The following is a 113,631-nucleotide window of genomic DNA, read 5'->3' on the forward strand; positions in this document are numbered from 1 at the left end:
GGTAGTAGCATGCAGAAAAGCAAGGAAACGACTCGGAATTCAGGATCACATTTACTTCTAGGGACATGGTGGCTAAAGGCTTCCCCCTACCCTCAAGATGACTCCTATGCTTGCTTGATCTGGTGCTCTTTATCCATCTGTTTATGATTCTTTAAACGTATAAGTATGCTTTATACATTTTTATCTATGTAGGGTTGTTTCACAATAAAAAATTAAAAACCAAAAGAAGTCAAGAAGCATGAGAACTGTACGCTGGCCAATGTGATGAGATAAACATCTCACCATTTCCACAAAACACCAGTCTGTTTCTAACTCGGCCACCATCTTAACAATTGCTGATCTAACTAGGTAACAGCTTACTTTCCGCAAATTGATACAACTTAAAACCTAGTGTCCATGAGGGATTTTTCCTCTCTGAAATGAGAAAACGCAGGTTTTATCTCTGCACCTTTGATTTCTGAGACTGTTCCTCCTTGCTTTTTATAAACCAGTGGACTTACTGGTTAAAATTTGGGCTAAATAGATTTCTGCCTACTGTTAATTGCTTCAGATTTTCTAAATTCTTTTGGTCCCCTACGAGTTACTGAAGCAGGGGCGCGGTCAGGTGTGTTAGATTAAACCCAGCTGGACCTTGCAGATGAAAACCTTTGCACGTGGCTTGCTCGCCTCCCCTTGGAAATGGAACCCTAGTGCTCCGGCGAAGCCCGCAAATGAGAGATCAGAGTCCGCCTTCTGGCGCCACAACCCGAGGTCTCCCTCACGCTCCTTCTTCCGGTCCGGCTGGACGCGGAGAGGCTCAGCGAGGGCGGATTTCTCCGAGGCCGGCTGCAGGCTCTAGAGTCCCCCGCCCGACGCGGGCGCCGCAGAACCACCTGGACGTCCTCCCGCCGCCGGGAGCGCTGTGGGCCGCAGCGGGCCTGGTTGCAGACGCCGTGGCGGCCGCCGCGCGCCCGAAGGGAGCTGCTGGCGGGGCCCAGGGAGTCCCCGCCCGAGACTGTATCGCCACCGCCGCCATGGGTAAGGGGAGCGGGCCGCGAGTGGACGCCCGGCCCTCCGTGCTGGCTGAGGCCGCGGCCAGGGGAGGCGGACTGGCGGTGTGGGCATCGAGGCCTGCGAGTCCAGACTGGGCTCCGAACCTGGGCTTGGGGCTGGGCGGGGGCAGCCGGGGACGCAGGGGCGCCCGGGGTCGCCATGGCAACGCGCGGCCGCCCCTCGTTCCCTCCAGCCTCCGCCCCAGTTCGTGGGCCTAATGGCCAAGGTTTCCCGGCTCGACGGCTTACAAGGAGCCAGCACAGGGCCAGCCGGGGTGCCGCTCCAGGGTCGGGGGAACAATCGGGGACGGGCGATGACTTTTCAGGTTTGGGGGAGGCGGAGGGAAGCGTCTCATGATTTGGCCTGGGTTCCGGACGCCGAGGGCGGGAGAGGGACAGCGATGCGGCGCAGGACCCCGGGTGAGCCCTCTGTGAGGGTGCTGGCGGTGTCCGGAGCCCTTGGGCAGTCTTGCTGTCTAGGAGGAAGGGAGGCAGGGAGGCAGGGAAGGGGTTCTAGGCCCAGGCAAGATGCTGGAACCCGGCATTGGCCGAGTGTGGGGGCCGCAACGCGGTCAGACGCATCCGCGAGCCCGGGCGGGGCGCGGCTCAGGTGTAAACGCTCTTAGGAAGCTGACGGCGCCCACCAGGACCTTCCTCCGAGCATTTAGTTATAAAGGAGCCGTTTGTCTTGATTGTCTCATTATACATTACATATTGTGATGGGCACTGTTAAGAAAAATGAGAATTGCTGCAGACTATGAAATATCGACTGGTTTCGTCTCCGAAAAAGGAGTCATATCACGATGCAGATTGGAAGAAATGATGTCTTGTGAGGAGATTCTCCAAAAGCTAGCTTGGCTATAGTATTTGTGACTGCATTTTTACGTTGCTTAGGATTCAGTGTCAGGCTTCACGCCTAGCTGTCTGTGATCAGAACTAGAATACTAGATCATTAGGAATCCTGGACTATTTATCCAGTGAAGAAAAAACTGACACTTGGTTTACTTGAACTAGGAAATTTGTCAAAAGACTGTGAGACGGTATACGAAAGTGCTTTATTTTTTGCACTTCATTTTGTCATCTGTGTTTGCTGAAAATATTTCTGCCAGCACAACAGTAATGAGAGTATGGGGAGCATCTGAATTTATAAGAAACTGAGGATAAAATTTGTATGGAAGAAAATCTTCTGTGAATTGAAAATATCAGTTAAAATCAATTTTTAAAAATGCATCCATTAACTTGGTATTTAACTGGATCAGCTGTATGGAAGGTCAGGGAACTTTCACGTGAAACTGGATCCTGCTTTTATTTCCTCTGGGGAAATGAGTCCCGGAATACAAAACTACAATTGCAATGAAAAAAGCAAGGTAGAGGGTTAAAATGAGTTAGAGTTGAATGGCTTTTCTTGTATCTCCCTGTTTTATTATTTACCTGTCATGTTTGTTGTGGGTGAAACTGGAATCTTAGAATTTTAACTACTTTTTATTTTATTGCCAGTTTATTCAGAGTACTTTTTTGCCTTTGAATTCATCCTTGACAGTTCCTGCTGTCCGCCTTTGTACCAGACCCTTAAACATTACTCCACACTTAAACTCCACAGAAAAATTGTAAAATGAATACTTGAGAATAGCCAATTAGCAGGATTTTGAGAATAATTCATAAACTTTAACTGGAGTGAGCATTGTCCTATGGTATGCATGAGACATAGAAAGAAAGTTAACTAGGGGTGTAGGTTAGTTAGGAAGACTTGTCCACCAAGGAGAAGCAGACCAGTCTTGGTTTTGTAGGGGAAGAAAATGGTTTGGATATTTTTTGATATCAGGTCTTGCAAGTGATGTTGGACTCCTTTCTTGTGCTTTCAGCTACAAAAGACCCCACAGCTGTAGAGAGAGCAAACTTGTTAAACATGGCTAAACTCAGTATCAAAGGACTCATTGAATCTGCTCTAAGTTTTGGCCGCACTTTGGATTCTGATTATCCCCCCTTGCAGCAGTTCTTCGTTGTTATGGAACATTGTCTGAAACATGGTCTTAAAGGTACTGGAAAATTTTTAAAAAATCAACTTTGGAGCGGCCCCCCTCCCATCTTAAACATCCTTAAAAATGTAATTTTTTTTTTTGAGGCCATAATTACTGTCACTTTAAAAATGCTGGGTGGGTTGGTTTTTGGAGAAAATACCCTACTGCTTTATGTTTCCTCATGGGTGGTCTTCAGAAAATCCTTAGTGTTTTGTAAAACGTGTATTTGATTTAAATTATTTTCTCAGCATACTCCGAACTTTTTTCCATTTTATTTTTTTTTATTTTTTTCCATTTTAGAACAACTATAGAGTTATTTAGAAAAATTTAAGCTTGATAATGCTGGTATGAACTATTATTACTAGTTTGTGCTCTCTTCCGGAGAAGGCAATGGCACCCCACTCCAGTACTCTTGCCTGGAAAATCCCATGGACGGAGGAGCCTGGTAGGCTCCAGTCCATGGGATTGCTAAGAGTCAGGCACGAGTGAGTGACTTCACTTTCACTTTTCACTTTCATGCATTGGAGAAGGAAATGGCAACCCACTCCAGTATTCTTGCCTGGAGAATCCCAGGGACGGGGGAGCCTGGTGGGCTGCCGTCTATGGGGTCGCACAGAGTCCGACACGACTGAAGCAACTTAGCAGCAGCAGCAGCAGTGCTCTCTTCAACAAATACAATAAAACACTTGATTGTTGAAATATAAACCTCCTTAGTGCATCGGAGAAGGCAACGGCACCCCACTCCAGTACTCTTGCCTGGAGAATCCCATGGATGGAGGAGCCTGGTGGGCTACAGTCCATGGGGTTGCTAAGAGTCGGACACAACTGAGCGACTTCACTTTCACTTTACACTTTCATGCATTGGAGAAGGAAATGGCAACCCACTCCACTGTTCTTGCCTGGAGAATCCCAGGGACAGAGGAGCCTGTTGGGCTGCCGTCTATGCGGTCGCACAGAGTCGGAGACGACTGACGCGACTTAGCAGCAGCAGCAGCAGTGCGTGGAAAACATGTCTAGAAAAATTGTCCTCTGGATTGGGTTATTGTAGAAATGTGAGTACTCCCTGAAAATGATGATAATAGTCAATAATATTTCATAGTATATGTATAATATTTCATAGTATATGTATAATATTTCATAGTATATGTATAGTATTTCATAGTATATGTAGAATATTTCATGCTAATGCTAATGCTAAGTCATTTCAGTCGTGTCCAACTCTGTGTGACCCCATAGACGGCAGCCCACCAGGCTCCGCCATCCCTGGGATTCTCCAGGCAAGAATACTGGAGTGGGTTGCCATTTCCTTCTCCAATGCATGAAAGAGAAAAGTGAAAGTGAAGTCGCTCAATCATGTCCGACTCTTAGCGACCCCATGGACTGCAGCCTACCAGGCTCCCCTGTCCATGGATTTTCCAGGCAAGAGTACTGGAGTGGGGTGCCATTGCCTTCATAGCATATGTATAATATACATAATGTATAATATTTCATTATATATGCATACCATGACTTATTTTACTACTGTCCTCAATGTACACTTAGGTTACTTCCAGTTTTTATTATTAAAATTGTGCTGTAAGGACATCTTTGGATTTATACATTTGTACACGTGTACAAATGCTATGGTTTCATTAGGACTCCTTGGAGTCGAATATCTGGGTCAAAGGATAGAGGCAACTTCTGTCTATAAAGACTTCATTGATCAAACAACAGTGACTGTGTTTCTTTCCCCACATTTTTGCCAACTCTTCATAGTCCCACTCTCTGAGTACTTCTTTTAAAACATAAGGAAGTTGACAATCTTATCTTAGGCCTTGAGTTTAAATTTGTGTTTTGAAAAACTTCCTTTCTATTAAAAAAAAATAGTGACGTAGATCTTTATTTTCCTCCAACTGGCTAAAATTGAATTTGCCAAATGATGGCCCAAGTAGTTACATTTTAAACTCTTTTCTGAATTTATTTTCCTTTACTTCACAAAATATCATGAGGCATATTCTAATAGTCAAATGCGTATTTTTATGAATCATTGTAAAGCGACTTTGTGCTGATTGATTTTTCTTCCCAAAGAAAAATTACCTATCTTGTTGGGTGGTGCGTATCATAAGAGTACTGAATTTACAGGAGATTTGGTCAGTATTAAGAAAGAAACATAGTGATTTCATGGTTTTATATTACCCAAATCTTAGAAACAAATAAAAGGAAAAGTAAAGTTGCAATTTTTTTGTGTTTAAAAGTAAAATAACTATTTGTCTTTGGTTTATTTAATAAATTGGTAAAGATCAACCAACTAGGGCCACCAGTCTTATTTTGGTACTGGTAAAGAATGAGCCTCGTTGTTTTTTACTTTAATTGCCTACTTGCATATTTCTGATGTGGAAGAATGGCCAAGATGCATATTTCTGATAAGGAAAATATCAGAATCCTGAGAAACAGGCTTCTGTTCAGTCGGGCTATATAGTGACAAGAGAGGAAAGGCTGTCTGAAAAACTACGTTACGTTAGAAATGTTGAAACTAAATATTGAACAAGAAGTTACTACAGTTTTGCATGTTTAAGTTGTATGCATTTATTATATTTTCTTTTTAAAGTGAGAAAATCATTTCTAAGTTATAACAAAACTATCTGGGGCCCTTTGGAACTGGTGGAGAAGCTATACCCAGAAGCAGAGGAAATAGGAGCTAGTGTCCGGGATTTACCTGGTCTTAAGTAAGTAATCCTATTACTTGTTCATCCCTAACCGTAGACCTGTATTTACTGTTCCTTAAAAGTACCTCACACTCTAGTTTATTATATTCTCTCTGCCTTATGTAGCCTTCTTGCATTCTCTAATAAAATTCTGTTTACTATTAATCAGTTCAAATTTTATTTCCTTTATGAAATTTTTCTTAGCCCCTTCAATAAGAATTAAGTGCTCTTTCTTTTATATTCTTATCACTGTATTCACTCCTGTGTTGTACCACTTACTTAAATTCTGCATTGCATTGCAGGAAATAGGGAAGTTCTTTTAAGATAGGGTGTATCAATTACGCAGTTCTGTTTCCTGAGTCTAAAGCTAGTTTGCAGTAGTAGGCCATCAGTACTATTTAGGTTAAATCCAGGACAGAGGCTCAGGAGATTTGAATTCACCAATAAGCCATTTATATACCACAAGACTTGGGCAAATTACTTCTCTTGTTGTGAAAATTGGGATCTATAATATCACCTGCCTGATTGACCAGATGAAGGTAGAGTGGGCCCTTAGTATCTGTAGGTTCTGCATCTGTGGATTTGACCAACTTTGGATCAAAACTGTTTGAAAAAGAGATTTTCTAGAAAGTTCCAAAAAGCAAAACTTGAATTTGTCACATGTGGGCAATTCTTTACATAGTATTTACATTGTATTAAGTATTATAAATAATCTAGAGATGATTTAGAATGTATGGGAGAATGTGCATAGGTAATACACAAATACTATGCTATTTTATAAGAGGGACTTGAGTATCCATGGATTTGGGTATCCGAGGGGGTCCCAATACTGAGGAGAAACTGTATATGAAATGTCTTAAAAGCTGAATGTTATAGCTAGTAACTCATGAATGTTGAAAAGTTTTTGCAGGTTTTTTGTTGTTAAGCCTGGGTTCTTATGTTCTTCAGGGTATGATTAAGATATAAGAGCTTCCTTTAATTATCTTAATTCTTGTGAAAGAGATAACTTTTTTAGAAAAAATGCTTACCATTTTTTGTCAGATTTATCAGTTTGCTTTCTCTTCAGTTCAGTTCAGTTCAGTCGCTCAGTCGTGTCTGACTCTTTGCAACCCCATGGACTGCAGCACACCAGGCCTCCCTGTCCATCACCAACTCCCGGAGCTTACTCAAACTCATGTCCATTGAGTCGGTGATGCCATCCAACCATCTCATCCTCTGTTGTCTCCTTCTCCTCCCGCCTTCCATCTTTCCCAGCATCAGGGTCTTTTCAAATGAGTCAGCTCTTTGCATCAGGTGGCCAAAGTATTGGAGTTTCAGCTTCAGCATCAGTCCTTCCAATGAATATTCAGGACTGATTTCCTTTAGGATGGACTGGTTGGATCTCCTTGCAGTCCAAGGGTCTCTCAAGAATCTTCTCCAACACCACAGTTCAAAACCGTCAATTCTTCGGTGCTCAGCTTTCTTATAGTCCAACTCTCACGTCCATACATGACTACTGGAAAAACCATAGCCTTAATTAGACAGACCTTTGTTGTCAAAGTAATGTCTCTACTTTTTAATAGGTGGGCTTCTCTGGTGGCTCAGACGGTAAAGTGTCTGCCCGCAATGCGGGAGACCCAGGTTCGATTCCTGGGTTGGGAAGATCCCCTGGAGAAGGAAATGGCAGTCCACTCCAGCATTCTTGCCTGGAAAATCCCATGGACGGAGGAGCCTCATAGGCTACAGTCCATAGGGTCTCAGAGTCGGACACGACTGAGCGACTTCACTTTCAGTTTCACTTTCAGGTTGGTCATAACTTTTCTTCCAAGGAGCAAGCTTCTTTTAATTTCATGGCTGCAGTCAGCATCTGCAGTGGTTTTGGAGCCCCCCAAAATCAAGTCAGCCACTGTTTCCGCTGTTTCCCCATCTATTTCCCATGAAGTGATGGGACTGGATGCCATGATCTTAGTTTTCTGAATGTTGAGCTTTAAGCCAACTTTTTCACTCTGCTCTTTCACTTTCATCAAGAGGCTCTTTAGTTCTTCGCTTTCTGCCATAAGGGTGGTGTCATCTGCATATCTGAGGTTATTGTTATTTCTCCCAGCAGTCTTGATTCCACTTGTGCTTCCTCCAGCCCAGCGTTTCTCATGATGTACTCTGCATATAAATTAAATAACCAGGGTGACAGTATACAGCCTTGACGTACTCCTTTTCCTATTTGGAACCAGTTTGTTGTTTCATGTCCAGTTCTAACTGTTGCTTCCTGACCTGCATACAGATTTCTCAAGAGGCAGGTCAGGTGGTCTGGTATTCCCATCTTTTTAAGAATTTTCCACAGTTTGATGTGATCCACAGTCAAAGGCTTTGGCATAGTCAATAAAGCAGAAATAGATGTTTTTCTGGAACTCTCTTCCTTTTTCAGTGATCCAGCGGATGTTGGCAATTTGATCTCTGGTTCCTCTGCCTTTTCTAAAACCAGATTGAACATCTGGGAGTTCATGGTTCACATATTGCTGAAGCCTGGCTTGGAGAATTTTGAGCATTACTTTACTAGCATGTGAGATGAGAGCAATTGTGCGGTAGTTTGAGCATTCTTTGGCATTGCCTTTCTTTAGGATTGGAATGAAAACTGACCTTTTCCAGTCCTGTGGCCACTGCTGAGTTTTCCAAATTTGCTGGCATGTTGAGTGCAGCACTTTCACAGCATCATCTTTCAGGATTTGAAATAGCTCCATTGGAATTCCATCACCTCCACTAGCTTTGTTTGTAGTGATGCTTCCTAAGGTCCACTTGACTTCTCATTCTAGGATGTCTGGTTCTAGGTGAGTGATCATACCATACTGATTATCTGGGTCGTGAAGATCTTTTTTGTATAGTTCTGTGTATTTTTGCACCTCTTCGTAATATCTTCTGCTTTTGTATATCCGTACCATTTCTGTCCGTTATTGTGCCATCTTTGCATGCAATGTTCCCTTGGTATTTCCAATTTTCTTGAAGAGATCTCTAGTCTTTCCCATTCTATTGTTTTCCTCCTATTTTCTTGCACTGATCACTGAGGAAGGCTTTCTTATCTCTCCTTGCTATTCTTTGGAACTCTGCATTCAAATGGGTATATCTTTCCTTTTCTCCTTTGCTTTTCACTTCTCTTCTTTTCACGGGTATTTGTAAGGTCCCCTCAGACAGCCATTTTGCTTTTTTGCATTTCTTTTTCTTGGGGATAGTCTTGATCCCTGTCTCCTATACAGTGTCACCAACCTCTGTCCATATTCTTCAGGCACTCTGTCTATCAGATCTAATTCTATGAATCTATTTGTCACTTCCACTGTATAATCGTAAGGGATTTGATTTAGGTCATATCTGAATGGTCTGAAGAGGAACTAAAAAGCCTCTTGATGTAAGTGATAGTGGAGAGTGAAAAAGTTGGCTTAAAGCTCAGCATTCAGAAAACGAAGATCATGGCATCTGGTCCTATCACTTCATGGGAAATAGATGGGGAAACAGTGGAAACAGTGTCAGACTTTATTTTTCTGGGCTCCAAAATCACTGCAGATGATGACTGCAGCCATGAAATTAAAAGACGCTTACTCCTTGGAAGGAAAGTTATGACCAACCTAGATTGCATATTCAAAAGCAGAGACATTACTTTGCCAACAAAGGTTCGTCTAGTCAAGGCTATGGTTTTTCCAGTGGTCATGTATGGATGTGAGAGTTGGACTGTGAAGAAGGCTGAGCACCAAAGAATTGATGCTTTTGAACTGTGGTGTTGGAGAAGACTCTTAAGAGTCCCTTGGACTGCAAGGAGATCCAACCAGTCCATTCTGAAGGAGATCAGCCCTGGGATTTCTTTGGAAGGAATGATGCTAAAGCTGAAACTCCAGTACTTTGGCCACCTCATGCGAAGAGTTGACTCATTGGAAAAGACTCTGATGCTGGGAGGGATTAGGGGCAGGAGGAGAAGGGGATGAAAGAGGATGAGGTGGTTGTATCGCATCACTGACTCGATGGACGTGATTCTGAGTGAACTCTGGGAGTTGGTGATGGACAGGGAGGCCTGCTGTGCTGCAATTCATGGGGTTGCAAAGAGTCGGACACGACTGAGCAACTGATCTGATCTGATCTGAATGGTCTAGTGGTTTTCCCTACTTTCTTTAAGTCTGCTTTCTCTTAGCTTTACGATTTAGGGTTTTGGGAATATGGTAATGTTTTCTGTTGTTACATCATCCAAATGTTTGCAAGTTATACTTGAGTGCTCAAAATAAATGGCAGTGTATCAGGGTAATACGATAACTGTTTTACATGAATTATCTCATTTAGTGCTTAAATCATTCTTAGAGTAGAGTTTATTAATAATTATATAGATGTGAAAAGTAAAGATCAAAGAAATTATAAGTGGCAGAGCCACAGATTTCCCTGTGGTGCAGTGGATAAGAATCTATCTGACAATACAGGGGACTCAGGTTCTTTCCCTAGTCTGGGAAGATTCCACATGCCATAGAACAGCTAAGCCTGAGTGCCACAACTACTGAGCCTGTGCTCTAGAACCCACTTCTAGAGCCCGGGAGCTGCAGCTACTGAAGTCCGAGTGCCTGGAGCCTGTGCTCCACAGTAAGAGAAGCCACCGCATGGAGAAGCCTGCATACCACAACCAAGAGTAGCCCCTGCTCACCAAAACGAGAGAAAACCCGCCCGAAGCAATGAAGACCCAGCACAGCCTAAGTCAATCAGTCAAGTTATTTTTTAAAAAATGGCAGAGCCAGGATTTAAACCCAGGTTTTAGAATTAAATAGCAAGTGATGTTCACACTTCATATTCCTCTCAGTGGTGTATAAGGTATCACAGTTTTTAACAGGGCTTCCCAGGTGGCCCAATGGTAAAAAAAAAAAAAAAATGCCTGCCAGTGCAAGAGATGTGGGTTTGACTCCTGGTTTGGAAAGAGCCCACACTCTAGTATTCGTCTATGGAAAATTCCATGGACAGAGGAGCTTGGTGGGCTATAGTCCATGAGATCTCAGAGTCTGACACCCCTGAGTGATTGAGCACAGGCACAGTTTTTAAAGAGGAAAAGGGAATTTAAACTCCAGAAATGGAAGAATTGCTTTTTATTTTAATATGAAAATACATGTTCATGTTGTTTTTAAAAAGCCAGACTCTGCGAAAGTAAAAAGTATTTTCTGGAGAATAGTGTTCATTAAAATGCTAAGCAGAAGAAATATGTTAGCTGTTAGAAGTGACAATTAAGTTTTTTCCCACATTACCTGACAAAAAGTTTTCTGCATAAGAAAATATAAAAGTGTGAGTGATGTATTTCTCTTTAAAAAGTCATTCATACTCTGTAAGTCTTGGTTTTAATTTACTAAATGATAACTTGGATAAGAGAGATATGAGATTTATTTTTTTTTTTAGCAGGAGAATACACCCACACTTTTATTTTCAATGAGTTTAAGTCCTTGAGAGGTATAACATCACATGAATTTTGTCTTCAATTGAAACCGTCTGGTGTCCTTTCACAGGCTCTGAAGAGCTCCAGTACCATAGTCCTTCATGTCTCAGCACAGAAAAGGAATTCAAGAGGCAGAGTGATTTATTAGAATAGGACACTTGTGAGTCTTACAAGTGAATGAGAAATACTGTGCCCGAGAACTTATTAGGTTACAGTTTTATAATCAAAGGAAAAGGGGGCAGGGGGGTGAAGACCTTTGTCTTTCTTCAGGAGACATCATGCTTCCATCATTAGTTCCTCCTCCAGGTTCAGCAGGGGAGTTTTCTTAAGTCTATGTCGTCAAGCTAGGTCCACAAATTACCTTTTTTTTTTTTTTTTAATGTGTGCAGAGAGCATGTCCTGGGGATCATTAACATACTGAGCTCACCGGGCAGTATGTGAGTCTCACGCCACCGTTGTTTTATTGTTTAGGGGCACGTCTCTTGCTTCTGCTGCATAGTTTTGTGGTTAAGCAAACCTGCTTTCCTGAGTAATCATTAACTTACTGCGGTCTACCATATTTTTTCTATTTACAGTCCCCTAGTATTCTGTCCCTGTTACAGGACCTTAGCAGGACGGTGGCTTCAGAATTTGGCATAGGTCATGCCGCTGTTCCATGAGCATGGATTATCTTCTCCAGCTGGTTTTGTTCAGTTTGCCATGAGGAGATACTGTGGCTTGTGTTTTTTTTTGTTTGTTTGTTTTTTTACCTGGTACACATCAGTACATCTCTTGCCTAGATAGAATTAACTTTCATCTTGAGCACAAACACCTTCAGTTTTAAGAAGAGCTGTGCGCTCCCTCTGGTCTGAGACCCTGCTTATAGCCAGCAAAAATGGCCCTGGGCCACAACCTTTCAGACATATTTGTTGTATTAGTTTTGTTCCCAGCAGGCCTCCATGTTAGAGAGATTTAATGTTCTAAAGGACAACTGGGTTAAAGAAACATTTGAAAAACAGCAAGCAGCCTAATGATTCTAATTAGCAACTAGATACCTTCTTAGCATTGTTATGCTTTTTAAAATTCAGATACAAGGCTAGTTATTTTTTGAGGGCATCATACTGCCTTTACTGATGGATTTTGCATAATCATGTTTAGAGGGGTAAGCCTATTCTGACAAAATATATCTTGTAGAAATATCCTCCCTGTTTAGAGAGTCATTTCTTTAAAGGCATGAAGTGGTACCTAGATGTCCTGTAGGTTCAGGTTTACCTTAGAGACTTAAATAGCTCTTAGGGATTGGTTTGCATGATCAAAGAACTGACTTAAAGCTCTAGAAACAAAGGTAAAACCATGATTAATTGCCTTTTCTCATTATTAATGTGTGTCTCAACAAAGGTAGGAGATGTAGTCTATAATCTTTGGGCAGAGACTGTTTTCTGACCATTTGGTTTTGCTTTTCAGGACCCCCCTGGGTCGTGCAAGAGCGTGGCTTCGATTAGCCCTCATGCAGAAAAAAATGGCTGATTACCTGCGTTGCTTAATTATACAAAGGGATCTCTTGAGGTAATTACCATTAAATCATGTTCATTTTCATTTTTTATTTCATTTATATCCTGTCTTCCAAAAAGGATAGAAGATGTAGTATGAAAAGACACACGAAACACATCGTGATGGCATAAAATAAAAGAAGGAGAAAAATGAGATAGAAAACCACGGTGGGGACATAACATAGATCAAGAACTAGCCTGAAAAATGAATACTGTAAGATTTTTATTGGCCAATAAGGTGGAAATTTGTATGTCATATTTTTAATTTTTAATTTTTTAAGTTACAGTTAATTCTATGAATGGAAATTTGTATTGAAATTTGGGGCTTTAATTGAAGAGGTTTCTTTTTAGATCTTGAATATGCGAACCGCTGCTTTGGCTGTATTGTGGGTATTTTTAAACTGTCTATTTAAATGGAAGGACAAATGTTTAAGACAGACTTTCAAAGCAAGGAGACTAGTTTTCAGAAGGAGTGGGCCTATGGCAGCCCCTCCATTCGGCCTTATTCTCTCAGAGTGCCTCTGTGATGTTCTGGAGAATCTGGTCATTTTTTATTTTACTCTTGACTCCAGGCCTCCCCGTCCATTACCAACTCCCAGAGTTCACTCAGACTCACGTCCATCGAGTCAGTGATGCCATCCAGCCATCTCATCCTTTGTCGTCCCCTTCTCCTCCTGCCCCTAATCCCTCCCAGCAACTCTTCGCATGAGGTGGCCAAAGTACTGGAGTTTCAGCTTTAGCATCATTCCTTCCAAAGAAATCCCAGGGCTGATCTCCTTCAGAACGGACTGGTTGGATCTCCTTGCAGTCCAAGGGGCTCTCAAGAGTCTTCTCCAACACCACAGTTCAAAAGCATCAATTCTTCAGCGCTCAGCTTTCTTCACAGTCCAACTCTCACATCCATACATGACCACTGGAAAAACCATAGCCTTGACTAGACGGACCGTTTGTGTATAGAAAGGCTAATTTTAAGATACCTCACTTAATATTGGTTCCATGCTTGTTACAAGGTATTGAGATTTTACAAGTTAGTTTTTGAAATAAATTTACAATTTTTATTATTTTAATTTTCACAGTGAATTCTATGAGTATCATGCACTAATGATGGAAGAAGAAGGAGCAGTAATTGTTGGGCTGCTGGTTGGCCTGAATGTGATAGATGCTAATCTGTGTGTAAAGGGAGAGGATTTAGATTCACAAGTAAGTGAAAATGACTGGTGCCAAAGGCACAGTATTTTCATTTTGTACTCTTCCTCTTTGATCCAGGTGTAAACAGTGCTATTAAACACTAAAGAAAAATTAAGGGGGAAAATCAGTTGCATTTTGGAGGTACTTCTAGTATTTCTGCTCTAAGAAATAACTTTATTTATTTCAGGTTGGAGTGATTGATTTTTCAATGTATTTAAAGAATGAAGAAGATATTGGAAATAAAGAAAGGTATGATTTTCTTAAGTTATTTCACATACTGTATTTTAGTCTGAAGTATGACTTTTGGTCATACCATTAGTTCAGAGACTCATTTTATTTATTTATTTATTTTTTGGTTGTGCTTCAAGGCTTATGGGATTTTAGTTCCCCAACCAGGTATCAAACCCAGGCTCTTGGCAGTGGGAATGTAGAATCCTAACCACTGAACTGCCAGGGAATTCCCCAGAGACCCATTTTAATTGTCAGCTCTCATTTATGTGATAAAAGAGATATAAGTTTATTATTCATAAACTTACAAATACTAGTTTAAGACTTGTGTTTAAAATAAACTTATTTGGTCTACTAAAGAGAAAAGATAATTATGTAATATGAGAGGTGCTAATTATTGCTACAATGGCAGTCCATCACAGTATATAAATGTATTAGATTAACATGTTGTATACTTTAAATTTACACTTCATATGTCAAATATATTTCTTAAAAAATAAATGCAAAAAATTTAAAAATATACTAATGGTATTGTTTAATATTAGCATGTAATTTATTTAACAAAGGTTAATAGTTTTTTAGTTTATAGCTTACTGCTATTTGATTACAAAGATTGTTGAATTTTATTTGAAAGGCAAGATAATGTTGGACAGGGAAGCCTGGTATGCTGCAGTCCATGGGATCGCGAAGAATTGGACATAATTGAACAACTTAACTGAACTGAAATGTTGTTTTCCGTTATGGTTTCACAACAGTTTTAGATGATTTAGACCTTTTGTGTATTTCTTGTTTGTTTGTTTTTTTGGCCACCCAGTAGATTCTTTTCCAATTAACTAAAAGCTGCTTTCCCCCCTCCTCTAGGAATGTTCAAATTGCTGCAATATTAGACCAGAAGAATTATGTTGAAGAATTAAATAGACAACTGAAGTAAGTATTATGGACACATAGATACTTAATACATTTTGGATATTGTCTTAAGTTTTTTTTTCCCCTTTTAGGTCATCTTAACCCTATTCCTTTTTTATAAGCATTTGAAAAGGGGTTGAGGGGATAGAGAGTGAATGGAAATTAAGAATACAGAAAATTATTTGAAATAATTGATTTTCAGCAGAAAATGAGAGTTATATTTTTAAATAGAATCTTCAGAGACATTTGAAAATAGAATTTCAGACTTATCACTCTACCTTCGAGCAAAAAGGCTAGGTAGGGTGAAAGTTTATGTCATTTTGGTGATTCAAAAATTAATTTTTCCTACTTTAGAGGACTTCATGTGTAAGTGTGGCAATAAAAAATTCAGACAAGGCAGTTGGTGCATGTCAGTCAACTTGATGAGTCCAAGATAACAAATTTTTTCTTGCCTTTGTGAGTTTGTGTGATTCTGAATGAGTTTTTCTTTATCAATTTCAGCAGCACAGTCAGCAGTCTCCATTCAAGAGTTGACTCATTAGAAAAGTCAAATACTAAGCTGATTGAAGAGGTATTGTAACCCAGCCATGGATGATTGTCTTCCAAGGACCTAGTATTGGCGATCTTTTTCCATTTTAAGTATGAATGCGCTAAGCACGTGCACATGTGTGAGCACACACACAAACACATTTTCATCATTATGATGAAATACTTGTAATTGATCATCATAAGTTCTAGAGAAACCACATATTATTCTCGGGCAAGTCCTCAGGTGAATCTGTGAATTATTGAGATACCCAACTTCTAGAAATGAGCTCCCCAATGCAATGCATACAAACTCTTCTATAAATAAACTGTAAATCTCATTTCTCGACTTGGATGACCTATATTTAAATAGTGGAATCACCTATAGTTAGAAATTGCCATTAAAATGATCCTGTCCCCCTTGTTCCCATATTCAGATTACTTTTCCTTACAAGCATCACTCCATGATCATGTCCACCCTTTCTCTAGCCTCCCATGTGTGAAACTCATCTGATGTACTCTGGTTTTCTGCATTGTCAAAGTAGCTGTTTAACGGTCACAAGTCAGAAATGTATCTCAGCTTTTTTGTTTTAACTTTTAAAAAAATGTTCTGGTCATGCCATACATCTTGCAGGATCTCAGTTCCCCGACCAGGGTTTGAGCCAGTGCCACGCAGTGACAGTGCAGAGTCCTAACCACTAGGCAACCAAGGAACTCCCTCACATCTCTCTCTCTTTTTTTTAAAATTTATTTATCTTTTAATTGAAGGATATTTGCTTTACAGAATTTTGTTGTTTTCTGTCAAACCTCAACATGAATCAGTCATTGGTATACATATATCCCCTCCCTTAAAAACCTCCCTCCCCATCCCACCCCTCTAGGTTAATACAGAGTCCCTGTTTGAGTTTCCTGAGCCAAAGAGCAAATTCCCATTGGCTATCTATGGGCTTCGCAGGTAGCTCAATGCAGGAGATGCAAGACAGATGTGGGTTTGATTCCTGGGTCAGGAAGATCCCTTGAAGAAGGAAATGGCAACCCACTCCATTATTCTTGCCTGGGAAATCCCTTGGACAGAGGAGCCTGGTGGGCTGCAGTCCATGGGGTCGCAAAGAGTTGGATACAGCTGAGCACACACACGCCACGTTGCTTTTGAGATTTAAAAAAAAACAACAAAAACGGCCTAGCCACAGAATTACCACAGGGGCTTCCCTAGTAGCTCAGACAGTAGAGAATCTGCCTGCAATATGGGAGACACAGGTTCGATCCCTTGGTTGGGATTCCCCTGGAGAAGGAAATGGCTACCTACTCTTGCCTGGAAAATTCTACAGACAGAGGAGCCTGGTGGGCTATGTCCATGGGGTCAAAAAGAGTCGGACATGACTGAGTGACTTTCACTTAACCATAGGATTGGTTTCTGTTGTCAGAGTTACTTAGGCTCCAGGAAGAAATACGTATTAGAACTATGAATTCTGTTTTCCATGTTAATTAGAATCCACATTCTTTTAGAACTGACCCACTTGTCCCAAACCAGGAAGCACGTGATTGTTTGCATGAGTTTTCATTGTGGTAGTTTAGGACCATTTGATAGTGTGATAGATTGGGACCATTGGAGAGAGCTGCTCACTAGTTTTGCCTCTTCTTGACCATAGGGGCACTGTGAAGTTCAAATTGCATTTCTGACAAAGTTTTTAGAAATTTATTTGCAAGCCAACATTGGGGATTGGTTTCTGTTTTCCTCTCCTAGAATCCCTTTTTTCCTTTTAGGCTTCAGAGCCAAGTCACTTACTTAGTCATTCGTATTTAATTTCATTCATATTTAACTCTGGTGGTGAGAGCTGTCTTATATTTGTGATGATCACTCAGTGTGCCCATATTTCACAAGGTTGCCCTGTTTGGTTATCATGAATGTCTGTATTACATTTTCAATTATAGCACAACTTTCCTTATAGATGTTGTTGTCTTTGCACAAGTCTTTACAGTCTTATTGTTTAACATATAAACAGTTGTCTTATTGTTTAGCCTATAATTCTTCATATGCTTACTCATGCGCTTTGTATTCAGGACATATTGTAAGTCATATAAACAATATGTTTCAGCTGACATACGATTTGGCTAACAAAAGGAAATAGAAATAGAGTTTCTTTAGTTGGTATCTTGGGATAATAGCATTTTTCTTATGAAAATTTCTGTAGATGTGAGAGACATTTTACAAGTTTTAGAATTTTATCTTCTGTTGTGAATAGCCATGAACATAAACTGTAAAGTGAGTATAAATAAAAATGTTTAAAATCCTTTTTTATTCCTCATTTTATTTTTAGTTAGCGATAGCAAAGAATAATATCATTAAACTCCAAGAAGAAAATCATCAATTACGAAGTGAAAATAAATTGATTTTAATGAAAACACAGCAGCACCTAGAGGTAAGTATAGACTGATTACAAACAGATTGACTTGCATCAGAAATAGCCACTTTGGGGGCTTTTGCATAGACTGGATATTTCTGTGCTGTATTAACTAATAGAAGTGATTATAGAATGGATTTATCAGATGGCACTAGTGGTAAAGAACCCACCTGCCAGTGAAGGAGTCATAAGATAAGAGACTTGGGTTCGATCCCTGGGTTGGGAAGATCCCCTGGGGAAGGCATGGCAACACACTCCATATAGAGTAAAACATTTTATGTTTTTGTCCTAGGTTACCAAAGTAGATGTGGAAACTGAGCTTCAAACATATAAGCATTCCAGGCAAGGGCTAGATGAAATGTATAATGAAGCCAGAAGGCAGCTTCGAGATGAATCTCAGTTAAGACAAGTAGGTTGCATTACAGTTACATTAGCAAAAATGATAATAATTTACCCATAAGCACTGGTTAAAATCTCTATCAGACCTTCCTTGGCGTGAGATAACAATCTCATTCCCTTAATTCCTTCTAACTTTTTAAACTCCCACTGTGTCTTTTATAAGCAGTGTTTTTAAACAGTGTTATAGTCAGTTTGTGAAATAGTGCATTGTGACCAGCATTACAGAAAATAGTGATGTATTCAGATATCAATATCAAAACAGTAAAATCTTATTTAAAGTTAACTTATTTTTTAACCTTTTAGGTTATGAAATATCAGCAGAAAAATACAGGTTTGTAGCTTGATGGATTATAAATACCTGTGTAACCAACCCCGGTCAAAAAGAGAGTCGAGAAACATGTCTTAAGATCCTCTGATATAAAATTCTTTAAGAAAAGAAATAAAACTTTGTGAAATGGTGTTTTTGACTTACCTCTGGCCTTATGTGGACTATGTCGTTTCTTTAGGGAAAATTAATACTGAGTTTATGAGGCTTAAAAGTCTATAATTCTTGAGCCAGTAGAATAGTGATAATTAATAGATTTGTAAAATGCTTTCATTTAACAAAATGTGCCTTTGAAAATATAGAACGTTGTTATAGGGCCTAGCTGATTTCGTTTAATGGGGCTTATAACTCAAAAGCAGTAGTCTGCATAGTGATTCTTGGTCTAATTAAACTGTTGTGTATCTGACTTTGACATCCTGAAACAGTGTGTGAGTTGAGGCTGTGTTGAATTGCAGGATGTGGAGAATGAGCTGGCAGTACAAGTTAGTATGAAACATGAGATTGAACTTGCCATGAAGTTGTTGGAGAAAGATATCCATGAGAAACAAGATACTCTGATAGGCCTTCGACAACAACTGGAGGAAGTTAAAGCAATTAACATAGAAACGTATCAGAAGTTGCAGGTAAGGAATATTCTTAAAATCTTGGAATTTCTTGTTATATGAATTAAGAACGAATATTTGTATGAAGGGTTTGATTTTGAAGAGATGAATTCATTGTAATTGTGCCATTTTATTAGTAAAAATCAGTGGCTTTTTTCCTAAATGGAAGCTGAAGAAATGTAATAATGCCAAAGAACAGACAAAAATCACCCGAATTTGTTTCTTGATGTAGACAGGTTAACAGATGAAGATTAAATCTTTTGGGAAAATTTAATCAAAATATGCAAGACATTTTTAAAAATTTCTTTGCACAATATAGTCCTGAGAGAGATTTAATTTTGATTGAAATGCTTCACTGTAATTGTTATGAGTTTTCTGATAAAGTGATGTTGCTGTTAAGTAGACATGTTGCCAAAAGCCTTTTACAATTTAATTTGAAAAAATCAGTGTATTTTCCAAGAGTTTATTCTGGCATCTCTGAAAACATTGAAGGTTGAGGGTTTTTATTCCCTTTATTATTAATGTATCTTTTTCTTGACTGCACTGCATGATTTATGGGATCTTAGTTCCCCAACCAGGAACTGAACCCATGTTCTCAGCAGTGAAAGCTCGGAGTCTTAACCGCTGGACTGCCAGGGAATTCCCCCTTTATTACACTTTAAATGAAGACTAATAGTAGTACTGCTTTAGATCTAGAAGTATTTTATTTTTAATTTATTGTTTTTTAACTGAAGTATAGTTGATCTACTATGTTGTGTTAATTTCTGCTCTGTAGCAAAGTGACTCATTTACACATATACATTGTTGTTTATATTCTTTTCCATTATAATTTATCCCAGGATATTGAATATAGTCCCCTGTGCTATGCAGAGGGCTTTGTTGTTTATCCATTCGATGTGTAATAGTTTGCATTTACTAACCCCAGACACCCTGTCCGTCTCCTCCACCCACACACATGGCAGTGAAAAGTATGTCCTCTATGTCTGTGAGTCTGTTCCATAGATATGTTCATTTGTGCCATATTTTATATTCTACATGTAAGAGAGAACATGGTATTTGTCTTTCTCTTTCTGACTGACTTCACTTAGTATGATAGTCTCTAGTTGTATCCACGTTGTTGCAAATGGCATTGTTTCATTCTTTTTTTGATGGCCAAGCCGTATTCCACTGTATAAATATACCACATCTTTATCCATTCATCTTTCAGTGGACATTTGGGTTATTTCTATGTTTTGGCTATTGTGAATAGTGCTACTGTGAACTTAGGGGTGCATCTAGGAATATTTTAATCTGTAAATAAAGGCTGGTCGTTTCAAAATAACAATCCCATTGCAAAATGGTATACAAAGCTTATACATATTTGGGTTTAAAAAATTCAAAGCCACTGTAGCTTTTAAGTTTTTTCTAAATAGGGTTCTGAAGATGGTTTGAAGGAAAAAAATGAAATAATTGCCCGACTGGAAGAAAAAACCAGTAAAATTACTGCAGCCATGAGGCAGCTGGAACAAAGGTACAGCATTTCCAATCTTAGTTTCTTTTTTACTTTCTCTGTCCCCCCTTTTCTTTATTCAACTCTGACACCTGCCACAAAGACCATTAGGAAAATTTAGATTAGGACTTTTTTTTTTAAAGCCCAGCAGAATTTTGCCTTTTTTTGTTTTGGTTGTTGCATGGAATCAAGTTGCTTTATATTAGCCTGATTCATTTGTCTTTGCCATTTTGCAGACTTTTTAGAAAGGCCTAATATTGGCAATTTTATATGGTTTAATTGTATTACATAGGACAAATACACAAACAAAACCTCGAAAAAGTGAAAAACGAACAAAATCCATGATTGAATTATCCCTGATTGATTTCCATGCGTATAGATCGTCATATCCCTTGTCATTCACCATCTCTTATCTGAAAGCAAGCTTTCTGAGTTGGCAGTTTAGTTGTGTTTCTTTGAGCTAGGCCCCTCAACCCCACCCAAGAAATAATTTTGTTTAAATTGAATTGTTTTATATTGGCATTTTTCACTTTTATTGTTGGAAAATGTAATGTATTTCCATTGACCTGTCATGTTGGTGTCAACATATGTCTTATCATTGCTTTCTTTGAATCTACTTATGAAAAACATAACTATTAATGCTTTATTGACATGAATATTCTTTTATTGACATCCTCTTTCTTCTTTTTTCTTTTTTGTTTTCTTTATCCCCATTTTTACATTTTGGACATCTTTATTACCTTTTTCTGTCTTTGATTTCTGTCCATTCCATTATGAAGTGACAATGATTTGTTAACTCAAACTAGAACAATTGCAATGTCATTGGTGAAATGTGCCAGCAGTGACACTCAGGACCAGTATAAGCTGGTCAAAGATATATCTTTCTGAAAACCACTTGTATTTAAACAGACTGAAAGAGAATCAACATTTTTATAATATATTAAATCGAAAAATAATTTACGCTATTATGTATTCTGAAAGGAACCCTGTACACTTTTTGATCAGCTGCTGTGGTAGTACATTGCCATAAAGCAGAGTGGGTGCACTTGGATTTCCAAAAACACATTCCTCAAACCTTGTGCACAAGGGCTTATTTGAGTATTGACCCTTTGGAGGTCAGAATTTTCAAATGCAGTTTTATCTTTTTAGCTACTTTTTGATGAAAAATATAAAAATTGTTTAATAAGTTATCCTTTGGTTTCACAATGTGTTGGCACAGTTTTTTCCCCCATTGGCCCACTCTTTATTTACTAGCCCCTTTACTGATTTTTGAGTACGTTTTAAAGTAGTTTATAACTCAGATTGGCCGTCATCTTACGCTTTAGCTCCTTGACTTTCCAGTTCCTCTTAGCCCTCTTCTATAATAGCACAACTTCACGGCCTACCTCATTTTGACTTTTTTTTCATTTCTGTACCCTTTGAGAAAAGCTTGGGTATCCCGTCTCCCCGTTTTAATATTTTAGATTTAGAGATAACTTGAATGTTACCCTCTTTTCTTTGAAAGTGGCCTTTATATTTTTGGATTGTGTGAGGGTTGCCCCATGGGCATGGATTTTAAAGAAGAAAAGAGGTAACTTTTTTGGCTAGTTGAACAGAAATTTCTCTTAGATATTCCCTTCAAGGACTTAATGTCCCTTGAATTCTTGGGAGATGTTTTCTTATACAATTAGTGATGTTAAATCTAAGAAATCCTAGATGGCCGTAGGAGACAGGGAGTGGAGCTGAGCACAAGGAGAAGCAATGACATAAATAAAAGGAGAAAAAAAAAATCTACATTTTAAGCTAATTTTAAAAATTCAGTGATGAGGAGCAACAATGATCTCTAGCAAATGTTGCCAACTAGTACTAAATTCTTTTGCATCCTAAAACACATACATATACACACACATAGCATTGGCATACTCTAGGAAGTGCATAAAGATTCTATAGGGAGGACTTGGCTGTAATTTGAAGCAATCGCAGGTCTTTGCTCTTGGCCTTGTAGCACACTTGATTCCTGGCATACACATCCTAACATAATATATAACAATGTGGCTTCTTCACCTAGTGTAGACATAAGTACTGTACTTTTCATGGTTTTGTAAAAAGGCAGTAATGCACGTATTATACTTTGAAAATTAACTCCTTATGCTTTACATAAGTGGTAAAGGCTATATCGCTTTGCATTGTTAATTACGAACAAGAAATAAAGCAAATTTGAAGATAGTATTCTGGGCATATTATGTATTATATTGAAAAAAATCACAAAACAATTTCTAGACATTGTGTGGCTCTTTCACGTTTGAGTTTGTGAGTTTTTCCCCAAACTTTGTTTTCATTTAGAAATGTTTCTATTTCCCCGTTTTTCTTTTATTTGTCTTCTTCACCCTTTTACACCCTAGTTCTAGCCTCAGTTTTACCCAAAGTTGATTTGAATTACACCAGATTGCAGCAAGCAGAGAAGGCGCAAATGGAAATTGAAGATGAGGACAAGAAATATCTACAAGAGTATCAGAGTAAATTCGACAGTCTGCAGAAACAAATCTCCCAAAAGGAGAAACAGCTGTGAGTATTTTACTTGGAAATAAATACTCGTGTTAATATAATTTCCCCCTCTTTTCCTCCACCTTTTTTTGCATGCAATGGAAGAAAACCTGTGTTTTCATTTATTTAACGATGCTGGCTAGATTGTAGAGTTTTCCTTCAAAAAAAAAAAAAAAAAACCAAAACAAAACTAGAAAGCACAGTTGTGATAAGACTTATGTTTTTGCTCCCTTTATTGTTTATAGAGTTACTTTCAACCGTCTTGCTATCTTCTTGCTCACAGAGAGTTTTATTCTTTATGGTTGTTCAGCATTAATCTGATGGCCATTATGTTTCTAAATACTGAGTATAATAGACCTTTGTAACTCCATGGAGTTTATATTATCAAAGAACATGATGTTTTCTGAGAATATTTTTATTAGTACTTCATATGATAGATCTACATATTACCAGCTAGGAAAGATGCCAAAAAAACAAGCTGTAGGTGAAGTTTTATCCCATTTTTTATAAAATTAAAACTGCATAGGTGTGTATTTACGTGAAGAAAAGTTTTAAGAATATAGATTCTGGGGACTTCCCTGGCGGTCCAATGATTAAGACTCCATGCTTCCACTGCAGTGAGCTTGGATTTTATCCCAGTCGAGGAACTATGCCACACAGCAAAAAAAAAAAAAAAAAAAAGAATACAGATGATGGAAAATGATTATCTCAAGGGAATAATGGCAAATTGACAGTAATGGCAAATTGAGTAAAAGTAAAATTACTTTTTACTTTTTTAGATCAGTACTTTTTTACCCCAAGAAATATGTATCACTTTTATTATTAAAACAGCAATAGAAAATTGTTATACATTATGTTTGAAAAAGTGCAGGTCGCTCAGTCGTGTCCAACTCTTTGTGACCCCATGGACTATGCAGTCCATGTGTAATATCATTAAGCAATATCACTTACCAGGTATGGTCTATTACTTGTTAAGCTACCTTTAAATCCATTGCTTAAAAAACAACTATATTCCAATAAAAATTAATTTAAAAAATCCATTGGTTGAGGTGTTCTTTTCTATTCTTGATGATTCTGTCTAGTGGTTCTGTCAATTATCAAGAGAGGATTTGTTGAAATATCCCAACTATTATTGTGGATTTGTGTATCTCTACCTTCAGTTCTATCAATTTTGGCCTTTTGTATTCTAGAAATCTGTTTGGTGCCTACACATATAGCATTTCTTTGTCTTCTTGGTGAATTGACCTTTTTATCATTTTATAATGTTCCTTTTTTGTCTCTGGAAATTTTATTTGCTCTGAAATCTACTATATCTCATATTAACATAGCCACTCCTGCTTTCTTCTAACTAATGTTTTCATGTAGTAAACAAAAGATCAATGTTATGTACATCTTCTGTCTTTTTACTTTCAGCCTAATCTGTTTCATTATATTTGAAGTAAGTTTCCTACAGTGCATGTTTTTTATCCATTCTGCCAATCTCTCTCTTAATGATATATTTAGCCCATTTGCATTTAGTGTAATTGTTGATATATTAGAGCTTAAATCTACTGTTTTATTTTTTCCGTTTTCATTCCTGTATGTAATTTTTCCTGCCTTCTCATGGGTTACTTGAACATTATTTAGAATTCCTTTTTGATTTATCTGTAGTATTTTTAATTGTATCTCTTTGTATAGATTTTTAAAAGTGGTTATTCTGGACATTGTATTATGTATTTGCAACTTTTCACTACTGATATCAACATTTTACTACTTTGAGGGAAATGTGGAAGCCTTACTTCCACTTAGACCTTTTTGCACTCTCCTTTTTACAATATAATTTGCTTAAATATTTCCCCTATATAATATTGAGAATCACATCAGACAATGATATAATTTGTGCTTCAACCATTAAACATAATTTAGAAAACTTTCTATTGTTCTTTCTTCCTTTATGATGCTCCAAGTTTTCCTTTGTGTCTGAAGAAGTTCATTTAGCCATTCTTCTAGGGTAGGTCTGTTGGCAGCAAACTTCCTTAGTTTTCTGTCATCTGAGGTCTTGATTTCAACTTTTTGATTTTGAAGGGTAGTTTCAGAATTCTGAGTTGACAGTTATTTTCTTTCAGGACTTGAAAATATTGTACTGCTTTCTTCTGGTCTTCATAATTTCTGATGAAAAGTAGAATGAATCATTGTTCTTCTAATTACTCTGAAGATTCTGTCTTTGGATTTATGCTATTTCACCTTTGGTCAGCTTCTTCAATTCTTAGGCTTATGTTTGTCAGATTTGGAAAAACTTCAGCCATTATTTCTTCACATATTTTTTTCAGTTCCATCTGCTTTCTCCTTTCCCTTCTGGGACTCTGTTATTGTAAATGTTAGATTTTTTGTTAATGGTCCTACAGGACCCTGACACTATTCTTTTTTTGTTGTTGTTTTTTTTTTTTTTTAGTCTGTTTTCTTTCTGTTGTTCAGATTGGGTAGTCTCTGTTGTTCTGTTTCTTTCTTTCTATTTTATTTTATTTATTTATTTATTTTTGGCTCTGCTGGGTCTTCGTTGCTGTGCAAGCTCCTCTCTCGTTGCCATGCTTGGGCTTCTCGTTGCCGTGGCTTCCCTTGTTGCAGGGCACAGGCCCTGGGGTGTGCAGGCTTCAGGAGCTGTGGCATATGGGCTCCACAGGTGCAGCTCCCGGGTTCTGGAGCACAGGCTCAGCAGCTGGTGGCGCACAAGGCGCAGTTACTTGTGGGATCTCCCCAGATCAGGGATCAAACCCCTGTCTCCTGCATTGGCAGGCACGTTCTTTTCCACTGGGCTACCAGGGAGCCCCTGTTGTTCTGTTGGGAAGTTCATTCTTTCCTCATCTTTTCCTGTCATTCACTGAGATTCATTGCATGTATGTATGTATGAATGAATCCCATTCATTGAGATTATTGTATTTTTCAGTTCTAAGATTTCTATTTGATTCTTTCTTTCTTCCAAAATTGCCTTCTTTCCTTCCAAAACTTCTTATTCATTAATTTGTTTCAAGCATATTCTTTTTTTCCCAGAAGAGAGAAAATATAAACTTTATTTTAAATGATAGTCAGAAGTCTAGGTCACAATCTGGGCAGGAGAGGAAATTTTCAAGTGGAGGAAATTACATTTTGGGAATTTTTTATTTGTTTTGTATTTTATCAAACTACAGTAGACTTAAAATGTGTTTTATGCGTAGAGCAAAGTGATTCAGATATTCATGTATATATATATTTTTGGGATTATTTTCCTTTACAGGTTATTACAAAATAATGAGTATAGTTCACTGTGCTGTACAGTGAGGCTTTGTCGGTTATCTGTTTTATATATAGTAGTGTGTATGTTAATCCCCAAATTTTAATTTACCACCCCCTTCCCATCTTTCCCCTTTAGTAATCATAAGCTTGTTCTCTGTGTCTGTGGGTCTGTTTGTTTTGTATGTAAGTTATTCCCCCCACCCCCCCCCCCAAGATTCCACACGTAACTGATACCGTATGATATTTTGTCTTTGTCTGGCTTACCTCACTTAGTATGATAATCTCTAGGTCCATTCATATTGCTGCAAATGGCATTATTTCATTCTTTTTTATGGCTGAGTAATATTCCACTGTATAAATATACTACATTTTCTTTATCCATTTATCTGTGGATGGACATTTAGGTTTCTTTCATGTCTTGGCTATTGTTAAATAATGCTGCAGTGAACACTGGGGTGCATGTATCTTTTTGAATTATGATTTTCTCCAGATATATGCCTATGAGTGGAATTGCAGGATCAGGTGGGGTTTTTTCTAACCCTGTCTTTATTTTTTTTAAGGAATCTCCGTACTGCTCTCCATATTGGTGTCACCAATTTAGATTTCCTCCAACAGGGTAGGAGGGTTCCTTAAGCATATTTTTAATTGGTTATGGGAACATTTTTTATGATGGTTGCTTTAAAATTCTTGTCAGTTAATTCCAGCATCTGAAATTACCTGACATGTTGTCATCTGTTGATTGTTTTTTCTTATCCAGTTGAAATTTTTCCTGGGTCTTGGTCTAACAAGTGTTTTCCAGTTGCATTCTGCACATTTTGGGAGCTATGTTACGAGCCTGGATCTTCCTTAAATTTTATGTTTTAGCATCCTTCACTGAAACCACAGCAGCAGGGGAATGTAGACACTGACCACTGACCCTTCATCCCAAGCAGGGGTAGAAGCCCAGGACTGTTCCTGGATGGGATGGAGAAGGGTGCCTAACTAGTGGGCAGGGGTTGAAATCTGTGCTTTCCACACTTTGACACTGTGGAGCAAGAAAGTGGACCTTGTCACCATGAAGGGGAATGGAAATCCAGGCTGCCCTTTTGGTCTCTGTTGACACCATCCTGGAGGAGAGTGAAAAAGGTACCTCATTGACAGTAAGCACAGGTAGAAATCTGGGCCCTCCACTCGGCCTTTGCCAATTGTTTGTGTGGAGGGTAAGAGATGCCTTGTTACTGATGCATATAGAAGTCCAGGCTCTCCATATGGCTTCCGCTAGCGTCACAGAGGTGGATGCGGAGGGATAGCTCATTACTGTGGGTGGTGGTTAAAGTTCAGGCTCCCCACTTGGCTTTCTCTGATACTACCACAGGTGGATTGGAAGGGGTACCTCATTATTGGCAGGTGAGGGTAGAAATTATGCTCCCCACTTGGCTTTTGCTGACAGTGGTTGGGGTGAGCATGGTTTCTTCCTCTGGTGTTTTTTGGATTAGGGCGTTTATTGTTGAAATAAAGTTTCTATCATGCTAGGCTGCGTATTCCTGGCTGTTTGGCAGGAGAGAGTAGGCTTTCCTAGGGACTTTTTTATCTGTGCCCATTGCTATTTGTGCGTGTGGGATTTTTCAGCACCCAGTCTGGGGTTTTAAGGAAGCAAGAAGAAGCCTCAGGGCACTCATTACCAGTGTTATTACTTGAATCCTGGGGTTCCTAGCTGGTCTACATTCTTCTCTTCCCCCTTTCAGAATATTCTTATATTTGTTTATATATAATGTCTAGGGTTTTTAATTGTGCTTAGTTGGACAGATAGGTAGAAATGTGTTTACTCCACCTTGTCCAGAACCAAATTAAGTTTCTTTTAAATCTACCATGAAAATAACATTTTGAGAAGCTGGTATATAGAATAAGGCTTTAGGCCAGGGAATAAATATTACCTTGATTGGAAACTTGCACCATTTGTACATTGTGAAACTAAAACCTACCTGTTTTTCTACCTGCCTCCCCCCCCGACACAAAAAAAGAAACCACTTAGCAAACATTTTCTTTTAATCTTTAAAGTTTCACAAAAGCACTTTCAGGACTTTCTTGGCCACAGAAATCAAAAGGAACATTTAAGTTGTCAAGTTTATTAATGGTGCCAAGGGTTTTCTTGTTTAATTCCTTGTGCCCTGCCAAAATGGAAAAATGTGAAAATCAAGACTGGGATACTTCGCCAGTCAATAAAAGACAGTCTTGAAACTTTAGTAATCTGTGTTACTGAATTGGTTTTCTAGAGTTTGACAGAAGTATAGGTAAGACAAGTCTGATATTTATTCTTCAGTGCTGCCTTTATTTGATCACTGCCCAAAGGACGACCCAAATAATGCTCCAGGGACCTGGCCCTTCCCAATAGGACTAACCTACACAATAGGAAGCTGGAAATTTCTTGCCTGGAAACTCCCATGGATGGAAGAGCCTGGTAGGCTGCAGTCTGTGGGGTCGCTAAGAGTCGGACACAACTGAGCGACTTCCCTTCCACTTTCCACTTTCATGCATTGGAGAAGGAAAAGGCAACCCACTACAGTGTTCTTGCCTGGAGAATCCCAGGGACGGAGGAGCTTGGTGGGCTGCTGTCTATGGGGTTGCACAGAGTCGGACACGACTGAAGTGACTTAGCAGTAGGCAGCAGCAGAGCTGGGGATAGATATTTGTCCCTGCTGAGACCATGAAAGTAATTTTGTTTCTCATTTGGTGCCATTTTGGTAGAGCATAAACATGTTAACAATTTAGAGATTGTAGAATCCCTGATGGCTGAGAAAAATTGGAACTGTTTCTATAGAAATAGGCAATTGGGACTTTGTCCCAGAAAAACAAGTTCCTTTTTTTTTTTTTTAAAAACATATTCCCTTTTTTCACCTAAAATGGAGAAAACTTTTGGTTTCTTAACTCCCCAACCAGGAATTGAACTCACCGCACCCCATGCAGTGGAGTGTTAACCACTAGACCTCCAGGGAATTCCCTGGACATACATTTCCTCTTTATAACATTTTGATGAACATTATTTTTTGGTATGCATAGATATTTTTGCTTTTTAGAAAGAGGAAACATGCTACATACTCTCTAGTATCTTGCTTATTATATCTATTATTGATACATCATGGACATTTTATCATATCAATTACTGTAGGTCTATACCATCGTATCTCAGTTAACCTCAAGGAATCATTTAGCCTGAAAAAAGTGTGCTTTATTGTTTAAATTTGCATATCTTTGATTACTCTTGAGAGCCTTTTGTATTTCTGTTGTGAACTGTCAGTTCCTATCCTCTATTTTTTTCCTCTGTGGTGTTCAGTTTTTTAATATTTATTTGTAAGAACTCTTTATGTATTTATTCTGGGGTCTTTCACATACAGTGAAAATGTTTTCTAAGTTATAGTTTATTTTTAAACTTTGTTCATAGTGTTTTTTATTCATTTAGGCATTTTACAGTAGATTTTTTATTACTTATTTTTTAGACATTGTATAGTTATATTTTCCCTTTTTTTCCTTTATGGTTTCTGCCTTTGGTGATCAACATGTGTTTTGACAATATATGTAAAATAACTTAAAATCAAAATTTTTCTTTTGCTTTCTCACTCAGTTTTTTCTGACTCTGGATGATGAGGCCACTCAATGCACTGTACTTTGCTTACTCAGTGTTAGCAATATATACCTGTCCCTCCATATTCCTTTTAAATCTGTGGTGAAACAGTATTTATCAACATTTTGTAAATTCCATTTTGAAGTATCCTGTCTCTTCAACTTGAATTATAGAATCTCAAATTTGCTTCCCTGAAAATAATTTGGCTATAGATGGAAATGCTAACCATATGAGGAAACAAAAGTAATTTTAACGCAAAAAATTAAAATAATGTAATACTGTGATATTCTCAATATATGATATAATATAATAATTAAAATGTAAAGTACTAGGAACTACAGCATTATTAGTGTACACCTTACCTGATAACAACTGCTTATGAGAAATAATTATTGAAATATTTTGGAGGCCTTCCTAAAACGTGAGAATTTGACTACTTTTGTTTTTCCAGCTAGCACCTGTTGTCTGATTGATGAAATGGTGCTTTCAGATGTGAACTGGCATTTTTCAGACAGTGTGGATTTTCCTCTGGTGTCTCCGTGGTCTTAGATCTGTTCTGTAATGGGTCAGCTTCTAACAGTAATCTTGTTACTGTAATCTTGTCAAGTAGCACTTGACACCAGGATTGAGTTCTCTGTTACTCATGTTAAATTGACTTAATGGTTGCTGTAATTCTTAAATCAGAGCAATACTTTTCATTAGTTTTTTGTAAAAATTTTCTCTTGGCACAGAACGTGGTTCCATTTCTAAGATACAACAAGCCTTAATAGTATGGTGTGCCTTTCCAGGCATTTTTCATGCTTGTCCAGTATTTACGTATGTAGAATTAGTAAATGACAGATCCCAAGAGGTTTTTGTGATTGACAAATTAACTGAGATTTGAGATCTGAAAACCTTGTGCTACTGAACTTGTTTTCTAAAAGGTATTTGTGAAAGAAAATCTTAAGAATTTAATTACAAAGGTGAAAGTAATCAACCAATAAGTTACTCTTAAAAAGAATACATACAACTGTCATGTGAGAAAGAGCACTAAGCTGTCTGCGTATAATTTGTCATTCAAGGGCGCAACTGGAAACCGATCTGAAGATTGAGAAGGAATGGAGACAGACTTTGCGGGAAGATCTTCAAAAGGAGAAAGACACCGTATCTCATCTCAGAAATGAGACCCAACAGATCATTACTCTTAAAAAAGTAAGTAATGGTGGTAAACTTCAAAAATCCTGTCGTGATGAAAGTTACTTGAAAAGACAATCAAGTCATAATTTGCATGTATACGGAGGAAACAAAGTATACTGGTCTTCTTTAAAAATATCATTAAGGGGATTAAATGAATAGAAAATAGTTGATAGGAAATAGACCAGCTATTTTTTATAAAAAGCTGAAGGATACACTCCTATCCTTTAAGGGTATGTATACGATGTGGAGTTTGTTTCTTTTAAATTGCATTTTCTGTCTTTTATTATTTTGAAGGAGTTCCTTAACCTCCAGGATGAAAATCAGCGGTTGAAAAAAATATATCACAAACAGGAGCAAGCTCTTCAAGAACTTGGCAACAAACTTAGCGAGTAATTTCTCTTTTTTCCTTTTACTAAGTAGTCATTGACTTTTATAAAGTTATGAGTGTGCCAAACCAAATAGGCATAAAAGTTTAATATAAAAAAGAAAGATATCAACTTGGAAACAAAGCCAAACAAAAACTTCAAAATTAACAGATAAGGGTGTGGACTGGGGAGAGATTGTGTTAAAAATTATGTTCTAAAATGAACATAGATCTTAGCTCTAGATATTTTCCAGTAGATGAACTCTAAGACTGTTGTTTAATGTCTCCAAATCATATTTTTCTCAGAAGTCAAATTTTCAGAATAGTTGGAGAGATCTTTTTCAGACTGTTCTGAGAAGGAGCCACCATTGTGAAAAGTTGATGTTGTTTGATGCTAGTTGGGGCTTAACTTCATACAGTATGGTTGGTTCTATCACATTCAAGTGTTACTGGGTTCCTATGAGGACAAGAAGGAGAAATGGATTTCTATCTTTCAGAAATGGATTTCTGAATTTTCCTCCTTGTTCCACATTGTCTTTGTTTGGGATTAGCTTCATCTTTGTGCCCTGATTGAACATATTGTTAAATTCCTAGGGTAAACGCTGGAAGGTTTGATTTAGTATTGAATTTAGTATTGAATGTATCACTGTCACATTAGAAAATAAGAAGTGTCATTTTTTTTATAATACAAAAAAGTTAAAGAAAGCTACAGTGACCCATAATTCTATCACCTAAATAAATCCCTTTGATGTTTTATATGGTTAGAAAATTCAAAGAGCATCAAAAGGGAACTTCCCTAGTCATCCAGTGGTCAAGACTCTGCATTTCCATATCAGAGGTGTGGTTTTGATCCCTGGTCAGGAAACTAAGATCCTGTAAGTGATGCAGCCAAAAAAAGAAAAAGGTAAAATGAGGTGAGGTTGGGAGGGGGAAGGTCATGCAGAATAATATGAGACATTTAATTTTGTTGAAAGGGAAATAGTTCAGAAATCGTATTTAAACTTACCATTCAGGATCTGCATTTTCAAGTTATGACTAAATTTTAAAATTAGCATTCATTAATGTCATTCATTGGAATGGGTGAATTTAACTCAGATGCTCATTATATGTCTTGAGAGTCCCTTGGACTGCAAGGAGATCCAACCAGTCCATCCTAAAGGAGATCAGTCCTCGGTGTTCATTGGAGAGACTGATGTTGAAGCTGAAACTCCAATACTTTGGCCACCTCATGCGGAGAGCTGACTCATTTGAAAAGACCCTGATGCTGGGAAAGATTTAGGGCAGGAGGAGAAGGGGATGACAGAGGATGAGATGGTTGGATGGCATCACCAATACAATGGACATGGGTTTGGGTGGACTCCAGGAGTTGGTGATGGACAGGGAGGCCTGGCGTGCTATGGTTCATGGGGTTGCAGAGAGTTGGACACGACTGAGCGACTGAACTGAACTGAACTGAATGTCATTCATTGGAATGGGTGAATTTAACTCAGATGACCATTATATCAACTACTGTGGACAAGAATACCTTTGAAGAAATGGAGTAGCCATCATAGTCAACAAGAGTCTGAAATGCACTACTTGGGTGCAGTCTCAAAAACGACAGAATGATCTCTGTTTGTTTCCAAGGCAAACCATTCAGTATCACACTAATCCAAGTCTATGCCCCGACCAGTAATGTTGAAGAAGCTGAAGTTGAACAGTTCTATGGAGACCTACAAGACCTTCTAGAACTAACACCCCAAAATGATGTCCTTTTCATCATAGGGGACTGGAATGCAAAAGTAGGAAGTCTAGATACCTGGAGTAACAGGCAAATTTGGCCTTGGAGTACAGAATGAAGCAGGGCAAGGGCTAACAGAGCTTTGCCAAGAGAATGCACAGGTCATAGCAAACACCCTCTTCCAACAACACAAGAGGATAGTCTACACATGGACATCACCAGATGGTCAATACCAAAATCAGATTGATTATATTCTTTACAGCCAAATCAGGTTGATTATATTCTTTGCAGCCAAAGATAGAGAAGCTCTATACAGTCAGCAAAAACAAGACCAGGAGCTGACTGTGGATCAGATCATTAACTCTTTATTGCCAAATTCAGACTTAAACTGAAGAAAGTAGGGAAAACCACTAGACCATTCAGGTATGACCTAAATCAAATCCCTTACGATTATACAGTGGAAGTGACAAATAGATTCAAGGGATTAGATCTAATAGACAAAGTGCCTGAACTATGTACAGAGGTTTGTGACATTGTACAGGAGGCAGTGATCAAGACCATCCCCAAGAAAAAGAAATGCAAAAAGGCAAAATGGTTGTCTGAGGAGGCCTTACAAATAACTGAGTAAAGAAGATAAGCAAAAGGCAAAGGAGAAAAGGAAAGATATACCCATTTGAATGCAGAGTTTCAAAGAATAGCAAGGAGAGATAAGAAAGCCATCCTCAGTAATCAAAGAAATAAAGGAAAACAATAGAATGGGAAAGACTAGAGATCTCTTCAAGAAAATTAGAGATACCAAGGGAACATTTCATGCAAATATGGGCACAATAAAGGACAGAAATGCTATGGACCTAACAGAAGCAGAAGATATTAAGAAGAGGTGGCAAGAATACACAGAACTATACAAAAAAGATCTTCATGACCCAGATAACCATGATGATGTGATCACTCACCTAGAGCCAGACAGCCTGGAATGCAAAGTCAAATGGGCCTTAGGAAGCAACACTACGAACAAAGCTAGTGGAGGTGATGGAATTCCAGTGGAGCTATTTCAAATCCTAAAAGATGATGCTGTGCAAGTGCTGCACTCAACATGCCAGCAAATTTGGAAAACTCAACAGTGGCCACAGGACTGGAAAAGGTCAGTTTTCATTCCAATTCCTAAGAAAGGCAATGCCAAAGAATTCTCAAACTACTATACAATTGCAATCATCTCACATGCCAGTAAAGTAATGCTCAAAATTCTCCAAGCCAGACTTCAATAGTACGTGAACCATGAACTTCTAGATATTCAAGCTGGATTTAGAAAAGGCAGAGGAACCAGAGATCAAATTGCCAACATCAGTTGGATCATTGAAAAAGCAAGAGGGTTCCAGAAAAACATCTACTTCTGCTTTGTTGACTATGCCAAAGCCTTTGACTGTGTGGATCACAACAAACTGGAAAATTCTTCAAGAGATAGGAATACCAGACCACCTTACCTGCCTCCTGAAAAATCTGTATTCAGATCAAGAAGCAACAGTTAGAACGGAACATGGAACAACAGACTGGTTCCAAATAGGAAAAGGAGTATGTCAAGGCTGTGTATTGTCACCCTGCTTATTTAACTTATATGCAGAGTACATCATGTGAAATGCTGGGCTGGATGAAGCACAAGCTGGAATCAAGATTGCTGGGAGAAATAATAACCTCAGATATGCAGATGACACCACCCGTATGGCAGAAAGCGAAGAACTAAAGAGCCCCTTGATGAAAGTGAAAGAGGAGAGTGAAGTTGGCTTAAAATTCAACATTCAGAAAACTAAGACCATGGCATCTGGTCCCCATCACTTCATGGCAAATAGATGGGGAAACAATGGAAACAGTGATAGACTTTATTTTTGGGGGGGGGGCTTAAAAATCACTGCAGATGGTGACTGCAGCCATGAAATTAAAAGACACTCGCTCTTTGGAAGAAAAGCTATGACCAACCTAGACAGCCTATTAAAAAGCAGAGACATTACTTTGGCAACAAAGTCCATCTAGTCAAAGCTATGGTTTTTCCAGTAGTCATGTATGGATATGAGAGTAGGACTATAAAGAAAGCTGAGCACCGAAGAATTGATGCTTTTGAAGTGTGGTGTTGGAGAAGACTCTTGAGAGTCCCTTGGGCTGCAAGGAGATCCAACTATTCAATCCTAAAAGAAATCAGTCCTGAATATTCACTGGAAGGACTGATGCTGAAGCTGAAACTCCAATACTTTGTCCACCTGATGCAAAGAACTGACTCATTTGAAAAGACCCTGATGCTGGGAAAGATTGAAGGCAGGAGGAGAAGGGGACAACAGAGGATGAGATGGTTGGATGGCATCACCGACTCAATGGACATGAGTTTGAGTAAGCTCGGGGAGTTGGTGATGGACAGGGAGGCCTGGTGTGCTGCAGTCCATGGGGTCACAAAGAGTTGGACATGAGTGAGTGACTGAACTGAACTGAATGTCACTGACAGGAGTAAGTATCCCTTTTAGAGTTTACCAACCATGTGACTTAGGGCCATTTATTTAAGCTGTTTAAGCTCATTTTTCCATTTGTAAATTGTAGAGTTATAATATCCCTTTCTCCATTTGTAAATTGGAGAGTTATAAAATACCTCTAGGGTTCTTTTTCTGATTAAAAGAATAAGTATCTGAAAGCATCTAACACAGTACCTTTCCTCATCTCAAGCAGAATATTAGTTTTCTTGTCTGTAAGATGAACAGGATAGATCTGAAAGTTACTTGCCAGTGCTTACATTCTAAACCAGCAATCTAAAATATAAATGATTAATTTGAAAAGTACTTTTGATAATGGCATATTTACTCTTAATTGATTTCTTATTGAAGGATTCTTATAAAGAGAAATTTTGATAGATTTTGAAAAGCTTTAAATGTTAATTATTCAGGACTTCCCTGGCAGCCCAGTGGGTAAGACTTCGTACTTCTAATGCAAGTAGATTGGGTTTGATCCCTGCTTGGGGAACTAAGATCTTGCATGAGCATGGTGCAGGGGGAAAAAAAAAGTTAATTATTCTGAATAAGTTATAATTGTAGATAAACTGTCTAGTATGAAGATTAAAGCAATAAACCTTAAATATTAATATTTGGAGAAAACTTGGAATGTGAAAATTTAGGATGAAATATTAGAAAAAGAAAAATCTAATCTGTTATGTCATAATTACTGTCAGTTTAAAATGACTGAAAGAGGAAAAAACCAGCTTCTCCCTTATCCTCAACTGAGGCTTAAATTCCAAGAAGAAAAACTTTTAGTTTAAAGAATTACCAGGACTCTTCCAATGTAGTATTCTGTAATGCTATTCTTTCCATATAAAGAAATTTACAGATTTTTTTTCCTTCATAGAGGGATTTCAGGATTGTCTGAGGCTTATGTAATTTATGGATGTTTTCCTATAGTGTCATAATTGATTGTATCACATTTATCACATTCTCATGTTTTATTTTGACCTTTTTCTATGCTTTTTTTCATGCTGTGGTCAAATATTTTCAGAAACTTAAATACATATTCCTAAATGGAATTTAATTAAAATGAATAATACAGACATGTGTTCCCTGCCTCGGACAAGGAAAAGGTGTTCTTTTACGGTGTGTTTATTGGAACTGTAACTGATACTCTCTTTCTTTAGGATAGTTCGGCAATTTGTATCAGGGTAGAAGGGGCAGTATGCTTTTTTAGGGTCCGTATTTGTGAATAAAGGCATTTTAACCAGAAATAAATCAACACCAGTAAGTTTTCATATAGAAAGTATTTCTGTAGTGAACACCATTAAGTAAGCTATTTTTATTCCATATTCAGTTTTTCTGTATATACTATTGTGGCCAAAATTCCCATCAGCGTCAGTTTTCCTTGGGTGCTTTTTGTAGATGTGAGTTCAGCTAAGAAAATTTGATTACTCTGTTAGTATTTTTACCCAGTGTAATTTTACATTTATTATTCCCACTGTAAGAGTTGTTATGAGCCAGCTAAAAGACTAACACTGTTTTTAAGTTTTTGAACAAAGAACACTTGTAGGGCAAAGCAAGTTCCTAATGTTCTGCTTCAGACTGTAGTATTTTATGTATGTTTTAATCCAACTATTTCATTTTTAAGTTATCTTAAGAAAAATAATACAAATGTTTTGGTCATTTCAATTTTAATGAATAGTTTTATGGCAAAAAGATTTGAAACATGTTGAAAATTCATCAGTAGGTAATTATGTAAACTGCATACTTTACATTTTTTTTTGTGGTATACCATGTAACCATTTAATATAATGATGTGGCAGATAATAATAAGTTAGTAGCTCTGAGCCTTTCAGAATATATTGTTAAGTCATATGGGGAACTATGTAAATAATTTTTCCATTTGAAATACACATACTCATTGACATGTAGAGATGATCATGTCTGGGTATTGGGATCACAGATAAATATTGCATGTTAACTAACACGTATTTTTAAAAGGTTAAAAAAGTATTATATCTTCCTTAATATAGACACTGTTACTTACCACTCTGTAGCATCTGCTACAGAAAGAGTATTCATAATGGTTAACCTATCAGCTTTTGGGTCTCAGAGGTGAGGATTTAAATTCCGGCTTCCTCAGTTACCATCTTGTGACTTGTTACAAGTGACTAAACCTCTTAAGACCTCACTGTTTTCATCTGTATAAGTGTTTCTGAAGACTAAATGAGACTACACATGCAAAGTTCATAGCATAGTGTCTGGTACCTCAGCTGTTTATTGACAGCTACAATAAATGATATCTATCATTAATAGTCATAACCACATGAAAATTCCAATGTTCTTTCTTTAAAAAAAGCAAATTTTAAATCTCAAGACTATTTTTGCTTTAGGTCATTTAAGAAATACAGGAAACTGTTAAATATAATCCCACTAGCCAAAGAAGATCATTAGAATAATATAGTATATACAGTTTTATATCCTATGAAAATTCAGTACTCTTCTAAGGAATTATTAGATGTTCTGTATTTTAAAATGTGTAGTGAAATTTGAACCAATTTATAATCTTTTTAGATCAAAACTTAAAATTGAATACATGAAAGAAGCCAACAAAGCATTGCAGGTGAGTTTGAAGTATTTTCCTCAAGTAGGAAGGTATGGATATCTGTGAAAGTCTCCAGTAGAAGGTAAGGCTCTGTGTTCTGTTGTTGAATCTTAGGATATATAGAGGCAGAAGCACTGAATGGGGAGCTTGTAAGATGGGGTCCACCTCTTCACTATACCTCTGGAACACATTATTAAAATTCCTCATGTTGGAAATGACCTTGGAAATAGTTTTGTCTACTTTCCTGAAGTTGTGGCATGGTTAGAGTGAAACTGCCTTTGGATTTGATAATCCTTAAATTCCTGAGCCAGTCTGTTACTAGTTTTTGATCTTCAAGTCACATATCACCATGGAGTCTGTTTCCTCTTCTGATTTTGGCTTATGATTTTGCCTAAGGTTGCTTTGAATATTGAGTATGTTAATTGAGTGAAAGTGATTTGGTACAACTGAATACATGGTTCTTACAACAGAGGAGAAAATATAGTCTCTGTGTGAGTACTTCAGTGACAGATGGCTTCTTAACCGCACAAGCTCCCCATTTCCTTTACCAAAGTGTTACATGAAAGTCATTTAAAAAATCAAATTGTACTACATACTACGAAGACTTAAAAAAAAGAAAAAAAGGGAAGCAGTCTTTTGTTTTTCACCTTCTTGTCCCTTATCCATTCCAGCTTTTGCCACCATTAGGGAGCTACTTTTAATTCTTTTTAGTTGTTTCTTCTAGTATTTCCCTATTTCTTAAGTATTATGCAGACCTGTGTATTGCCTCATTAACATGATGGATGAGTTTTGCTAACTCTCCCCCTGGTCTGTCTACTCTTCACTGTTCTTCTCCTGTAGTTAAGTAAAAGTTTTTGTGAAATATATTTACTATATATTCTTTATTATGAGTATTTAAATACTGTTCCTTGCTGGGGCAGGTAGTATTATATATTGCAGTTGTATTTTTTTTCTTGAACAACTTTTCATTTCCTCTAGAGCTAATATTTACCCCCCCTGCCTTTTTTAGTTGTATTTGAGAATCAGAGTTTTCTTATACCTTCAAACACTTCTGCTGCTGCTAAGTCGCTTCAGTCGTGTCCGACTCTGTGCGACCCCACAGACGGCAGCCCACCAGGCTCCCCCGTCCCTGGGATTCTCCAGGCAAGAACACTGGAATGGGTTGCCATTTCCTTCTCCAATGCATGAAAGTGAAAAGTGAAATTGAAGTCGCTCAGTCGTGTCCGACTCTTAGCGACCCCATGGACTGCGGCCCACCAGGGTCCTCCGTCCATGGGATTTTCCAGGCAAGAGTACTAGTGGAATGGGGTACCATTGCCTTCTCCACAAACACTTCTATTAAATGCTTTTTGATAGAAGTTTTTCACATGGTAAAAATGAATTAAGGAATCAGTTCTTTCTTTTTCCATCAGAGTCATACTTATTGAAGTTCTCTGCTTTATTGCTCCTGTCTGGTCTGGTCACTCTTGTCCTGGCATTTCCCTTTGTTGTCATTCATTCTTTCAATGCTTTTTTTTTCGCCCTGCCACACAGCTTGTGGGACTTTTTTATAAATAGTTAGCCAGCTAGGCATCAAACCTGGGTCTTTGGCAGTGAGAGCATGGAATCCTAACCACTTGATCAACATGGAATTCCTACTGGGCAATGCTTCCTTCAATAGCCTCCTAGAAAATGGTGAATGAATAAAAAAAGATTTTATGAATCTGTATGCCTTTATTCTGCTCTCACACTTTTTTAGGAGATACGTAGGGATGTTTGCCCAACTGTCATTTTTTAAGCTCTTTTGTAAAAATTTTTCACTGTGAAATATATATCATATATACAAGAGGACATGTACAGTACAAGTTAAAAATGCTAGCATACTGTTTTAGCTTGTGGTAGAACATGTGTGCTCCCTGATTGCATTCCCTTCCCTACAGTAACAGTCTACTGTTTTTGTTAATCATTATGTTTTTCTAACAGTTTTATTGTTCATATCTAGCCTACATTATCTAGATTTCCATTTTTATGTGTATGAAAATGGATTTATATGACTTTTTTTTTTTTTTTTGGTGCTTATTATTGTCCAGTTGATGGGTCTGTTGTCTTACAATGGGTCTATTTCTTACAATGGGTCTATTGTAAACCAGCTATTGCAGTTTCTTATGTTTTGGATTTTATCTGATTTCTTCTAAATAGTATTTTTTCCTCTATGCCCTTATTTAAGCCTATAAACTGGAAATTAAACCTAAAGTTTCCACCTTCTGTGAGACTTATTTCTGTTACTATATTTTTAATATTCAGCAGGCTCCTATTTGCTCATTTTTCCTTTTTAAAATAACATCTTGTTTTATCTCTGAGGATATTCCATTATAATTTCTTTAATGTTTTCTTTTATTGCTGCCATTCTGTTTCCTCTGAATATTTTCTTCTGTTTATTTGGCTGGAGTACTTCATGCCCAAATCATTCCTCAAATGTTAGAAAATCTCCCAGTTTTGATGAAAGGCACAAAAAATCTTGGAAGCCTGGTGTTTGTTGGTTAGGTGGGTGGGGATGTGTTGTAATAGACAGGGAGGCCTTGACCAAAGAGAAATCTGTCAACTTCCAGTCTGTTGGGTATCTTCTCCCAGTGTTGGTATCTACTTCTCTCTGGAGCAGTTGACTTTGTTCAGAGAAGGATCCTTAATACCGTTTGGAGGATTTAACCTGAGTAGCTGATATTCTGGAATGCCAAGGGCAGAGAAAAATAGCCATTTGTTTGCAGAGCAGTAGCTTGCCCCCTTTAGTTTTGGCTCTGCTTGTAAACAGCTTTGTTTTGTTGAGGAAGCAATTCAGCTCCCTGGATCTCAAGTTTTTTTAATCTGTAAAATGAAAGCTTGAGGGTGCTGTTCTGAGGTCCCTTCTAGCTAATGCACTAGGCTTACCCTACATTGTACAGCTTTTCTCCTTGAGAGGTGCAAGGTAAGTTCATAAGTCTGGAAATAAAGTTGGAAGCTCAACCCTGATGTCAGAACGTTACTTACTTTTGAACCAAATGATGGTGTTTGGAAATCTGCTTCATGTCAGGCTCTCGTCCTTACAAACATAGCTGGGCAGCAAAGTTGCTTGCACTATGTGACTTTGGGACATTTGGCAAATCACTTTGCTTTTTATGGTGTTCCAAGTTAGACTGAATTATCTTCAAGGCCTCATCTTGCTTTAAAAAAAATAATTCCATGATTCAAATCATGTGATTCTGCTGGTCAGTCTCTGATGGGAGCTGTCTAGGGTTTTTTTTGTTTTTATATCTTCACTTCTTACAATCCTGTGTTCTAAGAAGCCTTAGGAGTGCCTGAAGTGCAGTAACCCAATACCATTTGTCTTACCTCTGCTATAAGACTGTGAAATTAACCTTGCAGTCTTGATCCCTGAATGCTTACTCTCTCTTCATCTTAGTTTCTTCCAAGAATTATGCTGTCAGGTAGAAGACGCTTTCAAGAAAACTCAGGCTTTTGAGAATGTCTGTGGGTTTTTCCGCTTGTAAGATTTTTCTCTCGTTAGCTGGTGTAGGTCCTATTTTGCTCGCTCCCTCTTCCAAGTTAGAATCAGATATACTTAAGTTAAGAGTCAGATATACTTGGTTCTGTGGAAGCAGCAGCAGCAGTGTAGCTTAGTCTGGGCTGTTTCCAAAAGGGACATGTGATGAGATTAATCAGAAATACAGGACTTCTTTCAAACTTAGGTCTTCTCATTATAAAATGGGAACCACCTAACAAAGTTGCTTTCATAGGGGGAAAAATGCTTTTCCTAGCCAAGATCTTGGTTGGTTAAGAATGAGTCAAGTTAGTTAGAAATTTTAGGTATCGAGTTAATTTCTACCTGTTTAATTAAGACTACTTACATTTGCTATAAAAGTTTACAGAGTATCTGTTAAATTTGTGAGTTACAGAAGGGAAATTTATAGCACTGTAGAACTGAATTTAAGGTGAAGTCTTACCTAAAGAACTCAATCATTTGATTTACAAATTCTCTTCAAATTTTGTGGATTAGTTGTGTATAATACATACATAATGCCAAACTCATGTATTTCACAGTGAAAACTTATCTTTAAGTGTTTTTGGACTAGACATTAAGATTCTTTCTTTAGTTACTATCCATAGTGGATTTTTGTTAAAAACATTTGTCATGAAATGTTCTAGTATTCAGTTGTAAAGAGTAAAATGAACCATCATCCAGTTTCACTATTTATCAATACATGGTCAATCTTGCTTATTTATATAAGCATGTCCCTTTTTCCTCACCCAGATTATTTTGAAGGAAATTCCACATTTGTTTCATCTACAACTGTTTCAATAAATCTGTCAAAAAAAAAAAGGAGGACTGATTTTTGGTTTATCTGTATGCATATTCCTATAAAATGCTCTTGGTCAGAAATGTTTTCATGTATCTTTTAGTACTAATTTGAGCATTAATAATTATATTTTTCCTCTATCAGGGACTGGTTTGGTTGAAAGACAAAGAAGCAACACATTGTAAACTTTGTGAAAAGGAATTCTCACTGTCTAAGAGAAAGGTAAGGGAGAACAGGAAGTGAGTCCAAAAGTTTTGGTGCAAATATGGCTAATTTTACTCATTTTTTTCCCTCTGATTTTTCCATTTAATAGCACCACTGTAGAAATTGTGGGGAAATTTTCTGTAATGCCTGTTCTGACAACGAACTGCCTTTGCCTTCTTCACCGAAGCCAGTACGGGTTTGTGATTCCTGTCACGCATTGCTAATTCAAAGATGCTCATCTAACTTGCCATAATATTCCAGAACTAATGTATGAAAAGTACCTACAATGAATGATGAATGTTACATATGAACGTGTGTACAATGTATTCAGACAGCCCTTAAGCAGCTTTCAGACAGCATCTGTACCAGTTTTACTTTCACATATTCAACTCACAGGAACTCTTAATGTATGAGATTTCCTTTGCCATTTTTATTCAAATAACAGGGCATGCTTTAAAGTAACTTTAGCCTAATTCCTGACTGTAGTTATCATGTAACTCTTTTCTTAATGCCATGGAGAGGCCAGAGAGCATAGCCTACATGTTTGCCTTATTTTGTAAACTGAAGTCGCTCAGTCGTGTCCGACGCTTTGCAACCCTCAGACACAACTGAGCGACTGCACTTTACAAAATAAGGCAAACATGTAGGCTATGCTCTCTGGCCTCTCCATGGCATTAAGAAAAGTTACATGATAACTACAGTCAGGAATTAGGCTAAGGTTACTTTAAAGCATGCCCTGTTATTTTTGAATAAAAATGGCAAAGGAAATCTCAAATTATACATTAAGAATTCCTGTGAGTTGAATATGTGAAAGTAAAACTGGTACAGATGCTGTCTGAGTAGTTATTATGTAACTCTTTTCTTAGTGCCATGGAGAGGCCAGAGAGCATAGCCTACATGTTTGCCTTATTTTGCAAAGGCCTTCTGAAAAATAGTTTCAGATTATTATTCTCCAGATTGTCAAATTGATATTTGATGGTGCCTGTAATTTTTTCTTAATGCACTTTAAAGACTCACAGTTCCGAGAACGACTGGAAATGCACATTTTAGTATTACTATTTCAACAGGTTTTTCATTACCTTGGTAAAGTGTCAACTGTATTTATCTGCTTCCCCTCCTCTGCCCATTTTGCATTAGAAAATGCCTTCCTTCTCTATAGTCAATGTGGTATTTTGCTGAACTTTCAGATATAGTGGTTGAAAGAGGTATTACTTTGTCTCCAAATATTTTGAAAAGTTATATCCATTTCTTAGGGGGGACTCACACCTTTAAAAGTCAAAACATAGGAACTGCTCTGGCAGTCTAGTAAAGACTTCACACTTGCACTGCAGGGGGGCACAGGATGGATCCCTGGATTAAGATCCTGCATACCACATGGGCATGGCCAAAAAAATGTCAAAACATAAATTTTCCTAGAAAAAAATGTAATAGCCAGGATTATAGGCTCCTGATTTTCCCTTAGCATTTAAGGAGAAATCTAAAATACAGTTAAACTTTGCCTTTGATTATGACAGGTTTGAGTAAAAAAAGTTCTGTATTACCTTTCCAGCCCAGTAACTTTTAGGAAGCATTACACTGTGGCAGTCTACTACAGTAGAGTAAAATACCATTTATTAGCACCTCCAAGCCAGGACCTAGAGCCCTGCCATTACATATATACTTGAACTATTTCAAGCATAAAGTCAGTAAACACTAATCCCTGTTAATAGTTTATAGCATACCAAGAATTTAATTAATCTTTAAAACTACCCTTGTATAATTAACCGTTTCCACAGCATCACCACTTGGGGTTCTACTTTTTTAAGTCTTAAGTCATGCACTTTTGAGTTTGTACCTTTTAAACATGCCATTATTGGTATCCACATTACTCCTAAGAGCACTACTAAATAAAGCATGGCTACTCCCTCCCCACTAAGATAGCACTGCTTATTCTACAGGATCGTTATCCTGAGTACATACTTCTGTTGAGGTTTAAAATTAATTTTCTAAGTTGCCCAAGTATGAAACCACTGTTTTACTTTCAGATTTCTTTTCCATAATCCAGTTTTTAGTCTTCAGTCAGAATGGACATACAGATTTATAGGTGGTCTTTAATGCTCTGATAGGAGTATTTGAAACATGAATTATATTCTTTGAACTGTTTTGTACTGATGGGATGGGTTAACATTTTTATGACGAGAATAAGCAAAAATGAAAAATTTCAAGTGCTGTTTTTTATTATTGTGCTTAAACTTTAAAATGTGATTCTCTTAAATACCAACCCTGGTTTCATTCAACAAATAAACCATGATTTTTAGTCCCAATTTAAATTCTTCACCATTCATGTTATTGCCATTGATTTGGGTCTTTTGCAGGCAGGCTTTTTCTAAGAAAATACTGAAACTTGCTCCATTTTGTTTTGACTTGTATCTAAAAACCATAATCTAATTTTGGATTTCATGTAATAGAACTGTGTATTTTGTGCACTTTGTGTACTGTTACACCCTCATCTAGTAGTAACCTAATGCTATCATGGTGCCAAGGAATTGTGATTGTTAATTCTCATATTCACACTTCTCTAAAATGTGAATTTTATATGACAAATAAAACACCTGAAAAATTAAGCCTGTTTTAGAAAAGTGGTGTGAGCCTAGTAATTAAGGGAGTGAGTACAGGCAGTAAGATGAATCATTGCTCCAGTTGATAGGTTCCACTTATGCTACCAAGCTGCCTTCTTTAACAGCAGCAGAAATTATTCCTTTGTCACTTTGTCTAATATTCAATTAGATATAGTACCTTCTACCAATTTGGTTTCTAATCATTAACTGACAACAAAGCATTCTAGGACAGACGCCATACTCATCTCCCATACTGATATTTATTACATTAATAACATTTCTAGCAAAAACAAGTAACAAGTTCAATAACTGAATTCACATTGACAGGTTTCATTTTGATCCATTAGCCAATTTGGAAGAAAAGCCATATTGATCAAAGGGATTAAAAATAAAGCACCTTTTTTCCTTGCTACATAAAATTATTAAATACAATGGCTCTAAAACTCGAAACAAATTAGATGCAGAATCCAATCTCAACACTCTCAAGACACAGACTTGTGTCTTACATTTTTAAAAAGTAGTTATCTATACAGTTATTTTAAAAGCCATATGCTTTAACTATTTGGCTGGAAACGGAATACACCTGTGAGAATTATACTCCACGGTAAATACCTTTGTACTTGTAGTGAATCTCTTGTCACCGAGAACCTTAACCTAATCTAAGACATTTTGAGAACTTACAACTATCACTTTTGGGAAACATTTTTTTGGTACTTCAGTCAAGTGCTGAGGGGATTTCTTCTAAAGTCTAGAGCTAGAATCTAAACTTCCAACACTTCCATCTGCAGGTAACACAATTATGAATATACATTAAGTCCAGATACCTCCTGGATTTTTAACATTTCAGAGCTATGCCAGATAAATGTCTGAAAATATAGAATTAGCCAATTTATACTCCTGAAGTTACCTAAACTCATCTTTAGGTTTTATATTTACAGTGTTGTCCAGGAGAAATTAAAGAGTAACACTAATTATTCTCCAAGCTCTATTCCAGATGTCTGCTTATTAAGACTTGTAGTTTATGCAGAGGTGAACCATTGTCCTCTTAAGATTAAACTACTTCGTGTAGAGCTAATAGTAAAATACATCAACCCAAATCTTATGAAAGCAGCACATCCTCAGGAGTAACTATATAAAAAGTATCAACATCAGTGGTTTGAATATAAAAATTTATTTTTTTAAGTCAAAGTATGCAACAAATAAAACCTACAGAAAACAGATTTTCCCATCACAATCTGTTGCTTTACCAAATAATATTTTGAAAACACATTCCTTCAGTCATTATAAAGTTCTTAAAATACAAAAGAAAGTAATTCTGTAAGAAAGTCTAGTAGACCAGATGCTGTTGTCAGGACTTTTGTATGTGTGGTTATGCTTTTAGTACATCCCACGCCATCCACCTCCACTCATGCCACCTTGCCCATAATAACCGCCACTGCCTCCACCACCACGGCCTTAGGAAAAAAGACATTAAGAACCGTTTAGTAGAGGATACAAATGCATAAGTTATTAAAAAATATAAACAATACTGTAAATCAACTATACGTCAATTAAAAAAAAAGGAACAATATATGAACTTTAAACTGCACCGCATATGGGGACTCAAACTGAACCAGAGTAAAAGACACTCACCGTAACCACCCAAGCCATCAGGAGTACCATATCCTCCACTGTAATTGTTCCCCATTCCCATTCTTCCAACAGATCCATAGCCTCCCTGATTATCTTTAAAAAAAAAAAAAAAAAAGTTTGAGATTGACTTGCTAAGTGTCTAACTCGGCTTAATATTTAAAAAGCTTTACATACCCATTCCATCTCTGCCGTAGCCTCCCATTCCAGAACCTCCCATTCCAGAGCCGCCTCCAGGAGTTGAATTCAAGAAAAGTTCGATGTATCGATGTTCTTTTGAGTAACAGGTGAAAAAAGAATGTTGAATAAAATTTATAAATAAGTGCAGAAAGATTGACTAACATTAATGTGAAAAAGAATGCTTGCAAATTCCTAGTGGAGTGACGATACAACTAAAATCTAAGGTTCGTTTAAACTGTTCAAGCTTGAACTAGTTACAAGTGTTTTACGCTTCAGTCTCCTTATCTATAAAAGGGCTGACTCATTATTTTAGAACCTGCTGGTATACATCTTAAAAATAATTCCAGAACTTCCCTGGTGGTTCAGTGGTTAAGAATCTGCCTGCCAATGCAGGGGACACAGTTTCAATCCCTGGTTTGGGAAGATTCCACATGCTGCAGAACTAAGCCCATGTGCCGCAGCTACTAAGCCTGCACTCAAGAGCTACAACTACTGAGGCCCAAGCACCCGCGCGCCTGTGCTCTGCAACAAGAGAAGCCACCATAAGAAGCCCACACACTGCAACTAGAGAGTAGCCCCTGCTTGCCACAGCTAAGAGCCCTTGCACAGCAACAAAGACCCAGTGTGCCCATTAAAAAAAAAAAATTTCCCTTGATATATATGTATTCCAGGCCCATTCATAGAACTGAATTAGCACCTTGAGGGTAGCATACAGGGCAACTTATTTTTATTAAGTATCAAGTGATTGATGTGTGCTCAAATTTGGGAATCACTAGTGGAGATTAATGGCTTAAAAACAAATTTGATGACATGGAGAAATAACTCACCCAAGTTATCAATGTTTCCAAATGGCATAAAAACTTAAGTGCAACAAACATTTTCCCTGTTTAGTAACTTAAGCTCTAATAATCGGTGAAGTATAAAGAGCCTGAGTTAAACTCTTCAATAGAGAGCCCCATCAGAAAGCCAAGTCTGAGCTTATTAGCAGCCACATGGTTTCAGGTCCCAGACCACTAAGCTCCTAGAACCTCTTACATTTGAGGAATCACAAATGAGAGGGTTATACTACTTACGCATGTTATTTTTATCTTTAGACATGGCAGCTACTGCATCTTCATGTGTCACAAACTCTACATCTGCTTCTCCTGTTGCTCTGCCATCAGCTCCAATATCAATATGTACTCGGATTGGATTTAGTGGTGAGAAGAACTAAAGAAAACACTTATTTTACTTTTTAGATTACTGAAAGACAATTACCATGCACCTTGGTTTTAAGTCTATTAAAACAAATGCAAAGTGATCTTTAAAAATAACCCAGGTGATATTAAAAAGTATTTTAAGCTAGAGAAGGGTTTACACTCTAAGGAAAGAAGTCTCATTTTCCTGACTACACTCAGAGAGAAAAGCAAGCTTCCTCGGCCCACTCCCAAGAAAGGTATTTCAAAGTTGTTTGAATTAAGTGACCCGAGAGACTGACATGCAGAGAAATTGGGTATTATGAATCAGAACAGAGTCTGATAAACCTACCAACTGTATATGCATAGGTCCCAAAATATATCATTTAATTCTAACTGCAAGTTAATCAGATTTAAGTCACCCCCCAAAGCACCTGAAAATTAGTCCAGTTGGCTCCCAGTAAGATCAATGGCAAAATTTTTCTTTAAGGGCTAGATGATAAATACCCTCAGCTTTGTAGGCCATTGGGGTCTCAACAAATAATGAGTGATTGACTTGGCCCCAAGGGCTGAAATTTGCTTATTTTCTAACCAATTTGTAATGAAGCAGTTTCAAATCAGTAATAGCAGCCATCTACTACCATTATTTTTAGTTCCTCATTTCTAATCACAGTCTGGGAAAGCCAAACCAAACCACTAGAACTGACTTGTTACATAGAATACTCAAATTAGACACTATGATTATATATAAAACCACTTACTAAAATTACTCACATTAGCAATATCATTTTCAGTTGCACGAAAAGGCAGTCCTCTCATATGTACAAAATGACCACCATGAAAACCCGAACTTGCATCACCAGCTCCACCATAACCATGTCCTCCCATACCTAAAAAATAAAATTTCCAAAGATTATTTCTTTCCTATACACACCTTTCCCTGTTTACACACTTTTCACCGGCATCCCAAGTAATCCTAACACTTAAGTTTTTCTAAATATCATATGGAAATTTTTCTGTAAGTATATATCTATATAAAGCCCTATGTAGGAATACACTGAAATATGCCTGAGTTGATTTTTGTATACAAGTCACCTATACTAAGTGCATGTAAAGCAAATACTAAAATTCACCTAAAAATCACCATCTTTAATACTTACCTCTTCCATCTCTCATTCTGTCATCAAAGCCATCATTTCCATAGCCATAATTATTATAGCCACCATAGTCATCAAAACCTCCATAACCTGTGTAATTTAAGGAGAAATACATGAATAAGCTTTCAAGAGATAAACTTTTATTATCTAGTTTATAAAAATGTATCTTCTGACAAGCACTATGGTTAACTTATATTGTTACAAGTTTGCAACCCCTCCAACCAAGTTTGCAACACCCATTTTAGTGTATATTAAAAAAGCAGTTAACACTTGTATGAAAAGCACACATTTAGACATAAAAATTTTTATCCTGATGCCAAACAGAAAAGGTCAAAACATGGCAATCTCTTAAAAATTTTTGTGTAGGTAAACTAGGTGCCAATACACGCATCAATCAAGTCCCATAGCTGCCCATGGGAATCCACATTTGTATGAACAGATTTATTAAACCTAGTAGGTACTGAAATTACTGCCATTTCTGTATTTCTTGACAAAGTGTCAGGAACATTAAGAAAATGACAACAGAACCTTTGTTCATTAGATACACATACCACCATCATATCCATCACCTCCTCGTCGCATTCTGTCATACATACTTCCACGCCCAGCTCCATAATAACCCCCTCTTCCTCCTATTGGTCTATCATATGGTCCTGGTCGCTGGCCCAGCAATCTTCTTGGTGGATCATAAAATCCTTTGATTTCACTCCTGCTACTTCTGAAGATCTCAATATACCTATTTGAAAATGGTTTAAGGTACAGGTTTCAGCATAAATGTATTAGAGTAAATAAAATACTGGGCAAAATGCAGTAAGTTTTTCTACATCTAGATATAACCCAATTAAAATTGCCTAAATACACCAAAAGTTAACATTCTTTTATACCTACAAACTTAAATAATTAATATTTAAGTTTTAAAAAACAAATTAAGTCATTTGAAAACAATTCACAAAATACAAGTTCTTTTTGTTTAGTATATAATAGATGTTTAGAGAAAATAGTTGATTATACAAAAGCATTTATCAACATCATCCTACAGAAAAATGGAAACAATCTAATTTTAATTTAAGCAAACTATTAGCATTAATTCCCCACCCAAATCTGTAGTTTCCAAGTTAAATTTAGATAATTATCAATTCTTTTAAACTACCCCAGAAAAATGTTACTGTTACCCCCCCATTAAAGCAATAGTGACCCACAACCCCCAAAAATAAAAATTTAACACCATCCCAAACTCTCCATCCCCACCTGTGCCCTATTCTTTCCTTGTGTTTCCCCAGAGCATTTTCTGCTATCTCCTTTGAAGCAAACTGCACGAAGGCCTCCCCTGTGCTTCTCCCCTGGTAGTCCATCGTCAATGTTATCCCATTTGGCACGATTTCCAACCCTTTAACCCAAGGACAAATAACCCCATCAAGGGGAACAGTGTTAAAGGCTGAAACATTCCCATCTGAATCAAATATTTAAAACAAGTCTAAACAAAACAAAACAAAAAAAAAGCTTAGTTTCCCCATCACCCCATAATACAAAGGAAGATCTTTTCAAATATTACTGGATCATATAATTTGTTTTTTTGTGACCAATGTCGTTTAAAATTACATACACACTCACAAAAGGCCACCTAATATTACATGGAAAAAAATAAAATTTAACTATGCTCCATATGCTAATTCATGATTCATTTCATCATACATAATTACTTTCAATTATGTTCATTGCACATTAGTTAGGTTTTACATATTTACACATTCTGTATTGAATATTAACTGGAGCACATTTCATAACTTAATACATTAACCCAGATACACTCAAATCAAAAAGTCCCCCAAACAAATGGGTTTTACAAATTAAAAACTGAGTAATAGAAATATAAAATTAAAATACTACTAAACTTTGACTAATACTAGAGGTACCTTGAAAGAACTGAACTATTTCCTCTTTGCTGCAACCAAATGGCAGTCCACGAAGTCGTACTGTCCCATCACTAGCGTCATTTGGACCATTATGTTTCATAACCCAATCCATCTCAATACCGTTTGATTTAAATGCTATAAAAAATAAACAAGCACACAAAGCAGTCAATCAAAATACACTCTTGCCAGAGGTACTGAAGAACCAACTCTCAGTGGTGCACAACAGCAAATGTAACATATGGTTATACAATGGTACAATACCTTTCTCTTACAGGGCAGACAAGACTGGGTAAAGGCAGTGAAACCTAACCCATCCCCCAATCCTGAATTTCTAAGTATTAAAATGTTGTAATTTTAAGAAAACTTCATAATTCTACCATCAGTGTTCAAACTCTACTTTTTTGACCCTGTGCATCTTAATGTCAACTCTAATCTTTTCATGTCTCAAATGTTCCTTAACATTTTCCAAGTTTTATTATTCACGTGAAATAGTTACACAAATTCTTCAAAAAACAAAAAAACACAAAACCTCCGAAGTTGTATATAGTACCACCATCCATTCACAGTAAGAGCCTAAGTCAGAAGTACAATGAATACTCCTATTGATGTTGGACAAATGGTACTAAAGTCTAACCTTAACAGATGCACTGTAATTCTGAACATACCAAATTGTTTTCGAAGGGGGAAAAAAGTCCTGTTAACTATAAAACTGATTTAAACACTCCCCAAAAGCAAGTTTTAAAATTACTGACTTAATTAGGCCGAGTTTTAAAACTAAAAGGGCACCCAAAAACAGCTTTTTAAAGCCATCTGTTTGGCAATTATTGAAGATAGTGTATTAAAAACCACTTCACTCACTACTTGAGTTTTTTGTGTTTTTTTTTAATTAATGCAATCACATTCAAAAAGTTAGGGTACAAGCAGCCCTCCTTCCCCCCTCAAAAGAACTCATCCACCAAATTCCCATCCTGAGACAATCACCCTTTCTTTTTACAATTCCCAAACATTTTCAAGAGGTTAATGCAGAAGTCCTTCAGCTGCAGAAACTTACCAGATCTTATAAAATTTCTCTATGCAGCTGTAGGAATCCTACTCACCTGAATATTTCAAACCTTTCCCTCACCACCTCCTCCCCTGTAAACAAAACAATTTGTTCACTTGATTCCTTTAAGCTTGAGGATATTTCATATAAGCAGTATTCATTAATACTTAATTTCACACGATCTAATTATTAACCCAACTGTTTGGGGTAGCATCTGCAAAGAGGAAAAATTTCCCCCTAGAACCCATGCATTTAAAATAAGCTAATGCAGAAATTATCCAAATGTGGCTATTCAGCAAATTCCTCTGTATATGAATCACCTTTGTACTTGTTTGCTTTGCACATGTGTGCTTAGTCCGACTCTGCCTTTTTTCGCTATCTTAAGTGCCAGTCTAGACACAGATGTTCAAGATTTTATCTGACATTACAACTAACTCTTATGCACGAGAGTAACTGGGAAGAACTTTTAAGACAAAGGAAACTCTTGGCTTGAATCCCTAGTCTGTCACTCACTGCTACTTAATTTATTAATAAGCAAACTACTTAACCTCTGCATTCAACTGTAAAATGTAGCAGTCATACTTATACTTCACTGGACTCAGAAGAATCCATGCTTAGTCTGCAACACAGTAATCATTTAATGGTGGCAACTGTTACTGGATTCTAAGGGGCCTTGTAAAACTAATGAGATAAGCTACAAACAAAATAACTAAACCTTAAAGGATTGGAACCTATTCTGAATCCTGAAAGGAAATAAGGACTGTTACAAGTTTTTTTCAAAGTCAACAGAGGCTTAAATTTTCAAGCACCTTTAGGAATTGTCTAAAGCAGAGAGAGGGGGAAAAAAAGGAGGGTCTCTGGAAAGGTTTACTTGGATACATAAACAGCTAGACAATTTAATCAGCTAGTCCCCCTGAAAGTAGGCTTTGGGAAAAGGAGACATTTTGGAGATCTTGATAATTTTCTTAAGGGGAAAACAAAAACAAAAAAGAACGCAGCAACCCAAGACATAACCGTTTTCTATAAAGGGGAATTTAGCAACAGAAGTGGAAAAAATGCAAAGGATCTAACCCCCATTTGTTAACCTCCCAATGAAAAACTTAAGACCTTTGCAAAGTCAATCTAATTTGTTGTGAAAAGATCTTAGAAGTGGTGGCTTTATATCATTTAGAACATTTTTCCCCCCAGTGTAAAGGTACTGTTTCATGAACAAATTCCTTCCCTCCCAAAGAGGGAAACTGACTTATCTTTACTATAAATATTATTAGCACTTTGCAAGAAACACTAGCAAGGAAACTAGTTTTGATGTTTGGATCAGCCTGTACCAATGAGATCTATATAAAACAAATAGTCTATTAAAAAAAAAAAAACCAAACTGTTAATACAATTTAAATTGGGCTAAGTTAAACAGATTCGGAAGACGAACTATTTTATAAGCCAACTCTCCATCCCACGTGTGTGAAGAGTACCCAATAAAGCCTCACTATTATCTCCTCAAAAGTTTTGAACCTAGAATTCTATTTAGAAAACAAAACCAAGATGGATTCTTAACTCATTAAAATAGAGTATTTGTTCTTATACATTAATAAAGCTGTCTCAGAAACTACCTAAATAAGCATTTACTACTTATTCAGGATAATCCATCTCAACCTTTCTTTGCAACAGGGTCTAATGGCTAATGTCCAGGGGCTAATTTTTTTTAAAGAATTCCTAGTGTTAGAATACCAGCTGCTGGAATACTAGGATAATCTTGGTCAGTTCTATATGAGATTTAAAATATAATTTCCTAAACATTATGCTACATGAAGGATGCCAGTCACAAGACCACATATTGTATGATTTTAAGTGGGTGAAACTTATGGTATATGAACTGTATCCCAAAGCTGTTAAGAAAAGGCAACCAACAAAGGCAAGAGACAAAATTCCTTTGTAACACAGAGGCATATACCATCTTCATAAATATAATACACAAAATAAGGATTTGATGCATTAGTAACTTTCTAAACGGTAGCCCAACTGCTGCTAAATAATGACAAGGAACCTCAAAATTTGGTCAAGAAATGATAAAATACTTAACACGGAAATTTTTCATCATTCCGCTTTCATTGTGCTTGCTCCTTAATTTTAAAAACAAATAAGAGACACCACTACTACCTAAAGTGAAGCCTCTAAAATGATTGGGTTCTTTTCTAGAACAATTTACCAGCCACTGCAGTTCAGTCACTTGTTTACCAAAATAAGAACACCATAAGAACAGTTATTAAAAATATTAGGGCAATTAGGTGGATTTCCAAATTACCATGCAGATGAAAAAGAGGGCAAGAAAAAAAGTTTCTAGGGTAATTCAATCAGGGAAGCTGTTACATCACATACTATTGATAATTTATAGGAAACTGGGCTGTCTTTTCAAAGTCCACGAGAAGCACAGAAAATCTTCAGCAATACGAACTGTATTTTTTCAAAAGCTGTAAAAATAGCCATGCCTACACCTTTTGTACGGCTTCAATGAAAATTACAGACACAATTCTCCAATGTTCTAAGGACTAAAACCATCGCAACATCACATGACTGAACTTGCTGTTTGTCTTTCTGTTGAGCAGGCTTATTTTCTTGGTCAAAATGTTACTACAATGCTACATACCAAATAGAAAACAGGCTTAGCTACCAAAACAAAATATACCCTAACTGTGTTTTTAAGTGTTTTGTTTCCATGGCCTTACAATCTTTGCACAAAATACAATCCTTGGAGACTTAATTCCTATACACAGTTTTGCCATCACTGGTGGTGTTTTAACAACTGTTTCCCCCAAATAAAGCTCCTATTTAATTCTAACCCAGTATTTGCCAAACTACACAAAACCATTACCCCATCCCACCCCCGCTCAAAGGTTCAGAATGCCTATTTTCATAGTTCATCTATTTGAAATAAGCCCATTTCAAATTCCTGTTTGATAAATCACTCGCTTTTCTGCTTACAAAACAATTACCCACAGTCTTTCAATAAGTTTAAGATAAGCATGGGAAGGCGGGGAGGGGGGGAACCCTTTGGAAAATGAGTACGTACTCTTTTCGAAGTTCCAAATGTGGAATATAAGGGCCGGCTAAGCGTCCTTTATTCCGCCCCGGAGACTTTTCGTTTATCTAGCTGCTCTAGAGACCGGAGAGCTAGGGAGAGTACGCCACTTCCTAGCCTGGCAGCCAAGCTTGGCTTAAAAACCTTCGCCACCGGGCGGCGGAATTACAAAGGAGGCCGTCTGCCTCCTTTGTCCTGGATTTAGGAGTTGAGCGCCTTCGTCGCCATTGGCTTTCCTCCCCCAGCTCCAGCCTCTCTCATCTTGGGAATCTGCGTCAGAAGTCGCTCGCAGTCCCGCCGGCCCAGGTAGCCCAGCAGAGACTGCGGAGGAAGGGAGGCCTCGGTGGAAGGCCAGGCCCATCCGGCGCCATTTCCATCGGGAGCGCGCCCGACGGCCCAGATCCTCCCCACACCCAAGTGCCCAGCCTTTCCCTGCTCGCTTCCTTCCCACCCTCATCCCTTCCGCGAAGCTTTAACCACCCACCGGCCTCCTAAATCAGTTTTCTGAAGCTGAGGTGCAAAAAGCAGAAAGAGGAGAAGGGCGGGAAGCCGAGGGCGCCGCGCTGCCGTACCCAAAATGGCGGAGGCCAAACCAGCAGGGAATGGAGGGGAAATGCTGGATGACCCCCACTTCGGGGCTCGGCTTCATCCACTGAATTCCACCTGAGTTAATCCTCCTTCCGACAGGCCGCCTTCCTGGAAGTGGGAGATCGCCTGGGAGGCGCAGCCTGGCTGCCTCCAAGTGGCGACCTCTACACTTCCCCCACTCCGCCGCCCCACCCCCTCCCAGTGGCTCTTCCGTCCTTCTCCCGACTCCGCTCTCGAAACTACCAGCCCAACCTACCCCCTTTTACTTCAGATACCCTGTCGGGCGACAGTAGCGCCGACTCCGGTGCTCGCGGGGTCTGGCTGTGAGGAAGCAGAAGTCGCCCGCCTCGGGTAGAGCTCCCACAACGGTTCTTCCAACCGTCTCCAGCGGTGGCAACCGCTAAGGGAGCTGCGCAGCAGACCTACTGGCTTGGGGGGATGGGAGAGAGCGAGCGAGGAGAAGTGGGTGGAGCGAGAGCTAGGGAGTCCGGCCGGCCCCGCTCTCGCGAGACAAAAGAGTTGTTCTCGCGAGACAGGAGAGTCGCTCTCTCCTTGGGGCCGACGGCAAGAAGTGCGCTTGCGCGTTGGTCGGATAAATAGTTGGGTGAGAGGCGGATAGAAGACGGGGTTAGTCAACTTAGAGAAAGAGGTCGCAAACTCCACCTTTCCTGCTTACTATATACCCATCAAGTTCTCGGAGCAAACCCTTCTGCTCTCTCGAGGAGGATGTGAAGTGGCAGTAATAGGCCTATCCGTGCGTATTGTAGGAACCCGTGGTGTCCGGGTGTGGAAAAGTTCTCTGATGCTCTACCGCATCACGAACAAGTTCCTGATGCGGCAGAGCATTAGAGAACAAGTTCTGTAGAGGCTCCGCCCTTACCCAGCGTCACCTGGGTGGAAGGGGCCTCACGTGGTTCGGCTGCCAAAAGTGGGGAGGGCTTTTTTTGTCCACCATGTTTGCGTTATGCAGTAAAAAGAGTAGGGCTTCTCCGCTGGAAAAATACGAAAGTGACCACCCAGGCCCTGATTTGCGCTGGGCCTCTTCCCCTGGCCTTGGCGCTGACGGCGCAGCCACCCTAAAGTGTGCCTCTTTAGGGGCGGGGTGTGTTAGTTCCTGAAGTTTCCCTGCAAATCTCTCCTCGCTTCCTCTTATCCTTTGCATTTTCTCTTGGTTTTATTCTCTCCCACTTTGTAATTTCAGTTACCCATATACCGCTTGCGTCGCCCGACTTTGAGTTGTTTTCCAAATAGTGCTTTGCATTCTTCAAAAATGCCTGTACAAGTGACAGCTAATAATTTTTGGTTGTGCTGGGTCTCATACCACTAAGGTTCCTAGTGACAGCTTTTTTTTGGGAAAAAATAAAGCCGAATTTCTGTAAGAAGAGTGGAGGGCAGTTCTAGTACCGAGATCAGCGCAAGTTAAAGACCAAACGAAAGAACGAGATCAGTGAAAGTTAACTTGCAAACAAGGAACGTATATCAAATGCGGGGGAGAGACGGAAATGAGTGTGAGTAAAGCAGATGTTCCTGTAGGTTGGAAATGTGGACAAAACTAGGTTTTAGGCTTTAAATATTAAGTCAGAGACTTTGTACAGACACTGGGAAGCCCGTCGAGGGTGGGGTGATCGGGCGCAAAGAGTATTAGCAGTAGACAAGCTAGAATAATTTTTCCTCCCTGAGTATGCAGTCTGTAGTGTGGAGAAAGAAGGCCAGTTACCGTCATACAATGGAAACTTCCATTTCGTGGCTCCAATACATCCGCAAACCTGCTTAAGACAAGTGTGGGGGAAGTAAGAATTGGCTGGGTCATAATGTCCTACTGCCTTTTGTGAGACTCCCTCAAAATAACCCTCAGAGAAATGGAGAAGGGAAAATGTAGTCTTCATTACAAGAGAGAGAAAAGCAAAACGGATAGTGTAATAACGATAGCTCACGATTATTGAGAGCTTGCTTGAGCTAGGTGCTGTGCTCAATTCACTGACTCTTTATAACCCTAAAAATAATATCCCCATTTTACAGATGATACGCCTAAGTTCTAGAGAAATTTAAAAAGATACCCAAGATCACACGCCTAGTGACAGAAGCTAGGATTGAAACCCAAATGGTTTTACCCCAGGGACTAGGGTCTTAAAAGCACTATGGACCTACCTGGGGATGTATTAAGGGAACAAAATAGATTTAGGCAAATTGAGGTTAGTTCCCCTAAATAACTCTGCAGTTACCATCATCTCTGGAGACCTTCAGTTAACCGTTTATTGGCTGGAGACTTGAACTGGCCTGAAACTTGGTATCACTGGGGGTGGGGGAGGTTTCTTTTCTCTTTTGTCCTAATGATTGCTGTATTAGTAAAGACTCCAAGGTCCTACTTCAGATGGAATTCTTCTCTGGATTCAAATTACATCATTATCCTTTCTGACTTTCAACCTGATTTGGTAAATGGAATTCTGTAATCCCTTTTACCCCTTGCCTGAATTCAATTTGTTTACCGCCTGACTGAGTTTGGCATTTTCTCCACATATTTTTTATGGCTATGGGTCAAAATCCTAAAATCGTTCTAATGACTTTTCATCACCAAACTGCAGTGTTTTTTGGGGGGTTTTTTTTGGCTGCAATTTGTTTGTATTGGGCACTCTCCTGTTTGCCAACGTGAATGCTTAGGAAGGACTTGAAATTAGCAGATACATTCCTTTGTGCCTTTTTATATTACAGCAAGTAGGATGTTTTGAGTTTTTTAAAAAATACGTTATATAGGGATAAACAATTTTTATTTGGCTTCCTATTTTGTGCATACTCAGTTGCTCAGTCGTGTCCAACTCTTTGGGATTCCATGGACTGTAGCCTGCCAGGCTTCTCTGTCCATGGAATTTTCCAGGCAAGAAGACTGGAGTGGATTGCCATTTCCTACTCCAGAGGATTTTCCTGACCCAGAGATTGAACCTGAATTCTTACATCTCCTGTGTTGGCAGGTGGATTCTTTAAAACTCAATGCTTTTCGCAAAAGAAAAAGTGTCTATAAACTATTCCCATCTGCAAGTTGAGTCCTTTAAGGCTTGGTGAAATTGGCTCACCACTGCTTCAGTGGTCCCTACAGAATTGTTTCCAGAGCAGTCTCTGTGGAATTGTTTCCATAGAGATGGTTAGAACTAAGAACTCCCAGCTGCATTGGGGTGTGTTTGTTTTTTGTTTTTTTCCTCTTTGTCTTCCTTTCCATCATTTCAGTGCTTTCGTATTATCAGAGGGACCCTGGAGAGGATCTTGTTAGAGGCCAAAATGAGAGAAAAGATGAAAAAGGAGAAGGAAATAGAAGTACCCACAACTCCCAGAGGAAAACAAGACACAGACATGTGATCATGACTACACCACCAGGAAGAGAACAGGAAAATTCCATGCAGAGCTTGAAAAAAGAAAGAAATTGAAGAGATTGCACTCTTCTGGGGGAGGGAAGACACATTAACTAAAAATTGTCTAAAATAGTTGTTCACATACCCCTACCGTGTTGTGAAATAACATAAAAACAGGATTATAATCTTTGTCTATAGGAAAAGCAAATAAACTAAAAACAACAAACCCACAAATAAGTTTCTAGGAGTGTTTCTAAATGCTTTCTGAGCACTAAATCTGTCGTACTAAGGTTTTGTGAAATGCTTCTTCTTTGATTTATATCATATTAATATATCTACTGTCTTTAGAAAGCAGTGATCTTCTCCATAATAATTCAAAATTATTTCTCAAGACAAAGCTTAATTACACAGTTGACATTCTTGATATTTTGTTTGTTTGTTTCTTCAAATCACCTTAGTGTTTATTCTGGGATGAGGGAAACCAAGAGGTCTCACCCAATTTGAGTAATCATACACTAAGTAAACAAATTGGGAAAAGGCGTCTAGCACACTGTCTCTACTTTTTGAAAATGATTAAAAATGTTGAATATTATTTCTGTTCCAGTGGATTGCTGGGAAGAACAGGGAAAACAGCCACAAAAGATAGCTACTTAAGGAATTTAAATCAAATTGTTATACAGAGTCGGACACGACTGAAGTGACTTAGCAGCAGCATACTGCTTTTACTATTCCATAAGCACATTGATAACTTAGAGAACATAGTATAGATATCAGACCATTCCCTCCCTTTCCCCACACATGATTTTAAACTTCTGAGTAGTAGTTAGAAGTACATGTTTTCATTATATACATATCAATACATATGCCTCTTAGTGTACAAATAACTGGTTATATTGGGGGTGAAGGCACTTTAACTAATTTTCACCACAGTCTAGCAAAGTTATTCGGAGAAGGCAATGGCACCCCACCCCAGTACTTTTGCCTAGAAAATCCCATGGACGGAGGAGCCTGGTAGGCTGCAGTCCATGGGGTCCCTAGAGTCGGACACGACTGAGGGACTTCACTCACTTTTCACTTTCATGCATTGGAGGAGGAAGTGGCAACCCACTCCAGTGTTCTTGCCTGGAGAATCCCAGGGACAGGGGAGCCTGGTGGGCTGCTGTCTATGGGGTCGCACAGAGTTGGACACGACTGAAGCAACTTAGCAGCAGCAGCAAAGTTATTATTTGTTGAACCAATAAATAGAAGAATCAGAAGATAAAGTAATGCTCCAAACTTTACAAAGAAATTCAATGACAGAATTGTCTTCATGACCAGGGAGTCAGATAGGCCTAGGTTCTAACCCTAAGATTTCACACTTACCTACAGCTGTTTGATTCTGAGGCAATTAACTTTCCTGAAACTCAGTTTTTGTTGCTGTTTGTTTGTGGCCACATCAAGATATGACCTGCGGGATCGCAGTTTCTTGACCAGGGATTGAACCTATCCATGAAAAGGAAATGGCAACCCACTCCAGTATTCTTGCCTAGAGAATCCCATGAAGAGAGGAGCCTGGTGGGCTACCGTTCATGGAGTCACAAAGAGTCAGACACGACTGAGTGATTAAGCAAAAAAAAAAAAAAATGCACCCTACATTGGGAGTTTTGAGTCTTAATCACTGGGCTGCCAAAGAAGTCCCCTGAATCTTAGTTTCTTAGTGTCTAAAATGAGTTGTTATATAGAGATTAGTAGTTGAGATAATTCCAGTTCTGTCCTGTTTCTTGTCTGTTATGTCATTAGTGTGGTCCTACCTGTAAAACTTACTTCAATAGTGAATTTAGTAGAAAGATTTTGGAAAGTACAATGTCCTAAGCACTGTGTTGCGTGGGAGGGAGGGGCAAAAATTATTCCAGGGCAATCTGTAAAATCAGATGAGTACCAAGAATCATCTGTAGACAGACTGAGTGATATTTCACATGTAAATGGGCTTCCCTGGTGGCTCAGCTGGTAAAGAATCCACCTGCAGTGTGGGAGACCTGGGTTCAATTCCTGGGTTGGGAAGATCCCCTGGAGAAGGGAAAGGCTACCCACTCCACTATTCTGGCCTAGAGAGGTCCATGGACTGTATAGTTCATGGTGTCACAAAGAGTCGGACATGACTGAGTGACTTTCACTCACTCACATGTAAATACTGCTGTTTTCCAACACAGGCAGATGTGATTGCTATTAATAAAGTAGAAATTGATTTGAGGGCATTAGTAAAATCTAGCATTTCAGCATATGTTTCAGTCTACAGAAAATGGCCGACTCTGCTCCTAATGCAGGGGGTCCAGGTTCAATCCCTGGTCAGGGTACTAGATCCTACATGCTGCAATAAGAGTTCACATGCTGTAACTAAAGATCCTGCATGCTGCAACTAAAAAGGAAAAAGGCCCTGCACGCCCAACTAAGCACAACCTACTTAATTTAAAGCAGATAGTATGGAGAGTTCCTGTGTATCCCTTGCTGAGTTGCCTCTATTATTAACATCTTGCATTTACTATGATGTGTTTGTTACAACTAATGAACCTAGCTTGGTTCATTATTATTAACTACACACTTTATATGGGATTTCTTTGGAAGGAATGATGCTGAAGCTGAAACTCCAGTACTTTGGCCACCTCATGCGAAGAGTTGACTCATTGGAAAAGACTGATGCTGGGAGGGATTGGGAGCAGGAGGAGAAGGGGATGACAGAGGATGAGATGGCTGGATGGCATCACTGACTCAATGGACGTGAGTCTGAGTGAACTCCGGGAGTTGGTGATGGACAGGGAGGCCTGGCATGCTGCGATTCATGCGGTCTCAAAGAGTCAGACACGACTGAATGACTGAACTGAACTGAACTGAACACACTTTATATGGGGTTCACTAGTTTTTCCCTAACATCCTTCTGTTCCAGGATCCCATCCTGGATACTACATTAATTAGTCATCATTCTCCTTAGCATTCTCTGTTCCTTTGAGGAATACTCTTCAATTGGGATATCTCTCATGTTTTTGCCATGATTAAATAGGAGTAATGGGTTCTCATGAGGAAGACCACTGAAGTAAAGTGCCATTTTCATCACATCGTATCCAAGGTAGATGCTGTCAACCTGGCTTATCACTGATGGTGTTACCCTTAATCAAACCTGCCTGAGGCAGTACTTGCCAGATTTCTCCACTGTGAAGTTACTTTTTATCCTCTTATGCTCTACTCTTTGGAAAAGACTCTGATGCTGGGAGGGATTGGGGGCAGGAGGAGAAGGGGACAACAGAGGACGAGATGGCTGGATGGCATCACTGACTCAATGGACGTGAGTTTGAGTGAACTTCAGGAGTTGGTGATGGACAGGGAGGCCTGGCGCTGCCATTCATGGGGTCGCAAAGAGTCGGACACGACTGAGCGACTGAACTGGACTGAACTGATGCTCTACTCTTTTGGAAAGAAGTCACTGAGTACAGCTTACACTCAAGGGGTATTTAAGCTCCATCTCCTGGAAGGGAGAGTAGCTAGATAAATTATTTGAAATTATTCTAGGGACTTCCCTGGTGGCCCAGTGGTTAAAAATCCGCCTTGCAGTACAGGGGACATGGGTTCAATCCCTGGTCAGGGAACTAAGATCCCAAATGCCACAGGGCGACTAAGTCTGCGAGCTGCAACCACTGAATGTGCTGAATGTGCAGGCTTAACAGTCCACACTCCAAGATGAGAGGCTGGCGTCATGAGAGGCCCACACACTGCAATAAAGAGGAGCCCCTACTTGTCACAACTAGACAAAGCCCAAGACCAACAACAAAGACCCATTGTAGCCAAAAATAAATAAGAACTTAAGTTAAAAATAATTCTATGAGCTTTTCCTTTCATTCATTCTTTCCTCTTTATATATATGTCAGTATAGACCCACAGATACTAATTTTATACTTTTGGTTATAATCTACATAACTTATTTTGTTGTTCAAATTGTTCTTTCTTAGGCCACTGGGAGCACTTTCAGGTTGGCTTCTGTATCCCTTTGACATACCCCTAGTCTATTTATTTATTTGCTGACTTGTGGGATCCTAGTTCTTTGACCTGGGATCAAACCCATTCTCCCTGCAGTGAAAGTACAGTGTCCCAACCCCCATTGGACTGCCAGGGAAGCCCCCTTATTCTTTTTATTTTTTTGAGACTGTCTTACTTTCTTCTATTAAAAGATGCTGAAGGCTTATCTGGTATTTTCTTTACCTTTGCCCTAGAAGTGACCATTTCTCCAGGGAACCCAGTTCCTTTTATTATTGGGGAATGTTATTTAATTTCCACATTCCTCAAATTTCCATTTCCTCTTGTTATTGTAATCTTATTCCATTGTGATTGAAAGACACACTTTGTATGATTCCAAGCCTTTATATTTATTGAGACTTGTTTTATGGCCTAACATATGATCTATTCTGGAAAATGCTCCATGTGCACTTGAAAAGGACATGCTGTTTACTGCTATTGGACTCCTAGATCTAGAAAACAAATTAGAGGTGGTTACCAGTGGGTAAAGGAAGTGGGGAGGGCCAATAATTTGGTTGATAAATGGTAGGTCATGATGATAAGAACTGTAAGCTTCAACAGAAAAGTGAAGTTTCTGAAACTATGTTTGAACATAAATGTAGTTGAGGAAATCAGAATTAGTCTAAAAATATTTTTAACAAAGGCAGTGTTGCAGAGCTTCTATTAAGTCCAGGAAACATGAGTAAAACTAAACACAAAGTAGTTGAGTGCCATGAAACTAATTTAAAAATAGAATTTCCTCCAAATTTTTATTTAAAACTTATTTTATAATTTGACTTCCTTTCTATAGTTATTTTCTTTTTTTCCAACAAGTAAGGTGCGTAGTATTCATGTACACTTTGAATGCCAGTCAGTGTTCTGTTACAAAGTATTTACATTTTTAAAGAACTAAGTTGGCATTTATTAGTGAGTAGCATTGTTTTGTGGAGAAGGCAATGGCACCCCACTCCAGTACTCTTGCCTGGAAAATCCCATGGATGGAGGAGACTGGTAGGCTGCAGTCCATGGGATCGTGAAGAGTCAGACACGACTGAGCGACTTCACTTTCACTTTTCACGTTCATGCATTGGAGAAGGAAATGGCAACCCACTCCAGTGTTCTTGCCTGGAGAATCCCAGGGACGGGGGAGCCTGGTGGGCTGCTGTCTATGGGGTCGCACAGAGTTGGGCATGACTGAAGTGACTTAGCAGCAGCAGTAGCACTGTTTTGAGGCAGCAGTCATAAGCAAAAGCCAAGTGGGTTTTTTTATATTAACAGCTACAGAATACAGAAGTCAACTTTATGTTGTCTGTAGCACAGGAGACTGTAAACAAGCTAAGACTATTATAGAGGGACAAATAAACATCAATGTTCCCAGGCACACCCATGGGCAGGTTTAATGACAAAACTATTTGAACAAGGGAGGTTTATGATTTCCCTACATTCACATGATAAATGGAACCAAGAATGGAACTTAGAATTCAGAAAGATGTCTACTGTGTCCTCAGAAACTAACTTGATGGAACTGCAGGGAATATAGTGAGACAGGGGATTGTCAAATGGGATTTTTTTTTCTGTATTGCTAAGTCACTTCAGTCTTGTCCGACTCTGTGCGACCCCACGGACGGCAGCCCACCAGGCTCCCCCATCCCTGGGATTCTCCAGGCAAGAACACTGGAGTGGGTTGTCATTTCCTTCTCCAATGCATGAACGTGAAAAGTGAAAGTGAAGTCGCTCAGTCATGTCTGACTCTTAGCGACCGCATGGACTGCAGCCCACCAGGCTCCTCTGTCCATGGGATTTTCCAGGCAAGAGTACTGGAGTGGGGTGCCACTGTTGTTTATTAAAAGGTTCTATTCATACACTAAATTGATGATTAAAAACTAAAAAAGTTTTAAAACATATGTGAATAGTTTAGAAATCATATGAATTTAGATTTATGAGGTACCCTCTGGGAGTAATTGACTTCTATTTAAACAGCTTATTTGCTTGCCATTATTAAGGGGCATATAAAGCCATACTAGGGATCCTAATGGAATGTAAGTGAAATTAGAGAAGGATAAATTAAATTCTTTGGATCATTTGAAAAACACCCTGCTGGATAGTGCACAGAGCTCTGCCTGAAAGCTGCAGCTCAGGACCAGCCATTGGATTGACCAGGATGCCAAAATTTGTGCAAGCTCATTTACTGGGTAAAGAAAGGCAAGTTGCTTAAACTTTACCTGCCTCAAATTTTCTCTCAGCAATTCAGGAGGAAGTTAAGCCTGCCCTTTTCTTTTCTTCTTTTGGAAAGATATACCCATCTTCTTGGGGCTTCCCACATGGCACTAGTGGTAAAGAACCTGCCTGCCAATGCAGAAGACATGAGAGACTCAGGTTTGATCCCGAGTGGGAAATATCCCTTGGAGGAGGGCATGGCAATCCATTCCAGTATCCTTGCCTGGAGAAGCAGAGCCTGGTGGGCTACAGTCCATGGGATTGCAGAGTTGGGCATGACTGAAGCAGCTTAGCAGTCATATACTCATGTTCTTGGATTAAAAGAAGATCTTCAAAATGGTTTTACAACTCAAGGTAGTCCACAGATCCAACACAATTCCCATCAAATAAGTCTGCATTTTTCTTATAGAAATGAAACCGAAATTAATTTTAAGGAGAGAGAGAAAAAAGAGAGACATCTTCAAAAACAAACTAGATTAGACTCTCAGAGTAGAGGCATATGGCTCATTCATGAGACTCTCTCCTCTCCCTGGTACCTAGCTTTGGAGTTGGCCTGCCACATAGTAGCTGTTGAACTGAATTTTGAATTTCTTTCTTTTTTTTTTAACATTTAAAAAATTTTATATTGGAGCATAGTTGATTAACAATGTTGTGTTAGTTTCAAGTGTATGGCAAAGTGATTCAGTTATACATATACATATATTTATTCTTTTTCAGATTGTTTTCCCATTTAGGTTATTACAGAATACTTTTATCTATTTATTTATTTATGGCTGAGCTGAGTCTTCCTTGCTGTACAAGGGCTTTCTCTAGTTACGGAGAGTGGGGGCTACTCTCTAGCTGCAGTGTGATGGCTTCTCGTTGCGGTGGCTTCTCTTGTGGAGCCCAGGCTCTAGAGTGTGCAGGCTTCAGTAGCGGCAGTGTGTGTTGACTCAGTAGTTGTAGCCCATGAGCTTATTAGTTGCATCTTGGCGTGTGGGATCTTCCCAGACCAGGGATCAAATCGGCATCCTCTGCTTTGCAAGGCAGATTCCTAACCACTGGCCCACCAGGAAAGCCTGTATTATGGAATATTGAGCAGTGTTCTCTGTGCTGTACAGTAGGTCCTTGTAGGTTATCTATTTTAAAAAAAAATTTTTTTAAGTTTAATTGGAGGATAACTGCTTTACAATCTTGTGTTGGTTTCTGCTGTACAACCATATTAATCAGCTATAAGTCTACATATATCTGCTCCTTCATGAACATTGACTCCAGCAGATCTCGATAGCCTCATCTCTGCAATCTCCTTTCCTCTTGCATATCTATTTCTATATCAAATTGCTTGGCCTGGGATTAATCTATGCACTCTACCCAAGATGCCTTTCCCACCTTACGGAACCGCTGGATATTTGTGTGTGTGTGTGTGTGTGTGTATTTTTGGACTCACTCAAATGTCATCTCTGGATGACAGCTCTGGGAGCTCATTTCTGGAGCTCCCTCTGACTGTCTCCTGGGAAGAGTTATTGCTCTCTCCTTGTGTTCCTAAGCATTTTATATATATCTTTTCCTTTTGTATTTTATATTTTATAATTTCTACATTGGTCTCCTCACTGGCTAGAATTCCTTGCTAAAAATTATGATTAAAAACTGTATCTTAAATATTAATACTATTATTTCTAGGAGGTCAAAAAGTGCAGACTTACCCAAGTTTCTTGAAAGGGCTCCAAAGGCACAAACTTGTAGCTATAAAATAAATTAGTTCTTGGAATGTCATGTGCAGCATTGTGACCATAGTTAATAATAATGTACTGAATATTTGAAAGTTGCTAAGAGACTAGATCTTCAAACTTCCACCACATGGAGAAAAAAAAAAAAACCCTTTTTTTGTAACTATGTTTGGTGATAGATTAACTAGACTTTTTGTGGTAGGTCATTTCCTAATATATACGAATATTGGATCATTATATTGTAAACCTGAAAGTAATATATCAGTTATACCTAAAAAAAAGGCAGAAAAAAGTAGGCAATTTGGCAAGAAAGTTAAGCAAAACCCTTGTATAATAAACAAAAAGAAAAGAAAAAGAAAACAACTCTGTAGATCTGGGAGCTGCCTAGCCATTGTTTATCTTCATCTCCTTGAGAACAAGAGATAGGTGTTAGGATGGGTTAATTTCTTTTATATTTAAGCAAAACACCCCATAGTTTGCTGAGTTTTAAAAAAATTCTATAACTTTGAGAGAGAGGAATTCTTCCCTACCTATGACAAAATCCATGCTTTCTAGTAAAAGCAAAGGAAATACCCAGAATGTGAACAGTTTATCTCCACAGCATGAAGATACAGAAGATTCTTCACACCCCCCACACCATTTTTCTGTATTTTATAGGTTTTCAGTAAAGAGAAAGTATTATTCTTATAATAAAAAGCTTAATTTTAACCTCTATATCATGAGCTCAAAAAGTCTCCAATTGCAGATTTATAAAATAACACAAAATTAAAACATGAGGTTCCTTTGACTATGTTAAGTCCAAAAAAAATTATTGCTGATTTGCATGGTTATGATTCATTTTTTGATTTTCCAAGTTTTTTATGATGGGCATTTTTTATATAGTTAGAAAAAATGCATCATTTTAAAAGGGCACTAATATTCATTGGTAAACTATCAGCAACATATATGCTCTTTGGAAGTTTTGCATACTTCACTAACAACATAGTTTATGCTAGTTTTGGCTACTCTAAGAATATAACTATGTTAAGTATATGTACACTATGAAAAGAAAATATTCTATTTATCCAGTATTTTAAAGCAAATTCAATCTAGAGGCTTAAAATAAATCAAAGGATTACTTATCTTTAAATGCAGGTGTATTAGAATTGACTTTGTACTTGGAAATGTTAGTTGTTTCTTTGCATCAAGTAAAACATTAACTTTTTGATTTTTTTGCAGCAGTAAAAGGGAAAGCAGTCTACAAACAGTTTTGAGAGTTTGCAGAAACAGCTTACAAAGAAAATGAAGCTCCCTATTTTCATAGCAGATGCATTCACAACAAAAGCATTTTGTGGGAATCCGGCTGCTGTTTGCCTCCTAGAAAATGTAAGTAGTATTTTGCTTTGAAGTACAGTGCCTGAAATCCTAGATGCTTGTAGAACCAAGTTTTTCTTAAAAAAAAAAAAAAGAAAAGAAAAAAATCAGACCCACTTGTTCGCTTACCTTCCTGGGTTGTGTTCTCTGTCAAATGGTATCAACAATGTTCATGTCTGCAAGTTGATTTTAACCAAATTATATGATAAGACTGCTTATATCTAGATGGATGGGCATGTCTAGAAAATTAAGATTTATGTAAAGAAGAACTAGAGCCAATTAAAAAAAAATACCAAAAACAGGAGTAGGTGGCACTTCCCTGGTGGTTTACTGGTTAAGACTTCCACCGCAGGGGGCACAGATTCTATCCCTAGACCAAAAAAAAAAAAGAAAGCTCATCCATTGTAGCCACTGGATTTTCATTTAGTTAGCACCAAATGTGGAAGACAATGAAATTAGATGAGTTTTATGTGACTGAATATGGCTGATACTACATTTAGCATAAAAGATTCTAGTTGTGTATTTTTAACCTTACCTATAGTTCAGACAATTAGAAATTCTTTTCTGGACCAAAAAGATGAGACATTTTGCAAGGAATTAAGTAATTTACTAGGAAGATAGAAAGGAATTAAGCTCTAACATAGTGAGAACTCAGTTTACTGAAAATCTCAATTTAAAAATGGCTCTTTGAGGACTTCCCTGGTGGTCCAGTGATTAAGACTCCAGCTTTCAGTGTAGGGGACATGGGTTCAGTCACTAGTTGGGGGAGTTCCACATGCTACATGGTGCAATGAGGGGGGGGAAAAAGGCTCTCTGGTTAGATAAGTATTAACAGAATAGTTAAATATTCCTTGACCTTAGCTGCTTTGTGTTGTTACCTGGGTAGTAGGAAACAAGTCAATGTACCCTTCCACTCAGAGCAGTTAGTATTAGAGCAGAGTGTCTGAGACTTATGTCAACTACGCAGTGAGCGGTTGATGATCTTGAGTAAGTCTTATTAAGTTGGGGCCTTCCAGGGCAGTAAACATCAAGCTGGTTGCAGATTAAAATCACCTGAGGTGGTTTAAAAATTCCTGTGCCTGACCAGTCACAACAGAATCTCTGGGGGGTGAGACCCAAGCAGCACTGGTTTTTAAAGCTTCCCAGGTGACTCTAGTGTAAATCAACATGGAGAATAGCTGCGGTTTTACTGAGACCGGTGAATGTTGTTAATAGAGTCCTGACATATTTTATTTTCTCCCTCAAATAAAGCAGCAATATGGTAATCAAAGTCCCCATCTTACCTTAACAATGCATTCATTATGCAGCCCTGTGGCTGGCATTTTCCAACCACACAGTGCAGAAAGTAATAACATTAATAGACTTTATCAAGTAACATAAGAACTTCGGAGTAATAGTGAGAGAATAGCTAACAGCCGGATTCTAAATCCTGAACTTCCTTTAGAAGCAATATGACACACACAGCTTCACATCAAGGGCTTGTGGAATTGACTAAATCTACTTGTCAAAAGTCTTAGTGTAAAAAAAAAAAAAAGCCTTAGTGTATTTATCCCATATTCCCATGTAATATTCTAGAAGAGTTTTGAAAAAAGTTTTAAGTGATTTATGCACTCAATTTTTACCAGGAATTAATATTATTCCTCAATGTATTCCTTCTCACCTCTAGTACATTCACTAAACTCCAGACTTAGGATTTCTCTCTCTCTTTCACTATTAAAATATATTTTGCATATTATTTATATATTTGGAAAAACTAGGAAATATAAATTTAAACAAAAAGCTTAGCATAGTTCAAAGCAATATGCTTCAGTATGAAAGGAAGAAAAGGAAGTCTGCGATCAGGGATGCTCTCTAGCGTCTCTCAGTTCATTTCTGTGCCTTAGACCTGTGAGATGAGGCTGGTTTAATACCTGGTCCAGGACAACTGAATAGGTATTTAAAGATTGGTTTGCTAGTTTTCTATTCTGTAGACTTGAGGATCTCCTTTCCTGAAGGTTAACTTAGCACTTTCTCCAGTGCATAATCAATAAACATTAAAATGAAATGAAAGGAGAAAGTGTTGTTCCGCCCTTTGAATTTTTTTACCCACAGCTAGAGACAGCGGGCACTTGAAGCACCTAGAAAGAACACAAGTGAACTCAGGAAATATCAGAGACAGATAAGGACTAAGCCTTATAATGCTGACCACAACTCAGTAGGCATGTAGCCTGTCGTTATGTATTCTACAAATGTTTGTTGACACCTGCTGTGGGCCAGGCTCTAGGGTAGGGACGGGAGGTACCGAGACCAATAAGTTTGCCTGTCCTTGAGGTGCTCAGAGTCTAGCAGGGGAAATAGACGCATAAACCTGATCATTTTCCCATAGTCACCACAGAGGCCGAAAGACCAGGTACTAGGTTCCCTGGGGACCAGAGCATGGAGCAACTTGCATTTTTATGGGTGAGAAAATACTTCAGATTTTAAGTTCAGGGTTTCAAAGGAACATTCTTTTTCATTTTGTTTTGTTTAAAATTATTTAAAATTTGACTGAGATGATACTATGAAAAACTTGGTAGACAGACTAAAGACTAGATAATTGTACTTTGAACTTTTAAAATACTTGATAACAGACTGCTGGAAGACAAGGAAAACTTTCTGGGTAACAACATTCCCAGAACTTCTACAATATTCTCAAGTGTTTTGTCATGGCCCTTCTAGATAAGTCTATTTTTCAAATCTTCACTTGAGGAACACTGTGAAAGAGAAGTGAAAGTGTTAGTGGCTCAGTCATGTCTGACTCTTTGCGACCCCATGAACTATAGCCTTCCAGGCTCCTCTGTCCATGAAATTCTCCATGCAAGAATACTGAAGTGGGTAGTCATTCCCTTCTCCAGGGTATCTTCGAATCCAGGGATCAAACCCAGGTCTCCTGCATTGAAGGCAGATTCTTTACTGTCTGAGCCACCAGGGAAGCCCTAGACAAGTCAATTTTTTAAATCTTCACATGAGGAACACTGTGTATTAGGTGAAAGCAAAAACAGATTAAGGGCTAAATGTAAGTAATATGAAACAGATATTTGAAAAAAATATTTAAAACTTTAAAAGCTGATGGCTGTTCTCCGATGCCTGACAATTTTACAGTAACGACTATATGTGGTGGTTTAGTCGCTAAGTGTCTGACTCTTGCAACTCTGTAGCCTGCCAGGCTCCTTTGTCCATGGAATTCTACAGGCAAGAATACTGGAGTGAGTTTTCACTTAGACATAGAAAGTGTATAAAAACAATATTTTAAAAAATGAAATAGATACATTACAATGACAGCTGTGTTAAAAGCTATAGGAATTCCTGATCAGCTATTCGAATAGGTTATCGGGCTGTGGTAGTGATAAGAGGTGGTTTATTGTCCTGTAAACCTGCTTTACTAGTTAGTGAAAATAACATACCAGCAAAAGTAAGGAGCCCATATTTATTCTCCCTCATATTCTAACAAAACCTTAAGATTGTGTGTGTGTGTGTGTGTGTGCTTTTAGGGCAGAGCTTCTCAAATGTGTAATTAACCTTTTGGACTGGGAAGTTCTTTATTGTGTGAGGTGTCATGCCTGTTATAAAATGTTTTTCAGGTCCTGGGCTTTGACCCACTAAATGACAGTAGTCTTCCCCTACTCCCTGAGCCATGACAATCAAAAATTGCCCCCAGTTGAGAACCATTGTTTCAAAAGATACCTTGTCTAAAGAGAGGTTTATTCTGGAGTTTTCCTGTTTAAATTATCCATAAAAACAACTTCAAGGCCCAGTGTATACATTTATTCCATTTCAGCTGGCATTTCCTGGCTATCTACCATGAGAGGGACACTGCTAGGATCAAATGGGATGCTCATAGATGTGCATTTTTATTCTTTTAAACACTAATAATCATTTCCAGTGACAGCAAGGAGGATTGGCTTCACACTTTTAAGTAGGAAAGCTTAGTTTTAGTTCCTAAATTACTTGCTTTTCTGGTTTTCCTGGGTAAAGTTAGGTATAACCAAAAGCCACTTTTATAGCTTGGTAGGTTATGTATTTAAATGAAAAAAGGTGTAAGCAATCCTGAGTTCAATCCATGCTTTAACTCACATGCAGTGGCCATTTCCACACTTGGCATCCTTTCTTAGAGAGGATTACTGACTCAGTGTGACCAGACTAGGTCAGAGACTCCTGGGGTTTCTAGAGAGTTGCAACCTTGTATCTCAGTTTTATGCTCAGAAGAAGGATGCAGAGTGCAGAGAAGATTCTTCCAGGACACTGAAGCATTTTTCTTTGCCAAATATTTGAAGGAAGAGAGCAATGCAAAGGAAGAGGAAATGCTAGTGTGGTAATCTCTGCTTCCCAAGTACCCTAACTGACTTTTGGAACAAAACTCTTAGCTGGGGGCAGTGATTTCAGGCACGTTCAGCCAGACACATACTGTGTTAATTGGTTTTCATATTGGTTTTCATATTTCATTTCACCCTCACAACCACTTTATGAGTAGGTTTTATTATTAATCCCCGTTTTACAGATGAGAAGACAGAGGCAGAGAAAGATTAAGCAGTTTATCTAAGTGGCTGACTTCAGAATCCCACCCCACGTCTGCCTGACTGCAGGGTCCATGCCTTTAACCCACTATATTCACTACTGGTGCTTCCCAGGTGGCACAGTGGTAAAGAATCTGCCTGCCAATGCAGAAGACGCAAGAGACGCAGGTTTGATCCCTGGGTCAGGAAGATCTTCTGGAGGAGGAAATGGCAACCCACTCTAGTGTTCTCGCCTGGAAAATTCTATGGTCAGAAGAACCTGGCAGGCTACAGTCCATGGGGTCACAAAGAGTGAGACATGACTGAGCTTGCACACGCACTCACTACTGGAATATTCACTACTAGATACTCTCCCACAGTGCCCCTTCCCAGTTGGTAACATGCATCAGCCTTATAATTCACTCAACGCCTGTCTTCCTCACTTCCGGACATTCTATGAGATCTTAATCTATTCTGACTTGTTCCAACATCCAGGGCCTGGCACACGGGAGACGCTAAATATCTGTTGAGTGAAAGTGGAGATAGTATAATCAATTGTATTATGCAGAATCTTCTTCTAGGGGTTCTAGTAGAAGAAGCCAACAGGTATTTATTTATTGATTTTCTTAGTTTATTTTATTATTTGTGTCTTTATTGCTGTAAGCAGACTTTCTCTAGTCGTAGCGAGCTGGGGCTGGCTACTCTCTAGTTATGGTACCTGGGCTTTTCATTGAGGTGGCTTCTCTTGTTGCAGAGCACAGGCTCTAGGTACAAGGGCTTCAGTTGTCGTTTACTTGCTCTGTGGCGTGTAGAATCTTTCTGGACCAGAGATCGAACCTGTGTTCCGGGCATTGGCAGGTGAATTCTTATCCACTGTGCCACTGGGGAAGTCTTGGCCAACGATTATGGATCTTTTGTTTTCACTCATGGTGTGGAATGGGCAGGGCATGCAATGCAAGTATGTGCTTTAGGTTCTATGATGGAGCTGGAGAGACAAGGCATATAAGATCCATTGTTGTTCAGTCGCTAAGTTATATCTGACTCCGCATCCCCATGAACTGCAGCATGCCAGGCTTCTCTGTCCTTCAGTCTCTCCCAGAGCTTGCTCAAACTCATCTCCATTGAGTCGATGATGCTATCTAACCATCTCATCCTCTGTCATCTCCTTCTCCTCCTGCCCTCAGTCTTTCCCAGCGTCAGGGTCTTTTCCAACAAGTCAGCTCTTCACATCAGGTGACCAAAGTATTTAGGAACAACTGAAGATGACTTGCAGCTTGAGTGCTGCATTGTATGGATATAACTTTGCAATCAGAAACCCAGTGTCTCAGAAGGAACCTCCTGTTTCTTCCTGAATGATTTAGAACTTTCTACATCCAAGTGCTTTTCCTTTGCTAGAAAGAAAGCAGAGGGACAAATGAACAGACAGAGAGCGAGACTGTCCTGTTTAGGCTGTCATATTTCTAAACTGCCACAAGGTGGGAGTATTTTAAAACTTTACTGTGATTTTCTAATTATTAATCTTTTGCGAGCTGTATGGTTGATAGAACATCAGTGTCCCAACACAGTGCATTGCAACTCAGAAAAACAAACATGGCTCTCTTTTTACTGCTGGAAACTTGACTCTTGTGAGATTGGCAAAGAGAAATGGATATTAAAGCAAGAGAATTAACAGTTATTGGTTCAGCTTGTAACTATTGTGTGTTACATTTGAAAATAAGCTTATAGTGTAAAATGGAAACATTTTATATTTTTGGTTCCAATACAAAACTTCAGTATTGTTAATGAATGTAGTCTCATTCTTTTTTTTTCCCCTAAAGCTCTCTAAGTTGAAGCAATGTTAATCTTCTCATGATTCACCATTATTTTGCTCTTTGGTTCCAGTGTAGAAATTCAGCCACTTGGTGGTGCATACTGAGGGCTGCGACTATCACATTTTTTATTGTCTCTGGCACCTCCGGCAAATAGCAGATGTATTTTCAGTGTCCTGGGACAGAAATTCAAATTGTAGCTGGTGAAATATACCAAACCAGAGAGGATTAGAGAGCTGATGGTCAGTGGAGTGTGTGTTTTAACTGGTGTGCAAAAAAGCCCATTTGCAAAGGAATCTACTACCAAAAGATGGTAATCTTAGCTAAAATGTGAAACTCTTTAATACTTTTAGAAACTCTGGTCCTAAAGGTCGAGGGAAGCAATAGGCAAAGAAAGGAAGGACAAGGATAGGAAGTTTGGCCAAATCAGATAGAGGAAGGACTGGCAAGCACTCAGGTTCCTGCAGTCAAGGAGACAAATCCATGTTTTTCTTCATCAGCCCTTCAGTTACCTTTGAAACTGATGATTGCAGACTCAGCCCTAGGAAATTAAATGGCTCCCAGTTTCATTAAGGTGTTATATGCATGGGCAGGTAGGCCAGTTTCCATGGAGAACATTCTACAAACCATGGAAAAGCAACTTGAGCTCACTTCTGAACATTGTCTTGTTGGCCCCAGCAGCACTCAATCTCCTCTACTCAGGTAGGACTTCTCACTCCCTAGCCCCACAGGTGTCCACAGGTGTGACATGTGCTCATTCCACTTCATTCCTACCATCCTAATTCTCCTTACTTCAACTTGCAGAATCCTAGAGAATCAAAGATATAACGAGAGGAGAGCAAAGTGCAGTCAAGTGACTTGCCCAAGAAGCATCTCTAATTCAAAACTTTTGCCCAGTTTTTCCTGTCCAGCTCACCCAAATCTGACCTTTTGCTAGGTCCGGCTCAAGTCCTCACCTTTAAAGTCCTAGGGAACTTAATGTTAAAATCCATATATCTCAGTTACATACTCTTTGGTGTGGCCTACTGCTGCTTTCTGTATCTGTCTTGACTCCTCAGCTGACAGGCTAAGGCTCTTGAACCCAGGGCCAACTCTTATACATCAGGGCTCCCCAATCGTTAATGTGCACACAGATCATCTGGTTTCTGTTTAAGGTGGAGATTCTGATTCAGAAGGTCTGGGGTGGGGCTTGAGACTCTACATTTCTGACAAATTCCCTTGAAAGTGGTGCTGATGCTGCTGGCTCAGCGCAGCATGGGTAATTGATTGATGGCTCCTTTTCCTCAGAAATGTTGCAGGAGTCCATTTTATCTGATAGAAATTGGTTTTTCTGCCTGTAGCATGTTGAAGGGATAATAATAGTTTCTTTGTTATGGGGAGGTAGTACAGTATGTCAAGTTAAAGCACTGACTTTGAGCCACTCAAAGTAAAAAGGTAACATTTTTCAAGTACTTAATTATGTGTTGGGCACTCTGATGAGTGCTTTATATGCATTATTGGATTAAATCTTTTGAAAGAAAAATGGTAAGTAAAAAACAAACAAAAACTCATTGTGTTCTGTTTGGGTTTTCAGAAAATAAGTATCAATTTCTTAAGTGATTTCTCTTTCTGTAGGGCTACAGAGTTTCTACAGATTCTGAATACAGTGCTCTTTTAAGAAAAGCTTATGGAGAAGGAAATGGCAACCCACTCCAGTGTTCTTGCCTGGAGAATCCCATGGATGGAGAAGCCTGGTAGGCTTCCGTCTATGGGGTCGCACAGAGTCGGACACGACTGAAGCAACTTAGCAGCAGCAGCAGCAGCCCTGGAATAAAAGCTATGACCAACCTAGATAGCATATTAAAAAGCAGAGACATTACTTTGCCAACAAAGGTCCATCTAGTCAAAGCTATGGTTTTCCCAGTAGTCATGTATAGATGTGAAAGTTGGACTATAAAGAAAGATGATCGCCGAACAATTGATGTTTTGAGCTTTGGTGTTGGAAAAGACTCTTGAGAGTCCCTTGGACAACAAGAAGACCAACCAGTCAATCATAAAGGAAATCAGTCCTGAATATTCATTGCAAGGACCGATGTTGAAGCTGAAACTCCAATACTTTGGCCACCTGATGCAAAGAACTGACTCTTTGGAAAAGACCCTGCTTCTGGGAAAGATTGAAGGCAGGAGAAGAAGGGGAAGACAGAGGATGAGATGGTTGGAAGGCATCACTGACATAATGGACATGAGTTTCAGTATGCTCTGGGAGTTGGTGATGCACAGGGAAGCCTGTCGTGCTGCAGTCCATGGGGTTGCAAAGAGTCGGACACAAATGAGTGAATGAACTGAACTGACACTGTAGAGATGGAACATACTGTGTAAATATACAAAATAAAAGCAAAAGGCTGTATTATGATTAAAAAAAGAAAAGAAAGAAAAGCTTAGTAAGTCTCCTGTGAGGATTTTTACATCAGCTGATAGTTAAGAAGTTATGACTAATTTTTCGTAACTGCTGTTTTGTGTCTTATATGCCTTTTCTCAATACACAAACTTCAATAGGTAAACATCTTTGTAATGTTGTATGAGTACACGGAAAAAGAGTTCGAGTCAACTAAAAGACAAGGATGTTTAACTTGACGTAACTCAGATAAGTAAATTCTGAACATATTAGAATAAAGTTTCAATTCTTATTTCTGGGTTTCAGAAGCTCAAGAACAATAAGTTTGGCAAAGGCAAAAATGCATTTATCTTATCTTGAGATTTCTCTTTTTATAATTAGTTTTTATTGGAATATAATTAATATCTTGAGATTTCTTTAGAATTCAGAATATAAGTAGTGAGCATCTTGTTGATTAAAAAAATTGATTTTCATTCTCAAAAAGAAAATATATGCTTCAACCCATTTTTTTCCTTGAGTTAAGAGGAATGTGTGTATGTGTATATGCATGTATATTTGTTAGGATATTACACAAACTTTTTGTGTTTAATTTTTTTTATCTGTAAGTGGATAAAAATATCTATGTTGAGTGTTTTAAAAATGCAAATTAAATGAATACTGAATTCTCTCAGCAAATGTTTATTGAGCTCCTACCATACCAGGATAAATACAAGCATTGCTCTAAACCAGGACAAAACAAAGTAGCACAGTGGTGCTCTCATAGAACTCTGAGTCAGAGGTTGGGGGTACAGCCAGTAAAGGGGCATAGTAGATAATTTCAGGTGGTGTAAGGACTGGGAAGGAGACAGCAGTCTGGAAGGCTTCCTGGAGGAGGTGATCTCTGACTTGAGCCTGACTCATTAAAGGGAGTGTAACATGCATAAATGAGGTCAGGGTGGTCCAGTCTGCTCAGAGTGGGCACCTAACATCTCTTCATCCAACAGAATGACAGACTGTGGAGTTTCTGTTTGTAACAATTGTTTTTAGAAGAGAGCACGATCTCTCTGATAGACTAGATAGTAATCTGACAAAGGATAGCCCAGGCCGGTAGGTTTTTCAGAATCTGCTCTAGCTTCCACAGCTCTTCACATGGTGCTACATGCATGGATTTCTGAAAAACAATCTTTATAAAAGTGCCTTAAATTTCTTCGTGATTATTTACTTTAAAAGTATATGACTTTTAAAAAAAAATAAAAGTATATGACTTTTTAAAATTCTTTTTTACATTAAAAAATTTTAAAGTATATAACTTTTAATATTAATAAACTTTTTTTTCTTACTAGTGGTAGTTGCTGTTCAAGGAAGTCTGATTTGTGTTTCTGGAATCTCACTAACCTTTTGCTTCTAATTTAGAAACTGGATGAAGACTTGCATCAAAAAATTGCAAAGGAGATGAACCTCTCTGAAACAGCTTTTATCCGAAAGCTACACCCAAATGACAACTTTACACAAAGTAAATACACTTTTTTCTTTTCTTTTAAAACAATTCCTGAATGGTACCAGAAACTGTTTTTCCAGTGGGGGAATAATATTTAAGAAAAATGTCCATTTATTCTTTGCATGCAGATAAGGAAGGTGGGGGAGCTTCTAATTTGATTTTCAGTTCATCTAAGGGAGCAGATGCTGATGAATTTGAATGTTTCAGATCCAGATCTAGCATTGCAGAGCCCTAGAAGTCTTGCTTCAGAGAAGGCAATGGCACCCCACTCCAGTACTCTTGCCTGGAAAATCCCATGGATGGAGGAGCCTGGTGGGCTGCAGTCCATGTGGTCGCTAAGAGTCAGATATGACTGAGCGACTTCACTTTCACGCATTGGAGAAGGAAATGACAACCCACTCCAGTGTTCTTGCCTGGAGAATCCCAGGGATGGGGTAGCCTGGTGGGCTGCCGTCTATGGGGTCGCACAGAGTTGGACACGACTGAAGTGACTTAGCAGCAGCAGCAGCAGCAGCAGCAGCAACAGAGGTCTTGCCTAGACTTTGCTCCTCCTTTTCACAACATGTTTCAGTGATTAATTACGCTAATGCAATGTTTAGAAAATGAAAACTTTCAACCCCTTTGTATGGAAATGATCTTGTCTCTCTTTGGTTTTTCCCCTCTGAAGGTTCCTGCTTTGGATTAAGATGGTTTACACCACAGAGTGAGGTTCCTCTCTGTGGCCACGCTACCCTGGCTTCTGCAGCTGTGCTGTTTCACAAAATAAGTAATATGATTTCTTTTATGAACTTATCAGTTAGTAAATAGAAATATTTTTAAAAACTCTCGTACATTTTTTCCTGTGAACCAAAGTGACTGGTATAAAGACTGCAAAGTTTATTTCACATGATTTATTATGTAGAAACAAAAACAGCAACCTTCAAGAACACTTTGATTTTTCAGGCATGTTGAATAGCCATAGTTGCTGTTCTCTGAAATGGCATTTTCTTTTGTTTATAGTTTATTTTATTGATTTACTTTTGGTTGCGCTGGGTCTCTGTTGCTGTGCACGGGCTTTCTCTAGTTGCGGCCCGCGGGGGCTACTCTGGTTGCGGTGCATGGGCTTCTCCTGGTGGCAGCTTCTCTTGTTTCGGAGCACAGGCTCCAGCAGTTGTGGGATGCGGTCTTAATTCCTCTATGGCATCCTCCCTCCCAGACCAAGGATTGGACGCATGTCCCCTGCATTGGCAAGTGGATTTTTATCCACTGTATCACTAGGGAAGTCCTACCATTTTCTTTTAAATAGGAGCTCTCTGGTCTCTGTGACCAACACAGGAGGACGGCTTGTAAGGCAGAATAGGTATTTAACATGACATAATACTGGGGAACTAAAAGACATACTTTTCCCCAAATGTGTCCCCATGCACACTGAAATTCATTTCACAATAGAAGCTTCTTTATCCTGAATTTTAAATATTCATGAGGTAAACTATATACATTTACCCTGTGAAGAAAGGATGCAGTACTTTAATCCTACCAGTTCCCATCTCATCTACACTTGGTGTAATAAAGATCAGGGCTTTGTGGGAACAGGGCAGAGGGGAGATGCCTGGAAATGTCCTCAAAGTAGAGACAGAAGCAGCCATGAAAAAGTGTAGACAACAGAAAGTCAAACAAGGAAGTAACCAGGATGATATGACAGAGGGGTAACTGGGGGAGTGGGGGATTTGAAAAAGAAGTTCTTTTTGGAGTTACTTCAGTTCAGTTCAGTCGCTTAGTCATGTCCGACTATTTGTGACCCCATGGACTGCAGCACACCAGGCTTCCCTGTCCATCACCAACTCCTGGAGCATACTCAAACTCAAGTCCATTGAGTTGGTGATGCCATCCAACCATCTTATCCTCTGTCGTCCCCTTCTCCTCCCGCCTGCAATCTTTTCCAGCATCAGGGTCTTTTCCAGGGAGTCAGTTCTTTGCATCAGGTGGCCAAAGTAATGGAGCTTTGGCTTCAGCATCAGTCCTTCCAATGAATAATCAGGACTGACTTCCTTTAGGATGGACTGGTTGGATCTCCTTGCTGCCCAAGGGACTCTCAAGAGTCTTCCCCAACATCATAGTTCAAAAGCATCAATTCTTCGGTGCTCAGCTTTCTTTGTAGTCCTACTCTCACAGCCATACATGACTACTGGAAAAACCATAGCCTTGACCAGACGGACTTTGTCGCCAAAGTAATCTCTCTGCTTTTCAATAGGCTGTCTAGGTTGGTCATAGCTTTTCTTCCAAGGAGCAAGTGTCTTTTAATTTCATAGCTGCAGTCACCATCTGCAGTGATTTGGGAGTCCAAAAAAAATAAAGTTTGTCACTGTTTCTACTGTTTCCCCATCTATTTGAAATGAAGTGATGGGACCGGATGCCATGATCTTCGTTTTCTGAATGTTGAGTTTTAAGCCAAATTTTTCACTCTCCTCTTTCACTTTCATCAAGAAGCTCTTTAGTCCTTCTTCGCTTTCTGCCATAAGAGTGGTGTCATATGTGTATCTGAGGTTATTGATATTTCTCCCAGCAATCTTGATTCCAGCTTGTGCTTCATCCAGCCTGGCATTTCTCCTGATATACTCTGCATATAAGTTCAATAAGCAGGGTGACAATATACAGCCTTGACTTCCCAATTTGGAACCAGTCTGTTGTTCCTTGTTTGGTTCTAACTGATGCTTCTTGACCTGCATACAGATTTCTCAGGAGGCAGGTCAGGTGGTCTGGTATTCCCATCTCTTAAATAATTTTCCACATTTTGTTGTGATCCACACAGTCAAAAGCTTTGGCATAGTCAATAAAGCAGAAGCACATGTTTTTCTGGAACTCTCTTGCTTTTTTGATGATCCAGTGGATGTTGGCAATTTGATCTCTGGTTCCTCTGACTTTTCTAAATCCAGCTTAAACATCTGGAAGTTCATGGTTCATGTACTGGTGAAGCCTGGCTTGAAGAAGTTTGAGCATTACTTTGCTAGCGTGTGAGATGTGTGCAGTTGTGTGGTCATTTGAACATTGTTTGGCATTGCCATCCTTTGGGATTGGAATGAAAACTGACCTTTTCCAGTCCTGTGGCTACCACTGAGTTTTCCAAATTTGTTGGCATATTGAGTGCAGCACTTCCACAGCATCATCTTTTAGGATTTGGAAGCCTTCCCTGGTGGCTCAGACGGTAAATTGTCTGCCTGCAATGCGGAGACCCGGGATTGATCCCCCAGTCAGGAAGATCCCCTGGAGAAGGAAATGGCAACCCACTCCAGCACCCTTGCTTGGAAAATCCCATGAACGGAGGAGCCTGATAGGCTACAGTCCATGGGGTCACAAACAGCTGGACACGACTGAGCGACTTCTTTCTTTCATATGTAGAGTCTTCTCTTGTGTTGTTGAAGAGGTGCTTGCTATGACTAGTGTGTTCTCGGCAAAGCTCTGTTAGTCTTTGCCCTGTTTCATTTTGTACTCCAAAGCCAAATTTGCCTATTACTCCAGGTATCTCTTGACTTCCTACTTTTGCATTCCAGTTCCCTATGATGAAAAGAACATCTTTTTTGGGTGTTAGTTCTGGAGGTCTTGTTGGTCTTCATAGAACTGTTCAGCTTCAGCTTCTTTAGCATTACTGGTCGGAGCATAGACTGGGATTACTGTGATATTGAATGGTTTGCCTTGGAAATGAACAGAGATCATTCTGTCATTTTTGAGATTGCACCCAAGTACTGCATTTCAGACTCTTTTGTTGACTGTGAGGACTACTCCTTTTCTTCTAAGGGATTCTTGTCCACAGTAGTAGATATAATGGTCATCTGAATTAAATTCCCTCATCCAGTCCCTTTTAGTTCACTGATTCCTAAAATGTTGATGTTCACGCTTGCTGTCTCCTATTTGACCACTTCCAATTTACCTTGATTCATGGACCTAACATTCCAGGTTCCTATGCAATATTTGTTCTTTACAGCATTGGACTTTACTTCCATCACCAGTCACATCCACAACTGGTCATTGTTTTCACTTTGACTCTGTCTCTTCATTCTTTCTGGAGTTATTTCTCCACTCTTCTCCAGTAGCATATTGGGCACCTACCAACCTGGGGAGTTCATCTTTCAGTGTCCTATCTTTTTGCCTTTTCATACTGTTCATGGGGTTCTCAAGGCAAGAATACTGAAGTGGTTTGCCTTTGCCTTCTCTAGGACCATGTTTTGTCAGAACTCTCCACCGTGACCCATCTGTCTTGGGTGGTCCTACATGGTGTGGCTCATAGTTTCATTGAGTTAGACAGGGCTGTGGTCCATGTGATTAGTTTGATTAGTTTCCTGTAATTGGGAGTTACTTAGATGGGGGTAATAAGTGAAGGTCTTATAGGCCACGTTTGCCCTGGAAGCAGTCTCATTGGCATGCTGGGAGGACTAGGGGCAGTATTCTTAGGATTAGCATTGTTAGTGGAGTAAAGAAAGAAGAATTTTTTCTGCTCCCCAACCCACCATGTCCCTTGTACCAGAAAGCAGAATTTAAATTTTTTTTTTAAGTTTTTAATTTTTTAAATTAATTAATTAATTATTTTTTAGAATTAAAAAATTTTTTTGAATGACTTAGCTTATTTTTGACTGTGCTGGGTCTTCGTTGCTTTGTGTGGGCTTTCTCTAGTTGTGGTAAGCGGGAGCTCCTCTCTAGTTGCAGTGCACAGGCTTCTCATTTGGGGGCTTTTCTTGTTGTGGAGCACAGGCTCTAGAGCACATGGGCTTCAGTAGTTGCCGCTCTCAGGCTTAGGTGCCCTACAGTGACATGTGGGTTCTTCCTGGACCAGGGGTTGAACCCACGTCACCTGCACTGGCAGGCAGACTCTTAACCTCTGGACCACCAGGGAAGTCCAAGAAAGCAGAACTGAACACCATGTGAAGTTGAACCGCAGAGTAGTAGCAACAAAGAAAGTCCTGATAGTCTTGCACAGGGTAGGCCTGAGGTTAGATGAGAAAATGCTTTGTAAATAATGATGTCTTACACCAGTTGTAATGAGAAGACTAAAACTTTGAATTTCAGAATATAAATTTTATTCTGTGAAAGCTAATCAGCAATGTGACATTTCCTCACCTTTGAGATATGTTCACAGAAATACTAGGGAAAAGAGTTAAGTCATAAATCTTTGTTTTCACTAAAAATGTTATCCCCTCTGAGATAAGTGGCCCAAGTTGTATCAGTAATATGAAGGGATATTGTATCAGGGTTTGTGATCTAATCTTTAAATCAATATTTTATATATAGTTTGGCTTGTTTACAGTAAAATTGATTTGTTCATATCAGACTGTTTATAAAACCTGTATGTTCTATTTGTCATCCTTTTGGCATAAGTTAAACTAGTAGTTTATAACTCTATAAACTCTATTGTAGGAGTATATAAAAATATAAAAATCTACATTAAAAAACATTATAGCAACCCTATAAGCTGTGTTTAATTATTTACCATTTTATTGGTAAAATGAAATTAGTATAAGTTTAATTACTACCCTGTTTTATTGATGAGGAAATTGAGGTTTAAGGAGATTAAATAATTTTTTCAAGAGCACAGCATGATGTCAAGACCAATCAGTTATGTTCTTGGTTCTCAAGTTAGAATCCAGTGAGAGTTTTCTCCACTAAGACCCCAGTAACCCAAACCTGGGACCGCTTTACTGGAATGAATGACACTGCCAGAGAATCTTTTAAAAGTGATCAAAAGAGACATGCAACCATATAACAAAGTTTATTTTTCTATTTCTTGATTCCTTTCAAACATTTAACAAAATAAAATTCTTTTTTTGGCCAGAAAATGTGAATAGCACTCTAACCTTTGTCACTATGAGTGGGGAACTGAAGGCCAGAAAAGAAGAGGATGGTATCGTCCTGGACCTGCCTCTTTATCCAGCCCATCCCCAGGTCAGCTTTTTAAAATTATTGCCACACACTGTATACAATGTGCCTGTTTTACAATGATTTTGTCTTTTTTCCTGATCTAGAAATTGCACGAAGTGGAGGACCTGATAAAGGTTCGTGAAAGAGTCAAACTTGAGCCGTGGGATTTGATCATCTGTAATTGTTTGAACAAAGATTTGTTGTATTTGATCTCAAATATAGACCTTCTACCAATGTAAGTGTTCTAGTTTAAGCTTGGGTGAATACTGCATGGTGCCTTTCAGGTTTGAATTTTAATATTGAATCTATTTGGTGAAAAGATTGACCAGTTTTCCCTAACTCTTCATTATCTGATTAGCCCCCATGGAAAGATGGGGGAGGGGAGAGTGCCATGTGGCAGGCTGAGAGTGAAAGAAAAGAATGGAAACAGCCTGGCAGCAGTCTGTGTCCTGATCTCTTCAGTGGAGAATAAGGCTGAGATGACGGGGCTGTGCTTTGATGCAAGAGAGCAGAAAAGCAAGGGTACTGCAATAGAGAAGACAAGATATATATAGCAGCCTCCTCAAAGGGTCTGTGTGGGGATGGGGCTTTATGATAAGGATGATGATGATGATAAAGAATATTTTTGAGAGTCTGTTCTGTGCAGTACCATGCATTTTAATGCATTATTTCATTTAATTCTCACTGTCACCCAGGGCAGTAGGCACTACAGTTGTCTTGTGGAGATTCTAGAAGGCCAGAGCAGCCCTGGATAGCCAGGTGCTTAGGTTTTAGAGCAGAAAGGGCCCAGGTCAGGACCAGGCCAAGGGTGCCATGAGAAAAAATTATTCTGGGAAATGGCCTGTTACAGGTAGTAATGGGTATTTCTTAGTGAATTTTCAAATACAGCATTTGTTATCTCTTTAGTGTTTTGCTTTAAGTTTTCAAAGAATATAAGCAAGTATCATGGATTCTACTTTTACACTCAGCTTCACCTATGGCTTCGGTTTTGGGAGACAAGCCAAATTCATAAATGAATTGCTTTAAGCATATTGGCAAAAAAACAGAAAATCTTTACAGTGGTAGACCTTGTTCATGATAGAAAGAACTTAACCTGCTCTCTCTAAGCCTCAGGGTCAGCATTTGTAAAATGGGAATGATGAAAAGTATTTATCGTGAGTATTGTCATTTTGGGCTTCCCAGGCGACTCAGTGGTAAAGAATCTGCCTGCCAATGCAGGAGACACAGAAGATAAGGGTTCGATTCCTGGGCTGGGAAGATCCCCCTGGAGTAGGAAATGGCAACCCACTCCAATATTCTTGACTGGGAAATCCCTGGACAGAGGAGCCTGACGGGCTGCATTCTTTGGGGTCGCAGAGTTGGATACAACTGAGCATGCATGCATTGTCATTTTTGTTCCTAGAAACTGTCAATAAGATTCTCAGTTGAGAATTAAACTTTCAAATTGACATAAGAATCCATGCAGAGAAGGGTTGGATGACCCTTCAGAGAGATTTGGAGGCCTGGAGAGCAGATGGGATTGGGCTGTAGGAGTCACCATATCTAGAGGGGGGACATTGGTCAGCAGTGGTCACAGAGGCAGACCTTCCAGGCACTACCCTCAGTAGTCTTGGCCATGGAACCTAGAGCTTCTAAGCCCCTAAAGAAGATTGCTGCTGCTGCTGCTGCTAAGTCACTTCAGTCATGTTCAACTCTGTGCGACCCCATAGACGGCAGCCCACCAGGCTCCCCTGTCCCTGGGATTCTCCAGGCAAGAACACTGGAGTGGGTTGCCATTTCCTTCTCCAATGCATGGAAATGAAAAGTGAAAGTGAGGTCGCTCAGTCGTGTCTGACTCTTAGCGACCGCATGGACTGTAGCCCACCAGGCTCCTCCATCCATGGGATTCTCCAGGCAAGAGTACTGGAGTGGGTTGCCATTTCCTTCTCCAAGGGATCTTCCCGACCCGGGGATCGAACCTGGGTCTCCCGCGTTACAGGCAGATGCTTTTACTGTCTGAGCCACCAGGGAATCCCATTCCTCTAAGAAGCAGGCATAAAGCCCCACCTCTACAGTTAGTAGACAGTAGTGATTCAGAGCTTTGACTCCAGGGCTCCTCAGTCCTGGGTCAAAGTGTGTGTATGTGAGAGAGAGATTCTGGGCCTCCCTGAATCTTTTTATCTGTGGGGAAAATACCCAATTGAAGGAGTTGTGTGTCGAGTCTCATAGTAACATATATGAACAAGGCCTGTCTTTGGCTCTCAGAGGCTAAACTTAACCCCTATTAAGGTCCAAGTGCTCCTGAACACCATGAAATTGGCCTTCTTTGAGAAATACCTTGAATCCTAAAACTGACCTGAAACTCTTGAGACTGGAGATGTTGGGTGTGCCTGGCACAAAGCAGATGTTTGTGAGAGATTGTTCTCCAAGGACTTGACCCAAGACACACTTCTGAGGAAGTTTTGGTCTGTCTCCATAGACTGCCATTGGTGACACGTTGGTTCAAGATGTTCGCTATTCCCCAGATACCAAAAAGCTCCTGGTCCGGCTCAGTGATACTTACAACAGGTAAATGAGGTTTTTGACTTTGTCAGTACTGTGGGGGAGGGCACCAGATTCATAGCTCTGGCTTGATCTGGCTGTGCCATGTTCAGTCGAACCATGATCTACACTGCCAGAGTGTTCTGTTCCTGGGCAGGAAGGTTGTAGTTGCTCTTCCTCGCTTACTGCTGAGCCACTGGACAAGCTGCAGCCTGGCCTGCTTTATGGAGTCTGGGGAATGGGTAGTCTGTGGAATGGGTTTGTCCTAATCCATCCTGTTTATGAACAAGGTCATTTCTGGAGAGCCTGACAGTGAATACAGAGAATTTGCTGCAAGTGGAAACCACAGGGAAGGTGAAAGGACTCATTCTCACCCTCAAGGGGGAGCCTGGTGGGCAGACTCAAGCATTTGACTTTTACTCCAGATATTTTGCTCCGTGGTACGGTGTGGCTGAAGACCCCGTAACAGGTACTTTTTGCCTTGAATCCTGAGGAAAGCTAAACAGTGGAGGAGGAGGAGAACCGCTGTTTAAGTGCCCTCCACAGTGAGCTTTCGGGTTGTTTGGGTTTTGAGCTGCCTTTGTTTCCCTATCTCCCCTCCCCATCCCTTCACTGAAGTCTCTTGTGAAAAACACAGTGTTAATGAGGCAATATATAGCAAGGTTAAATTTTAGCATCAGACAGGCTGGGTTTGCGTCCTAGCTTCCTAGCTGTTGACCTTGGGTAAATGATTTAACTTTTCACAGCTTTTGTTCCCTGTCTATGAAATATGGATAATACCTCATAGGTTGTGTAAACACAATGCATGTTAAACACAAAACATAATGAGCACAGTGCCTGGCACATGGTAAGTGGCCAATAGCTGTTAGGTATTTTAACAACTAACGATAAAACTGGCTCCTTGAGCCAACACTTCTAGAGCTACCTGTTGCAAAATCCAGTGGCCAATGTCCACTATATTCCCAAAGTCCTTTGTGCTTTTCAGTGGCCAGCCTGTGTGATCATTGACCAAGATTTGGTCTTTGAAGGACCAAGTCCTGGACTGCAGGTGGGAAACAGGGACAGGAATAGCGTTTTTCTTCCTCCCCTCCTCCTTTGCCGCACCTGCTCACTAAGTGAGTGGAATGGGTTCAGCAACATAGGAATTCAGGATCTTCCACAAGCCAGAAGCAGAGAGTTGAAATAAAAAGTTGGCAAGAATGTGATGCTTCCTACTTTCATCCTTCTTGATAAAAGTGGGCTGAGCAGCAAAAGGCGGGGAATGCTTTTTGGAGGAAGCTGATGGATAAGAAGTTATGAGTGGATTTACACATGCGTGGCTGCTTCCCAAAGATTTTAATTATCACAGAGGGAATGTTTGTCCCCCCTGGAATTATGCTTTTCTAGAGTGGGAAAGCTTTTTGGACAGTGATGGCCAACAGTCTTGGTTTGCTTGAGACTGAAGGACTTCTCAGAGTAGGGATCTTCAGTGATGAAACCAGGGCAGCCTCAGGCATCCTGGGATGCCTGGGCACCCTGTCCCATAGTATTTAGTACATTTTTCTGAAGGAGAAACCTTTTTCAAACCATCCTTTCCTCTCCCAAATACTTGCCTGTCAGTTATTACTTAGCAGTTTGTTCCTTCATTTTAGTATTTATTCTCTGATCTACACCTAGGGCACAATCCTGTGAAAAAATATCTCACTAAAACAAAGCTCTTTTGGCACCAAAAACTGGGAATGTTGTCTTCATGGAAATTTTGGTCTTTTGTCAGAGTTCCCACCCTTCTTTGCGTGTGCGTCTTAGGAGGAAGGATATGTTTTTCCTTGATAGATGTAGACAGATTTACGTGAAAGCCTTAATTCTCCTACCATGGACTGACAAGGAATTGATAGACAAGAATTAAAGCCTGCAGTTTAATTCAGCCTTCAGAAAGTATAAGATGCAGCAGATATGTCTTTTGAAGGAGCTTATCCATAAATTCTATGTCTTCCTTTCTATTCCCATTCATAATTCCACTTTGCAGAAGTCATGGCCAACATAATGAGTAAGTTGTCTAAGGTTCAAACTGGATAGTTGATCCTTTATGAATGTAGCAGAGTTGCTCGTGTTTTCTTTGGGATTGTTGTAACATAACTTTTCACTTCTTTTAAGGGTCTGCACATACTGTTCTCAGTAGCTACTGGTCTGAGCAACTGGGGAAGAAAGACTTGCACGGTAGGACAGTTCTTTTTCAAATTTAAAAAAAAATTGCTAAACTTTAAGCTAGTATTCCTTTTCATATATGCTATCCACTTGAAGATGTAATAAAATGTTAACTATCAAACAAAAATGTTAACTATTACCCACATGAAAACTAAAGGTTTTGAATTCCTTCACCCTGAATCTTCTGCTCAACATCCGCCCCCCCAAACATTTTCCACCTCTGTTTCTCCCAAAGCACAGACACACTTCTAATACAGTTAAGTGCCAAGTAAGTATTTGCTGAATAAAGTTAACTAGGTGTGTAATTTTGGCCCAGAAAGGTTCTTTATAATGTGATGAGTTGAGATTGGATGATTACCAGGGTCCCATTATGGGATTAAATAAAACAAATTGCTTTGGAACCAAGTCTCCTAGTGATTAATACATTGCTCAGGACAGAGACAATAGATGGTAGCCAGTGGAGGTTACACAGCTAGTACCACATGCAGAACAGGCTACACAATCGAAGTAGAATTTTGACCTTAGTGGACAGAAGTTCTTACTTAGTGGGATGGTTAAGCATCTGTGACCCTGATTTGGGGATAGCAGGGTGGCTGTTCTCTTTCCATTGTGAGCCTAATTACTTCCCTAAGCTCAAGAAGCCTGAGGCTGTACCTCACGTTTGCTTGACAAGTGTGGTTGATTGCTATCCACAATGAGCAGGGAACTCCTTTTGTCCTTTTCAGACCTCGAGAAAGACGGGGCCTTCTCTAAAGGGCCCAAGAGCACCCCCTCTTTATCTTTTTAGCCTTTTAGTCCTAGGCTCTATCTTTTCACTTGTGCTTGCTTACTCCTAGACCTAGATGGAGCCAGGGAGGAAGCTACGGTTAGGGTGTGTCTGGGGCGTTACAGGAAGTAATAGAGGAAGTGGCTCAGGAAGGGAAGATGTAGAGCTGTGTGCTTTGTGTATCAAATTGCGTTTGTGGCCTCAGTCCTCAGGAGAACGGTGTGGGCTAGGCAATATTATGAACAGATGAAGGAACACATTGTTTAAAAAATTAGTTAATAGGTTTTTATTGACAGTGTTGATTTATTACATTAAATAAGTTTCTCATGTATATTGTATTTCTGCTTCTATACATCCTACAGTGTGCTCACTATCAAAAATGTATTTTCTATCCTTTACCACGGAGAAGGCAATGGTACCCCACTCCAGTACTCTTGCCTGGAAAATCCCATGGATGGAGGAGCCTGGTAGGCTTCAGTCCATGGGGTCACTAAGAGTCAGACACGACTGAGCGACTTCCCTTTGGGGTCACTAAGAGTCAGACACGACTGAGCGACTTCCCGTTCACTTTTCACTTTCATGCATTGGAGAAGGAAATGGCAACCCACTCCAGTGTTCTTGCCTGGAGAATCCCAGGGGCGGTGGAGCCTGGTGGGCTGCCGTCTATGGGGTCGCACAGAGTTGGACACTACTGAAGCGACTTAGCAGCAGCAGCAGCAGCATCCTTCATCATGCAGTTGATCTCCTTTAGGCGTTTTGATCCCGCACATATCAGCCTGCCCCTCCCCTTCTGGTAACCACTCTCTGTTCTCTGTGTCTATGTGTTTGGTTTGTTCATTTATTTTGTTTTCATTTGTTTGAAAGAATGTATTCTTTAAACTGACCTGGGAGGATTCTAGAGCTTATAATAATCAGTCTTTCACTATGTCTTATTAATTAAAGGGGTGAAAATTATCTTGATTTGTGACTTGTTTTATGTTTTCTTCAGCCTTTCAGTGTTCCAACCGGGGAGGAGAACTGACAATTTCCCTGCGTTCTGATGGACGAGTTGACATCAAGGGAGGCGCGGCTCTTGTTTTAGAGGGCACGCTGACAGCCTAGACTGCTTGCACTGCAGTGATGCAATCTTGAATTACTGAGTATTTTCTGCATAAAAAGAAATGTAAGAGACTGCTTTGAATAAGATTGCATTGTAGTCCACTTAATCCTCACCTGAGAAATAGAACAAGGAAGACAAATTAAGGGATTTAATAATGCTTCCTGATGAATTAACTAAAGGAGTTTTGGTTCTACCTGTGAACATATTCGAAGTAACCCATATCAAAGAATAATGTTGTCACCTTTAATTATGACCACCAATCACAGAATGAGGAACACATTTATGAAGAGTAAGATTAAATCATTTAAACTCAGATGTGAATACCTGATAGATTGTTTTGCAGCCATCGAAAAGACCCAATAGCTATGTGGAAATATAGAAAAATAGTTCATAGTATAATACTAAGAAAGAAAATTATAGTGGACTATTAAATGTTAGCAATGTTATGCTATGTCTGTGGAGAGTAGGAATTTATATGGACAAGAATGGATCATGAAGATAGAAAAGTAAAAACAGTTTATGTGTGAATGTTAAGGGTGGAGTAATTTTAATGTACCTAAAAAATTATTTCCTTTATTGGAACATGCTTACGTTTAATACCTAAAAATCAGGACGTGTAGCTAAATAACTAAAACGCCCAGAAATTTTTTAAATGAGTGATAATGAGTGATAGAGTGATAATAAAATTAAACATGGAAAGTAATGTGATATCCTGCCTCTTTCCAAGTTCTTTTCAGGGTGGGAATCCCCCTTACTGTCACTCCCATGTATTCTGCAAATTAGGTGCCCAGCTGGTATCTGAATTCTCACCCTGTGGGTCAGATTTGCTGCTTAGCAATCTGATGTGGTTGGTAAAAAACAATTTGCTGTCTCCTGTGTGTAAGACACTGGACTAGAAATTGGCAGGGTAGAGAGCTGGGGGACAGGATGCAAAGGAGATTAGACAGGGAGCTTGTAGGACTCTCAAGCGACTCTAACTGGGGAGACCAGGCTCATCCTTTCATGAAAAGATAATGAGCACTTGTACTGGTCTGTGATTAGGGTCTGCCATATGCAGACCCTGAGTGCTATGGCGTAGTCAGGGGAGTGTTAAAAAACAGGGTTTTGAAAGATGGGCATGAGCAAAGCTTCAGAGATGAATGAATGTACATGGCCTCTAGGTTTTGTCTAGAGTTTCTATATCTTGAAAGTAGTTACATTCTATAGGTGCGGAGATACAAAGGAAAGTAGTTATTAAACTAACAATCTAGTTGAAGAGACAAGACATAAGGACAGAGAAACACAAGGACAGATAAATAATATTGAAAACTATTCTTTTTCTTTTTTGAAAACTAGTCTTAATTTTTTTTTCTTTTTCTATAGAAAAGACAGGAATCACAGCAATTGTGAGTCATCCCTAGTGTATGAGAAAGGGAGAACTATGGTTCTTCAGGTATGGTTTCCCAGACAAGTAGCATTTGCATTACTTGGGAGCTTGTTAGAAAAGCAAATTCTCAGGCCCTATCTCAGACCCACTGAATCAGAAGCTCTGGAGATGGAGACCAGAAATCTATTTTTTAACAAGCTCTCCGGGCAATCCAGGTGTACATTTACATTTGAGAACCTCTAATATTCATGGTAATGAGTGATAGAGTGGTAATAAAATTAAACACAGAAAGTAAGGTAATATCCTGCCTCTTTCCAAGTTCTTTTTGGGGTGGGAATTCCCCTTGCTGTTGCTCCCATGTATTCTGCAATATCCTAGTATTCAGCCATTGTCTTCTTCCCTCTCAAGTGACAATTGCCTCTGTAGCTCAATAACTTTTATTCTCTATTGGTTTTTTTTTTTTTTTTTTTGGCTGCACCTAGTGGCTTACTGGGGTCTTAGCTCCCCAGCCAGGGATTTAACCCAGGCCTTTGGCAGTGAAAAGTGCAGAATCCTAACCACTGGGCTGCCAGAAAAGTCCCAATAACTTCTAAATGTGCATTATCTCAAAATCTCCCTGACCACACCAATATACTTGCTGCTTAATGTAGTTTTGGAGGGGCTGTTGTTGTTGTTGTTTTTTTCCCTCATAGCTTCCAGTTCTGTTCAGCTAGAAAAATTAGCTGTGCTCAGGTGGGAGCTGTTCAGTAATGTGTTGGTAATATAGAGATTAGTTAATCAGCCATGATTTATTAATGATGAATTAATTATACCTGATTATGCAGTTCTGCTAGCTAAATGGAGCTTTAAAGGAGTTATTTTATTAATCATCATGGTGCTAATTGCAGACACTTACAGAAGTATCACTAATTAAACATGCAACCATGTGCAGAACAAGTTGAGCTGCTGAGACCTGCAATAATAAGAAATCCTGACTTTTAGGGGAGCCAAAACAAATTTTATTTTATGCAATATTAGGGATTTGGCTTGGCAATGTTAATCATTCACTGCAAATTAATATTGTAATTTTTCTCAGCAGGAATTGATCCTTATATCAAAAAATATAAAGCACTCTGCATGCATGTGTGCTAAGTCACTTCAGTTGTGTCTGATCCTATGGACTATAGCCTGCTAGACTCCTCTGTCCATGGGATTCTCCAAGCAAGAATACTGGAATGGCTTGTCATGCCCTTCTCATATAGCACTCTAGTGAGATTCTAATAAAGGGAAAGGTTGTTCAATCCTATATTCTTTTTATTTATTTGTTTTATTTTTTGACTGTGGTGGATCTTTGTTGGCTTTCTCTAGTTGCGGTGAGTGGGGGCTACATTTCATTGCAGTGTGTGGGGTTCTTACTGTGGTAGCTTCTCTTGTGGAGCACAGGCTCTAGGCACACAGGTTCAGTAGTTGAAGTGCTTGGGCTTAGTTGCTCTGCAGCGTGTGAGATCTCCCTGGACCAGAGGTCGAACTGATGTCCCCTGCATTGCAGGGCATATTCTTAACCCCTGGGCCACCAGGGAAGCCCCTATATTCTGTTTTATACATATGCAGGATGGTCTTTGCTGAAGAGAAACCTTTGATTGATGGGATGTGACTCACAGCAGAGAAAGTCAAAACCACAAACCAGCCCTTTGTATCAGAGAGCATCAGGTGAGTTCAAGACTGTGACCTCTTGGAGATCAAGAACACCTGTGTATTCAATCACAATAAGAGGATTCACAGCCTTGTACTATTGGAGCAGAGAAAGGAATGAGACTGTCCAGTTGAAAGGGCATGTGGTAAACTGAAAGTGAAAGTCCCTCAGTCATGTTCGATTCTTTGTGACCCCGTGGACTATACAGTCCATGGAATTCTCTAGGCCAGAATACTGGAGTGGCTAGCCTTTCCCTTCTCCAGGGGATCTTCCCAACCCAGGGATCAAACCCAGGTCTCCCACATTGCAGGCGGATTCTTTACCAGCTGATCCACAAGGTAAACTGAAGGGTAGATGAATAATGGGAAAAGCATTTTCAATTTTTGGCTCAAGATGAATGAAAGCCACTTCCTGACTTTTTTTTATTATGATTAATTGGAGTTATGCAGCATCCAGGACTTCCCAGGTGGCACAGTTGGTAAAGGACCTGCCTGCCAGTGGAGGAGGACGCAAGAGATGTGGGTTCAATCACTAGGTCAGGAAGATCCACTGGAGTAGGAAATGGCAACCCCACTCTAGTATTCTTGCCTGGAGACTTTCATGGACAGAGGAGCCTGGCAGGCTACGTTCTATAGGGATGTAGAGAGTCAGACATGACTGAGCACACACTGCCAGCGCCATGTAGCATCCAAACACCAACCTTCAACGTTGTCTTAGCGCCATAGTTGGAAAATTCGCATTGTGAGTAGCCAAGGAGGTGGTGGCCAACTTCCTCCAAGGAAGCCAAAGAGGTCAGGTGTGACCTCTCCCTGTACACAGAGGGCAGGCATGCTACTGGGGCTCAGTCAAATCAGAAACTATCTCCTGGGAGTTTGGATCCTGAACAAGGGAAGCAGTACTGTAGAGGCAGTGGCTAGAGGCCTATACTATAAAGGTCCACACTATAGCTCATTCTCAAGCAAGTTCTTTCTTTTCTTTTCTTACCTTTTTTTTTTTTTTCAGTGGTGGATCTTGGTTGCGGCCTGTGGATCTTAGTTCCCTGACCAGGGATTGAACCTGGGCCCCCTGCATTGGGAATGCAGAGTCTTAGCCACTGGACCCCAGGGAGCCCCTCTAGCTTATTCTTTCTAACATTATTCCAAAGTGTAGCTGTTTTACCTTTTACTCAGTCCCCTCAGTCTCCTGCTGAAGACCTTTATTTCCAGATTTTTTACCATTAGAAGCTGTCCTGCAGAGAGCAGCTTTATTTATTTTATTTTCTGTGTCCTGGTACTTTTATTTCTTTACAATAGGTTTGAGAGAGAGGGATTTCTGATTTTAAAAATATGTGTATTTTTTATTTCAGTAGCTATTGTCAGATAGCTTTCCAAAACAGTCTGTAGCTGTTCATGTTGCCAGAGCACTGTGTCCTTTTCACTGCAACCCACTAGCAGAATTTTGCTAACCGGGTAAGTGATAGCTTATTATTACTTAATTTGCATTTACTTTTTGACATTAACTTGCCATTTGTATTTTCTCTTCTCTGAATTCTCTATTCATATATTTTTCCCACTTTCAATTGCATTTTGTTACCAGTTTGCAAAAACACTTTCTTCATTATGATCTGTCACAGGTATGGAAATATTTTCCCTGATGTTTTGATATATATTAAGGCAGTCATTATTTTCCATATTTTGTAGATGAGAAAATAAATGCTCAGAAAAGAAACTGACTTGCTTAAGTGTACTCAGCTAGTATAATGATTAGATCTGGATTTAAAACCAGGATGTGATTACAAACCAAGTGCCCTCACTGTACTTCAAAGAATATCCTAGAGGGTTCCTCTGGTTACTATCCTGTAGAATAAGTTACCCCCAAATTTAGAGGTATGGAACAGTCACTGGTTATGCTTAGAGATTCTGTCAGGAATTTGCACAGGACATCATGAGGAAGCTTTGTTTCTACTCCACATGCTGTCAGAGTGGTTCAGAGGCAGGGCTGAGATCATCGGAGGTTTGTTTACATACATTGGGAGCCTTAGTTGGGAACGCTAAAACAACTGAAAGCTGGAACAGTTAGGCTTCCTTAAACACTTTTTTTTTTTTTGGCCACGCTGCTTCCAGGATTTCAATTCCATGACCAGAAACTGAACCTGGGCTCCTTGCAGTGTAAGCATGGAATTCTAATCACTGGACTGCCAGGGAAGTCCCTCAAAATTAACTACTTTTTTAAAATTTATTTTTTATTTTATTGGCCACATGGCACGTGGGATCCTAGTTCCCCAACAGCAGATTGAACCTGCACCTCCTGCATTGGAAGCGCAGAGTCTTAACCCCTGGACCACCAGGGAAGTCTTGAACACCTTAATCTGTATATAGTCTCTCCACATGATGTTTCCGGCATGGCAAGTTTAGGGTAGCTGGACTTGCTCTGTATAGGCTTGGCTCCCAAGGCCCAGAGAGAGCCCGGGGAAGCTGTGTCACCTATTGTGACTCTACCAGGAAGTCACATGGATTTACTTTTGCCACGTTCTATTGGTTGAGGCATTTACAAAGGTCTGTCCAGGCTCACAGGGCAGGAACACAAATCCTATCTCTTGATGGAAGATTATTCATGCCACATTGAAATAAGAGCACATGAGAAGGGATATATTTGACTATAGTTGTCTTTAGAAAAATATCTATCACAAGAGTGTTTTGAGGAATTTCCCACATCCTTGGGAAACTGGGAACAAAAAGGGTTAGCAGGAATAAGAAGGCAATGGCACCCCACTCCAGTACTCTTGCCTGGAAAATCCCATGGATGGAGGAGCCTGGTGGGCTGTAGTCCATGGGGTCGCTAAGAGTCGGACACGACTGGGCGACTTCACTTTCACTTTTTACTTTCATGCATTGGAGAAGGAAATGGTAACCCACTTCAGTGTATTTGCTTGGAGAATCCTAGGGACAGGGAAGCCTGGTGGGCTGCCGTCTATGGGGTCGCACAGAGTCGAACACGACTGAAGCGACTTAGCAGCAGCAGCAGCAGGTGGCTTATAAACAACAAACATTTATTTCTTATAGTTCTGGAAGGTGGGAGTCCATGATCAAGATGCTGGCAGATTTGATGTCTGGTGAGAGCCTGCTTCCTGGTTCATAGATGGCATTCTTCTTCTTGTGTCCTCACATGGTGGAAGGGGCAAGGGATCTCTCTGGGGGTCTCTTAATAAGGACCCTAATCTGATTAGTGAGGGCTCCACCCTCACGACCTAAACACTGACTAAAGGCCCCACCTCTAAGTACCATCACACTGGGGACTCAGTTTCAACATATGAATTTTGGGACACACTTTCAGTCTGTGGCAGCCCTTTTGGGTCAAAGCCTTGTAGTTACTCTTCCCTGATGCTGCCCAATGCTTCTGGAAAGGCCAGAGTGGCTATTGTTAGGGATGAGTGGTTTATGACTTTGTGCAAGAGCCAGTCGAGGTGATCACAATACCTTTGAGCCAGGTTATTTTAAGTTACAATAGACAGTATGTGAAGTTCATCAACCAACTGGAGGCTCTTCCTAGCTAAAACCACGATTTCAGCAAAAAAGAAAAGAAGAGGTAAGTTAAAAGTGAACACCTGTTCTTCTAAAATTGCTCTATTGCAGGTACTAGCCCTAGAGAGTTGGCAGATGGTTTTGTGTTTCTAAGCCTGACCTTAGCAGCCCTTCATCAATCTTGAGCTGATTGATTCTCAAGAAAGAGGAGACTCTGGTTTCCCAGGGTACCCAAGACACCTTTGCTGTAGTTACTACCTGAAGACCAATTAATTAGGCCACACTGGTTCTCTCTAGTTTTCCTAACAAAACTAGGAAATCCTGACACAGCCTGGCTGGGGAGGCTTTTTAATTGCTCATTAATTATTGTCACTCTAGACATGGATATTCCTAAAAGAAAAAAGCATCATTTTGCCCTGGGGAAGAAGACTGGTGATTTCCTAGGCCTGCAGCTATTAATATCTTGCATTGTGATTCCGGTTTCCAAGGGGCTCCCTTTTTTAAAAAACCTCCACGCATAGAAATGAAACTACAAACTGCTGCTCCCATCGAATTTTTTTAAAAAATATTTATTATTTATTTACGGCTGCACTGGGTCTTCGTTGCTGTGTGCAGGCTTTCTCTAATTGCGGCAAGTGGGGGCTATTCTCTAGTTGCAGGGCATGGGCTTCTCACTGCAGTGGCTTCTCTTGTTGCAGAGCATGGGCTCTAGGGCACTTGGGCTTCAATATGGTGCACAAGCTTAGTTGCTCTGTGGTGGCATGTGGAATCTTCCTGGACCAAGCGTCGAACCCGTGTCCCCTGCATCAGTGGGTGAATTCTTAACCATAGGTCCATCCCATTGCTGACCCTGGGAGTTTGTCAAACATGAGAGAATTTGTCCCTTGACTATCAGGCACTTTTTATTTTTTAAATTTAAGAGTATTTACTTGAGTTATTTTAAAGTCAATGCGATTGTATTTTTTTTCTTTTATGAGGGTATAGTCAGGTCACCCAGACCACTTATGATGGCTCATCTCTTGCTCTCTGTACACCCCCTGCTCGACCAGTGCCCCCTTCACCTGCATCTGCTCTCATGATTGACCTTCCTACATACTTGACCCAGATCCCAGCTAGTGATTGTTCTAACCTTTAGATCAGAACTTTTCCACCTGCTAGCTTCTCAAGAGGGCCATGAGGGCTGTGCTCTTCTGCTAGTTTCCCCAGTAACCAATGAACCAACCTGACCTCAATTCCCTGGCCCTCTCCCCAGGAGCCAAGACTGCTGCCATCTTGTCCAACACCAGTCGCACAGAGTGGGGTTTCACTCCAGGACCTTAATTCAGACGTGTAAGATCCCCCCATCCACCAAACCATTGATGTCACTGCTGCTGACTCCAGGCTTTCTTGAAGCTGGGCCAGTACAGGGCTTGCAAGCCTGCAGGGTGCAGCCCAACAATGATGTAGAATTAATTCATAATCAACTCTCAGTTATCATCTAGATGGACATCTGGAGGTCTCACTCTTCTCACCCTCTCAGCCAGTTTCCCCTCTTCTGTCTCTCAATTGGATCTATTTCTCTCCTGGTCTCTTCTCAGTCTTTGTTCATCCTTCCATAACTTAGCTACATACGGAAACCAAAACCTAAGCCCATGAATGCCTAACTGGGGAGGGTAAAAGTGGGTTGTGGCAATGTGTTTAATGTGAGAAGAAGTAATGTTAAGAGTCATGTTAAAGGATTAGGTACTCTATGACTGTTCTCCTTTCAGAGAATAACCATAAGTTGACTTTTGCTACTAAGAACTTCCTCCTCATGATAGATGTTATTTCTTCGTAGCATTAAAGGATACACTGGAGCGTATCTTTAAAATTTAAGAGTTTATCTGAGCAAAGTGAAAGAAAGTGAAAGTATCAGTTACTCAGTTGTGTCCGACTCTTTCTGACTCCATGGACTATAGCCCATCAGGCTCCTCTGTCCATGGCATTCCCCAGGCAAGAATACTAGAGTGGGTAGCCATTCCCTTCCCTAAGGAATTTTCTTGACCCAGGGCTCAAACCAGGGTCTCCTGCATTGCAGGCAGATTCTTTACTATCTGAACCACCAGGGAAGTCCCATTTGAGCAAAAATCTCTTCCAATCTGACAGTGCCAAACCAGAAGTGGTTAGGAGCATTTCCCTGACAGGGACTAGGGGCAAGGCTTTATTGTCAAGAAGACGCTAAAGCAGAGCAAGGAAATTATTTAATTGGCTACAGCTCAGGCATTGTATGGGAAAGTCTAGTTGGCTGTTTGGGATTGGTTGTCCTTAGGTTTTGATTTCCTACCCTGGCAGCGTCCATGGACTTAGCTTTTGGTTTGCTTATGTAGCTAAGACATGAAAACCACCTGAGTCTAAGGGCCTCCTCCTTTAATTAATTTAACAGTAATATACACATTAATTTTTTTATTATTATAGACAATTTCAAGCATGCACAAAAGCACAGACAATAGTTACTACCTTGGCCTTCTTCCCTGCTGCTCCCCACCCTTTGCACCCACTATGCAGCTTCAACGTTTATCACGACCAATTCTGTTTCATAAATGTTCCCCAAACCCAGGAGTTCTGTGCTCCATATTTGGGGTCACCTGAAACCGTGTTTCCTCAGCTGAACATGCCTAGGAGGCAACCCTGGATGTGGCAGACTCCTGCCAGTCTGCATCTTCCACTCTGTCCTGTGGACTGAGGCTTGAGAACATCTCAAGTGTCACATTCTATTATACATGATGGGGAAATTCGAGGCGTCCTGGTGGTGGGCTGGACAAAAGGACAGCTGTGCTGGGCTGCCCACAAATTAGGGCATCTTTGGAGGCTGTTCGCCAATTCCCAATTAATTTTTAGGAGAGCTTTAATTATGCCATCAACAGTCCTCACTTAAACAATCACAAGGCACTCAGGCTGGGGGAGAAATGAGTAACTGACTAGATTTGCATAACCATTTACCCTAATTAGAATGTCAAAAGTTGGTGGCAAAGAGGCCAAGTTGTGCTGTGACTTAGTATCATTTTAATTTAGTCCAATTTCCTATGATTACAACTGTCTTCCTCTTTGCATCTCAGGTCCTCTTTCCTTCTAAACGATTTTTGGCAAAAACAGAATGGAAAACAGAACAACTAATAATAACTTGCTTGAGGGCTGAACTCCTGAAAAACTCTAAATGGTTTCTTTCCTTAATCCAAACCATGATTTTAGTTTTCATCTAAACTTATAATTGCATAAACATTTAGATTTAGGTAATTTAGGCAGACCTTAGCTTCGAATCCAGAAGCCTCCTCTTTGTGTGTGTGTGTGTGTGTGTAAGGTGGTAGAATCTTCTTCAGGTTGTCCCATGAGAAAAAATATTATGTTTGAATAGTTACTTTTATTCCAATGTTTTAACACAAGGGTTGGTATATAATAATAATGATTGCAAGATGTGCTTATTAATAGGCAATATTATTTTAAATACTGTATAAAGCTTCTATGATACACCTTATGAGCTATAAAATTTGAAAACTACAAAGTCAGCGGAGACTACAGAATGCCAGGTCTCAGGCATAGAACCACCCTGACCCATTAGAGACTGCTTAGGCACGCATCAGTGGTTTCTAGGTCCTGGCTATTTTTCCGCCCTCATTCTCTTTTAGCAGCAGGAGGCCACCTATTTAATTAGTTGCGGGTGGGAGCGTCTGTAATCTCTTGGGGGCAGCTTTAGCCCCAGAGTTGGATAAGAGGGTGAATCCATCCCAGGGCGTGGCTGGCCTCTCCCCTGCAACATATGGGGAGCCCACCATGCCTTCAGCCCAAGTTCCAGCAGCAAGTAGGAGTAGGGGGGCCTTCCCTGCTGGGAACACACCCTGCAAAGCCAAGGGCAGGTGGCGTCACTAGTAGAGTTCAAGCAATTCTTAGACCAAACAGCATCTGGCAAACTGTGCCAATTGGAAATCAATGTCCCTCCCTGGGCGGGTTTAATTTTATGGCTGTTTGCACAAACTTACAGCTCCTAATAGGTAGGGCAGAGCTCAGAGCATCCTCCCAGGGTTGTTCCGATGGAGTCTGATGTCTTCACTGCCCATCGATAAGCTAAATTAAAGTCTGTTTACTAGAGGCTAGTTTGGAGCCTAGCTATCAGGCCACTATTTATTCCAAGGCCTGGAGGTTCCTGTGACAGGAAGGGGGATGGACCCCTTCAGGACTCAAGAGTGGGCTCTTGTCTAACACTCTGAAATGAATTGTCAGAGGAGATACATGTGCTGACAAAGCAAGAGACTTTATTGGAAAGGGCACTGGGCAGAGAGCAGCAGGTTAAGGGAATACAGGAGAACTAATTCAGTATGTGGCTCACAGTCTCAGGTTTTATGGGAATTCGATTCGCTTACAGGTTGTCTTTGGCCAATCCTCTTTCTTGGCCCGTAGTCTGACTCGGGATCCTTCCTTCTTGCACGTGCATCTCTCAGCCAAGATTGATTCCAGTGAGAAAGACTCCGGGAGGTTGATCGTCTCCTCTGTCTTTTCGTCCCTCCTAAATTCTCCTGGTTAGTTTGCTAAGCAGCACCACGTTCCTTATTGGGACCTCCTGTTAGGACACAACTCAGGCAAGTGGGCTGGGCCAAGGTGCTTGGTTTCGATGCAATTTGAGAAAGCCCATGTGCTCAATGAAGACCCAGCACAGCCAAAAATAAATAATTATTAAGGAAACAGATAGTATGTTAAAAGTTTTTAGTATAGTGTCTGGCACATGGATGTAATTTTACTCCATCTTGGGTATTAAAAATGACAATAAGGATAATAATGACAATTCTGGCCAGATATGAACAGCATGCATGTGTGCATGCTAAGTCACTTCAGTAGTGTCTGACTCTTTATGACCCTGTGGGCTGTAGCTCACCAAGCTCCTCTGTCCGTGGGATTCTCCAGACAAGAATACTAGAGTGGGTTGCCATGTCCTCCTCGAGATCTTCCCAACTCAGGGATCAAACCCGAGTCTCCGGTGTTGCGCACAGATTCTTTACCACTAGTGCCACCCGGGAAGCCCATAAACAAGATAGACATGTTAAAATAGTCAGGAACAGAAGACTTGAGTGAGCAGTGCTGGTTTTAAAATCTTGAATTTTAACATTTTACCATTGAACTCCACCGTCTTAAAGTTATATGTAAATTCTTTAACTTGCTCATTTCTCTCTTGTTCTGACTCATTAGTCCTTATTTTTTCAAAAAGAGAGATAAAGATCCAAGCACAATGCTATATTTTGGTTCACCCTGAAATGTATGGGTTGTTGCTTTAGAAACATTTTATGCCAATCCTCACTCCTGCTAGAACCAGCACTCCAGGGAACCCAGCAACAGCCATGGCGACGACTTCTGTTGTGTTTCTCATGTGGATCATCCTCAGGAGAGATTTGGATAATCAAGATCAGATGCTGACTCATGTGGGAGAAAAACGTTTGTGTAGCTGAGGATGCAGTTACTTTCTTCAGGGCTGGACACTCTGATGGTGTAAGAGCCTGCCTGGCCATATGAACCCTAAGCTCTGCTCTCCTGCATCAGAGCCAGTTTTATTACAATAGACGAAAAGGGCACAGGGGCGAGAAGCCCTGCTTCTGAGTGAGGCTGGGTGAGGAGAACAGGGGAGGAAGTGCCAGTTCTCCCTGATGAATAGAGAGCAGTGGTTGGCAGAGAACCGTATAATGGCCAGAATCAAAATTTCCATGAGACGCCTGATTCCTTTTTTCCTTCATCTACAGTTTCCTCTGGATCTGCATTATTGGGGGCAGGATGAAAGGGTCACTCTTTATCTAACAGACACAAACTGCAGTGGCTTCTAGCTCACAACCAGTCTCCAAGGGACCATGTTCGTGTCCATCGAAGCAGGACTCGAACATGATGGTGAGGAGAGACAGGAACACACTGTCAAAACTCGTAGACATGCCCGACGGGTTGGTCAGTTCAATTCTCTCTCCCGGGTATTTGAAAACTTGACTGTAATAGACAAGTGAGTTGGAGCAGAGTCATCTCATGATAATGCTCCAGGGCCAAAAGCAGCGGCAGCTAAGGTCCCAGGTCACTTTCATTTGCATCCTGCCAGAGAAAGGGTTGTCTAAGCTTTCTTTGATTTAAGCAGGCTTTTTGTTTTGTTTTGGCTATACCTCGTGGGCATGTGGAATCTTAGGTCCCCAACCAGGGATCAAACCTGAGCTGGCAGTGGAAGCTCAGAATCTTAACCACTGGATGGCCAGAGAAGTCCTGCTTCGTTTGATTTAGTGAGCTGCTCCTCATATCAGCTCATACATCCTTTTTGCTTAAAGACTGGTTCCTTTTTTTTTTTTTTTTCTGCTGCAAGAACCTTAAGTGGTCTTTCCTACTGAAAACTTGAAAAAAAAAAAAAAAAAAGCAGAGAGGGATGAGTTTTGTACAGTAAGGCTGTGATGTTTTCAAATGGTTTAATCCAAAATCTTTGGGTTCTTCAACCTTGAGAATATCATCATAACATAAAATATCCCCCATGAAAGGCATTTTCAGCCACAAGAGCTATAAGGTTGCATGGAGATGTGCATGCCAGGTGGTCAGCCAGCTGGACCTACTCCTTGGCTAAGTGATTTACATCTACGTCTAGTAACTTGGGATTTAAATTTGTGCCTACACAAAATGACTAAGTGCACTTTCTTAAGAATAGGTGACACTGGAGTGTTAATTTTTCAAGTGCTAAAATGTCTCTGAAAAAAGGTCCCTGGCTCATCTAAGCTGCACAAACTTGTACATTTGTGCTAAGTACATTTAAAAAAAATGAATTATAACATTACCTTCAGTGATTAATTGAAATAACCTCAGCTGTGTGAATCATCTAGTGAAGCAAGCCATGGGTTTCTTACAGTTATTACTAGAAATGGCTTCTTCCATGGGTTGCATGCCTCTGATCCACATTTGGACACTAATTCAGGCTAGGAGGGGCTTTCCAGGTGGCACAGTTGGTAAAGAATAGGGCTGCCAATGCAGGAGACACAAGGGACATGCGTTCAATCCCTGTGTCAGGAAGATCCCCTGGAGTAGAAAATAGCAACCCACTCCAGTATTCTTGTGTGGAAAATCCCATAGACAGAGGAGCTTAGCAAGCTATAGTCCATGGGGTGGCAAAGAGTTGGACACAACTGAGCACACACACACACACACACACACACACACTCAGACTAGGAAGGCTCTGGTCTCATCTTCTGAAAAAGGCTTCCTCTGAGGATCCACATGTCAGTTTGGGTCCATTTATCAGTGACAACTTTGAAGCTGGCCAAAATCCCTGAGCATGAGATCAGAGCCCCTTTTCTAGCCTCCTCAAATAGGGAGGTTTCCATAGGATGTCACCGAGGGGTGGGTAATTTTGTAACAGAGCTAAAGATATGAGACCTTGTTAGGACCAGTTCAATTTCTCTTCTTTTCTGGCCATAGAGTGCATGACCAGCCTCCTCCCAAAGAGCTTCTCTTGGCACAACCCATCCTCACTTCTGCAGGAGCCTCTCAGATCATCAGTGGTCTTACTTTAGCTTATTAGACGTCACATAATTTACCAAAACCTCCACCAACTTTTTGCAGTTTTCATGTTTCCATGTCATAAGTTAGCACTCACAGCCTTCTCTCATGGAGCTTCCTGGTTGAGGACTCCAATGCCTTGCATTTGTCTGTCTCCCACTCTTCCTCTCCTCCCCACACAGTAGATAAAGGGCCTGGGATCAGACCATGGGGAAGCAGCTAGGTCTGTCTCTAGGCAGGTCTTGGATAAAACCAGAAAAGGATGGAATTAGCTTATGGGAACTCAGCAGCAGACATGGTAGTTTGATTGAACTGGGTCACCTCCTTGACTCCAGAGCAGTGATGCTACCCACCATCATCTGAAGACACACACTGCTACTGTTATGAATTATGTCCCCACTTCTTTCTCTTTTTTCTTTTTATAAAAAGATAGCAATAAAACCAGTTTTAAATATTCATGAATGTAGAGATTTTTTTAATGTCGTCAGTTCTTTCTAGGGCCTACAACAGTACCTTGCACATAGTAAGTACAATAAATACATGTTGAATAAATGAATGAAAATTAGTTTGAAACGATGGAATAAGTTGGTATATGGTTGCCAGATGAATAGAAAAAAGTATGTATTATTATGGCTACCAATGTTGGACTCCACTTAAAGCCTAGGGATCTAGGGTACAGATGTCTGGTCAGCGAGGCATGATATCATTTTGCTCCCGACTTGGGATGTCAGAAGCAGGCAGGGAAGCAGGACTCGAACATGATGGTGAGGAGAGACAGGAACATACTGCCAAAATTCAAGGACCCAGGGGTCTGAACATTTAGAATAACTTGTGCAGCCAAGGTCCTGAAATTGCACAAGGAAACAAAAAATCGGCACCAACTGGAATCAACAGAAATTCGCTTCCCCCGGGGCAGGGAGCCAGCATCAGCGGCTGGTCTGGGCCAGAAGGGCTTCTGAGCTCTAACTCTGTGCTGACTCAGGTACTGCCTGAAAGCTGGGTTGCAGTGAGAGCCACCCTTTGGGGGAGTAAGCCACCTGCTCACTGTGAAACAGCAGATACCACGATTTCAGAGCAGAAACAAAAGCAGCAGGCCTGTGGTCCCTGCCTTTGGACGGCACTGCTGCTGCTGCTGCTAAGTCGCTTCAGTCGTGTCCGACTCTGTGCGACCCCATAGACAGCAGCCCACCAGGCTCCTCCGTCCATGGGATTTGGACGGCACAGTTTCCCCCAAAAGAGTCCTATTAGCAGGAGGAAAAAGGGCTGTGATGCGAGGGGGAAAGTGTCTATTCTCCCTTTGTGTGTGGGGTCCTTCCATACACCTTTTCCTCCTCCCTTTTTCTCCTTGTTTCCTTCAACCAGTATTTATTGAGCATCTATAATATGCTAGACACAATTCATTAAATACTGAGATACAACTAGGAACAGAAGAGAGGAAGCCCCTGAATTCCAGGAATTTCCAAACAAACAACTAAGGACATACAACATGGATAGAACAGGAGCTGGATGATCCAATGGAGCCAGCCAGGGAAGGTCTGGGACAGTGGCATTTGTGAATTCGGGAGCAACCCGTGAAGAAGCCCCAAGGTGTGGGTGAGTGGGCAGTGGAGGAGGAGCAGCCTTTTGAGGGGCAGCAGTAAGAAGTGATGTCAGAGAGGTGTGGCCACCAGCTGAAATCCTTATCTCCAGAGCACAGTGGCATCTCCCTGCTCTGAGCTCCTAATGGTACTAATTGTGTACTACCCCATGCCTAAAAGGATGAGCCCAATTTTCCCACTCACATGTTCCTATCAGTAAAAATAAAACCATTGATGTGGTCTTTCCAAGTGACTCAGTGGTAAAGAATCCGTCTGCCAATGCAGGAGACAAAGGTTCAATTTCTGGGTCAGGAAGAGCCCCTGGAAATGGCAACCCACTCCAGTATTCTTGCCTGGAAAATTCCATGGACAGAGGAGCCTGGTGGGCTACAGTCCACGGGGTTGCAGAGTCAGACATGACTGAGTGACTGAGCATGCACCTACACACGGGCTTCCCTGGTGGCTCAGTGGTAAAGAATCTGCCCGACAATGCAGGAGAGAAGGGTTTGATCCCTGATCTGGAAAGATCCTGCCTGCCTCTGAGCAACTAAGCCTGTGTCCCACAACTACTGAGCCTGTGCTCTAGAGCCCATGCTCTGCAACGTGAGAAGCCTGTGTACGGCGACTAGAGAGTGACCCCTGCCTGCCACAACTAGACAAGAGCCTGAGCAGCAGTGAAGACCCAGCACAGCTAAAAATAAATAAAGTAATTAATTAAAAAATCGGTACATACTCATGTATAAATATATGTATTTATATTTTGTATTCTATAAAACATACCTGGAGATAGAAATGAAAAGAATGACATAAAATGAGGGTCAACAAAATTTCTAATCATTTCCTCTAACTCTAATGGACTATCCTGTGCCCTTCTTGGGGAGCAGGACTCTGGTTTACTACTCAGTGTAGTTTCATTTCTTTCTTTTTTTTTTTTTAAAGTATTTTTATTTATTTAGGTTGCACCACACAGCATGTGGGATCTTAGTTCCCAGACCAGGGATCAAACCTGTGCCCCCTGCAGTGGAAGCACAGGGTCTTAACCACTGAACCACCAGGGAAGTCCCTCTTTTCATTTCTTTTTAATATTTGTTTGTTTATTTGGCTGCAACAGGTCTTAGTTGTGCTGCACAGGTTCTTGCTTGTGGCGAGCAGGCTTCTCTCTAGTTATGGCTTGAAGGCTCTTGAGCCGCAGGCTTAACAGTTGCAGCTGGCAGGCCTAGCTGCCCCTTAGCATATGGGATCTTAATTCCCCGACCAGGGACGGAACTTGTGTCCCCTGCTCTGCAAGATGAATTCTTAACCACTTAACAGAGAAGTCCCTCAGGATAGTTTCTTGATGTGCATTGGATCTCCACAAGTAGATGTACATTCCTTTAGGCTGAACACTACCTTTTTCTTAATGTTGCGTGGTACAGGGCTGAACAGATGAAAATAGTAATTACTGTCTAAGAGTCAAAAGCTCTAATTCTGGTGGACACACAGTGGGGCACCGGCCTGGAGGGTCTCCAACGGGAAGGAGGGATAGGTCCCATGGCCTCTCTGTGGTCAGAGGAAAGATTTCTTGTATTAGTCAAGATTCACCTAGGAAAGTAGAGCCACTGTGTTAGGGAAGAAGAAATTTATTGTAAGGATGAGGCCTTACACAACTGGGGAAGGAGCTAGGGATGTAAAAGTCCAAAAAGGATTGTTGGAGGATGAGAGAACAGTCGTTAAGCAGCCTGGCTGGGCTGAATGAGTCAGAGCTTGCAAGGGAGTCTGGAAGCCAAGTGCCTCTAGCTGCTGGAGTAAGACCAGGTGGGAGCACTGATGCAGAAGTCAGTTCTCCGTGGCCACCGTCTCTGAGTTCACGTGAAGCATCTGATTGTAGGCCTGAGGCTGCTCTTGGTCAGCAGATCAGGAGATCTTGCTGGCGATCAGGAGGGAGCACTGGATACACAATGAGGAAGAGCAAAGACAAGAGCGAGGTGCTGGAATCTACCGGTACCTTTGTGTCTATCTCTCACAGCCTTTGACCTACAGTGATCTTCAGAGCATGGTGGCTTCACTTCTGCCTCCCAAAGCTCATACAGATTCACTTTTGCCTAACTCAAACCCAGAATCACACAGGGAAAGGCATTATGAGAAACATAGCTTCCTGGCCAAGTTTAACACAGAACAGTCCAGCACATCCCTGAAACTGATTCTCTGGGTTCTGCATCTGCATTCATGAAAAGAAGCATCATGATTATTGATTTGTCTTCTCAAATACCTCAGTGCGAGGAAGGGAAGGACCTGGGGAAGTGAATGCAAATATTTTGTGTTTGTCATATCAGTCGTATCCGACTCTTTGTGACCACATGGACTGTAGCCTGCCAGGTTCCTCCGTCCATGGAATTTCTCGGGCAAGAATACTGCGTTGCCATTTCCTTCTCCAGGGCATCTTCCCAACCCAGCAATGGAATCTGAATCTCCTGCATCTCCTACATTGGCAGGTGGTGGATTCTTTATCACTGTGCCGCCACCTGGGAAGGCTGAATGCAAATATTTCAGTCACTGGAAAGGTGGAGCATCTCCTGAAAGTTAACACTTTAAAATATGTGTCTGTCAGTGAGAGACTGAGCCTCAAACTACAATGAAACCACAAAATCTGCTACCTAGTAAGGCCTGGGGAGCATTTTTTTGGCTTCTGTCTGTGATATTCAAACTTAGCTGGCTCCAATGTGAAAGGCAGAAGGAACTCCTTTGAATTTACCTTCTTCTCCTTGTCCCTGATCACTCTGTGGGTCAAGCACTGAAGATCAGGGAAATAAAGCAAAGATGAGAGAAGGAGAGGTAGCTGGTCTGCATCCTGGATAACTGCAAGAAGTGATTTTATTTATCTAAACAAGCATCTATATCGCATTAAATTGTATGCCAGGCATAGGTCTAAGCACATTACAAAGGGTAACTAACTCAATTGTCATATCAATTCTGTAAGATCTTTCTATTATTAACCTTCCTTACAGACAAGGTTGTTGTTGAAGCCTGGTGGGCTACAATCCATGGGGCCACAAAAGAGTCAGACACAATTTAGTGACTAAACAACAGCAACAACACAGATAAGGTAAAAGGCTTAGAGAGGTTAGGTAAATTGTTCAAGATCACACAGTTGGAATTCACGTCATGCTTAATTGTAGCTTTATGTGTAAAGGGTTAAAAAATTATTCACTGAAATCAAAAGCTGTAGAAAGTGATTAGTTCATTTTTGTTATCACTTGTAAAAACTATCCAGAATATGTAGTATTAGCTGTCATTTAAAGAGTGACCTTTTTTAAAAAAAATATTTACTTATTGGAGCATAATTGCTTTACAGTGTTGTGTTAGTTTCTGCTGTACACAATGTGAATCAGCTATGTGTATACACATATCCTCTCCCTCTTGAGTCTCGCTCCCACTCTGCCTCCCAAAAGAGTGACTTTCTTAGGGACCAGGCAGAGTTCTTTATTTCATAAGACTTGATTTAATACTCACTGCTGCCCTGTAAGGTACGTATTATGATTCTACTTTGTACTTGGAGAAATCAGAGAAGTGATTTGTGTGAGAGCACATAGTTGAAAGGAGATCCAGGATTCTAAATTGACTTCAAAGAAGCTAAGAGGAGGCTAAGATCCATCATCCAGAGTCCAAACCCTATAAGTCATTCAGCTCCTGGCGACTAGAAACTAAGTCAGGGTCCCAAGCCAGAATTCTCAAACAGTGTGTAAAGTAACTGAGGGTTGGAGAATCAGCTGGTGATTTAGTGAACCTGTATTTTCTGAAGGTAAATGATCATTTCTGGAGTCTAGGACAGAGCATCCCATTTTTTTTTTTTTCAATCTCTCTTTTGGCCGCATGATTTGTCTCTGCCCCTTCTTAGTTTCTGCCCTCCATGAGAAACCTGGGTTTTCTCATCCCTGGATCTTTCAGAGACAAAGGACAGAGATGTAAATCGTTGCCTCTCCTTTCCTTTCTCTAAACATATAAATCCTTTTGCAGGCTTCCCCCACCCCGCCCTTGGTAATTACATAGCACTTTATAAAATAACAAGAATTTTGAAGACCTTGCACTTCTGATCTTTTTTTGAAATATAAGTGGACCTCAACTTCACCATCCGTTTAAGCCTTTGCTGGCTCATCTCTGAAGTTTTTCAGGGCCTCAAAGTCCCCCAGTTGCTACTCTCTCCAGAAGGAAGCCCTGTTCCTCATTTTCCTTATTTTGTTTGCAAATTCAGAATGAAAAAGTGTTCTTCTCTCTTCCTTTTAATTGCATGTCTCTTTGGAGAGTGTTTATTTAAAAAATTAACACATAATTTTGGGTAATAAAAGAATGTTTATCCTTTAACCTATTCTATCCATTTTATACAATAATTTCTAATCATTGATCTTTTACTTTTAAAACAATGTTTCTCCTAGCTTTCTACTCCTACTGGTATAAGCTCTTCCTATCATCCCCTCTGTCTCATCTCCATCTGCCAGTTTTGATTTCTGGCCAACTCTAGACATATAGTAACTGCCAATTCCCTTGGTAAGATCATGCCCTCAGTATAGAAACACAATAGATATTAGTCTGACAGGCATGTTCTTTTGGCTTAAATGGCTAAGGATGTGTTTTTTGATAAGAAAGAATCAATTGTGGATTTAAAATGTGGATCTAGTGTGTGATCTTTACAAAGTAAGGAAATGTAAATTATTTGTCAGAGTCATTTTCACCAGGAATGCACTCATTCTGATTAGCATCTATCTAACTATCATTTAAGTAACTTTTGTTCAGCCATTCAGCCTGGGTTGCTTATTACTTGCTATTTTCTAGGCACTGTGCTAGATACCAGTGTTATGAAATAAATGACACCATCCTTTAAGCACAAAATTTCTAATTCTATTCCTGAAACTTTTACTAGTGACTGCTGACTTTGGGAAAGCATTAGTGGATTTCAACTGCCCCAATATAAGCTGAGGAGCTTGTACTAAGTGATTCTAGTTTTAAAACCTCTGAAATCAGTGGCTACAGGAGATGTGACTTCTTGTTTTAATTCAGTCGTTAAGTTGCTCAGCATCTTTGCACCTATTGTTTAGTGTCTGGATTTCAGTCCTCTATAAAATAAATGGAAGGTATTAGAGGAGGTTTGAAAACGTGTATTCTGAGGAACTTTGTTAACAGAACTTTGTAGAAAAAAGGGTTCTGTGTTCAAGAAGGTTTAGGAAACTCTGGAGTCAGAAAGTTTCTTTGCTCCAGCGCTGCTCAGAAATTTTAGTATAGCAATTTTGCTTTATGACTCTCTAAGTAGGTTATGGCAAATGTGTTTCCCAAATTTACTGACAGCAGAATTCTTTTTCCCCAGAAGCATCTTTGTAGTACTAATAAATTGTCCTTCAAAATACATTTGAGAAATAAATGACTGTATACTTTCTACTGCCCTTTGTTGCAGCAATGCTATTATTGGATCAATTTCACGTCACGTATCTGTTAGTTTATATTCCAGCATAGCTGAGCTGTGTGCATGCTGCCAGACTTCCTTTTTCTCTTCAAGTTGTGTTTACAATTCTCTTGGTGCACAGGCAATTATATCACCAACCCTGAATACATGGCCTGCAAAATCATACATCTCATTAACGTTTTGGTCAGTAGTGTCCAAAACAGTGTTTTTTAAGGGAAAAGTTCCTAAGAGTAGCATAGAGGAGGCTCCTTGGGGGAAGGATGAGATAAATGAACATGAGAAATAATAGCATTAGTCAGGCTGATTTCCATGAAAACTCTGAGAATTGTATTCGACATTTTGATGACTAAACACAGTCTTTCCTGTCATAGGAGTGCTATTCCTGACCAAGACTGTTAAGAATCAGAGTAATAGAGCTGAGTGGCTCCATGCAAAAGTCTGTGTTCAACATCTGTCATGTTGCAGATCATTAATGTTCAATTGAATTCTATTGTCTTCATGTTACTCAGCTTCATTTCATTGTCATTGCTTCAGCTGGGGATTAATCAACTATTTATGGGAAGACAGGACTTGGAGTCAGGGCAGTCACAAAGGGGTTTTAGTCTCAAGCAATGGTAAGAGAAGACACAGTTAAAAGACTCCTGATTTGTGGGAACTTGTTACTAATTTGATTAAACAAAAATAAATGAGAATAATGCCAACATAATCCATATCTCAAAAGGAGAAAGAACATACTTGGTCTTCCTAAAGAATTCAGAAATGATTCTGGCTTGAATCTATTTGAAACTGGTTTATTTGCCACTTGACTCTTCCTTAAGAGCTAGAAAGAAGCTGAGATAAGAGAATCAAGTTAGCAATTTCTCTACAAATCAGCTCCTCATTAGCAAGAGTGGAAATCATGTTTCATTATTGTTTCTGAGGACAATTGATACAACTGAAACAGGGAAGTAGTATGAGATACTTACAACTTTATGAGGTGGGGGAAAAAG

The 113,631-nt window shown here is 39.7% G+C and overlaps 3 protein-coding genes and 3 long non-coding RNA genes across 35 annotated transcripts in view; 3 read left to right on the forward strand and 3 right to left on the reverse strand.

Annotated features, from left to right (window-relative positions):
* The first annotated feature begins 908 nt into the window (after positions 1 to 908).
* Positions 909 to 45,271, forward strand: RUFY2 (RUN and FYVE domain containing 2). 5 transcript variants are annotated; one of them, XR_015157106.1, is made up of 18 exons: positions 909 to 1,451; positions 2,894 to 3,067; positions 5,637 to 5,754; positions 12,596 to 12,697; positions 13,758 to 13,881; positions 14,057 to 14,118; positions 14,959 to 15,024; positions 15,505 to 15,574; positions 17,847 to 17,948; positions 18,223 to 18,339; positions 19,110 to 19,277; positions 20,669 to 20,766; positions 23,127 to 23,289; positions 31,177 to 31,306; positions 31,586 to 31,680; positions 38,424 to 38,472; positions 42,909 to 42,986; positions 43,078 to 43,279. XR_015157106.1 is itself a non-coding variant. In XM_086382723.1 (18 exons), the coding sequence occupies exons 1-18, from the start codon at positions 1,250 to 1,252 to the stop codon at positions 43,219 to 43,221; spliced, it is 2,019 nt and encodes a 672-aa protein (XP_086238849.1). In that variant the 5' UTR covers positions 909 to 1,249; the 3' UTR covers positions 43,222 to 45,271. The 5 variants fall into 5 exon arrangements, 3 of the variants coding, with proteins under 3 accessions (XP_086238849.1, XP_086238851.1, XP_086238850.1); XM_086382723.1 differs by having other exon boundaries at positions 23,170 to 23,289; positions 43,078 to 45,271; XR_015157107.1 differs by having other exon boundaries at positions 920 to 1,451; positions 15,508 to 15,574.
* Positions 45,272 to 46,720: 1,449 nt separating this feature from the next.
* Positions 46,721 to 56,754, reverse strand: HNRNPH3 (heterogeneous nuclear ribonucleoprotein H3). Of its 24 annotated transcripts, none has more exons than XM_086382738.1 (12): positions 56,598 to 56,754; positions 56,307 to 56,430; positions 55,726 to 56,055; positions 51,620 to 51,754; positions 50,955 to 51,093; positions 50,303 to 50,442; positions 49,710 to 49,796; positions 49,324 to 49,439; positions 48,448 to 48,583; positions 47,372 to 47,467; positions 47,198 to 47,290; positions 46,721 to 47,019 (listed from the first exon to the last, which is right to left on the reverse strand). In XM_086382738.1, exons 4-12 carry the CDS (start codon positions 51,729 to 51,731, stop codon positions 46,943 to 46,945), a joined length of 996 nt encoding a protein of 331 aa, XP_086238864.1. In that variant the 5' UTR covers positions 51,732 to 51,754; positions 55,726 to 56,055; positions 56,307 to 56,430; positions 56,598 to 56,754; the 3' UTR covers positions 46,721 to 46,942. The 24 variants fall into 24 exon arrangements, with proteins under 24 accessions (XP_086238864.1, XP_086238857.1, XP_086238862.1 ...); XM_086382731.1 differs by having other exon boundaries at positions 50,258 to 50,442; XM_086382736.1 differs by having other exon boundaries at positions 56,579 to 56,754.
* Positions 56,755 to 56,901: 147 nt separating this feature from the next.
* LOC147343015 (uncharacterized) lies at positions 56,902 to 59,897 on the forward strand. Its single transcript, XR_015157111.1, has 2 exons — positions 56,902 to 57,076; positions 59,559 to 59,897. It is a non-coding gene; the product is annotated as an uncharacterized LOC147343015 (long non-coding RNA).
* A 6,988-nt stretch (positions 59,898 to 66,885) lies between these two features.
* LOC147343016 (uncharacterized) lies at positions 66,886 to 69,186 on the reverse strand. The gene is made up of 3 exons (XR_015157112.1): positions 69,089 to 69,186; positions 67,583 to 67,622; positions 66,886 to 67,018 (listed from the first exon to the last, which is right to left on the reverse strand). It is a non-coding gene; the product is annotated as an uncharacterized LOC147343016 (long non-coding RNA).
* Positions 68,858 to 92,292, forward strand: PBLD (phenazine biosynthesis like protein domain containing). Of its 3 annotated transcripts, XM_086382752.1 has the most exons (9): positions 68,858 to 68,971; positions 79,045 to 79,144; positions 79,797 to 79,895; positions 84,930 to 85,039; positions 85,120 to 85,149; positions 87,474 to 87,562; positions 87,826 to 88,004; positions 89,669 to 89,731; positions 91,474 to 92,292. In XM_086382752.1, the coding sequence occupies exons 1-9, from the start codon at positions 68,888 to 68,890 to the stop codon at positions 91,584 to 91,586; spliced, it is 867 nt and encodes a 288-aa protein (XP_086238878.1). In that variant the 5' UTR covers positions 68,858 to 68,887; the 3' UTR covers positions 91,587 to 92,292. The 3 variants fall into 3 exon arrangements, with proteins under 3 accessions (XP_086238878.1, XP_086238882.1, XP_086238883.1); XM_086382756.1 differs by lacking the exon at positions 79,797 to 79,895; XM_086382757.1 differs by lacking the exons at positions 79,045 to 79,144; positions 79,797 to 79,895.
* Positions 92,293 to 109,536: 17,244 nt separating this feature from the next.
* LOC147343018 (uncharacterized) overlaps positions 109,537 to 113,631 on the reverse strand; it is a 4,221-nt gene continuing 126 nt past the window's right edge. Inside the window, exons 1-2 of the long non-coding RNA XR_015157113.1 lie at positions 113,608 to 113,631; positions 109,537 to 109,721 (exon numbers count right to left, since the gene is read on the reverse strand). The exon at positions 113,608 to 113,631 is cut by the window's right edge and continues 126 nt beyond it. This is a non-coding gene — a long non-coding RNA (uncharacterized LOC147343018). The remainder of the gene's footprint in view (positions 109,722 to 113,607) is intronic.

This window comes from Bos grunniens, chromosome 28 (assembly GCF_055505025.1).
Source record: "Bos grunniens cultivar Pamir isolate PY7600 chromosome 28, Bosgru_T2T1.0, whole genome shotgun sequence".
Lineage (NCBI taxonomy): Eukaryota > Metazoa > Chordata > Mammalia > Artiodactyla > Bovidae > Bos > Bos grunniens.

Bases quoted from the DNA above. Each gene is read 5' to 3' on its own strand.
- RUFY2 (XM_086382723.1), top strand. From the start codon at position 1,250: ATGGCCAAGGTTTCCCGGCTCGACGGCTTACAAGGAGCCAGCACAGGG. The intron at 15,575-17,846 runs GTATTGTAACCC...TTTTATTTTTAG, and splicing joins ATACTAAGCTGATTGAAGAG to TTAGCGATAGCAAAGAATAA. The intron at 42,987-43,077 runs GTAAGGGAGAAC...TCCATTTAATAG, and splicing joins TCTCACTGTCTAAGAGAAAG to CACCACTGTAGAAATTGTGG.
- HNRNPH3 (XM_086382727.1), bottom strand. From the start codon at position 51,731: ATGGATTGGGTTATGAAACATAATGGTCCAAATGACGCTAGTGATGGG. The intron at 49,797-50,257 runs GTATGTGTATCT...TAAATTACACAG, and splicing joins AGGTGATGGATATGATGGTG to GTTATGGAGGTTTTGATGAC. The intron at 48,584-49,323 runs GTGAGTAATTTT...TGTTTTCTTTAG, and splicing joins CTGAAAATGATATTGCTAAT to TTCTTCTCACCACTAAATCC.
- PBLD (XM_086382752.1), top strand. From the start codon at position 68,888: ATGAAGCTCCCTATTTTCATAGCAGATGCATTCACAACAAAAGCATTT. The intron at 79,896-84,929 runs GTAATATGATTT...TTTTTTGGCCAG, and splicing joins TGTGCTGTTTCACAAAATAA to AAAATGTGAATAGCACTCTA. The intron at 85,150-87,473 runs GTTCGTGAAAGA...CTGTCTCCATAG, and splicing joins AAGTGGAGGACCTGATAAAG to ACTGCCATTGGTGACACGTT.